The sequence below is a fragment of the Delphinus delphis genome, chromosome 20, assembly GCF_949987515.2.
Source record: "Delphinus delphis chromosome 20, mDelDel1.2, whole genome shotgun sequence".
NCBI lineage: Eukaryota > Metazoa > Chordata > Mammalia > Artiodactyla > Delphinidae > Delphinus > Delphinus delphis.
Genome location: NC_082702.1, coordinates 15044301 through 15164863, shown reverse-complemented (window position 1 = coordinate 15164863; position 120563 = coordinate 15044301). Strand labels below are relative to the sequence as shown.

Genomic DNA, 120563 nt, shown 5'->3' with positions numbered 1-120563 from the left:
AATTATCACCCACAAAAAATTTTTCTATAGCCATTTTTGTTTTATTTCTAATTTTAATGAAAACACATTAGTTACAGTCAATATGTTTTACATTTTATTAATTTGAGTGGATAAAGAATTCATTCAAATGGTTTTGAGTTGCTCATGGAAAATCTTAATGTGCTGAAGAACAAAGATACAGAACCAGAAACAATGCTCCAAATGAGGACATAGAGCTTGTGTGGTGAGATCACCACTGCTGCTGCTGTACACAGAATCCCCAACTTACACTACTGACACCATGGGTGCTGGGCTCTGGATGTTCCTGCTACTGCCACCTGTGTACCTGGGGTTACCCATCACCGAGATGGAATTTCCACAGTCCTTGTTCCTTTGTACTATCAGCTTGCTGTTTGGAGAGGAGTGTGTTTGAGTGCTGAAGCCTAGGTTCCATCCCTGTGCATTAGCTGCCGGGGAGACAGATACATTTTCAGATTAGTGAGGATCAGCTTCTGCTGCTTTTACATATATATATATATATATATATATATATATATATATATATAAAATTTTTTTTTTTTTGGCTGCGTTGGGTCTTTGTTGCTGTGCGTGGGCTTTCTCTAGTTGTGGCAAGTGGCGTCTACTCTTTGTTGCGGTGCGTGGGCTTCTCATTGCAGTGGCTTCTCTTGTGAGTCCTAGAGCACGGACTCTAGGTATGCGGGCTTCAGTAGCTGTGGCAGGTGGGCTCCAGTACGTGTGGTTCGCGGGCTCTAGAGCACAGGCTCAGTAGTTGTGGTGCACGGGCTTAGTTGCTCCTCAGCATGTGGGATCTTCCCGGACCAGGGCTCGAACCCCTGTCCCCTGCATTGGCAGGTGGATTCTTAACCACTGCGCCACCAGGAAAGCCCCCAGCCTCTGCTTCTTAAAGACGGATGTTTCCCATCATAGCAAGTGTACACATGAACTGGGCAGCCAAATGAATGGCCAGCGTTTATAAGATGGCATCCCGTTAATCATACATAATTCTTCCCACAGCTGAAAATGAAAACCTCACTTAAAATAATATGGCCATTCCCCCACTCAACTGAAAATGTGCTGGGTAATGTCTATACCTCTTCTCTGTCAGGATCCTTTGTAGACATTCCGTAAACTTTGTCTTAAGTGGTAACAACCTACATAGAAGAAAACGAGTAAAAAGAAATGTAATCATAATATATAGGTATATATAAATTAGATAGATGCTCCAGTCTTCTTCTCTGTAAATGACAGTTGTGACACACTCCCTTTTAATTTAGTAGATTGGGGAGTTTTTATAGGTAAAGTGACCTAAGCCTTTATGAAAAAAGGATCTGAATCCTTGTTGGTTATTATAGTTTTCTATTAACTTTTACTACTGGAAATGATTTAGAAGTAGGAGTTGACCCAGGGGAATCTTTGTGTTCTATCCATGTTCCATTTGGAAATTTCAAATCTATCTTTCCCTTGAGAGCCAGGATCAATCAGCCTGGCAAACACCAGCTTACACCCTTCTTCTTCTTCCACCCCAGCCTTTGGTCTGTTGTCCAGGGTCACAAGGAACTCTAAATAGCCAAGTTATAGGCTCACTTTACATTGTATTGGAATCACTGTTGAGTCCACTGGTGAAAGTATTTCTTCATATATTCTCTACATTATCCTTAGACAATGTTTTTGATACTTAGGTTTGACTTTCAGAATATGCTGAGATTTGATTATAATTTATGGTCTCGATATAAGGGGAGGGGAGCATGAGAAAAGTAACACTATTGCAAGATAACTACATCAGACAAGATCTTCAAACAGGTATCTCTATTAATGCATCTTGGCTTAAAGTTTAGGTTGTCTGCTAGTAGTATAGTTACATGAATTGCTTATTGTTTGTATGATATAATTTAATTTCAATTAATTAAATTTCAATTTTTTTAATTTCAACTTTTTGTATCCTTAAATTATAGATGTGTTTTCTAAACACAATATAGTTGCATTTTTTAAATTCAATATGACATTCTTTGTCTTTTAAATAGAGTATTAGATCTAATTTATTCAATGTAATTACTGATATATTTAGCTTTAAATCTACCACCTTTAATCTTTTGTTTATTTTGCCAATTCTATATTCTTTTTTTCCTCTTTGTTTTCTTCATGATTTTAAAAATTGTCATTTTGTTTTTACCTCTATTATTGGAAATTCTACATACTATTTCTATGCTTTAAGGGTTACTTCAGAAAATATCATGAATACTAAAACCTATCAAGGTCTAAAACAGTTCATATCTTTATTCACTCCCATGACAATAGAACATACTTAGAGTACTTTAGCTACATTTATCCACCCATATACCAATGTAGATTATTGTTTTCTTGCATATTTATTATCTTTTTTTAACCTCATAGACATAATTTTTTATAGTCAATGTTCATTTACATTTGCCCCCATAATTCCTATATTGCTTTTCATTTATTCTTGTTTCTCAACACTTCCATTGGGGATCATTTTCCCTATGTCTCATTATTATTTTATTTCAGTGGATAGTATTTTATTTCAGCTAACATTCCACTCTACTAACTTTCATTGCTACTGTGAAAAGTCAGCTGTCAGTCTAATGGTTAATTTGAAGGTAATTTATCCTTTCTTGTTTGCCGTTTTAAGATTTTCTCATTGTCTTTGATTTTATGCAGTTTCTCCATAATGGGTCTAGGTTGAAGGATTTGAGTCAATGGTTTAGAGACTGTCATCATCTTTGGAAATTGTTCATTTATTGTTTCTTCTAATATTGAAGTTTAGTTGCAACTCCAACTCTATCTGGCATATCTTTAAACTCTCTTTTATATATAGCCTCATTTTGTCTCTCTGTGATAGATTCTGTGTATTTTTATCTTTCTTCCAGTTAAGTAATTCTCTTTTCTGTTTTGTCCAATTTTGTGCCCAACCTGTACAATAAGTATCTAATTTCGGTTATTGTACTTTTCCCATATGAAAGTTTTACTTTGTTCTTTTTCAAATCTGTAATTTTTATAGATCCCTACACATATTTTAAGAAATAAAATCGAGGTTTAAACATAAGCAGAGTTCTTTGGTAACTTGTATCTATGATTCAAATGAAGGCCTATTGTCACTATCTTGTGTTTCTGCTGGTTCTCTTTCATAATACCTTGTTTCACTGAGGGCTTAGTTTCTTTTACCACATGCTTCTCATTGACCTTGAAAATAATTATTTGTGAAGATTCCCTGAGATCAAGAAACAATTAATATTACTTCCGCCAGGAAGATAGGGGTACCTGTTGGAGATTACCTTAAACCATGTTCAGGGCTTGAATTCCTGTCCCATACAGGTTTTGTCTACTCAGACTCTAAATATGCTTGAGGGCTAGTAGGCATGATATCTTATGCTTTTAGAATTCCAGTGTTTGTTCATTCTCTGTGTAACTGGAACAGTTTTCCAGCAAATACAAATGTTTTCAGGCTTGAGTGGCTTTCAACAGCACTGACTTTTCCCCTCCATGTTTACATGCTGTGAAGGAGGAGAAAAGTTATAATTCCTGAGACTCTGTTGTTCATCATTGTTGTTTTTTTAAATCTTTTTTTATTGCAAAAATAAAACACACACAGAAAAACCACAAAAATATACCCAAATGAATTGTTATAAGACAAATACCCCTGTAACCATCACTCAGGTCAAAATATAGAAATTTACCAGATAAGTCAGAAATTCCTCCACATGTTCTGTCCCAATCATTACCTTGCCCTGTCTCCAAAAGTAACCACTACCACTCTCCTAACTTTTCTTCCTTGTGTTATTTCTTCCTTGTGTTTCTTTATAATTTATCCATTTGTACATCTCTAAACACTATGTTTTACCTTACTGCTTTTTTTAATTTGACACGTCTTTTAAGTTTCTTTTAACCTACAATATTTCTCCATACTCATCTGTTAATAACTGTTTTTTAGTTTTGCTGGGTATAAAATATTTGGCTCATATTTTCTTTCATTGAGTATTTAAAATATGCTAATTCATTTTATATTTCTAAATATACTGTATTTACTGTCAAAATGTCTGATGATAACCTGACATTTTTTTTTCCCTTTAAAAGTCACTTATGGACTTCCCTGATGGTGCAGTGGTTAAGACTCCATGCTTCCAATGCAGGGGGCATGGGTTTGATCCCTGGTTGGGGAAGTTCCACATGCCAAGCAGTGCAGCCAAAAAAAAAGTCACTTATATTTATTTCTCCCTAGGTGCCCAAATAATTTTTTTCTTTTCTTTAAATTAATTTTACTAATATGACTTGTAGTTTGTTGTTCTTAATTGATATTCTCAGGTACACCATCTACTTTTTCAATATGCAGTTGCAAATCTTTTTTATATCAGTATTATTATTATTATTCTAAGTTTTTAGTATTCTGTTCCTTTGCTTTTGTTTTCTTCTTCAGGAACTTCTGTTAATATATTTGATCTTCTTTGCCTGTCTCCAATATTTTTCTCTGTCTCTCAAGTCGTTTTAAATTTCTTTCTTCATTTCTTTCCAATTTTAGAAATTTTCCTAATTTTTACCTTCTATTTTTCTCTTAGGCATTTCTTGGTTTAGTCATTGTTGTATTCCTTCTAGTTGAGTCTTTCTTTCCTTTTTAAAAAAAAATTTTTATTAGAGTATAGTTGATTTACAATGTTGTGTTAGTTTCAGATGTAGAGCAAAGTGAATTAGTTATACATATACATAAATCCACTCTTTTTTAGATTCTTTTTCCATATAGGCCATTACAGAGTATTGAGCTCCCTGTGCTATACACTAGGTCCATATTAGTTATCTATTTTATATATAGTAGTGTGATATATCAATCCCAATTTCCCAGTTTATCCCTCGCCCCCCATCCCCTGGTAACCATAAGTTTTGCTTTATACATCTGTGACTCTACTTCTGTTTTGTAAATAAGTTCATTTGTACCCTTTTTTTTAGATTCTACATATGTGATATTATATGATATTTGTCTTTCTCTGTCTGACTTACTTCACTCAGTATGGCAATCTCTAGGTCCATCCACATGTTGCTGCAAATGGCACTATTTTGTTCTTTTTATAGCTGAGTAATATTCCATTGTATATATGTACCACATCTTCTTTACTCATTCTTCTATTGATGGACATTTAGTTTGCTTCCATGTCCTGGCTATTGTAAATAGTAAATAGTGCTGCAATGAACATTGGGGTGCATGTATCTTTTCAAATTATGGTTTTCTCTGGGTATATGCCTGGGGTGGGATTGCTGGGTCATATGGTAGTTCTATTTTTAGCTTTTTAAGGAGAGTCTTTATTTCTGAAATGACTTTTATTTCTAATTCTTTTCTGAGTTAGTACCCCATTTCTGAATTTTTTTCATTCTAATTTATATTGTTCTTTCATATTTTGTATCATTTTCTAAATGCAGTATTAGCTCATTTTGAAATAGTCGGTTCCAATTTTGATCTTTCTGATATGCTTTCATTGTCTGTAAGGATGTTATTGTATTCCTTATTCTCTCTCTCTCTTTTAAAATGGTAACTTTTATGGAGTTGGTCTGATACCTTTCTGTTACTTATTTTTATATAGTAGTTTCCCTGAACCACTTTAGAAGGAGGCTTGATTCAGGATAATTATTTATACCTACAGAGCTGTTTCTGTAGGCTTCACACAGTGTTGAAAAAGAAATACACACACACACACACACACACACACATATATGGCCTTTCTGACACTTAATTGCTCTCTTCTTCCCTCCCACTTTTATCTGGACCTTGACTTCGATTCTGTTTTCCCTGTCCAGCTCAATTATGATTCCCCATTCTTTGCATTTTCTCCTCAGGGAGGAACTTTCTCCTGGAAAGAAATTTGGGCTGTCTACTTTGAAAGTTCTCACAGACAAAGCTTCACAAGCCCCTTCAGATCTTCCGTCGTGGACAACTTGCACTCCTCTCCCATTGGTGTGTGCAAAGCTGCATCCCATTTCAGCTGTTGTTCTCAACTTGGCCCACTCTGCTTTCCAGTGAGTATGTTTTGGTGTTCTCTTGCTTTCAGGTTACTTCAGATGTCCAATTACTTTGCTTGGCTTCCTTCTTCATAGATGCACAGATTTACCATGCAGGTATTGCATTATGATTTTTCCCTATCTGCTTTTATTTGGGGATTAATGGGTATGTTATCTGTATTAGTTTGCTGGGGCTGTCATAACAAATTACCACAAGCTGGGTGGCTTAAGCAACAGAAAATTATTTTCTCACAGTTCTTGTTACTATTAGTCCAAGATCAAGATGTCAGGAAGTCTTTTCCTGCCTCTCTCCTTGGCTTGCAGATGGCCACCTCTTCTCACTGTGTCCCCACATAGCCTTTCCACTGGGCCAGTACTTCCCTAGTGTTTCTCAGAGTATCCAAATTTCCTCTTCTTATAAGAAGAGACTGGATTAGGCCCCACACTAATCATCTTAATTTAATCATCTCTTTAAAGCCCCTGTCTTCAAATATGGTCACATTCTGAGGTACTGGGAGTTAGGGTTTCAACATATGAATTCGAGGGGAGGTGCAATTGAGCCTATAAAATTGTTTCATCCAGTTTTACTTAAATGTTGCCAATAGGTTTTTGGTTTTACTGGCTGCTTGCTCTATATTTATGTGGGGATTTGGGACGATTTAAAAACTTTGCTAATGTAACTCCTATTTTTCTAGAATCTTTTAAAATTTTTATTGGCGTTGTTTAATCAGCTTTATTGAGGTACAATTTACATGCAGTAAAATTCACCAATTTTAAGTGTACAATTTGATGACTTTTGAAAATGTATACAATCATGTGATTGTTACCACAAGCTGATTTAGAATGTTTCCTTCACTTCAAAAAGTTCCTTCAGGGACTTCCCTGGTGGTCTAGTTGTTAAGACTCCATGCTTCCAATGTAGGGGATGCAGGTTCGATCACTGGTTGGGGAACTAAGATCCCACATGCCGTGTGGCACAGCCAAAAAAAAAAAAGTTCCTTCATGCCTTTTTGTCATCAACCCCTTCCCCAATCCCTGGCCCTGGCCTCTGGTAGCCACTAATCTACTTTCTGTCCACAAAAATTTCAACTTTTCTAGAATTTAATATAAATGGAATCATACAGTACATAATGTATTATGTAAGACTTCTTGTATTTAACATAATTCTTTAGAGATTCATTCATGATGTTCTGTGTAGCAGTAGATTATCTAATTCTTTTTTTCTTTCTGAGTAATACAGCATTGTATGGAAATACTCTGATTTGTTTATCCCTTCACCAATTGATGCACATTGGGTGGTTTCCATTTTTTGGCAGTATGAATAAAGCTACTATGAACATTCAAGTGCAGCTCTTTGTATAAGCAGGTATTCATTTCTCTCGGGTAAATAAAGTCATATCTGGGTCATATGCTGAGTATATCTTTAACTTTATAAGAACATTGATATGTACCATCAATGTTTGAGAGTTCCAGTTGTTCCATAAACTTGCCAACACTTAATATTTTCAGTTAAAAATTTTAACCATTTTAATAAGTGTGTAGTATCATCTTGTTTTAATTTACATTTTATTTATATTTTAATTTACATCTCACTGTTTTAATCTACTAGTGATGTTGAGCATCTCTTCATGTGGGTTTTTGTTCTATTTTGTTTTGTTATGCCATTCACATATAATTTTTGGTGTAGTATCTGTTAAATCTTTTACCAGTCCTTATTGGGTTATTTGCCTTCTTATTGTGTCATGAATTATTTGTATATTCAAGATACAAGTCCTTTATTAGACATATGGTCAGCAACTATTTTCTGTCAATCTGTAGCTTGCTTTTTCATTTACTTAACAGTGGATTTTGAAGAGAAAAAGTTTTTAGTTTTGATGAAATCAATTTATCATTTTTTTTTCTTTCATGGTTCATGCTTTTTACATCCTATCTAAGAAATATTTCCTAAACCAGGGTAACTAAGATTTATCACTTTTATTTTTAAATGGATTGAAAGAATTCAGGTTTGGGCAGTGAATAAAAAAGAAGCTCAAGTCATAAGTTTAATTAATATATCAATTATAATAAAAATATGGGAGTCAGGGAAGACTACTCTATAATAATAGTCTATGGTATGAGCATATCAAAATTCATTTGCCCACATTTTTTGAGACTTCAAAGACAATTCTTTAATTACTTGGGGTTTCTTCCCCCATACCTTCCAACACTAGGCAACCACTAATCTATTTTCTGTCTTTATAGATTTGCCTATTCAATATGTTTAATGTAAATGCAATCATATAATATGCTGTCTTTTTTGTCTGCATTCTTTCACAGAGCATGTTTTCAAGGTTCATCCATGTTGTAGCTGTGTCAGTACTTCATTCTTTTTATGGCTGAATAGTATCCTGTTGTATGTATACTACATTTCATTCCTTCATTCATTAGTTGCTGGACATCTAGGTTGTTTTCACTTTTTGGTTATGATTAATAATGCTATGAACATTCATGAAATTTTTCTGTGGACATATAGTTTCATTTCTCTTGGGTATATATATCTAAGAGTGGAATTGCTGGGTTGTATGGTTATACGGCTTTAACAGTTCGAGGAACTTCCAGACTGTTTTCCAAAGAGGCTGCACCATTTTATATTTCCACCAGGAGTGTATGAGTGTACTGATTTCTTCACAGCCTTGTCAGCAATTGTTATTATCTGTCTTTTTTATTACAACTATCCTAATACATGAAATGGTATCTCATAGTTTTGACTTGCATTTCCCTGGTGACTAGTGATGTTGAGCATATTTTCATGTGCTTATTGGCCTGTATATATCTTCTTTGCAGAAACGTCTATTCAGATATATTGTCCATTTTTAAGTTGGGTTGTCTTTTTACTGTTAAGTTGTAAGAGGTCTTTATATAATTCTAGATGAAAGTTCCTTATCAGATATATGACTTGCAAAATTTTTTCCCATTCCATGAGATGTCTTTTCACTTTCTATTTTTTGTTTATTTATTTTTATTTTTTTAATTAAAAAAAATTTTTGGCTGCATTGGGTCTTTGTTGCTGCACATGGGCTTTCTCTAGTTGTGGTGAGTGGGGGCTACTCTTCGTTGTGGTGCGTGGGCTTCTCATTGTGGTGGCTTCTCTCATTGCAGAGCATGGGCTCTAGGTATGTGGGCTCAGTAGTTGTGGCACGTGGGCTCTAGGGCACGTGGGCTTCAGTAGTTGTGGTGCACAGGCTTAGTAGTTATGGCTTGCAGGCTCTAGAGCACAGGCTCAGTAGTTGTGGCACATGGGCTTAGTTACTCTGCGGCATGTGGGATCTTCCCAAACCAGGGATCGAACCCGTGTCCCCTGCATTGACAGGCAGATTCTTAACCACTGCGCCACCAGGGAAGTCCTCTTTTCACTTTCTTTCACCAGTGTCTTTTGAAGCACAAAATTGTTTTTTAAATTTGATAAAGAACAATTCATATATTTTTTCTTTTATTACTTGTGCTTTTAGTTTCATATCTAAATCATTGCCTAATCCAAAGTTTCACAGATTTACAGCCATGTTTTCTTTTAGATGTTCTATACTTTTTAGCTCTTATATTTACGTATTTGATCAATTTTGAGTTTATGTTTATGGTGTGATGTAGGGGTCCAACTTCATTCGTTTCCATGTGAAAATGTGGTCTCAAGATGATTTGTTGAAAGATTATTACTTCCCCGATGGAATCGTTTTGACACCCTTCTCAAAAATCAGTTGACTGTAGGGCTTCCCTGGTGGAGCAGTGGTTAAGAATCCACCTGCCACTGCAGGGCACATGGGTTTGAGCCCTGGTCCGGGAAGATCCCACATGTCGTGGAACAACTAAGCCCATGCGCCACAACTGAGCCTGCGTTCTAGAACCTGTGAGCCACAACTACTGAGCCTGCATCCACAACTACTGAACCCCGCATGCCTAGAGCACATGCTCTGCAACAAGAGAAGCCACCACAATGAGAACACCGCACACTGCAACGAAGAGCAGCCCCCGCTTGCCGTAGCTAGAGAAAGAACGTGCAGCTACAAAGACCCGGTGCAGCCAAAAATAAATAAATGTATTTTTAAAAAATCAATTGATTGTAATCTGAGGGTTTATTTCTGAATTCTCAGTTCTATTCCATTGATCCATTGATCCTTATACCACTATCATACTATCTTGACTACTGTAGTGTACTGTTTTGTATTTAGGAAATGTGAGTCCTCCATCTTTGTTCTTTTTCAAGATTGTTTTGACTATTCTAGGTCCCTTGTATTCAAATATGAATGTTCAGATCAGCTTGTCAACTTATCAAGGAAGCCAGGTGGGATTTTTATAAGGATTGCACTGAACCTATAGATCAATTTAGGAAATATTGCCACTTTAACAATATTAAGTGTTCTGACCATGAACATGAAATGCCTTTCCATTTATTTAGATTTTCTTTAATTTCTTTCATCAATGCTTTATAGTTTAAACAGTATAAGTTTTACACTTATTTTGTTGAAGTTATTCCTAAATATTTAATTTTTGATGCTATTACAAATGGAATTTTTTCTTATTTTCAATTCTGATACTCATTGCAAGTCTATGGAAATACAATTAATCTTTGTATATTGATCATGTACCCTGCAACTTCTTTATACTCATTTATTAGTTCTAACAGTTTTTTAGTGGATTCCTTAGGATTTTCTACACACAAGACCATGCCATCTTCAAACAGATAGTTTTACTTCTTCCCTTTTATTCTTGAAGCTTTTTATTTTATTTTCTCTTGCCTAATTGCTGTACCTATAACCTCCAGTACAATGTCAAACAGAAGTGGTGAGAATAGACATCCTTATCTTGTTCTTAATTTTAGGAGGAAAGCATCCAGTCTTTTGGCATTAAATATGATGTTATCTGTGAATTTTTTGTAGAAGAACATTATCAGGTTGAAAAAAAAATCCCTTCTATTCCTGGTTTGTTTAGTAGTTTTGTCATGAAGGGAACTGGATTTTGTCAAATGCTTTTTGTGCATCTATTGAGATGATTGGGACTTTTTTGTCCTTTATTTCATTGATATGGTGTACTACATTAATGGGTTTTTGAATGTTAAACCAATCTTGCATTCCCAGGATAAATCCCACTTGGTCATGGTGTATATGTATAGCTGGATTTGGTTTGGTAATACTTTGTTGAGGAGTTTTGCATCATATTCATAACAGATATTGATTTGTAGAATTTGTTCATTGTGATGTCTTTTTCTGGTTTGAAATTAGGCTAATATTGGACTTAAAGCAAAGTTGGGAAGTATAACCTCCCCTTCTACTTTTTGGAAGAGTTTGTGAAGAATTGGTTGTAATTTTCTACAAGTTTGGTAGAATTCACCAGTGAAGGCATCTCAGCCCAGTCTTTTCTCTTTGGGTAGTGGTTAAATTACTAATTCAATCTCTTTATTTTTTATGAATCTATTCAGACTTTCTGTTTCTTCTTCAGTCAGTACTTTATGTCTTTCTAAGTATGTTCCCATTTCACCTCAGTTATTTAATATATTGGTATATAATTGTTCATAGTATTCCTTTATAATTTAAAAAAATTTTTGTATGGTCAATAATGATGTCCTCTTTTTCATTCCTGATTTTGGTAATTTGAGTCTTTCCTTTTTCTTAGTCAATGTAGGTAAAAGTTCATTAATTTGGTTGATCTTTTCAAAGAAACAACATTTTATTTTTTATTATTTATTTATTTTTGTGGTACACAGGCCTCTCACTGTTGTGGCCTCTCCCGTTGCGGAGCACAGGCTCCGGACACGCAGACTCAGCGGCCATGGCTCACGGGCCTAACTGCTCCGCGGCATGTGGGATCTTCTCGGACCGGGGCACGAACCCGCGTCCCCTGCATAGGCAGGCGGACTCTCAACCACTGTGCCACCAGGGAAGCCCACCAACATTTTATTTTTGTTGATTTTCACTTTTGTTTTTCTATTCTCTATTTCATTAATTTCCACTCTAATCTTTGTTTCCTTTCTTTTGTTTCTTGTACATTTAGTTTGCTCTTCTTTTTCCAGTGTCATAAGGTAGAACTTTAGGTTTTTTTTTTTTTTTTTAATTTAGGCTGTGTTGGGTCTTCGTTTCTGCGCACGGGCTTTCTCTAGTTGCGGCGAGCGGGGGCTTCTCTTCGTTGTGGTGCTCAGGCTTCTCATTGCAATGGCTTCTCTTGTTGTGGAGCAGGGGCTCTAGGTGCGTGGGCTTCAGTAGTTGTGGCACACGGGCTAAGGAGTTGTGGCTCACAGGTTCTAGAGAGCAGGCTCTAGTAGTTGCGGTGCATGGGCTTAGTTGCTCCATGGCATGTGGGATCTTCATGGACCAGGACTCGAACCCGTCTCCCCTGCATTGGCAGGTGGATTCTTAACCACCAGGGAAGTCCAGAACTTTAGATTGCTGATTTCAGATCTTTTTTTTTAATATATGCATTTTAATGCTATTGGCTTTAGCTGCTTCCTGTAAGTTTGGTAGGCTGTGTCTTCATTTTCATTTATTTCAAAGTACTTGCTTATTTCCCTTGTGAGTTTTTTTCTTTGGTCCATTGATCCTTTAGGAGTGTGTTCTTTAATTTCCACATATTTGTGAATTTCCCAAATTTTCTTCTGTTATTCGTTTTTAATTTCATTCCATTGTAATCAGAGAACATGATGCAAATAATTTCAATCCTTCTAAATTTATTGAGGTTTATTTTATAACCCAGCATGTGGTCTACCCTGTAGAAAATTCCATGTGTACTTGGGGAGAATATGTATTCCAGAATTGTTGGATGGTGTATTCTATAGATGTCTGTTAGGTCTAGTCAGTGTACAGTGTTGTGCAAGTTCTCCATTTCCTTGCTGATCTTCTACTTAGTTTTTCTATCCATTATTGAAAATGGGGTATTGCATTCTCCAACTGTTATTGTTGAATTGTGTATTTCTCTTTTCATTTTTTCTAATTTTTAAGTCATGTATTTAGGGACTCTATTATTAGGTGCTTATGCGTTTCAAATTGTTATATCTTCCTGATGGATTGACCCTTTTAACATAGATAAAAAAATTTTAAATATTTATTTTATTTATTTTTGGCTGCGTTGGGTCTTTGTTGCTGCACGCGGACTTTCTCTAGTTGCGGTGAGTGGGGGCTACTGTTCGTTGCGGTGCGTGGGCTTCTCATTGTGGTGGCTTCTCTTGTTGCAGAGCACCACAGGCTTCAGTAGTTGTGGCTTGCAGGCTCAGTAGTTGTGGCTCGCAGGCTCTAGAGCGCAGGCTCAGTAGTTGTGGTGCACGGGCTTAGTTGCTCTGCGGCACGTGGGATTTTCCCAGACCAGGGCTCAAACCTGTGTCCCCTGCATTGGCAGGCAGATTCTTAACCACTGTGCCATCAGGGAAGCCCCCTTTCATCATAATAAATGGTCCCTCTTTATCTCTAGTAACATTTTTGTTTTACTTTTTTTTTTTTTTCCATGCGTGGGGCCTGTGGGATCTTAGTTCTCCGACCAGGGATCAAACCCTGGGCCCATGGCAGTGAAAGCGCAGAGTCTTAACCACTGGACCAACAGGGAATTCCCATGTTTTACTCTATCTTTGACTGGTATTAGTATAGCCAATCTAGCTTTGTTATGGTTGGTTTACAACTAACTTTTTTGTATCTTTAAATAAAAAGTGTAGCTCAGGTAGACAACATATAGTTGGATCTTTAAAAAATAAATACCATCTGACAATCTCAGCTTTTTGATTGGATTGTTTAATTCATTCACATCTAATGTTATTGATATTGTTGCATTTACTGCTGCCTTGTTTTCTATGTCTTATGCCCTTTTTGTTCCTCTATTATTATTCTTTCTTTTGCATTAAGTGAATATTTTCTAACATAACATTTAAATTCTTTTAATGACTTTTTTTTTTTTTTTTGCGGTATGTGGGCCTCTCACTGTTGTGGCCTCTCCCTTTGCAGAGCACAGGCTCTGGACGCGCAGGCTCAGCGGCCGTGGCTCACAGGCCCAGCCGCTCCGTGGCATGTGGGATCTTCCTGTACCGGGGCACAAGCCCGTGTTCCCTGCATCGGCAGGCGGACTCTCAACCACTGCGCCACCAGGGAAGCCCTCTTTTAATGATCTTTTTTTTTTTTTTACAGTATTTTAAAAGTTATTTTCTTGGTGGTCGCTCTAGGGCTTACCATACATATCTTACATTATCAGAATCTATTTCATATTTAGAGATATAGTTATGTTACTCCTATATAGCTCTATTCCCTCTCCCTCTTTTTTTGTGTAAATTTATTTACTTTATTTTATTTATTTTTGGCTGCATTGGATCTTTGTTGCTGCGAGTGGGCTTTCTCTAGTTGCGGCGAGTGGGGACTTCTCTTCGTTTGGTGTATGGACTTTTCATTGTGGTGGCCTCTCTTGTTGTAGAGCATGGGCTCTAGGGTGTGCAGGCTTCAGAAGTTGTGGCTCACGGGCTCTAGAGCACAGGCTCAGCAGTTGTGGCACACAGGCTTAGTTGCTCCACAGCATGTGGGATCTTCCCAGACAAGGGATCGAACCCGTGTCCCCTGCACTGGCAGGTGGATTCTTAACCCCTGCGCCATCAGGGAAGTCCCTCCCTCTCCCGCTTTTTTTTGCTATATTGTTATACATATTATACTTATATATGCTACATAACCCACAATACATTATTTTAACTATTGCTTTACATGATTTTATGGTTATTAAAGAACCTGAGGTAAGAAAGGAGAAGTATATATTTATATAGTTTGCTATAGTAACCTTGTTGACCATTTATGGGTCTCATTTGTTCCTGTGGATTTGAGTTTCCACCCTTTATTGGGTGTTGTTTCCTTAGCCTTGTACATCTTTGCTCCCATTCACCTTCTTTGTGCTGTTACTGGCAAATATATTTCTATATGTTATAGGTCCTAAATACTATTATATACATATTGTTTTATTCAATTATTTTTTAAATGAGTAAAGAGAAGAATAGAAAAGAAATATGCATTTATATACTTTTATAATTATGTAATTATCTTTACTGGTACTCTTTGTTTTTTTCATGTGGATTTGAATTACTGTATGAGGTCACTTGCTTTTAACCTGAAAAGCTTCCTGTAGTATTTCTTATCTTTTAAAAAATATTTATTTATTTATGTGGCTGTGCCGAGTCTTAGTTGGTGCATGTGGGATATTCGTTGCAGCATGTGGGATCTTTTTAGTTGTGGCACGCGGACAGGATCTTTTAGTTGCGGCATGTGGGCTCTTAGTTGCAGCATGCGAGATCTAGTTCCCTGACAAGGGATCGAACCCGGGCCCCTTGCATTGGGAGCACGGAGTCCTAACCACTGGATCACAAGGGAAGTCCCCCTGTAGTATTTCTTATAAGGTGTATCTGCTAGTAAATAAATCTCTCAGTTTTTAGCTCTTCTCCATTTGTTCTATTGAAAAGTCAGCTATTCATCTTATTGGTGTTCTCTTATACATTACAAATTGGTTTGCTCTGTTGCTTTCAATAGATTTCTTTGTGTTTAGCTTTCAGTGTTTCTATTATGATGTTTCTATGTGTCGATATCTTTGTGATTGACCATCTTGCAGTTCATTAAGTTTCTTGGCTGTGTAAATTCATGTTTTTCATCAAATTTAGGAATTTTTCTTCTGTGATTTCTTTGAATATTTTTCTGCTCTTTTCCTTCTCTCCTTTCCTTCTGTTACTCACATTATGCATATTTTGGTGCTCTTACTGGTGTCCCATATTTCTCTGAGGTGCTGTCTACTTTTCTTCATTTCTCTCTCTGTTCTTTGGATTGTTAGATCTCTCTCAATCTACAAGTTTGCTAATTCCTTCTTCACCAATTCAAATCTATTACTGAGCCACTCTAGTAAATTTTTAATTTTGATTATTGTTATTTTCAACTCCAGAATTTCCATTTGGCTTTCTTATTTCTTTCTCTTTATTTATATTATCTATTTTTTAACAACTTTATTGGAGTATAATTGCTTTACAATGGTGTGGTAGTTTCTGCTTTATAACAAAGTGAATCAGCTATACATATACATATATCCCCATATCTCCTCCCTCTTGCATCTCCCTCCCACCCTCCCTATCCCACCCCTCTAGGTGGTCACAGCGCACCGAGCTGATCTCCCTGTACTATGCGGCTGCTTCCCAGTAGCTATCTATTTCACATTTGGCAGTATATATAAGTCCATGCCACTCTCTCACTTTGTCCCAGCTTACCCTTCACCCTCCCTGTGTCCTCAAGTCCATTCTCTACATCTGCATCTTTATTCCTGTTCTACCCCTAGGTTCTTCAGAACCTGTTTTTTTTTAGATTCCATATATGTGTGTTAGCATATGGTGTTTATTTTTCTCTTTCTGACTTACTTCACTCTGTATGACAGACTCTAGGTCCATCCACCTCACTACAAATAACTCAACTTCGTTCCTTTTTATGGCTGAGTAATATTCCATTGTATATATGTGCCACATCTTTTTTTTTTACATCTTTATTGGAGTATAATTGCTTTACAATGGTGTGTTAGTTTCTGCTTTATAACAAGGTCAGTCAGTTATACATATACATATGTTCCCATATCTCTTCCCTCTTGCATCTCCCTCCCTCCCACCCTCCCTATCCCACCCCTCTAGGTGGTCACAAAGCACCGAGCTGATCTCCCTGTGCTATGCAGCTGCTTCCCACTAGCTATCTATTTTACATTAGGTAGTGTATATATGTCCATTCCACTCTCTCACTTTGTCACAGCTTACCCTTCCCCCTCCCCATATCCTCAAGTCCATTCTCTAGTAGGTCTCTGTCTTTATTCCTGTCTTACCCCTAGGTTCTTCATGACATTTTTTTTCCTTCTTAAATTCCATATATATGTGTTAGCATATGGTATTTGTCTTTCTCTTTCTGACTTACTTCACTCTGTATGACAGGCTCTAGGTCCATCCACCTCATTACAAATAGCTCAATTTCATTTCTTTTTATGGCTGAGTAATATTCCATTGTGTATATGTGCCACATCTTCTTTATCCATTCATCTGTCAATGGACACTTAGGTTGCTTCCATCTCCGGGCTATTGTAAATAGAGCTGCAGTGAACATTCTGGTATATGACTCTTTTTGAATTATTGTTTTCTCAGGGTATATGCCCAGCAGTGGGATTGCTGGGTCGTATTGTAGTTCTATTTTTGGTATTTTAAGGAACCTCCATACTGTTCTCCATAATGGCTGTATCAATTTACATTCCCACCAACAGTGCAAGAGGGTTCCCTTTTCTCCACACTCTCTCTAGCATTTATTGTTTGTAGATTTTTTGATGATGACCATTCTGACTGGTGTGAGGTGATACCTCATTGTAGTTTTGATTTGCATTTCTCTAATGATTAGTGATGTTGAGCATTCTTTTCATGTGTTTGTTGGCAATCTGTATATCTTCTTTGGGAAAATGTCTATTTAGGTCTTTTGCTCATTTTTGGATTGGGTTGTTTGTTTTTTTGATATTGAGCTGCATGTGCTGCTTGTAAATTTTGGAGATGAATCCTTTGTCAGTTGCTTCATTTGCAAATATTTTCTGCGTTCTGAGGGTTGTCTATTTTTGTAAGACATTTTCGTCATAACTTCCTTTACTTCTTTAAGTATGGTTTAACTTAGTTCTTTTGAGATATTTCTAATGGCTACTTTGATGTTTTTGTCTGAATCTTATTAGTGAAATTTTCTGTTTTTTGCTTTTTTCCTGTGTATGGGTCACACTTTCTTGTTTCTCTGCATGTGTCACAATTTTTTCTTGGAAACTGAACATTTTAGAGACTGGGCACATAAGATGGCATCATCGATCATTCCCAACTTCAATCCCCCTCACAAGAAGACCAACGAGAAACTATCCATAGACAAGACACTATTTTGAAAATCCCAGAACCCAGGGTTGAGCTGAAGCACCCCTGCTTGATCACAAAGAATGAGAAGAACCACAATAGAAGGGTAAGAAGAGTGGCTTCCTTTTGACCACATTGCCCCTCCCCCAGGCCAGCACAACACTGTACCAAGAAGGGCCCCCCAGGCCTACAGTTATTCCATTGGGAAAAAGAGGACCCAAGGTGGACATGTAGCTTCCCCAGCATGTGGGACACTTTCCAGGAAACCCACTCAGGTCTTACCTCATGGGATTCACTGGGGAAGCCTATAGAGTTCTACCATAAGTGATCAGATAGAGATGAAGAAGGGAGGTGGACAAAGAAGCAACCAGCATGTAGATCTTCACAGACTGTATTCCTGCTTACAGCAGTGCCTGAGCAAAGATCCTAGCTAGTAGCTTTGCCCACCTGTAAAACTGAGCTAGTGGTCCCATGGCCAGGGAGCTCAGTCGGCAGTTCTACCTGATTTGGATCCCCAGCCAATAAGCTGTACTGGCCATGGAGCCCATTCTGTGGCTCCACTCAGGCAGGAGAGGAACTGCTAAGCATAGTTACCAGTCTCACCCCACCAGGAAGCCTGACTGCAGACACCTAGGACCCACAGAGCATATTCTTTGGCCTACCTAGGCAGGGTTGCAAACTAACAGTACCACCAAACAGCTGAGCATAGCATCTAGTTCCATTCCTCTGGGGAGTATAGCCACAGATGCTCAGCAGCTGCAGAACACATCCTATGGCCCAACCACAGAGCCCAGCCTACATCTCCACCCAGTAGCAGATCCCGGACCACAACCCTGCCCAATTACTGAAAACAGCCTGGGTCCTTGCCTAGGCAGGGAGCTCAGCCAGTGATGCCACCCAATTGCACAGCATAGGCTGTGGCCCCACCCAGTCACAGAGCCTGAACAATGACCCAGCCTAACCATGGAGCACAGTTTCCAGACCCACCCAACTGTGGGGTACAACAGGAGTCCCTGCCTGACAAGAGAGCCTGTCCAGTGACCATGCCCAATAGTGGAGCACAGCCAATGGTGTACCTAGTCACAAAGCCCATCCTGAAGCCCCACCCAACTTTGGGGCACAACCTGCAGCTCCTGCTGATTGCAGAGTACAGCCTGAGGCCCCAACCTACCATGAAGCCCAGCCTATGGCCCTACCTGAACTTAGACTCCAGCCAGTGGCAGCATCTAGTCAGGAAGCACAGCCTGAGGCCCAGCCAACCAAGATCAGTACAGAGCACAGCCTGCCACCCTGCCCAATCACAGAAGCCAACCAGTGGCACTGCCCTGTCAGGGAACACAGCCTGATACCCCCATGTGACCAGAAGTGATTGCAGAGCCCAGCTAGTGACTCCACCCAACAGCAGAGCCTAGGCAGTGGCAACTCCTGACCTCAGAGCATGGGCAGTGGCCTCACCCATCTAGAGACCCTGATTGCAAGCCCCAGCTGCTCATGGGTGCTACCAGCTCACCAATCCAGTACCCCAAGCTGAGTAAACTAGTGAAGTTCTTTCCTTGCTGAAGCAAAGATGTAAAGTCTGGAAGAGAAGACCATTTAATCAAATGTGCAGTTACCAACTCAAGGATACAAGGATCACAAAAAATCAGGTAAACATAACACTACTAAAGGAAACTAATAAAGCTCCAATAACTGACCCTAAAGAAATGGAGATCTATGAACTCTGACAATGAATTCAAAATAATCGTCTTAAAGAAGTTCAGCAAACTACAAGAACAGACAGACAACTAAACTAAATTAGGAAAACAATGTATGAACAAAATGAGAAGTTCAACAAAGAAACAGAAATCATAAAAAAAAAAAATCCTAGAGCTAAAGCATACAGTGTCTGAACTTAAGAATTTAATAGAGATCTGCAATAGCAGAGTAGACCAATAAAAAGAAAGAATCAGTGAACTATTGTAGAAGACACCTCATTTGAAATTATCCAGTCTGGAACTTAATGGAACACCATCAAAAGAAATCCATAGACACAGAATATACATTAGTGGTTGCCAGTGGTTGGAGGGAAGTAGTGAATGGGAAGTGACTATGTAATGGGTATATGGGATTTTTTTGTTTGGGAGTGGGGTGGGGGTGATGATGAAATGTCCTGGAGCTAGATGTTGGTGATGGAAGCACAACATTGTGAATGCCACTTAATGGTACACTTTAAAAATAGTTAAAACGGGGATTTCCCTGGCGGTCCAGTGGTTAGGATGTGGCTCTTTCACTGTTGAGGCCCGGGGTTCAGTTCATGGTCAGGGAGCTAAGATCCCACAAGCTGTGCAGTGCAGCCAAAATAAAATATAATAATAAAATAAAAAAGGGACTTTCCTGGTGACACAGTGGTTAAGAATCCACCTGCCAATGGAGGGGACACGGGTATGATCTCTGGTCTGGGAAGATCCCACATGCCGCGGAGCAACTAAGCCCATGTGCTGCAACTACTGAGCCTGCATGCTGCAACTACTGAAGCCCAAGTGCCTAGAGCCAGTGCTCCGCAATGCATAGGAGGGACACTGGAATTTTGGTCATACATTTGTCTACAAGATAAAAGATGCAGTTTGCTTTTCTAAGTACTAAAATCTAAAGGAAGCAGAGTGGTAACAATTATTTGTACTTGAACACAATGAATGGCCACTTGTCATCCCTCTCCAGCAAATCTCCAAGGATTCTCAAATAGCTATAGATGAACAATATGCTATGTTAGCTCAGAAACCAATTGCTGAAATCTCCCACCAGGACCACCAACCTGAAATCCACAGTCTCAAACCAAAGAGCTTTCTCTCTCTCTCTCTCTGTTGTATCTCACTGCCTTGGCCTAAACAGCGTATGTACAACTTTACTCTGCACTCATATTCCTACGTAGTTTGAGATTATGTTTTTGTTTATGAATCACTTGGCCTGAAATGGTATTTAGGCTGAGAAAACTGTTGTATCAGAGGAAAAATAATGTCCAAATTGCAGCAGAGGCATCAAGTCAAATCACTTTAATTTTTCTTTATATTGGTATATCTCCATTAGAGGAGAAATACAGACAAGAAAGCAGGTGGTTTCCTGAACAGAGAAATGGGAAAAATCTCTAATAAGGTAAGTTGGACTCATCTTCTAGCTCACAAGAGAACACAAGTGTATTTTCTACTTGCAAGAAGCCAAAAATTCTGCCTGTAGCCCAGGTTTATTCTAAAATGCTAGGAAGCTCATCTTCCCGATACCTTAATTATGCTTTGGTAACCTCCTCCTTGGTCCCTTTTCCAGCACATAGGCTAGAGAAAGAATGCACTGAAGGCATCATCTATTTGGAAAATGAACCTTTGCAGTCATTTTCTGTATGAAATGAATTTCAGGCCAGAATATAATTCAAAACCTAAAAAAACCAAGCAGAAGATGGAGTCACATTTTCTTTTCCAGGGACTATGAACAATGTCAAATATCTAACTTTTCCTTACATTAGAAAGAATGACACCACTTCCCTATCAAGGGAAAATGTATCAATATGTAGGTATAAAATAAAGAGCCACATCCAGTACAAAAAAATTATTTATCCATTAAATTGTGTATTTATTAAGGGTATCCAATAAATTAAATGTTCATTATGTTATTTTAAGTGTGTTATTCATAATATATAAGAAAATTTCAAGTGACATTTAAACACTGATTACATGAATAGATTTTATAACATACCAAATAGATTCATTACTCTTTTCTTTTATTGTGGATATCTAGGAAGTAAATTTTTCCCTGAGAACAAAATAAAGGTCATTCTCGTCTAGGTGATTTGCACAATCTAATTTAATCTGGAAATAATATATACTTATACATCATTCATCTCCAGACAAATCTATATATAGTATCTTTTGTCTAGATTAATAGTTTATATTGGGACCCCCAAAGTTAACTACTTCCCTGATCAGGTATTACTTCCAGTATTATAAACAATGCTGTGGTGAACAAGCATTCACACATATTTTTGTTCATTTGTCCCAATTTTCCTTAGGATAACTTCTTAAAAGTTGAATCACTGGCCTTTGAGACATGTTACTAAACAGTGCTCATGAGTATGGCTGTTTTCCACTTCTATGCCTACCTTGGTATTCTACATCTTTTAAAATTTTCTCTTCCTAATTAAAAAAAATTCATTTTAACTATTTCTTTTGAGATATTTCTTCTCACTAACTTGATTAAATTTGTGTGTTTATTAGCAGCATTTTTTCTTTTATTAGTTGCCTATTCATATCCGTTTTCCATTGCTATGTTCAACTGTTTGTTATTGCTTTCTTTCATTGCATTAAATAATATGTGAAAATTTGCAGTAAAGATACGAATACATTTGCAATTTCTCTCTCTTTTTTTTTTTTTGGCTGCGCATTGTGGCTTGAGGGATCTTAGTTCCCCAACCAGGGATCCACCTGCGCCCTCGGCATGAAAGTGCAGAGTCCTAACCACTGGACCGCAATGGGAATTCCCTGCAATTTCTCATAGGCTTTGAAGTCACTAAGAGAATGCCTTGTCCTGCCAGTTCTGAGTAGCACTTCACACTCAGAAACATACCTGCTCATGGCAACAATGATGTTGGAGAGTAAGTGTGATATTGTGATTTATAATAAGAAACAAATATTTGGTCTTTTTCCTGTTTCTGGCACCAGAGCTCCTAAAACCCTTGGAATATCCTGTGCTGAAAGTGATCAAGATGTCTCTTGGTATGTTAATGAGGTAACTTATGGACCACACCTAAGGCTGCAGGCTGGTTGCCAGAAGAACCAACCATGTGATTAGTGGGTCAGAACTTTCAGTCCCACACCCCTGACCTCCAGGGAGGGGAGGAGGGCTGGAGGTTGGATCAATCACCAATGGCCAATGATTTAACCAATCATGCCTATGTAATGAAACTTCCATAAAAACCCAAAAGGATGGGGTTCAGAGAGCTTCTGATTTGGTGAAAACGTGGAGATTCAGGGATAGTGGTGCAAGAACACATGGAGATTTAGAGAGGGCATGGAAGCTATGTGCCCTTTCCCTATGCATCTCCTTCATCTGGCTGTTCCTAAGTTATATCGTTTTATAATAAACCAGTAATCCAGTAAGTAAAATGTTCCTGCGAGTTTTGTTAGCTGATCTAGCAAATTAATCAAACCCAAGGAGGGGGTTGTTCGAACCTCCAATCTATAACCCGTTGGTCAGAGGCACAGGTGATAACCTGGATGTCAGATGCCTGCAACTGGGATCTGAATTTGGGGGTGGGGAGGTGTAGGACTTGGTCCTTAACCTCTGGGATCTGACACTATCTCCAGGTACACAGAATCAGAATTGAGTCCAACTGCAGGATACCCAGCTGGTGTCCGAGAATTGCTTGGCAGTGTGGGGAACACACACACACACGCGCGTGCGCACACACACAGAGACACACATACACACACTGAAATTGGATACAGAACTCTTTAGTAAGCAAATATGTGGTTTAGTCTAGGCAATCTACACCTAAGGAGTGAGCAGTGCAACAGTGCCCTCCCTCCCTGGAGAGTGACCAGTAGAAATACATTTGAGGTTGCACACAAACTACCAGCACATCTTCTGTAATTAGAACTCATTCACCCAGCTATTGCCCAGCTTTGGAAAAGCTATTCTCTGGGCACCTTGTTTCTACCAATGCAAGTGGCACTATGAGTGTCAAGACTCTGTAAAGAAGCAGAAGTGCTGGTCAGCAGCAGGCAAGGCAAACACTAAGCATTGGGAAAAATCAGATAGAGACTGACTTCAAAGAAAACTCAGTATTGCCTGATAAATTGTGCTATAATATTATCCTACCAATGGCTAGCCTTCATGCCATGAAGATGTATCCATTTTAACAATGTCACTATCTTACCTAACTGCAGATGGTAGGTGACATGAGAGAAGACAATAGAAATGAATGTGAACTTAAAGGAAAACATCATTCTATACAAAAATCTTCATCAAATCCAAATATTGTAAATGTACTTGAAGCAGAGTTCACAGCCATGTAAAACAAACTTATTAGCTGGCATTCTTCTTTTTCTCTTGTTTATGGATTTTAATTTATTTAATGGGTTATAATTAATTACGGAATTTATTGATGGCACAGGAAAAGAATTATTTTAAGTAGTTTTTAAACACTCTATAATTAAGAAGGATATACTCTAAAACAGGAGACAGCAAGCTTTTTCTGTAAAAGGCCAGATAGTAAATGCAGTCTATCCTTATTATTTGCAGATTCCATATTTGCAACTAACCTACTTGCTAAAATTCATTTGTAACCCCAGAGTCAATACTCCCAGAACCTTTTTGGTCATTCATTGGCATGTGAAAATTGATGACCAATGAGTCTCCCGACACACATGTTCTCAGCTGAAGTCAAATAGGGGACCCTCTGCCTTCTTGTTTCGGTTCTTTTTTCTAATTTATTTATTTATTTTATTTTTGGCTGCGTTGGGGCTTCGTTGCTGAGCACGGGCTTTTCTCTGGTTGCGGCAAATGGGGGCTACTCCTCATTGCGGTGTGCGGGCTTTTCATTGCGGTGGCTTCTCTTTTTGTGGAGTATGGGCTCTAGGTGCACGGGCTTCAGTAGTTGTAGCACACGGGCTCAGTAGTTGTGGCTTGCAGGGTCTAGAGCGCAGACTCAGTAGTTGCGGCGCATGGGCTTAGTTGCTCCACAGCATGTGGGATCTTCCCAGACCAGGGCTGGAACCTGTGTCCCCTGCATTGGCGGGTGGATTCTTAACCACTGTGCCACCAGGGAAGCCCTTGTTTCTGTTCTTATACCATAAACAAGTATCCTTTTCTCAGTGTGGTTAGTATTAATTTATTCCTCTCATTTTTGTGCTTTTAAAAAATTCTATTTATTTATTATTATTATTATTGGCTGTGCTGGGTCTTAGTTGTGGTATGTGGGATCTTTAGTTGTGGCATGCATGCAGGATCTAGTTCCCCGACCAGGGATTGAACCCTGGCCCCCTGCATTGGGAGCACGGAGTCTTACCCCCTGGACTACCAGGGAAGTCCCTCATCTTTGTGCTTTTTGTTGGTGATTTTGCTGTTTAAAATGGTCCCCAAGTTTATGCTGAAGTGCTATCTAGTGTTCCTGAGGGCAAGAAGGATTACAGAGATGTGCCTTACAGAGACAATACATGTGTTAGATAAACTTCATTCAGGAATGAGTTATGCTGTTGTTGGCCTTGAGTTCAGTGTCAATAAATCAATAACATATAAAAAGTGTCTTTAAATAGAAACACATAAAACAATGTTATGTATTGACTGGTTGAGGAAAATGTTGTGACCAGATGTTTATAGGAAACTAACTTTGTTTCTCTGCTAGGAGCAACAGTTCACTAATTCAGTGTTTGCAACAATTTTATAGAATATAACTACCATGAATAATGAGAATCCACAGGCCATTCAGTCTACACTAACTTCTCAATTCTGCCCTTGTAGTTCAAATGTAGCCATAGACAATACATAAAGGAGGATGGCTATGTCCCAATAAAACTGTGTAGGACACAAATTGAAATATATAATTTTCACACCTCATGAAATATTCTTGATTATTATCGTTGATTTTTTAAACCATTAAAAAAACACAGACACCATAGACACTCACTAGCTATACAACAGGTGGCAGGCCAGATTTGGCCTGCAGGCTATAGCTTGCCAACCCCTGCTTTAAAAGAACTACAGTCTAAAATTATATTTACTGGCTTGATTGTTAGTAATAATATTGGTATTACAATTTTAAACTATTTTATAGCAATTCTAGGCTAAGGGAAATAAATAAATATGTTAATATTACTAGGAACTAGGATTTCTGTTAGAGAAAAGAAGCAGAAATATAAAATAAAAAGTAAGAATAAAACTCTGTAATGTTAAATTTGAATTAGTAATGTCAGTATGGACTCATGCTTTGAGTCTTTCTTGCCCTCCTTGAACATAGGGAAAATAGTGTCTAATCCAGGACTCAAGATATCTGACTTCCTAATCCTGGACTGTCTGCTCTAGCCATACTGCTTCTCTTTTGTGTAAAGATGTTTTTGCATAGACTAGGGCTTCTTAAATCTTCCTAACAAAACCCCCTTTCCCATGAGAGGGAAAGCCCACTCATGGGAATTTGGGGCAGAAGCAAATCAACTACTCTATGCAGAAATTTCCTTTGAAATCTTATTTTTAAAGTAATGCTTATTTGCATTTTTCTCCATAAGAAACCTGTAATTAAATGTGAAATAATTTCCCAGAAAAATCCATTTTTTCACTAAATCCTTCAGTAAAGTTGATGCTCCTTGAAGATGCAATATTCCTTTCCCTCTTCAGAGCTGAGGAGAATGAGGCTCCTGGTCACATCCAATCATCCAGATAGCCACCTCCTCAGTCCTGCAGGAACATACCAGAAGCACACACACTCGCCACACAATCAGGCAGATCGTTTCTAAGACACACACTGAGTGACTCACATCCAGGGTCTGCAGACAAGGCCCAAGGAAAACAAATCTATCAAAACCGAGCCACATAAATGCTCAATTACAGACACGTTCACAGAAACGCAACCTCATGCACTCACAGTCAGCTCCACTATCTCACAGGCCCTCACAACATTCTCAGTCCGACACAGCCCGACACAATTCCAGTCATAAAATCTTCATAAACCGCATTCCAATCCCAGCAGTCGCACCATCTCAAACACAACCAGACACATTCAATGAAAAAAATCGCATCCGGAACCACTCCAAAGACAGATACACAAGCGCTGTCCTTGGTCATGGACCTCTCCGGTTGGCCCCGCGGAGAGTCCTGTTTTCGCATACACATCCCTCTTTATTGCGCCTGTAGTCCGTCCCCGCCCCGCTCCGGCCCAGCCGCGACTTCCTCAGGACAAAGAGCCGAGAACCCCGCCCCACTGCGGAGCGACTGGATCTCGGGCTCACTCGACACATCCCACGCAAAGCACCTCACTCACTGTCGCTCCGCCCCCTGGGGCTCGGCCGCACCTGCGCACTCAGTGCGTGCAGCCTGTTCTCCCAACAAGCCCCGCGCGCGGCCCGTTAGGCTCCGGGGGCTGTGGACTTACTTGAGGTGTCGCGCGCTCTCTTCCACTGGGCATCACCGTGAGAAGGGTTCGGTGCCCCAGGTGAGCAGTCCTGGCTCGGAGCATTTGTTCTGGCCATCGGTAGGAAAGGCGTTGCGGCCCGGGGTTGAGGGAGAGGGAAGGGAAGCGCTGCAGCACCTCAGAGTGTTGGGAGCCCAGCATCTCAGCCCCGAGTGGGCGTGAGAACCGCGGAGGTGTAACGGTGTGGTGTGTCTGTGGGCGTGACTGCACCGGGGTATGGCATCGGGACTATGTGCGGTTGTGAGGCCGGAACTAGTGGGTGATGGCGTTTGTGTGACTGAATGGGGTGCAGAGCCTCTTGTGTGACCGTCGGTTGCCGTGCACTGGGTGACTCCGACCCTAGCGTCACGGCTGAATCTTCTGCCAGCCGCAGAGAAAGGGCCCCCAGTCAGGTAACTGAGAGCCAGAGAAAAGACTCCCAGCAAAAAGACTCAGACCCGTCTTGGGATAAGAATGTTAGAACTGAAGGTGCCCCCCAGGCTGGCTCCTGGGAGTATTCCCAGCGCACTACATTCTCCGGCGGGCGCGCGCGGACACACGCACGGTTGCTCACACAGCTCCGCACTTTCCACCTGCAGGTTTCGGAGCCACGGAATTCCCTCTCCGCACAACCGTGACCCTGGCTTTTCTCTATTACTGGGAAGAGTCAGTACCCTTCCTCTTCCTTACTCTGGGCGTGCGTGGGTGGTGGGTGGTGGGGACAGATGCGGTCGTGGCGTGCCCTAATTTAGCCGGCGTGGGCAGGGCTCCAAGAAAGGCCTATATTGTCTTAAGATTCCCTTCTTCCTCAGTCTTGTCAAACTAAGAAAAGGGCTCTGATGAGGAGGAGGAATGAATTGCTATTGCCCACTTAAAAGTCAAAGTCAAGACGAGTGAATATTTCCACTTGTTCTGTGAAATGCATTTTTATTTTTTAGAACCTGTAAACATTTGCTTCCTTCTGCTTAGTATGACCTGTCCATTAATTTGATATGTAGCTCCCCTCCCTAGTGCCTATATGCATATATCCATGTGGCAGATACTTCCCCTTACTTCTGAGAGCTTTCTTTTTTTTAACTATGTGTAAAGGTCTTATAACAGTGCCTGATACTTCATAAGTACTTAATAAACATTAGCTATTTGTTGTTAAGTTGTGATTTGGAGCAATTCCCCATCGGCCTCCAATAGATCAGGAAAAATGGAAATACCATGCTAATTGTGTTGAACATTTCCTAGTTTAAAAAATTGAGGTGCTCCAGGGAACTCTACTCAATGCTCTGCAGTGACCTAAATGTGGAGGAAATCCAAAAAAGAGGGGCTATATGTATAGGTATAGCTGCTGATTCACTTTGCTGTACAGTAGAAACTAACACAACATTGTAAAGCAACTATACTCCAATAAAAATTTAAAAAAAAATGATGTACTCAAATGGTTTGAATAGGAATTCTTAACTAGTGGTAATTTAAATCCATTTGGGGCTTTCACTTTACCAGAAACCCCTTGAGATTGTATATGAAATTATAATAGTTGATAATATGCCATTTTTCTGGGAAGGAAGTCCATAATTTAATGAGATTATCAAACATGACCCAAAAAGATTCAGATCCATTGGCCTAGAATCAAAGGCTAATGTCTGAGAATGTTCTTTGAAATAAGAACTATATAAAATTAGTATCTATGGGAATTCCCTGGGGGTCCAGTGGTTAAGACTCCACGCTTTCACTGCCGTGGGCCACTGGGTTCAATCCCAGGTCAGGGAACTAAGATTCTGTAAGCTGCGTGGTGCAGTCAAAAATAAATAAAATAAGGTAAGATAAGATCAATTAAAGTGTGTCTAATTATAGGAAATTATTAAATAAATCACATTCCATCCATGTGATGCAATTTTATGCCATTGGTATTGACTCATGAGAAGGAAAAGAAGTAAAATGATTAATTTTAAGCAATAGTTACAGTTTTGAACAAGATGACTCAAGACATTTTTAGTTATGTATGAATTCCTTTTAATAAACTAGGGATTTGTGTGACATTTTGCAATGATATATCTAATATGAAAATTTAATAGTTATTCAGTGGAGAAAGGAGGAGGTAAAGCATCCGTTGTATACCAAATACTGTTCTGTCTGCTTTGGTATACTCTTTCTAAATTTGGGAATGCTATTTACCTTTATTGTGTTCAGTTACAGGAGAAGGATTGTGAAGATAGCTTATCGTTTTGATGAACAGTAAAAGAACAGTTATTTATTTCTGCCATGCTAATTTGTGTGTGTGCGTGTGTGTGTGTGTGTGTGTGTGTGTGTGTGTGTAGAACCCTCTCATGTCACAGGCCTATGACTCACATTTCTCTTAACAACTGGAAGGTACTCCCTCTCCCAACTCTATTTTATTTTTATGGAAATAGTAATTTAATTTTTGTTTCTGATGATAGAATTCATGCAGGTTTATTGTAAAAAGAAAAAAAATGCAGGAACCTAAGGAAGTTTTAAGAAGAAAATTTTAAATGCCCTTAGTCCTATCATCCAGAGTTAATGAATATTACAATTCTGATGTTTGTTTTTCCAAATTTTTTTTGTGCACTTGTGTATATATGTTTGGTTTGCAAAATAGAATCATAAAAATTGGTTATTTAAAAAGATAAAGACTCTCCAACACTATGAAAAAGCAATCCAGTGCAGTCATAAGATTTATTATATTATTATGCCTATGCAGGGTAAAGGGGAGTGCAATGGTTCCCCTCTAATTTGAAAAACTTTTCAAGAATTTACACTTTTTAGTTATGGAGGCATTGATTTTTGTTAATTACTTTCTTAAGCCTAGTTCTAAAATTTATTGATGCTGTTAAGAAAGGCCAGTTGTGAAAATCTCAAGAAATTTACTGTTAAGAAAAAAGAGAAAGGGCATGCTAGTATTAAAATTATTAGAGGGCTTCCCTGGTGGCTCAGTGGTTGAGAATCCACCTGCCAGTGCAAGGGACACGGGTTTGAACCCTGCTCCTGGAGGATCCCACATGCCGTGGAGCAACTAGGCCCGTGCGCCACAGCTGCTGAGCCTGCGCTCTAGAGCCCGCGAGCCACAACTACCAAGCCCATGAGCCACAGCTACTGAGGCTGTGTGCCACAACTACTGAAGCCCGCGCGCCTGGAGCCCATGCTCCGCAACATGAGAAGCCACCGCAATGAGAAGCCCACGCACCACAACGAAGAGTAGTCCCCGCTCACCGCAACTAGAGAAAACCTGCACGTAGCAATGAAGACCCAATGCGGCCAAAAAATAAATGTTCCTTAAAAAAAAATTATTTGAGATGATTTATCAAAAATTAAAAATTTTTAATTAAAAATTGTTAAAGATAATTTTCTTTAATAAATAGAATGGACATGTCATGTTTTTCATTTTATTCAGTGCTTATAATAAGCTGCTTTAAGTTCTTTATATGTATTATGTTAACGGTTCACAACAACCCTATAAGATAGATACTGTATTTTTTTGATGTGGTCCATTTTTAAAGTCTTTATTGAATTTGTTACAGTATTGCTTCTGTTTTTATGTTTTCATGTTTTGGCTTCCAGGCATGTGGGATCTTAGCTCCCCGACCAGGGATCGAACCTGTACCCCCTGCATTGGGAGGCGAAGTCTTAACCACTGGACCACCAGGGAAGTCCCCTAGATACTGTTATTATTCTCCAGTTTTTCTATGAGGGAACAGAGGCACTGAAAATTAGTAACGTGTCCAAAGCCTCCTAGTTGATAACTGTCAGAGCTTAGATTCACATACTGGATCCTGACAACAAAGCCTGTGTTTTTCATATGTGAGAGTCAATCACCTCCCAACATTGTGCATATTCTTTTTAGTCTGCCTAGTGTACTTGGCAGTTTATCATGGATATCTTTCTTCATTAATTAATATGAACCAGTATCATCATTATTAATAATTGTATAATATGCCATCATACAGTGGAACATAATTTATTTAGCTTGTTGACTATTGTTAGGTATTCTTTTGGTTATAAATTATTCTTTGAAGAACTTCCTTGCATATACTTCTTTGTGTATACTTTTACAAATATTCCCTAAGGATAAATTCCTAGAATTGGAATTTCTAGGTTAAATTATCAGTCATTTAAAAAGAACTCATATCATGCCAGATCCTGTGCTAGTGCTTGGGGAAAATACAGTAACTAAAATCCTTAAGTTGCTTTTTATCTATCAAGGTAGATAAACCTCTACGGGAATAAGACTAAAATAAAGTCAATGAAGAAGTCTGATGGCATGGCTTGGGAGTTCCTGGAAAGGAGACATCATCTGATTATAGCAAGCACTATCAAGTTGTGACCAAATAGTACCAAACCCATCAGATTTCTGTGGAGGTCATTGGATTTTATGTAATAAGCTTTGTCTCACAGTTTATTTTTTCCTCATGATGTTGATGCAGGGCGAGACCAACAGAAGAAAGACAATTCATTAGCTCTTTGGAGGGCATCGTGACTAAAATGACTAATTCAGAACCAAGATAAATTCATCAGTCAAAAAGTTATGAGAGGCAGCAGAAACTTAGAAATCATAGAGTTGGTTCGGATATTGGGAGCTGAAATAAATTAAAAAATAGCAGCTTTTTTCCTCCAGGTTCAAGGGATGACTGCTTTAAAAAATCTCTTTCACCTACTTGAAGAAGAAGTTCCTGTTTATAAAATTTTAAAATATATATATATTTCAAGGGTATATGTGAAGTACATGTAAGCAAAAAGAAGAAAATTATGAAGTACATGTAAGCAAAAAAGAAAATTATGAAGTACATGTAAGCAAAAAGAAGAAAATTAGTACATGTAAGCAAAAAGAAGAAAAAATGTAGAAATAGCTATCTTTGCAGATTTTTTTCTGTCTGTTGATGCCTGTTAGTACCTCTTTATGCCAATATATATGTATACTTTACAAATATAATTATAATAACCATTTCATTTTATTTTTCTAAAGACTGCATATCTTGAATATTTTGTATGTCTGTGTACTTTCTAAAGCTTAAACTTATATAATATTTTCCATCAACTATGCCTCAATCGAAAAATATTTTTAATAATGAAGGTTAGCATTTAGTGATTACTTTGCACATACATGAACATATAGATACATATAGGTGTTTTTACCTGCCATGACAGGATCACAGTACTCACAACTGTTGTTACCTGCATTCTTCACTCAGCAACATGTAGTAAACATATTTCCATCTTTCCTATTAAAGATCTACATCATAATTTTAATTTTTTTATTTTTATTTATTAAAATTTTTTTAAAAATTTATTTTATATTGCCTGCATTGGGTCTTCGTTGCTGCGTGTGGGCTTTTCTCTGGTTGTGGCGAGTGGGGGCTACTCTTCATTGTGGTGTGCAGGCTTCTCATTGCGGGGGCTTTTCTTGTTGTGTGGCTCGTGGGCTCTAGGCATGCAGGCTCAGTAGTTGTGGCACACGGGCTTAGTTGCTCTGGAGCATGTGAGATCTTCCCGGACCAGGGCTTGAACCCGTGTCTCCTGCATTGGCAGGTGGATTCTTAACCACTGCGCCACCAGGGAAGCCCTACATCATAATTTTTAAATGGAAAGTTTTTTCACTCTATGGATGCTTTATAATTTATTAAATCTATTTCTACTGAAGGATGCTTCAGTTCTGGAAAGCTTTTTCCCCTAGGAATAATGTCTGTCAGCACACTTTTACATTTTTGTCCATATATACAATTATTTAATATTTTCTTTAATCCCATAAGTTAGAATTTCTGCATCAAAGGGTTTTCATGGTTTAAATGCTGCTTGTACCTACTTTAAATTTTGTGCAGTCTAGAACAGGTTAGAATGTTCATATCCTTACAAGCTTGCTAATATGCGCATCAGTACTCTTAAAATGAGGTTTAATATCTTTAGGTAATTTGATGTGTTATTTCTATGTTTTAGTGAGTCATACCTCCTCATGTTTCTCTCACTGGAACAAGAGATTCTGGGTTTCAGGGGCAAGAGCTAGAGGTGAAAGAGAGCTGACTTTGTGGTTAGAAAAATAAGGATTCCAAATGCAGCTTTGCTACTTATTAACTGAATTTCTGCAAGTGATTTCACTTCTTTTAGTGTGAATTTTCTGATCCATTGCATAGATAGGATAATTACGATACTACATAGCAATCCTGCAGATACAATTAACATATAAAATACCTATCATATAGAAGTCCTTTTTTTCTCTTCTTTTTTTTAATTGATGTATAATTGACATAGAACACTGTTTTAGTTTCAAGTGTACAACATAATGATTTGATATTTGCATATATTGCAAAATGATCACAGTAAGTCTAGTTAACATCTGTAGACATACATAGTTACAATTTTCTTGTGATAAGAACTACTCTCTTAGAAACTTTCAAATATGCAATACTATATTATATATATATATATAAACTATATCACCATGCTATACATTACAACCCATGACATTAATTTTAAAACTAGAAGGTTGTCCCTTTGCCCCCCACTTCAACCGTATCACCCTCTCCACCCCTCCCATCCCCCCACCTCTGGAAGCTACTAATCTGTTCTTTGTATCTGTGAGCTTGGTTAGAGTTTGTGTTTTTTTAATTTTACATATAAGCAAGATTATACAGTATTTGTTTTTCTGTGTCTGACTTATTCCGCTTAGCATGATGCACTCAAGGTCCGTCTGTGTTGCTGAAAATGGCAAAATTTTATACTTTTTTTTTTTCTTACCATAAATTTTACTGAAAAAGAAGAAAAAACTTAACGGGCCAAAGTAGAAGGGACTTTCCCCTTCTTGAAAAAGTTGCAATCTTGAAACCGCTTACTATTCTTCCGCCTTGAAAAATAAGCCCGTCCGTCTCGCCCCAAGGTCGCTCAGTGACCTCTGCAGAGACGGGTCAAGGAGCACGGCCGGTGACCCAAACTGCTGACCAGGGGACGGGCGGAGCTGGGACATGGGGGTGAGGCCTGAGGCTGGTGTTGATCCAGCGCGAGGGATAATCCCCCGGAGTCGAGGTGGGCTCCAGCCAGTGCCACTTGTGCCGCCCGGGTAGATGCTGGGGACAGAAGTATCCCTGGTGGATGCCTTCAACTCTGAAAACAGCCAGGGTATTTTGTCAAATTTCCCTTTATTCCCTTATTTCTTGAATAAATAAAATCAAGGTGGGGGGCAGAAGCGGCAATGTGCACGCCTCGCCCCCGCCCCTTCCGCCCGGCGGGAGACACGTCCCCGGCGACCTTCCTTCGCAGGGGGTCCAAATCCATCCGGCCGGTGGGCCAGGGCGTGCGCCCGCGAAGTCAGCCACCAACCCCAACCACGCCAAAATTTTATTCTTTTTATGGCTGAATAATATTCCTGTGTGTGTGTGTTTCACATTTTCTTTATCCATTAATCCATCGATGGACATTTAGGTTGTTTCCATAATTTGGCTGTTGTAAATAATGTTGCAGTGAACATGGGGATGCATAAATCTTTTCAAATTAGTGTTTTCATTTTCTTCAGAAAATACCTAGTAGTGCAATTGCTGGATCATATGGTAGGTCTATTTTTAATTTTTTGAGAAACCTCCATACTGTTTTCCATAATGGCTGTACCAATTTACATTCCTGCCAACAGTGCACAAAGGTTCCCTTTTCTCCACATTCTTGCCAACATTTGTTATTTCTTGTCTTTTTGATAATAGCCATTCTAACAGGTGTATGATGATATCTCATTGTGGTTTTGGTTTGCATTTCCCTGACAATTGTGATGTTGAGCATCTTTTCATGTACCTGTTGGCCATCTGTTATGACTTCTTTGGAAAAATGTCTATTTAGATCAGCCCATTTTTTAATCAAGATTTTTTTTTTGCTATTGTATGGGTTCTTTATATATTTTGGAATTGATCCCTTATCAGATATATGATTTGCAAATATTTTCTCCTATTCAGTGGGTTGCCTTTTCATTTTGTTGATGATTCCTTTGCTGTGCAGAAGATTTTTAGTTTGATGTAGTCCCACTTGTTTATTTTTGCTTTTATTGCCTTTACTTTTAGTGTCAAAAAATCATCACCAAGATCTATGTCTAGACACTTACCTCCTGTGTTTTCTTCTAGGAGTTTTATGGTTTCAGGTCTTAAACATTCAAGTCTTTAATCCATTTTGAGTTCATTTTTGTGCATGGTATGAAATAGTGGTCCAGTTTCATTCTTTTGCATGTGGCTGTCTGGTTTTCCCAACACCATTTATTGAAGAGACTGTCCTTTTCCCACTGTATATTCTTGGCTCCTTTTTGTAAATTAATTGATCATGTACACATGGGTTTTATTTCTGGGCTCTCTATTCTGTTCCATTGACCTATATAGCTGTTTTTTTTGTGTGTGTGGGGGCAATATCATATTGTTTTGATTACTGTAGTTTTGTAATATAGTTTGAAATCAGGAAGCATGATGCCTCCAGATTTTTTCTTCTTTCTCAAGATTGCTTTGGCTATTTGGGGCCTTTTGTGGTTCCATACAATTTTTAGGGTTGTTTGTTCTAGTTCTGTGGAATATTCCAGTGGAATTTTGATAGAGATTGCATTTAATCTGTAGATTGCTCTGGGCAGTATGGACATTTTAACAATATTAATTCTTCTAATTTATGAACATTGAATATCTTTCTATTTATTTGCGCCATCTTCAGTTTCTTTCATCAGTGTCTTATAGTTTTCAGTGTACAGGTCTATTTAACCTCCTTGGTTAAATATATTCCTAGTTATTTTATTCTTTTGATGCAATTATAAATGGGATTGTTTTCTTAATTTCTCTTTCTTATAGTTCATTATTAGTAGATATAAATGCACCTGATTTTTGTAAATTGATTTTGTATCCTGCAACTTTACTGAATTCTTTTATTCTAACAGTTTTCCTGTGGGGTCCTTAGGATTTTCTATATATAATATAGAGATAGTTTTACTTCTTCCTTTCCAGTTTGGATGCCTTTTATTTCATTTTCTTGTGAAAAGTCTTGATAAATAGATATATGTTATTGTCTAACTGCTGACAACATGAATTCACACCTCTTCAGCCTAGGTTGTAAGAAACAGAATGACAGATGAAGTCATCCAGGAAAGCAATGTGGATGATTCTGATTGAAAATAGTGATGAGCCCAGAGGATTCTGGAAGTTATTGTTCTGACTGCAGGCAGGCAGGGCTGCCAGTGAGTAATTTCTCAGTGGTAACGGCTGCTAGCATTGGTCCTATGGATTTCTCTCTTTGTATCTGTTTAATTTAAGCAGGCTTGTGAGGTTTTGAAAGAGATTCTGGTTTAGATGATGTGGTCCCTTATCAGCCCTGAAATTTATAAGTAGGGATTAGATTTGTCCATACATCCTCAAATTTCCGTGTGTGTGTGTGTGTGTGTGTGTGTGTGTGTGTGTGTGTGTGGTGGGGAGGTCCAGGGAGGGGAAAGAATATATTAAACTGAGTTGTTTTGAGAGTTCTGAGGCCTATCTCATGGCCCCTTTTTCTCCCCCTAGCTCTGGCCTCTGGGAACTGTGCTTCTCCAGGCAAGTAAACCCCAAGGAGGACTGACCAGTTCTTGAATTTCTAAACCATGGCCCATGTAAGTTGCTGTTTCTTTCACCTTCTGGAAGTTAAGTTCCTATAAACTTTTCTTTATCCTGAAACTTCTTACTTATCAGAGCCCCATCTAAGGACCCATTTCCTCCAAATCCAGTGAGAGATGAGGCCAAATAAATAGTACAATGCCCTCCCTGTGAGTCCTCTTTTTTCCAGTCATTGTTCATGTATTCATTGAACAAATCATTCAGCATCTGTTATATGTGCTCAGTCTTCTGCTAAAAGCTGCAGTGGAGCAGAAATGAAATCCCTTTAGGGAGATGTTTCACCATCTCTTTTGAGTAGTTGAGTAGTATGGGCCCATTTGACTGCTCATGGGAAATCGCTAAATTTTTCCAAACTTGAGTTTTCCAAGTAGGTAAGATTTGCTGTTGGTTGACCTCAGCCTCAGTACATGGTGAGATCTCATGCTTTATGAGGCTTTTAGGACTAGGTAGGATTATGGTTGGGTCTTGCATGCAGGGAGCTCAAGTATCTCCTCTGGAAATCCCTAAGAGTTGTATACCATTTATATTGGAACTGGATGAGCTAGTCAAGAATGACATCTTTGTGATTCTGGATCACCAGTATCCAGAATCTACATCAGTATCCTCTAACTCAGGAATAATGAATGCATACAGTGAGGGATGGAAAATGATAGATAAGATCATGCAGATATCTATTGCATAGACTATTATACAACCAATTTTTTTAATTTCATAAAAGAATTTATCATAAATGGGGAAATGTTTATGATCTGATTCAATGGTGAACTTGGAAGAAAGTTTTAATTGTATTCAGATCCTTTTCCAACATAGAGATATCATAGGAAAACTTTTTTTAAAAAATCTTGTTCTTTAAGGGGAAAGGGTGGAAGAACACATTTTTTGAGAATTTGTGAGGGAGACATACAACAGACAGAAGGCTTATACACAGTATTTCATTTAATTAGAAAACTGAGGGACTTCCCTGGTGGTCCAATGGGTAAGATTCCACGCTCCCAGTGCAAGGGGCCCGGGTTTGCGCCCTGGTCAGGGAACTAGGTCCCACATGCATGCCACAACTAAGAGTCCGCATGCTGCAACTAAGAAGTCTGCATACTGCAACTAAAGATCCTGCATGCCACAACTAAGACCTGGCACAGCATAAATAAATAAATACATACATACATACATAAATACATGCATACATACTGATTATTTTTTTCCCAGATGTGTTTGGATAGTTAAGATATGCTAGAGTATACAAGAGGCTGTATCTGTAGCAACAGGATCCTTCAGGAACATATAGGCATCCTGCTTCAAGCACACTCATTTCCTAACTACTGTGTTACGGGCTTCCAGCCCAAGCCTGTTTGCTTGCTCTATGATCCATTTCCTGCAGTATCTCTTCCATTTTATTCTCCCATCTTAAAACAAATATTCTTTAATTTCAGTTGTATGGTTTGTCATTTCAGGGATCAGTGATGTTCAGTGATGTGTCCATAGATTTCTCTCAGGAGGAGTGGGACTACCTGGACTTGGAACAGAGAGATTTGTATAGAGATGTAATGTTGGAGAACTACAGCAACTTGGTCTCATTGGGTAAGGTTATCTGCCTCTAGAAATTTAGACTCTGTTCTCTGCAAAATTAGCTTTCTTCTCTAGAAATTTCAGGAATATCTTTCAAGAAACGATCCAAATTTTTGCTCCCTGTTCTCAAGGGAATGGTTTGAGCTCTTTTTGTTTGGAAGTGAGCACCTTCACTAAGCATATTCATCTTGGCCATCCTTATGTGGCCTTCAGGTCTTCCTTAATGATGAAAGGACTGGGTTTGAAATCTGGGTGATTTACAACCTTACCAGTGTCAAAGAAAGCAGGCTTCACTTTGTATCTGAACTCAGAATTGCTATAGGTGTTTTGTTATTTGTTGGTATGCCTATAAGGAAAATAGCTAGACCTTATATCTTGGTTTTTCTCTGACTCTCAAATGAACACATAATTTTTTTAGTGGTAAGTGGTATCAACTGGATTTATTTACAGTTCAAGAGAACTCATGTCTTATATTAATAAACAAACATATTCACTCCAACCTACTTTTATGATTAAAAGTTAAAAATCCAAGAACTTTGCATGTAACATTGTATGAATATCCTAAGAAAAAACAGTAAATGCCTCAGGAAACTTCTTATTTTCCTCTCATTAAAATAGCAATTATATGATACATCCACTATGGAGAACAGTATGGAGGTTCCTTAAAAAACTAAAAACAGAACTACCATATGACCCAGCAATCCCACTACTGGGCATATACCCTGAGAAAACCATAATTCAAAAAGAGTCATGCACCACAATGTTCATTGCAGCACTATTTGCAATAGCCAGGACATGGAAGCAACCTAAGTGTCCATCGCCAGATGAATGGATAAAGAAGATGTGGCACATATATACAATGGAATATTACTCAGCCATAAAATGAAATGAAATTGAGTTATTTGTAGTGAAGTGGATGGACTTAGAGTCTGTCATACAGAGTAAGTCAGAAAGAGAAAAACAAATACCGTATGCTAACACATATATATGGCATCTAAAAAAAAAAAAAAGGTTCTCATGAACCCAGGGGCAGGACAGGGATAAGGATGCAGACATAGAGAATGGACTTGAGGACACAGGGAGGGGGAAGGGTAATCTGGGACGAAGTGAGAGAGTGGCATGGACATATATACACTACCAAATGTAAATTAGATAGCTAGTGGGAAGCAGCTGCATAGCATAGGGAGATCAGCTCGGTGCTTTGTGACCACCTAGAGGGGTGGGATAGGGAGGGTGGGAGGGAGACACAAGAGGGAGGGGATATGGGGATATAAGTATACGTATAGCTGATTCACTTTGTTATACAGCAGAAACTAACACAACAATGTAAAACAATTATACTCCAATAAAGATGTTTAAAAAAGCAATTATAGGGGCTTCCCTGGTGGCGCAGTGGTTGAGAGTCCACCTGCCAATGCAGGGGACGCGGGTTCGTGTCCCGGTCCGGGAGGATCCCACATGTGGAGCGGCTGGGCCGCTGAGCCTGCGCGTCCGGAGCCTGCGCGTCCGGAGCCTGCGCGTCCGGAGCCTGTGCTCCGCAATGGGAGAGGCCACAACAGTGAGAGACCCGCATAATGCAAAAAAAAAAAAAAAAATGCAATTATAATAAATAATAGCTAATAAAATATATGTAGCGCTTAGTGTATATTCTAGGCAATGTTTAGATATGGATATATATTAATATAACCTGCACAACAATCATGTATGATAGGTACTATAATTATCCCTATTTTATAGGTGAGGAAAATAAAGCAGAGTGGTAACTTGTCCAAGGTCACACTACTGGGTTATGGCAAAGGCAAAATTTGAACCCAGACGTCTGTCAACCACTATTGCTCTCAAGAAAAGGAGTACTTGTGTAAATATAAATGAAAATCAGACCTTTTCCCTCCCTCTGCAATCTCCATTTCTTATGTAATATTAACATGATGTTTTTTAATCACCTCACTTTTCTTTGTTCTAAAGTCTTTATCAATTACCATTTGACCTATAGTTTATTAAAAATTTAACCAAAACTGAATCAAAGTAATTGTGAATTTATTTTTTATTTCCACGTTACCTTACATTTCTTTTCTTCTGTCCAGGATGCTTTGTTTCTAAACCGGATGTGATTTTCTTATTGGAGCAAGGAAAAGAGCCCTGGAAAGTAGTGAGGAAAGGAAGAAGACGATATCCAGGTAAGTGAGGGCCAATAGGGTAGGGGAAACCATCACCAGAGAAAACTTCCCTGCTAGTTAAGGAAGAGACACACCCTTCTGATGTTGTTTCGAAAACCCACTTTGAAAGACCATGGCCTAAGGAGAAAAGGTCTGAGACCCTGGGAGCAAATTAAGGACTTAGCTGGGGTTACTCATAGTACTACTGTATCCTATTTACCACTCTCCTTTTTTCATTGTTGTTGTTCTCTCTAATTTTCCTCCCCTTTGAAGGGGGCATAAGGTATGGAAAGGTGCTCTCTGTTCCCAATATTATTCTATCTATATTTTGATTTCTTCTTTTGCATGTATAGATAGATAGGCAGACAGACAGATAGATCGATCGACCAACTGGGCTCTGAGCCGGGCACTATGCTGGACACCATCAATACAATGGTAAATATAACCACTAGAATCCCTGTCCCTATGAGGATTTACCCTGATTTACAGAAACATAGTAAGTAAATAGAAAATATAATGTTAGGTAATAAGGGAGTACTATGAATAAAGGTAAGCACAGTAAGGGAATAGAGAATGGTATGGGATGGGAAAACTGTTTTAGTTATGGTCAGGAAAGCCTTTCTTCCCTAACTTTTCTCATAAAATTAAAAATGGGAAATAGAAGACTATGGAGATGAGTGTTCTTGACGTGGTAATAATATCATACGTTTTATCAGCAACTGAAGTTTCGTGTGAATTACTCTAGAAGATAGATCCTTAGTTTACAGAATATCATTTTTATTTACCTTTTTCCATGTATGTTTATATCTACCTTCACATCAGGAAGAAACATGAATGTAATAGACTATATGGAAAATGATCCCTTGGTTTAGCTTCTACCTCTGTGCTATTTTCATCTCTCTTTGGACCTTTTGTTAAAGAAAGATCCTTAAAACTCTTGATATAGAGATATATGTTGTCACTTTATATTTTGCTTTGTGTTATATTCAGGTCTGACAGAGGAGACTCATTTTAGGCTAAAAGTTCTTTTGTAACACCAGAGCCATTTCAGTGCCCATAATGTTTATAAGGTTATGTCTTCTGATTCACCTTCTACCAAAGGAAAGAAAAATATGCTGTTTTTCCCAATCCTAACTTATTTTCTATCATCTGATTAAATGATATTTACAACTGTTAATACTACAAAAATAATGAAATACAGTGGCTCAAAGTGAATAAGATAAAATATCAGTTTAGTCAGGAAATATTTAGCCAAAATAACAACTGTTGATTCAAAGTTAGACATCTTAAACAAGGTCATTATTTTTTTCCTTTCCTTTTCTTTCTTTGTTTCTTTCTTCTTTTTAGTTAAGTTTTATTGAAGTATAAATGCATATAGAAAAGTGGACAAATGAAGGAAGGTTTTTTTGAGGAGACGGTATTTGAGGAGAGATGTGAAGTAAGGGCTCAAGCCATTTGACTCTAGAGGAAGAGCATTCTGCGCAGATAGAAAAGGCCTAAGGAAGAAGTTAGCTTTGCATGTTTGAAAGCCATTATGGCTAGAACATGGGGGAGAGGAAGGTAAAGTAATAAGAGGTGAGATCAGAGTTAGTCAAGGGCCATATAATATAATCTTTAAGAGAAATTGGAAGCTATAGTCTGCTTTCTGTTTTAAAATGATCCATCTGGTCAAGTGCAAAAGTAGGAAGGACCAGTGTGGAAGCAGTTTCAGTTCAGACTGGAAGTAATGGTGGTTTGGATAAAGCTGGCAGCCGTAGGAGGTAGTAAGAAGCTGTTAGACTCAGGTTATGTATGAAGGGAGTCCCAAAAGAACATGCTGATGGACTTATAAATGCAGTAAGTAAGAAAGACATATCAAAGGAGGAGATAAGGGTGTTAGCTTGAAAAGCTAGGTGAATGGAAGCACAATTTACTGAGGTAGGGAAGATAGGAAGAGCAGGTTGGCAGGTAGACATTGAGAGTTTCTGTTTTGGGTATTTTAAGTTTGAATTGTCTTTTATTTTTCCAGTTTTAGATGCTGAGTAGGCAGCTGAATATGTATATACACATGGAGCTCAGGGAGAGGTTACAGCCTGATGTCCATCTGGGTGTCTTCACTTTATGGTTAAAATTGAAATCCATGGGTCTGAATGTGTTCATCTAAGGAACACATGCAGGTAGAAGAAAGCAGATAAAGAGAAGAGGCCTAAAGACTGATTCATGGGATACTCCCCTATTCAGACGTTAGAAAGAGGGGGCCGCAAAGGACATGCAGAAGGAGCAGGCACTGATAAAAACAAAAGAAAATGTTTCAAAATGGAAGGAGTAGAGAATGAGGGTGAGAATTGACCCCAGATTCTGGCAAGATGGAGAATGCTGGTGACCTTGTCAAGAGTGATTTTAGTGGAGTCAGGTTGAAAACCTGATTGGAGTGACTTAATAAGAGTAGGTAGGGCTTCCCTGGTGGCGCAGTGGTTGAGAGTCCGCCTGCCGATGCAGGGGACACGGGTTCGTGCCCCAGTCTGGGAAGATCCCACATGCCGCAGAGCGGCTGGGCCCGTGAGCCATGGCTGCTGAGCCTGCGCATCCGGAGCCTGTGCTCCGCAATGGGAGAGGCCACAACAGTGAGAGGCCCGCGTACCGCAAAAAAAAAAAAGAGTAGGTAAGGCAGTGATGAGATGGGTGTAAGACAACTCTGGAAGAAGTATGTATGAAGGGAAGCTGGGAAATAGAGTTGGTAGTTACACTGGGGATTTGGGTTATAAGCAGTGTAGTTTATGGTGTGCAATTATAGACCATGTTTGTGTGCCCATGGGAATGATTCTGTAAGTGGGGGAAATTGATGCAGTAGAGAGAGCATAAATTTGGAAGCAGTGTCCTTGAGGTGAGAGTGGAGGAAGGGGATAGGATCCAGGGAACAAGAGAGAATTAAAGGGAAAACAATGTAGTTATGAATGCAAGTAAGTTGGTCTGGGTAGTGGAGAGAGGACAGCATATTCTTCTATTGTTATTTCCTCAGTGAAATCAGAAAGATGATCATGAATAGAATGAGGATTATTCAATGGTAGCATTCACTATGGCCTTATTCAGGATGTGACTAAAATTGATACTTCAGAAGTACAGTTCCTCGGATGTTAGGTTTTATTATTTTCAGATCTTTGTACTCTGTCCACAGTGTTGAAATGCAAATAGGATTACCTTGGAACCAAATCTTCTATATCCTAGTCTTGTATCAACAAAGCAAGGTGGTTAATAATAAAATGCCTAAACAGACTAAATACTAAGTTCAGGTAATTTATGTGACATTTTCCATTTAATTAAAGCTGGTTCTCTGAAACGGGGGAATCACATTTGTGATTTTTTATATTTATATATTTTTAACTGATCAAAGAAAGGGCTTATATTTTTCTATATTCTCATCAGCATTGTGTAATAGAATAGAAATCCTTTGGTCCAACAGAATTGGGACTGGTATTTGGTTTGTTTATTCATAAAAAAGGGTTAGATATTTTATGTACATACCATAAAAGTAATATTTTTACTCTCAACATTAAAATATAGCTCTTTGTCAATACTTTCAACATGTCTAAGGCTTTCTTTCCATTGTGTCTCTTATTTAATTTTTCATCTAAACCACACATACAATTTATAGTCTATTACTATTTCTAGTTAAAAAATTTTTAAGTAGAACAAGAACAAAATTTGCAACAAGTACAGAACACTTCTTGATTATTATGTTTTCTCCATCTTTTACTGTTGTCCCTCCCACACTTAGTTTTTGTTAGCCACGTTTTGTTTTTTGTTTTTCTGGCTGTGCTATGTGGCATGCAGGATCTTATTTCCCCGGCCAGGAATTAAATCTGTACTCCCTGCATTGTGAGCACGGAGTCTTAACCAGTGGACCACCAGGGATATCCCTGTTAGCCATGATTTTTAACAATGTATTTACAACCAGTTTTTCCAAAGTATTCAATTTCACTTTCATAGAACCAATCTCTTCTCATAGTTACTTATAAGTTTACATATTGTTTAATTAAATTGGGTACTTTCAGGAAAATGTGAGACTGGCCTAAACTTGTTTGGAACAAACACAGTTAACTCTTGTGAGATAGGAGTGCTTTGTCAACTGGGCCTGTGGAGGGGGCCATATCCCCTGGACGTGACAGGCCACTGGCCTGTCTCTCATGCCCTAGCCCGCATATCTGTTGCCTACTCTGCAGGCAGACAGCAGAAGTTGCTATCTGGCCCAGGGGTGATAATCTGCAGGATTCGATATACCTGGCTACTTTGAATACAGAATTTGCCCTGTTGTTTGCCATTGTCTCCGTACCTGCTCAGCTTATCAGCATGAACACCCTTGATAGACCGCTGTCCCCTTGTGCAGAGTAATCTCCCTCTTGTGATTTCGTGTGTGATATCTTTAGAAAATCTAATGCCAGATGCTTCATGAGTGTTTCAGTGTTTTCTTCATAAAGGTTATATATATATTTTAAGTTTACTCTTGAAACTGTTGTGACTGGAATCTTTTTTTCTCCATATTTTATTATTAAATGTATGTATAAAGGCTATTAGTTTTTGTTTTTTATATCCTCCTACCTTATTAAATTCTGTTATTTATATTATTTAAACCTCTTAAGTTTTCCAATTATGAATTATCATCTGAAAATACAGTTTTATCTCTTCTTTTAAATTCTTAAGACTACCGCTCACTTTTTTCTGATATTTAAGTGTCTTGACTAATAACTCCAAAGCTGTCTTTTTGTTAAGGTATTATATATTTTATCATTTTAGGGAGGTAATTATTCCTCCTTTATTGAGCTTTTTTGAAAACTCAGGTATGTTTCCCTTTTTTAGTTGCCTTTTCAGCGTCTATGGAGTTGATCACGTGAATTAAAAAAAATATATTGGGACTTCCCTGGCGGTGCAATGGTTAAGACTCCAAGCTCCCAATGCAGGGGTCCCAGGTTCGATTCCTGGTTTGGGAACTAGATCCCGCATGCATGCCACAACTAAGAGTTCACATGCCTCAAGTAAGGAGCCAGTGAGCCACAACTAAGACCCAGAACAGCCAAATAAATATTTTTAAAAATGTATTTATTTGGCTGTGCCAGGTCCTAGTTGTGGCATGCAGGATCTTCATTGACACGTGTAGGATCTTTAGTTGCGGCATGTGGGATCTAGTTCCTTGACCAGGGATAGAACCTGGGCCCCCTGCATAAGAAGCACAGAGTCTTAGCCACTGGACCACCAGGGAAGTCCCCGATCATGTGATTTTTATTTTTCCCTTTCCTCAGCTGTATTAAATGAGTTGAATTATCTTAATAGATTTCCCCATACTGAACCTCTTTAACATTCTTTGAATAAACAACACTGGGTCTTTTGACACACTGTTTTATTAGATGCTTAGAATTTTTACATCAGTTTTCAGAAAACTGGTGTGTAGTTTTCTTTTTATGAGCAGGATTTAGTATGATATTATTACATCATGAAAATAGTTTGGAAGTCCTCCTTTTTCCTAGTTCTCAGTCTAAACAGAATTTGTATGGCCTGTTCTTTAAAGCTTTAATAACCTTTTTAAACTTTTTCCTTGAAGAAGGAGATGGTAAGTCTGACTACAATCTCTGTTTGCCTTATGGAAATTAATCTGTTGAAACATTGTATCTCTTTTGTGGTCAGTTTTGGTAAATTATATTTTCTTAGAAAATTATTCATTTTAGCTGTGTTTTAAAATTTATTGGCAAAGTAATCTTTCTTCCAACTATGTTCTGTATTTAATCATGCTTATTTTCACTTTGCCATTTTTAAATTTCTACGTCTGTGCGTTCTTGCTATTTTTATTTATTTATTTATTGCTATTTTTATTATATTAACTAATGGTTATCTGTTTTGCTGATTCATTTATAAAAAAAGAATCTGGTTTTACTTTGTGTGTTAGTTCTTTTTTTCTGTTTTCTAACTATTCTAATTCTGCTTTTATATAGTTAATTTCTTTTTTCTGCTTTGCTTCAGCTTGCTTTTTTAATATTTTTGAGTGGGATTTTTAGTTAATTTTTTCTTTCTTTTTTTTGCTGTATGTATTAAGATTTTTTAAAAAATAAATTTATTTATTTATTTATTTTTGGCTGCATTGGGTCTTCATTGCTGTGCACAGGCTTTCTCTAGTTGCGGTGAGAGGGGGCTACTCTTCATTGCGGTGCACAGGCTTCTCATTGCAGTGGCTTCTCTTGTTGCAGAGCACGGGTTCTAGGCACGCAGGCTTCAGTAGTTGTGGCTCTCAGGCTCCAGAGTGCAGGCTCAGTAGTTGTGGCGCATGGGCATAGTTGCTCTGCGGCATGTGGGATCTTCCCGGACCAGGGATCGATCCCGTGTCCCCTGCATTGGCACGTGGATTCTTAACAACTGCGCCACCAGGGAAGTCCCATGTATTTAAGTTTTTGAATTTTCTTCTACGCACTGTGGTTATAGTTTTACAGGTAATTTAATGTAGTTTTTTTTTATTGTTACTATTGTTTTTTTTAAACAAATACCATTTGGGATCTTATTTCTCTATTGATCTAAGAGTTATTTAAGATAGACTTCTAAAATTCCAAGTGGATTTACTTTTTTGTTGTTATTATTAATTCCCAGTTTTAGTAGAACCTATATGATTTCAGTTTTCTTATACAGGCTATATTATAATACTTGAAAACATCATCATTTTTCTCTCTCATACACAGCTCATTCAGCACTTAAATTCCCCTCTGGCTATTTCTCCTCCTGGCTTACCATCCTCTGGTTTACATCTATCATGACCTTTGTTAGCAAGTTCTTCACACTCAAGTTATTGCAAAACCCTTTGACCCTATTAGTGAGTTACTTACAAATTACGTCTTTTTTTTTTTTTTTGCTAAGGATTTCATAAACTTCAATAAGGTATAAACATATTTTCCTTCTGAAAGTCACATTTCTACGAAATAAGGAATAATCTTGCCTCTGAGGGGACGGAAGGGAGGAGACCAGAATAAGGGGATGAAGGAACAAAACTCACTGAGCATTTGCAAAATGGATGAGTAGTAGAATAAGCTTAAAGGGAGCTGAAGTACGTAAGAGTTTCTCAGTGTCTTTGTTGTGATGTGGAGACAAACAAAGAGCAACCCATAGCTATGTGAAGAAGGGAATGGCAATGTAGAGAATACTGCATAAATAAGGGTATAAACAATGGAAGGATGTACAGGAAAATACAACCACCATTTTTCATTTATATAGTCAGCTGGGCTAGCTTGAATGAATAAAGGAGATATTTAATCATTGTAGTAAGATGTGAGAGGTTAGAGGCCGAGAAATATATTCAGAATAAATATATAAGTATAGGAATTAAATGAGTGAAATCTATTTTGTGCTCTGGATTTATTATTGAATGGAGAATAAAGCAGGGATTGTTTCTGCCCTTAATGAGGTTTAGGGGTAAGAAAATAAGCAGAATAACAATTGGAAAAATTAATAAATAGATAATTTCAACATAGCTCTATGTTGTATGTAATATATGTATAATAACTATGCAGATATACAGTTAACCCTTGAACAACACAGGGTTTAAGGTGTTGCCCCCCCAGCGTACGCAAAAATCCACATATAACTTTAAAAAAATATATTTATTTATTTATTTTATTTCTATTTTTTTGGCTTCGTTGGGTCGTCTTTGTGGCATGCGGGCTTCTCTCTAGCTGTGGCATGGGGGTTTTCTCTCTCTAGTTGTGGCACGTGGGCTCTGTAGTTTGTGGCATGCAGGCTCTCTTTTTGAGGTGCATGAGCTCAGTAGTTGTGGCACATGGGCTTAGTTGCCACGTGGCATGTGGGATCTTAGTTCCCTGACCAGGGATTGAACCTGTGTCCCCTGCGTTGGAAGGCAGATTCTTTACTACTGGACCACCAGGGAAGTCCCCACATATAACTTTTGACTCCCCCAACACTTAGCTACTTATTAGCCTATTGTTGACCTGGAAGCCTTACCAATAACATAAATAGTCGATTAACACATATGTTATATATATTATATACTGTATTCTTATAATAAAGTTAGCTAGAGAAAAGAAAATGTTATTAAGAAAATCACAGGGAAGAGAAAATACATTTACAGTACTGTACTGTATTTATTGATACCATAAGTTTATGTTGTCTGTTTATAAGATAAATTTTCTGTCAGTACCCACATCAGTATTGTCCTATATGATAAACACATTACATATTATATGTATTACTAACACTGGACATCAGAAATGAAAAGATAATGTGAAAAAATTTTATATTTATTTACAGATATAATGACTTATGCATTGGTAATGAAGAAGCAGCAATATGATTGCTTTACGGTAACCTAGTGTAATTGATATGAATGCTTCACAGTAGCCTAGCCTATACAGTAATGAGTGAATCAGCATAAAACTTTTATGGCATACAATATTACAGTCACATTTATAAAACAGTATTGGAAACATTGTTACATATTTTAAAAAACCACTTACCTGTGATGATAGGCTGATATGCAGTTTATCCAGTCACAGGAGACAGAAGCACACTATATAGTAATGTAATTCTTTGAAAGCAAAGTTGTAAAACAGTAAGAAAGCTAACACATTATTAATTTTATACTAAATATCACTCACCTTATGCCTATGTAAGGATAGGTTATCCACTTCAATACAAGTCTTGCACACGATGTTCTACACATATATGTTTGTATATTTATTGAAAAAAGTCCATATATAGTGGATCTGCACAGTTCAAACCCATGTTGTTCAAGGGTCAACTGTATAATAAGCACATAGCTTTAAGTACTGTCAGTAGATTCAGCTGTAGAGTAAGTAACTTAATCTAAGACCTCAGAGTGAGAAGGAGCCAGCCATGCAAAGAGCCCAAACAGATTTGTGGGGAAATAGAGCAGACTGAAAAGTCCAATGGAAGTAAGTGGGAACATGTTCTAATATCTGAAAAGAGGCCTCTCCAAGTAGCAGTAAAGAGAACAGTGGTTTGAGATGATGCGTTATAGGTAAGCAGAGACCTTTTAACAAGTTTGATTTTATTCTAAGAATAAAGAGAAATAGTTGAAAGAATTTAAGCATGAATTCCCAACCTTTCATTTCCATCAAAATCATTGTATGGAGGATATTAAATATAGGACTGCCCAGGACTGTAGAATCTGATCCAAGTGGTTTAGGTGGTATCTAAATCATAGTATTTGTAACAAGCTCCCTTGTGATTCTGATTCACGTTTCAGTTTGAGAACCACTGACTTAAAATATTTACTTAGTCACTAATCTCATTTTCCTTCATGAACTCTCATTTTCCTGGTGTTGCCTTTTGCTTTTTTTAATTATGTAACTATTTTTAGAATTTCATTGGGTAGTACTTTAGTTGTCTTTTACTTCTACTGTAGAAATTTTACTTCTTTTAGAAAAAGAGAACTACATGTTTGCTCTCTTGTTTTCTTTCAGATTTGGAGACCAACTATGAGACCAAGAAGTTATCTTCAGAAAATGACATTCATGAAATAAACTTATCCCAGTGGAAGGTAATGGAGAGAATTAAAAACCATGGCCTTAACAGACTCATTTTAAAAAATGATTGGGAGTCCAAAAGAAAATTTGAAGGACAAGAGGAATATTTCAATCAAGTGAAAATTACATCTCAAAAAGTGTCCTCTTACCAAAAATACTCATCTTTTTCTTCACATCAGAGACTTCATTTTGTCGAGAAACCCTATGAATGTAAGGAATGTGGGAAGGCCTTTAGAGTACGCCAACAACTTACCTTTCATCACAGAATTCATACTGGTGAGAAACCTTATGAATGTAAGGAGTGTGGGATGGCCTTTAGACAGACGGCACATCTTACTCGACATCAGAGACTTCATTCTGGTGAAAAACTCTATGAATGTAAGGAATGTGGAGAATCTTTCATATGTGGCCCAGACCTTAGAGTACATCAAAAAATTCATATTGGTGAGAAACCCTATGAATGTAAAGAATGTGGGAAAGCCTTCAGAGTTCGTGGACAACTTACTCTACATCAGAGGATTCATACTGGTGAGAAACCCTATGTATGTACAGAATGTGGGAAGGCCTTTAGACAGTATGCACACCTTACTCGACATCAGAAGCTTAATATTGCTGACAAACTCTATGAATGTAAAGAATGTGGGAAGGCCTTTTTGTGTGGCTCTGGCCTTAGGGTACATCACAAACTTCATACGGGTGAGAAACCCTATGAATGTAAAGAATGTGGGAAGGCCTTTAGAGTACGACAGCAACTGACACTCCACCAGAGAATTCATACTGGTGAGAAACCCTATGAATGTAAGGAATGTGGAAAGACTTTTAGTCGTGGTTATCATCTTATTCTACATCACAGAATTCATACTGGTGAGAAACCTTATGAATGTAAGGAATGCTGGAAGGCCTTTAGTCGTTACTCACAACTTATTTCACACCAGAGTATTCATATTGGTGTTAAACCCTACGACTGTAAGGAATGTGGTAAGGCCTTTAGACTACTCTCACAACTTACACAACATCAGAGTATTCATATTGGTGAGAAACCGTATAAATGTAAGGAATGCGGGAAGGCCTTTAGATTGCGCCAAAAACTTACTCTACATCAGAGCATTCATACTGGTGAAAAACCCTTTGAATGTAAGGAATGTAGGAAGGCCTTTAGGCTTAATTCATCTCTTATTCAGCATCTGAGAATTCATTCTGGTGAGAAACCCTATGAATGTAAGGAATGTAAGAAGGCCTTTAGACAACATTCACACCTTACCCATCATCTGAAAATTCATAATGTAAAAATATAAGAAAGACTTTTTAGTCTATGAATGTAATAATTAGTTCCTTTTGCTTCCTCCATGCACCTGACTTGGCATAATGGGGTTTATATCATAAAGAATGTGTTAATTTAATATATTCCACCATCACTCAGACCTGAGAATCTTCACATTCATTCTAGAAACTAATCCTATTAATATAACAAATGTGGGAAAGACACTTATCATCATTTCTAGCCCATCACTTTCCTACCTGTGTTATATTGAACAGGATGTTTAACTGCTTGATGCTATAAGTTCTTGATTTATAAAATTATAATACTGTGGCAGAATAAAGATTACTGCAGATTCTTTGGTACTCCACCCATCAAGATGTGGAATCCACATCCTTTCCCTTTGAATCTGGGCAGACTGTGACTACTTTGGTCAGTAGAATAGCAGAAGTACTGCTGTGCTAGTTTCTGGACCCAGACTTTACTGGTAGATTTTGCCTCATCTCTTGGAATACTCTCTCAAGTTCAGACCTGAACTGTTATGTTAAAAAGTCTGGCTACTCTGCTGAAGAGACCACATGGAAAGGCCCTGAGACTACATAGAGAAGGAGAGGCACTCTGCTGTGCCCAGTCTTCCAGATTGCCCATGCAAACACCAGACATCTGAGTGAAATAGTTTTGGATCCTCCAAACCAGCCATCAACTCAATGCCAGTGAATAACCTCAGTTGATGCCATGTAGAACAGAAAAATCCACCAACTGAGCCCCTGCCCAAATTCTTGACCCACAAAATCATGAGATACAATTAAATGGTTGTTGTTTTAAGCTCCTAACTATTGTTTTACTATTATCATCATTAATATTGCTCTCTTGAAAATCCATATGAATGACTATGGGCACAGTGAATATAGAAATGCCTTCCACCAACACTCGTCCATTATTGAATGTCAGATAACTTACTCTTATTAAAATAGTGAAAGTGAGAAATCCTTTTTCAATTTTTTCATAAAAAAAGTATTCTACAATCTATACTCTCTGGCCTCTATATAAATTTGATTTAAAATTAACAGAGGATGGATGGACCTAGAGATTGTCATATTAAGTGAAGTAAGTCAGACAGAGTAAGACAAATATTGTATCACTTGTATGTGGAAACTAAAAATAGTACCAATGAACTTATATACAAAACAGAAACAGACTCACAGACATAGAAAACAAACATGGTTATGAAAGGGGAAGTGGGGGGGATAATTTAAATTAGGAGTATGGTATTAACAGATAACATACTACCATATATAACATAGATAAACAATAAGGATTTACTGTATAGCATTGGGCACTATATTCAATATCTTGTAATAACCTATAATGGAAAATAAGTTTTTTAAAGAATATATGTATATATATTCACTGTATGTATGAATGTATATATATATATATATATATATATATACACTGTATGTTTGTATATACATATACATGTGTATATGTAACCAAATCACTGTGCTGTACACCTAAAACTAACACAATATTGTAAATCAACTATACTTCAGTTAAGTAAATAAAATTAACAAAGAATAAGATAAAAAGAAACTATTTGGAAATTAAAAATTACCTATATTATAAGTCCAGAATCAATTTTTAAAAATCCATTGTAGCCTTTTTAAAAAATGCTCGAATTGTCCTATATTTGGCCAGTGGGAATCCCCTCAATTTGGATCCTGTGTCCTTTTATCATGATTACTGTAGCCTGTGATAGCTTCTTTTTTTCCTAACAAGATGCATTGGTCAGCTACAGAGCACATTAGGGCATCTATTAATAAATAAAGGGGGAAAATGGAGCATTTATCCTGCCTTTCCTCTATGAACTATATTTCAAGACAGCCAAAAGTTGGTGAAAGAAAGTTCTTTATTATTAGAGAATTCTAGCTAATAAAGGTCAAAGGAATGATAGAATCCAAAAAGTGACACTTTTTTAATGAAATAATGGATCTTGATGGTATCAGTGGATGTGAAAACCATTAGGTGAGAGATTATTCGAAGGTTTTAAAGGACAGAGCAGAATGACAACCCGCTAACCTATAGTAACATCTCTAAATTAAATCAGCAAGGCTGTGTGCTTCTTGATGTAATGCAATGGATGTATACTACCTGTGGAGTATTTTTGTCCAAAATATTGATTCAGAAGTGTAATTTAGGGCTTCCCTGGTGGCGCAGTGGTTGAGAGTCCGCCTGCCAATGCAGGGGGCATGGGTTCGTGCCCCGGTCCGGGAGGATCCCACATGCCGTGGAGCCGCTGGGCCCGTGAGCCATGGCTGCTGAGCCTGCGCGTCCGGAGCCTGTGCTCCACAACGGGAGAGGCCACAACAGTGAGAGGCCCGCGTACCACAAAAAAAAAAAGAAGAAGTGTAATTTAGTCTCTAAACATACCAGTTTACAGGAAACTTGGGAAATAAATGAACAAATTCATAACACAAAGAAGCAAACAGCCAAATCCAGAATGTGGGAAATTCCACAAAATAAAAGGCTTAGTTTCTTTTTTTTTTTTTAAGGCCTAGTTTCTTAACCAATATATGTTAAGTTAATAAAAACAGAATTTTACAAATTAAAAGAGACTTGAGACATATTAATTAAATACAGTGTATGGAATGTATTGAGATGCTTGTGTTAAAATGTACCCAGGATTTGCTTTAATCAGGTTTGATAAGTCACGAAGACATGGAAATGATTATCATGAAGGAAGACGCTTATACGCGGAGATTTCTGCAAACAGGAGGAACCGAGTATACGTAGGAGAACATGGAAGGAGCACCTAGTCCTGTTAGGAGGCAGAAGGCGGAAGAGGGCAGAGCATGACTCAGAACCTTTACTGGAGTTTTCCCAGGAAGGAATGGGTGACGTGATGCCAGGTAGGTACACTGAGCAAGTTTAAGACTGGGTAGATTGAATAATTTTGTGGGCTCTGAGCTCCAGTGGTGGTCCTCAGTTGTCCAGTACCTGGCCCTGGGGTGATTTAGGGCAGGAGAAATAATGGCTTGGTGTATGAGAGTTTGATAAAGGAGATGTTTGATAAAGTGGTGTGGACTTTGGATTGGTTGGTTTGTATATCAACGGCATGCTTGCCAGGAGGGTCGTTTGTCAAGGAATTTGCTAGCCCTAGAAGTGGTAGTCTCTCCAAGATCAAGTCCCCAAATGCCAGATTATCAAGAATACAGAAAATAAGAAAATACAGGCAATACAATCCTGATTTGGACAAATAAAAAAAAGACAACTTTTTACATTATTATGAAAAAGTAAAGCTGGAGTGGGTATTAAATTATATTAAATAATTATTATTCATTTGTTAGGCATGATGATGGCATGGGAGTGTGTGTGTGTATGTGTGTATAAATCCTTATGCATTAGAGAGTCATACTGAAGTATTCAAGGATGAAATTATATGTATGATTTGCTTTATAATACTAAAGAAAAAATGGGAAGGATAGATGAAACAAGATCAGAAAAATGCTGTATATCGTTGAAGCCGGGTAATGGGTACATAGGGTTCACTGTGCTATTCTTACTACTTTGCATATATTTGAAAACTTCCATAATAAAGTTTTTGTTTAAGTGGAAAATCTGAAATTTTAGACTACTTAGTGATAAATGATAATTTGATCCCTACAGATAAAAATTTGTGGGAAGGGCTTCCCTGGTGGCGCAGTGGTTAAGAATCCACCTGCCAATGCAGGGAACTCGGGTTCAAGCCCTGGTCCAGGAAGATCCCACATGCCGCGGAGCAACTCAGCCCATGCGCCACAACTACTGATCCTGCGCTCCAGAGCCCATGAGCCACAACTCCTGAAGCCTGGGCGCCTAGACCCTGTGCTCTGCAACGAGAAGCCACCGCAATGAGAAGCCCCCGCTCACCGCAACTAGAGAAAGCCCATGCATAGCAACAAAGACCCAATGCAGCCCAAAATAATTAAATAAATAAATTAAAAAAAAAATTTGTGGGAAGCCACCAAAGCTCTACGTTGTAGGAAATTAACAACCTTAATGCATTTAGAAAACCTGGATTGAGCAGTTAGTTCACGACTCTGTTACCACACATACCGTGCCTGTCACATAGCAGGCAGTTGGCAAAAGTGTTGGGGAAAAAAAGCATTAACATAAGCCAGAAAACATGTTTTTTACAAGGGCTCTCAGCAGTGAAAGCATGAAGTCCTAACTACTGGACTGCCAGGGAATTCCCAGAAAACATTTATTTATTTATTTAATTTATTTTTGGCTGCGTTGGGTCTTGTTGCTGCGCGCGGGCTTTTTCTAGCGGCGAGTGGGGCCCACTCTTTGTTGTGGTGTGCGGGTCTCTCATTGTGGTGGCTTCTCTTGTTGTGGAGCATGGGCTCTGGGCGTGTGGGCTTCAGTAGTTGTGGCTCAATGGCTCTAGAGTGCAGGCTCAGTAGTTGTGGCGCATGGGCTTCGTTGCTCCCTGACATGTGGGATCTTCCCGGACCAGGGCTCAAACCCCTGTTCCCTGCATTGCCAGGCGGATTCTTAACCTCTGCGCCACCAGCGAAGCCCCATTTTTTTTTTAATTAAGGTAAATAGCAGGAAGTAATTCATACAATAAAAGTAAAAGTACAATTTTAAAAAAGTAGAAGAGGGACTTCCCTGGTGGTGCAGTGGTTAAGAATCCACCTGCCAGTGCAGGGGACATGGCTTCGAGCCCTGGTCTGGGAAGATCCCACATGCTGCGGAGCAACTAAGCCCAACTACTTAGCCACAACTACTGAGCCTGCACTCTAGAGCCTGCAAGCCACAACTACTGAGCCCGTGTGCCGCAACTACTGAAGCCTACATACATAGAGCCTGTGCTCCGCAACAAGAGAAGCCACTACAATGAGAAGCCCACACACTGCAACGAAGAGTGGCCCCTGCTCACTGCAACTAGAGAAAGCCCACATGCAGCAACAAAGACCCAATGCAGCCAAAAATAAATTTAAAAATAAATTTTTTTTAAAAAGTAAAAGAATAGTTAATAAAGTAGTAGATTTTATCCAAGAATATTCTCTTTGAAAAGACCATTAATATAGAATCAGCAGTTATTATTGAAGGACAAAAGTTGATTCAATTACAGCTTTATGTATGGGAATGGTGAAATAGGTACATATATCAAAGAGATTTAAAAGTTTTAAAATTTATGTGTTACTATATACATATATTTCAGTATGTATAAAAATATAGAGAATGAGCTATCTAGAGAAACCAAAATGATCAAAGTTGACTCAAGAGACTATAGAAAGCCTGAACAATCTATAGATTTTATATTTTATTTTATATTTGAAACAATTTATAATTTATAGATTTTATAATTTATAGTTTTATAATGTATGAGATCTGTAAACAAAGGAAATTTAAATGGAGTTATGTTCTTGTTTTTTTAAAAACTAGAATCGATAGTTTTTCAGGCAATAAAATTTTAAAGAATAGATAACTTCTAACAAAATTTTGCAGGATCATTCTATAAGGCAGATATCCCAATAATAAAATTTTAGATGAGGGTAATCCCTAAACAGCAAAATCTAGACCAGTATCATTTAAGATACATGCAGACATTCCAAGTAAAGTTCAGTAAGTTGAACTCAGTAGTCTAATAAAACAGTTATAAAACATATAATGATTTACCAGGAATACCCAGGGCCTTACCTTTTGTGATTTAGTTAGACATTTAGGTTTTCTAACTTGAGCGGTGTAACAGTGTTGGGAAAAATGATGTGATCCTGCCCCAATAATTTCTTTCATTTATTTCTCTTCTTTTTCTCGTTTATTTTAGCTTCATCAATTTTATAAAAGGAATGAAAGATTATTTGAAAAATAGGCATTCAATACTTAAAAGTTATTACCTTCTACAAAAGAAAAACAAGTATTGCCACAGCACTTTATTTTCAACCAAATGAATGTCACTGTCATACACTGACTTGTACCTCTAAGTCCATTTTGCTCAGAGTGGGCAGATTGGGCAGATGTCATTGAATAATCAGTCACCATCTAGAATAATAAATCTCTTCCACTCATGATTTCAAATTGCTTTTAATTTGTGGACATTACACAGTGTTTACACAAAAATGTAACATACACAATGAGCATTTTAAGTGCTATTATGTGTTTCTTCACCCTGGTAACACTTTCTTGTTAACTGAAGTCTTTTGGGGACAGTACATTAACTCAAAATTTCTTAAAGTATGTTCCACAAAACACCAGTACTTAATGGTTCTTGAAGAAAATGATTTTGTGGTCAAACAAGCATGCAAGCTCTATATTCTATATTTCTTGGAAGAAAAAAATCACATTAAGTGCCTATCAAAAGACTATCAAAAATGTTTCATTTTATCTAACTCAATGTATCTCATACTTTGCTATAGAGCTCCCATTCCCAATACCTATTGTAGGTGTAATTCCACTTTGGCAGATGTTGCCCTAACCAAAAGGAGAGGCTTCAAGGATGGAAATGTCAGCATTGTGGCAGGTGTATGGTTATCTAGCAAGGCAAGCAACTCAGCATGCTGTCCAACCAGCTGCTTGCTTATTTTTGGATTTAACATGGTTCTTTTCAGTAGAATAGACAACCCCTAGTCCTTTTCTTTATATAAATACACCATATGTATTGAGGCCTTTTATTGGTCAATATTTAGGTTATATATAATTTCTCACTGAAAAATATCTTGTTGAATATCTGAGTTTCTTGCTATACATAACAAGGGTTTCTCTGAGGTATTTATCAAAAGGTGAGATTGGTAAGTCAGAGGTTATGTTCATGTTCAACCTCGTTAGATATTGCTGTAGAAGAGGAGAACATCCTTATGGTACCAATTTACAACCCCTTCAACCAGTGAAATACTACTTCCTTATATCCCCACTTCTGGTATGTGCTTTAATATTTTCCTGGTAAATAATGACTTGAGCATCTTTTCACATGTTTATTGCTAAATACTATAGCTTGCCAATTCATATGTATTGCCCATGTTCCTTTTTTAAAAAGCATTCATATAAAAATAGTGGGATTCTGGGCCGCCCCTCGGCCCTGACCCCTCCTGCGGCCCTCCCCCACCCCTAACCTAGGTATGGGTTAAATAAAAAGATTCCTTTTTCCGACTTAAGAAAAATAAATAAATAAAATAAAATAAATAAATAAAAATAGTGGGATTTTTAAAAATAACATTCTAGATAGTAATCCTTTACCTAGTATTATGATGGACTCACCTTCTCCCAGACTGTGGCTTATTTGTTTTTATTGTGATATTGTCATATTAAAATTTTAAATATGGATACAATCATTGCTTTCATTATTACCCAATAACCTTTAAAATTCATTTTTTACTAAACTCTTGATTTTTTAGGCAATCAGTTATGTCAACTACAAATAGATATGATTTTTTCCTGAATATAGTGATTATTTTATTATTCTTACTCTAACAGAAATAATTTCCAGAACAAGACTTAGGATTAGTGGTGATATAGGGCATCTAGTTGTTTTTCCCAACATAATGGAAATCACTTAGTGTAATGTTTGCTCTGTGTTTGAGGTAAACAGACCTTGTGTGGTTCACTTGTTTCCTTCAGTCTCTATTTAACTTTTTTTTTTTTAAATTAAAAATGCCTGCTGGGGCTTGCCTGGTGGCACAGTGGTTGAGAGTCCACCTGCCAAGGCAGGGGACGCGGGTTCGTGCCCCGGTCCAGGAAGATCCCACATGCCGCAGAGCGGCTGGGCCCGTGAGCCATGGACGCTGAGCCTGCGTGTCCGGAGCCTGCGCTCTGCAACGGGAGAGGCCACAACAGTGAGAGGCCCGCATACCGAAAAAAAAAAAAAAAAGCCTGCTGAATATTGTCAGATGCCTTTTTGGCACACTGATATATTTTCCTTCTTGAATTTGTTAATGTGATAAGGTGTACTTTGGTCATTAAGGCAACATGATACTGATGCAAAACGAACAAGTAGACCAACAGAATAAAATAAAGAGCCCTGAAACAGACCTACATACATGTGGTCATCTGATTTATGACAAAGGTTCCTCTGCAGTATGGTTGCAGAGGAAGTGATGTTCTTTTCAATAAGTATCACTGGATCAACTGCATATCCATATCGATAAAAAATTAACCTTGGCTCTTATCTTACACTTCACACAAACCAATTCCAGATGTGTTAATGATGTAATTGTAGAAGATAAGGACTTTAGAAGAAAACATAGAATATCTTTCTAGCCTTGGGATAGCAAAGATTTCTTAAACAGAACACAAAAAGCACTAACCATATAGAGAAAAAAAGGTAAATTTTACTATATTAAATTAAAAAATCTATTTTCATCAAAAGACACCATTAAAGTGAAAAGGCAAGCCACAGACTGGGAGACTATATTCACAATACATAAATTTGACCAAGAATATATAAAGAACCACTACAAATCAATAAGTGACAGACAACCAAATAAGAAATGGGGGTACTTCCCTGGCGGTCCAGTGGTTAAGACTCCGTGCTTCCATTGCAGGCCGTGCAGCATGGCCAAAAATAAAATAAACACTTCCAAAAAATGGATATCCAAATGGCCAATAAAGATATCAGACCGTGCTCATGTTCGTTAATTATCAAGAAAATGGAAAAATTAAAACCACAATGTGATATGACTGTACACCCACCAGAATAGCTAATAAAAAAAATGCATGCAAATGCTTGTGCATAATGCATACCTGGAGGGTGCCATGGTGTGCTCTGGCTATTTCAATATGCTAGTGGATATTAAAGACAAGATCCCCAATCTCCAGGAAAATCTGGAAAGCAGACAACCAGTGAGTACGTAACTAAGAAAACTTCACATATTGATAAGGGTCATGAAGAGAAAGATACTGGGAAGGAGAATTACTGGAGGGGGACAATTCAGTTAATCTTTTCACCTGAAGTGTATACAGTATCTATAGTGGTAGCAATACAGGTTTTATGTAAGTATAGCCAGGCTAACACTGAAAAAGAAAAGCTGCAAAGTGGTACTAGTCCAACCAGATAATTAAAAATACTAAAAAGTCCCTATAATCGAAACGATGTGGTACTCATGCATGAACAGACCAGTGGAATAGAACAGAATTCCATAAGTAGACCCAAATACATAGGGGATTTTAGTACATAAAGGGACAGGGACGTGACACATTCTATTTTTTTGTTTTTTGTGTTTTTTTACTTTAGGGACCATATTAATGTTTTACAAAATTTTAAAGTCAGTAACAGGGACTTCCCTGGTGGTCCAGTGGTTAAGAATCCGTCTCGCAATGCAGAGAACACTGGTTCGATCCCTGGTTGGGGAACTAAGATCCCACATGCTGCGGGGCAGCTGAACCCGCATGCCACAACTAGAGAGAAGACCGCGCACCGCAACAAACAGCCCACGCACTGAAGCAAAAGATCCAGCGTGCTGCAACTAAGACCTGACACAGCCAATAAATAAATAAATATTTTTAAAAGTCAATAACAACCAAAGGGGAAAGTGGGGAGGGATAAATTAAGAGTATGAATTAACATACAGCTATATATAAAACACATAAACAACAAGGATTTACTGTATAGCACAGGGAACTATACTCAATATCTTTTTTAAAAATAAATTTATTTTATTTATTTATTTTTGACTGCGTTGGGTCTTCATTGCTGCGCGCAGGCTTCCTCTAGTTGCAGCGAGCGGGGTCTACTCTTAGTTGTGGTGTGCGGGCTTCTCATTGTGGTGGCTTCTCTTGCTGCGGATTACAGGCTCTAGGCACGTGGGCTTCAGTAGTTGTGGCATGCAGGCTCAGTAGTTGTGGCTTGCGGGCTTAGTTACTTCACGGCATGTGGGATCTTCCCAGACCAGGGATCAAACCAGTGTCCCCTGCATTGGCAGGCGGATTCTTAACCACTGCACCACCAGGGAAGGCCCTATACTCAATATCTTATAATAACCTCTAACGAAAAATAATCTGAAAAAGAATATATATGTATAACTGAATCCCTTTGCTGTACACTTGAAACTAACACAATATTGTAAATTAACTATAGTTCAATTTTTTTTTAAAGTGAATAACAGAGAAGAGAACCTAAGTTGAAATATAAGCAAAAAAAAAAAATAAAGTTTCCTTCACACTAAAGGGGGAAAAAAGACTTAGGCAAGCAACTTTTTTTTTTTTTTTTCGGTACGTGGGCCTCTGTTGTGGCCTCTCCTGTCGTGGAGCACAGCCACCGGACGTGCAGGCTCAGCGGCCATGGCTCACGGGCCTAGCTGCTCCGCGGCATGTGGGATCTTCCCGGACCGGGGCACGAACCTGTGTCCCCTGCATCGGCAGGCGGACTGTCAACCACTGCGCCACCAGGGAAGCCCGGCAAGCAACTTTTGAAGACAATTTGACTATATTCCCTCAGGATAAAAACAGAAGAAGAAAAAAAAAACCCGTAAACAAGTAATTAACTCTTGTTAGTAGGATTGATTTACACAGTGATATAGATTAGTAATTCTGGAACTATTTCATGTATTCTAGAATCAAGCAAAAAAGTAACTGTACTTGGGAGTAAGTAAATATAATGGGAGCCAAGTTTGTTTTTGCTGGAGAAGGGTGTTGCAATAGGGAGAGCAGGAGGCTAGGATGAACCCTGTGGTGTTGGATTGCAATTGGAGGTATCACTACAAAGTAATGCTTTAAAAAAAAAAAATTAGAAATTCATATAAAGGTGTGTGTATGTATGTCCCCCTAGCAGAGAGGACATAGAAGCAATTACACCGCCATAGCAATGAGAATATCCAGCACCCAGATCCCAGGAACAAGGGCTCCTTGGAGAAATAGCATAAGACACTGAGCAGAGAAAACACAAGGTGAGATTGGAACATTCTGAGGTGGTAGAAAGTAGGGAAGCGCTCAAAAAATGGTTGAAATATGTCAAAAAGTCACAGTATCTCAAGGAGTTCTCACTGGCCAAATCTGGACAATCTGAGCATCAAAACATGTCATAATAGTAGCAGATTGAGTAAAACCATTGACTAACACAGTGACTAAAAGAAGAATCCATGAAACATGCTTTATATTAGAATGCCAACTTACAAATGTAGGAGTGGCGAAATTAGAAAATCACCATCAATCAACCATCACAGTAATCATTGATTCTGGTAAGAATCATCAATGTATGCCAAAACCAATGGGTGAAAATTTGATGAGAAACAGAATTTGATGCCATTGTAAAGTCTCTCTCCACAAATATTAATTACAAAGGGAAAAGTAGTAACATTACAGTGAAGAAACCTGGCAGACAGAATCTTGACCAGTTATCAAAGTTAACATAACCAGTGTGGCACAAAATGACATCCTGTACATCCAGAACAGAGCGACTTCTGTGATATTCCTGCCAAAATGCATAACCAGAATTTAATCATAAGGAAATCACAGAAAATGCAAATTGAGCAATGCTCTACAAAATAACTGGCCTTTGCTCTTCAAAAATGTCAAAGTCAAGAAGGACAAAGCTTGAGGAATTGTTTCAGGTTAAAGGAGACTAAAGAGACAAGACAAGTGTAATATATGACCCTGGAACAGAAATTTTTTTTTTTCTGTAAAGGCTTTATTGGAACAATTGTGAATTTGAATAAGGTAAATATTAAAATAAAAGTATTATATCCATGCAAATTTCATAATTTTGATCATTGTAATTATGGAGATTATGGGAGAGAATGTCTTTGCTTTTAGGATGTATACACTGAAGCATTTAGGGATAAAGGAGCCTTACGTGGGTAACTGACTTTTCTGAATGAAATTCCAAGTGTTCAGAAAAAAATAGGATCGTAAAGTAAATGCAGTAAATGTCAGCATTTACAGAATCTGTGTGAAGGGTATACAGGAATTCTTTGTGCTATTCTTGCAACTTTTCTGTACATTTGATATTATGTCAAAATAAAAAGTTTCATTAACAAAGAAAGCAGGTTTGCATTCTACCTTCTCCATTAATTGCTCTGTGATGTTGAACAGGTCGCTTCACCTCTCTGTGTTTCTGTGTCTGTTACATGAGGATCGAAATAGTACCCACGTGATGGGATTGTTATGAAAAATAATTAATGCATGTAACATTCTTAAAACTAGGCCTGGTAAAAGAAAGAGCACTTTAGGGCTTCCCTGGTGGTGCAGTGGTTGAGAATCCGCCTGCCGAGGCAAGGGACACGGGTTCGTGCCCTGGTCCGGGAAGATCCCACATGCCATGCAGCGGCTAGGCCCGTGAGCCATGGCCATTGGGCCTGCGTGTCCGGAGGCTGTGCTCCGCAACGGGAGAGGCCACAGCAATGAGAGGCCCGCGTACTGCAAAAAAAGAAAAGAAAAGAAAAGAAAGAGCACTTAAATTTTAGCTTTTATGATTTTTACTTGAAAATTTGTCTTTTTTCACCTCCAAAATGTTTTCTCTGTCTTCCTTTCTTTCTTAAAATTCCCTTTTCTTCCTTATTATTGGTTTCTCCTTGTAGAATTCCTATTAGACATTAGAATTTCTGGCACTGCCTTTCACATGTCATTTTCTCTCATGTTTTACACTTTTATCCTTTTGTACAGAATTTTGGGAGAAACTCTGAGCATGATTTTTCTATTCTTATAGTTACTCTTCCACATATCTCCAATTCTACTATTCAGCCAAGCTGTTGAGTTATTTACTTCATGTGTTTAATCTCCAAGAAAGTAGATTGGTTTTAGAAAAGCCTAATCTGGGTTTATGCATACTCTTTCTTTTCTGGTGTTTCAGAAGGTAAGGAGTGAGGTGGAGGGCAGTGGTGGGGGGCAAGGCAGAGGCCTAATTGAGTTTTTAAAGTTCTGTTCCAAATTCTTGAGGTCCAGCCACTTTTTTGCCATTGGGATCCTTAAAACACTCTAGTATAGTTATATAAATCTCACTTTTCACTGTTACTCCTTAATTTAAAAGGTCTAATGCAAGTTTCCTGCACCCATTGTCTTGTTCTATAGTCTCATACTTTATTTTATTTTTTAAAATATTTATTTATTTATGGGCTGTGTCAGGTCTTAGTTGTGGCACTCAGGAATCTTTCATTGCTGTGCGCAGGCTCCAGAGCACGTGGGCTCAGTACCTGTGGTGCGTGGGCTCTCTAGTTGTGGCTCGCATGCTCACTAGTTGCGGCGTACGAGCTTAGTTGCCCTGCAGCATGTGGGATCTTAATTCCCCAAGCAGGGATCGAACCGGCATCCCCTGCATTTGCAAGACAGATTCTTAACCACTGGACCACCAGGGAAGTCCCTACTTTATTTTAAATGAGGTTTTCTTTTAGAATGGTTTTAGATTTACAGAAAAGTTGCAAAAATAGTTCAGAGTTCCCGAATAATGAGCACCCAGTTTCCCCTTTTGTTAACAGCTTATACTACTATGGTACATTTGTATATCCTTATTAACTGAAGCCCATACTCCAGTCAAATTTCCTTAGTTTTTACCTAATGTCCTTCTGTTCCAGAATCCTATCCAGGATACCATATTACATTTATTCCTCTGTGTCCTTATGCTCCTCAAGACTGTGACAGTTTCTCAGAGTTTCCTTGCTTTTGATGTCCTTGACAGTTTTGAGGAGTACTGGTCAGTTGTTTTATAAAATGTCCCTGAAGTTGTGACTGTCTAATGTTTTTTTCCTAGTTAGACTGGGAGTTTGAATTTGGGGGAGGTAGACCACACTAACTGCCACTGTTACAACATCATATTAGAGGTATATGCTATCAACATAACTTATCACTGATGATATTAGCCTTGAATTCCTAGCCAAGGTAGTGTTTGCCAGATTTCTCCACTGTACAGTTATTTTATCCCTCTTCCCAGACTATGCTCTTTGGAAAGAAGTCACTATGCACAGCCCACACTTAAGGGGTGGGGAGTAATGCTTCAACTACTCGAGGAGGGGTAATCCACACAAATTATTTAGAATTCTTCTATGTGGGAGATTTGGTCAATCTCCCCCATTTATTTATTCAACTATTTATTTATGTCAGGATGGACTCACTGATATTTATTTTATACTTTGGGTTATAATTCAATATTATGTATTTTTGTTTTTGTTTGTTTTTCTCAAATTGTTCCAGCTTTGGCTATTGTGAGCTCTTTCAGTTAGCTCCTGTGTCCCTTTGACATACCCCATCGTTTTGTTTTTTGAAGCACTTCCTTTATTTTCCGGTGCTACAAGACATTGCAGGCTCATCTTGTATATTTCCTGCCCAGCCTTAGAATCAGCCATTTCTCCAAGGAGTTCTGGTTCCTGTCAACCTAAATAAACCTAAGAGGCAATAATCAAGCAAAAAAACATTTATTTGGGATCGAAGAATTGCAATTTGAGGCACGTAGATTCTGGTAACAACCCAGTGTCCCGCTAGGCAGTAAAAGTCAGGAAATTTCAAAGGCGAAGAAAGGAAGTTTGCATTACAGACTCTTAACTGGAGTTGGAGGCAGAAGCTAGTTTTGGCTAAACATGATTGGGTACTAAGGCTACCACTGCAGTGAGGTAAAAGTCCGTTACTGTGACAAGTTGCAGGTGTTCTTGCAGAGTCCTTGGAATATCTGTGGTTTGGCCTCACCTGGCTCCACCTGGTGAGGACGTGCATAAGGTCCACCTTCTAATGGCCTTCTGGCTCCATTTTAAAACCCCTTGACATTAGTGACTCCATTTTATTTCATATTTCACACTTCTTTCATTGTTGAATGATATTAGAAACCAAATGCTGGGCATAGGAATTGCTCATTTTTCCTGGGATTGCTTCTAGGCCCTCTCAGCAGACAGAGCTGGAGAACATATTTGTGTATACTAACGCAGGTATATATACAAATCTATATTATTTATATATGTGTATGTATTAAGCTAAATATGAATTCATATTGATTTCTCTGACTCTAATCCAGTAACAAATAGTTCATTCTGCCTTCTGTGATATTGTGTTATAATAAGAAATATATATTTGGTCTTATACCTCGTTCCTGGCACAGAGCTCCTAAAACCCTTGAAATTTCCTACGTGATGAGAGTGATAAAGGTGTCTTTTGTTGTGTTAAGGAAGTGACTTTTGGAAAGCACCTAAGGATGAGATCTGGTAGCCAGTGGAGCTAACCATGTGATTAGAGGTTGAAACTTTCAGTCCCCCTTTTCCTCTCCTTCACTACCGTCCCACCTCTGGGGAGGGGAGAGGAGCTGGAGATTGAGTTCAATCATGCCTATATAATGAAGCCTCCATAAAAACCCAAAAGGAGGGAGTTCAGAGAGCTTCTAAGTTAGGGAACCAGAATGCTTCCATGTGCCACTGTTCCCGGCCCCAAACTCCATGAGAATAGATGCTCCTTTGGGATGTTCCCCTCCATATCTCTTCACTTGGCTGTTCATTCATATCCTTTAATATCCTTCATAATAAATCGGTAATCTAGTAAGTAAACGGGTTTCCTTAGGTCTATGAGCCATTCTAGCAAATTAATCAAACCTGAAGAAGGGGTTGTGAGACCATAACCAATTGGTCAGGAACAGGTAACAACCTAGCTTCCAATTGGTCAGAAGCACAGGTAACAATCTGGGCTTACAATTGGCATCTGAAGTGGTGAGGAGTGCGCAGTCTCATAAGACTGAGCCCTCAGCCTGTGGAATCTGATGCTATCTCTGGGAAAATGGTGTCAGAATTGGGTTGAATTGCAGGACATCCAGCTGGTGTCCGAAAATTGCTTGGTGGCACACATTGTAATTGGTGACTAGAACCCTCTTATCTCCCCGCCTTGGGTGGTCTGGAACTTCCCACTCCAAGACTGAGGAACCGGGCTTTCATTGTCTTTCATCCATTTATTTATTTGTTTACATGTAGTGGTTTCAGAATTGTTTACCCATACACCGTTTACGTACACTTGTCTTTAGACTTACAGTTTCTACTCATTCCCAAAGTTACTTAAGTCAGCTTTCCCCGCCCCCCATATTCTTCAATGAGGTTTATCATACTTTTTTTTTTTGCGGTACACGAGCGTCTCACTGTTGTGGCCTCTCCCTTTGCGGAGCACAGGCTCCGGACGCGCAGGCTCAGCGGCCATGGCTCACGGGCCCAGCCGCTCCACGGCATGTGGGATCTTCCCGGACCGGGGCACGAATCCGTGTCCCCTGCATCGGCAGGCGGACTCTCAACCACTGCGCCACCAGGGAAGCCCTATCATACATTTTTAATACAACTGGATTCAATTGGATTGAATTGGATTTTTTGTCATTGTCTGAATTTCATCCTGGGATCCCTCAGGATCAACTTCCTAATTTATTTTTTTTATGAGTAAACATTAAGTTTCACTATTTGTGCTGTTATGTTCTATGGATTTGGACAAATGCATAGTGTTATATATCCACTACCACAGTAACATACAGAATAGTTTCACCATTCTAAAAAATTCCCTGTGCTTCACATGTTCAACTCTTCCAAATCCCTAAACCTCTGGCAATCAGTGAACTGTTTAATGTCTTAATAGTTTGCCTTTTTCAGAATGTCATATAAAATGTATGTATGTATGTATGTATGTAGCCTTTTCAGACTAGTACCCTTATAAGAAGACAGGAGAGCTTGCTTAAGCTCTTTCTTCTTTCTGCCATGTGAAGATGAAACAAGAAGATAACCATCTGCAAACCAGGAAGCAAGCCCTCACTAGACACTAAATCTGCCTATGCCTTGATCTTGATCTGCTGGCTAGCCTCCAGAACTGTGAGAAGTAAGTGTTTGTTGCTTTGGCCACCCAGTCCATCCTAATTTGGTTTTTGTTTATTATTTTATATGGAGCAGCTGTTTTATTTATTTATTTTAAGAATTTTTTTAAAAATTAATTAATTTATTTATTTTTGGCTGCATTGGGTCTTCATTGCTGTGCATGGGCTTTCTCCAGTTGCAGCGAGCAGGGGCTACTTTTCGTTGTGGTGCGTGGGCTTCTCATTGCGGTGGCTTCTCTTGTTGCAGAGCACGGGCTCTAGGCGCGTGGGCTTCAGTAGTTGTGGCACACGGGCTCAGTAGTTGTGGCTCATGGGTTCTAGAGTGCAGGCTCAGTAGTTGTGGCGCACGGGCTTAGTTGCTCCACGTCATGTGGGATCTTCCCGGACCAGGGCTCGAACCCGTGTCCTCTGCATTGGCAGGCGGATTCTTAACCACTATGCCACCAGGGAAGCCCCTTATTTAAAAAAAAATATATTTAATTAATTAATTTATTTGGCTGCGCCAGGTCTTAGTTGCGGCCTGCGATATCTTCGTTGCCGCGTGCGGGATCTTCATTGTGTCATGTGGGATGTTTAGTTGTGGCATGAGAACTCTTAGTTGTGGCATGTGGGATCTAGTTCCCTGACCAGGGATTGAACCTGGGCCCCCTGCATTGTAAGCGTGGAGTCTTAGCCACTGGACCACCAGGGAAGTCCCTATCCTAATTTGTTATAGCAGCCCAAACTAAGATAGTGGTGATATCTCGTTGTTTTAATTTGCAATTCCCTAATGACAAATGATGTTGAGAATATTTTCATATGCTTATTTGCCACCTGTATATCTTCTTTGGTGAGGTATATGCTCAAAGCTTTTGCCCATTTTTCAAATGGGTTATTTTCTTATTGTTGAGTTTTAAGATTTTAAAAATATATTCTGGATACAAATCTTTTATTAGATATGTATTTGCAAATATTTTCTTTCAGTCTATGGCTTGTCTTTTCATTCTCTTAGTGTCTTTCACACAACAAATGTTTTTGATTTTTTTTTTTTTTTTTTTTTTTTGCGGTATGCGGGCCTTTCACTGTTGTGGCCTCTCCAGTTGCAGAGCACAGTCATCCAGACGCGCAGGCTCAGCGGCCATGCCTTACGGGCCCAGCCGCTCCGCGGCATGTGGGATCTTCCCGGACTGGGGCACGAACCCGCGTCCCCTGCATCGGCAGGCGGACTCCCAACCACTGCGCCACCAGGGAAGCCCTGATTTTTAATAAGGTCTAACCTATTGATCTTTTCTTTCATGGCTCATGCTTTTGTTGTTGTACCTAAAAATTCATCAACCATCCCAAGGTCACACAGATTTTCTCTTATTTTTTTTCTAAAAGTTTTATAGTTTTGTGTTATATATTTAGGGCTATGATCCATTTTGAGTACCAAGGTTTTGTATTATTTTGCTTTTTGTTCTTTTTGCATATGGGCATCCAGTTGTTTTGCACCATTTGTTGAAAAGATTATCCTTTCTCCATTGAATTTCCTTTGCTCCTTTGTCAAAGGTTAGTTGACTATATTTGTGTGGATCTATTGCTGAGCTCTCTCTTTGGTACCACTGATATTTTATCTATTCTTTTACTGATACTATGCTGTTTTAACTGCTGTTACATTATAGAAAATCTTGAAATCAGTAATATGAGTTCTCCAAACATTATCTTTTTATATAACTCCATGCTTTTGGTTGGAACATATATATTTCTTGAAAAAATCATACTTGTGCTTTAAGATTCAGTTCAAACATAAGGTCTAGAAACCATTTACCCATCATTTGAATTCTCATTGCATCCTGTGAATTCAAATGATGGGTAACTGGTTTCTAGACCTTATGTTTATAATCTCCTTCTATAATTTTTATGCCCAGAATCTACCAGTGTTACCAAACTCGATAGTCAAGAAATATCTACTGTTCTCAATGGAACAAACTGATATCTGAATTGTGTATGTAAACATTCTCACCCAATAATTGGCTATATTATATACTCAAATCTTAAAAGGAGACTTTTATACCCTAGTGTCTCCATGTGTTCATTTTTCATATGTTTAAGCACTTGATATTTGCCAGGAACTAGGTGAGATGCTGCTGATGAAATGGTGAATAAGAGTCCTGATCAAGCCAGTCTTGTCAGATTAATTTTGTACTTAACATATTGTGTTAAAATGGTCATTTTTCAGGGACTTCCCTGGTGGTCCAGTGGTTAAGAATCTGCCTTCCAATGCAGGGTATGTAGGTTCGATCCCTGATCAGGGAACTGAGATCCCACATACTGCAGGGCAAATAAGCCCACGCACCGCAACTACAGAGCCCATGCACTCTAGAGCCTGTGTGCCACAAATAGAGAGCCCACACACCGCAACTACTGAGCCTGTGCACCACAACTAGAAAGAAGCACACACACCACAATGAAGAGCCCTCATGCCACAATGGAAGATCCTGCATGCCACAACTAAAACCTGATGCAGGCAAAAATAAAAATAAATAAATATAAAATGGTAATTTTTTAGTTCTTGGTTGTGAGCTCATTGAGGGTAGAAACTGGGCCTTTGTGTGTGATTTTACTTATTAATTAATTAATGTATCTGATGCATAATAATGCCTGGTTGGGATCTCCCTGGCAGTCCAGTGGTTAAGATTCTGTGCTTCCAATGCAAGGGGCACGGGTTCGATCCCTGGTTTAGGAACTAAGATCCCACATGCTGTGCCACACAGCATGGCCAAAAAAAAAAACGCCTGGTCTATGTGTATGATAAGTATTTGGTGAATAAATTATGAAGGACTTTCTTTCAGTTAAATGTGAGTAAGAGAAAGTATTAACATTTTAAAAATCACACCTAAACACAGGGTGGTATCAAAAGCCTAATTGTCTCATTAGAGTAAAAGAAAAATGCAGTTATCTTAGATTTAAAAAAATAAAATACAATCACTGCAGGACACGGTTTCATTTTTCCACTGAGATGCCTGAAACTGCAGATTCTTTTTCTTGAATCCAATCAAGTACATCATGAACACTGTAATAAAAGCAATGTATTCCTAAGTGCTAGATAGGTCAAATGTACTAAAAGATTAATTAATTAACTTACTTAAGGTTGTGAACTAGCAAAGAATGTTGGTTCAGTCTCCAACCAACAATCCTAGTGAACTAGAAATACAAGAGAGGTATGGATTCCAGGAATTTAAAAAATTTTAAAGCCTCCTGACCATGATGGAGTAACTGATATCAAACTAGGTTTCTTGCCAAAAACAATCATAAAACTAGGCAAAATATATGAGGCAGTGGTTTTCAAACTTTGGACAATAGGCAGTGCAGGACTGTGATCACTGATAGAAGAGAAAAACATGAAGTAAGCCCATGATTGTCTCTGCTTTCTGCCTGGGGCTACTTTCTGGAGTATGGTATGGAGAGGTATAGCTCAAGTAAACTCAGAGCCTCACTGAGCGGAGTAGGCTAAGAATTTGGCCTAAGACTAAGAGTTTGGGGATGCTAAGTGGCTGGAATTAGTGGAGTAGAGTCAAGAGAATAGTTTTCTGCAAAGAAGGAGTCCCAGAACTGTGCATAGGGATCTTCTTACATTTTTAATTAATACTAATCTGTGCATGTACAGGGAGAGACTCCACAAAGCCTAGCAGAGAACAGCTTCTGGGGAGTTATGAGCTTCACAGAGATTCTAGAAGTGCTGGGAAAAAGGAAATTCCAAACATTCGGAGTGGACAGACACTTCTGGACACCGTAGTAGTCAGCTCACACCCTAAAAAGGCCACACCTTTAGAGTACGGTTATGCTAGCCCTAAGCAAAGGCTACTCTAGATCTAAGGGAAGAAAGTTTTAAAATAGGTCTTGAAGAGATCAGACTGTTCTGCCAGTAAATTAACTGGCTGCTATAAAAAAAATCAATAATCTTTAAAGAAAGGTAACAAAATCTGAACTCTCAACAACATAGCATCCACAATGTACAACATACAATCAAAAATGACTACTCATTCAAAAAAGCAGGAAAATGTGATCCCTAAGCAGGAAAAAAGCAACCAATGGAAATAGAACATGAGATTACCCAGATATTGGAATTAATTAGGAGACAGTATAAATATGTTTATTGACTTAATGGAAAATACAGTCATAATGAATAAATGGACAGGATCTTCAGCAGAAAAATGGAAAGGATAAAATAGAATTGGGAATGAGAGTTTTATAGCTGAAAAAACAAACAAAAATTTCACTGAATGAGCATAAGAACAGATGGGGGGCATCAGAAGAAATGGTCAGTAATCTCCATGATAGATCAGTAATAATTATTCAATCCTAAGTACGAAAAGGAAAAAGATTGAAAAAAGAAAGATATTTATGGAACAGTATTAAGTGACCTACTGTACTTGTAAATAGAGTCCTAGAATGAGAGGATTGATAGAATGTGGTAGAACAAAAACTATGACCAAAATCCCCCAAATCTAATAAATAGAAAATCCTGTAAGCAGATAGAAAAAAACAATACATAACATATTGGGAAACAAAAATATGAATAATGCTGACTTAATCAGAAACAATAAAAGCCAAAAGACAATGGAATAACATCTTTAAAGTATTAAAGAAAAAAATGTGAATTCAGAATTCTATCCCCAGAGAAAAATATCCTTTTAAAATGAAGATGAAATGAAGATATTTTCAGATAAATGAAGATTTATATCATAACCAGTAGAACTGTAATATAGAAAACACTAGAGGGAGTTCTTCAGGTTGAAGGGAATTGACATTGGATGATACAGAAAGGAAAGACCAACAGGTAGGAAAGAAGAGTATCAGAAATGGAAAATATGTGGGTAACTATAAAATTTGTTTTCTTTCCTAAATGTTATTAAAATATATGACTGTTTAAAGCAAAATAATGTAACATGGTACGGTGAATTTTATAAGGTATGTAGTTGAAATGACAACAGTAGGACAAAGAATAAAAAGTTCAGGGGCTTCCCTGGTGATCCAGTGGTTGAGACTCCATGCTTCCCCTATGGGGTGTGGGTTCAATCCCTGGTTGGGGAACTAAGATCGTCATGCCCCATAGTGTGGCCAAAAAAAAAAAAAAGAATGAGGAGTGCAAATGAAATGATATTGTTACAGGTTCTTATATTTTACATGAAGTGGTATGATATTAATTCTAGTGTAAACTATATTAAAGATGCATATTTAATCCCTGGAGCAACCTCTAACAAGATGCATAGAGGTATAGCTGAAGAGCCAACAGAATTCAAATATACCAGAAAAAATTAATCAACCCCCTCAAAAAAAAGCAGGAAAGGAGAAATAGTTAATTTTTTTAAATGTGGCAAATAGAAATCAACAAAACAGTAAACATAAATCCAAACAAATTAATAATTACATCAATATAAATTGATTACATATTTCAGTGAAAAGCCCCAAGACTGCCACACTGGTTAAAAAATGTGAAACCCAAACTACATGCTATCTGCCAGAAATGTATATTAAATGTAATCACAGGGGCTTACCTGGTGGCGCAGTGGTTGAGAGTCCGCCTGCCGATGCAGGGGACACGGGTTCGTGCCCCAGTCCGGGAGGATCCCACGTGCCGCGGAGCGGCTAGGCCCGTGAGCCATGGCCGCTGAGCCTGCGCGTCCGGAGCCTGTGCTCCGCAACGGAAGAGGCCACAACAGTGAGAGGCCCGCGTCCCGCAAAAAAAAAAAAAAAAAAAAAAAAAAATGTAATCACAGATAGGTTCAAGGGAAAAAGGTAGAACAAGATATACTTGTGCACACAGTAAGCACAAGCAAACTAGAGTGACTCTACTAATATTAGATAAAACAGATGTCAAGACAAGAGACAGAGGCACAGGGATATCGGCTCGGTGCTTTGTGACCGCCTGGAGGGGTGGGATAGGTAGGGTGGGAGGGAGGGAGACGCAAGAGGGAAGAGATATGGGAACATATGTATAACTGATTCACTTTGTTATAAAGCAGAAACTAACACCATTGTAAAGAAATTATACCCCAATAAAGATGTTAAAAAAAAAAAGACAAGAGACAGAGAAATGTTTCATAATAGAAGGGTCAATTCATTGGGGAGAAACAATCATAAATGTGCGTATGCTATAATAACAGCTTCAAAATACATGATGCAAAAACTGAATGAACTAAAGGTAGAAATAGACAAATCCACAATCGCAGTTTTCATGTATCTCCTACTTCATACATATTTTGCTGTTCGAAAAATGAGATTTAAGATTAGCCTAGATATTTTCAGATAACTTCTAAACTTTTTTGAGAGGAGAAAAATCCTTCCATCTATGAACTAATACATAAAATCCAAGTCCGGAGGTCCACCGCCCGCTCCCGCCCCAATCGCTCGCACCTGCGCTTGCGCATTCCTCTCAGCCCGTTGGGGCGAGGACCAGGCCCTCCCTACCGGGACTACATTTCCCACAAGCCTCTGCACCTAGTTTCCTTCCGGCTTCCTTGCTGGTGTCGGCTCGGAGAGGTGAGTTGGTCTTGTGCATTGAGGAAATGGGCGCGGGGGCGGCGCGGGGGCGGCGCGGCCCTCTGTGTGCACTGGGCTGAAGTGACTGTGTAGTTTGTGACGCTGACTGGACACTGGGCACCCTGGTGCGTCCTCTGTCCTCCTGCTTCAGGGCCGCACAGATGCAGCGGCCCAGAATGGCTCCGAGTTAGATTTATGAACCTCACAGTGAAGGCCCCTAACAAAAAGACGCAGAACAACAGCTCTCAGAACCACAGCTTAGCCAGAGCTCCCTCCCAAGGCAGCTTTTGAGAACTCGGAGACGTATTCCAGCCCTGGTCTTTGTACTCTGGCCATTCTCACCCAGAAGGGTCAGCTTCTCCCCAGGCTCCCTCTTACTTCCATCGGGTTATGTGTGTGGTGGATGGCGGGAGCAAATGTGGTAGCGGGGGTGTGTCCTTAATCTGGACAGGCTGAGCTCCGAAAAAGGCGCAATGTGTCCAGATTCCCGTCTCCGTCCCCCAACCTGCTGATCTTTAGGAATGGAGTCAGAAAGGAGAAAATAATTATGTATATACAATTATATATGTGTGTGTGTGTATATATATGTATATAATTATATATATGTTTATGTTTCCTCTTTGTTCCATGAAATGTAATTTTTATTTTTTTCTAGACGTGGGGACGTTTGCTTCTCCTGTGAAAGAGTGAAAAATCAGGTCGGACTGAAAAAAGATAAAGCGGCCCTGCCATTAATCTGGATGGGAGAGGATAGACAGATAAAGCAAGCTGCAGAGTTAATAGAAAACATTATTTCTGCCCAGGTCATGCAGCAGTTGTAAAATGCCATAAAGACTCCCTTTTTGAGAGCTTATAGCTTTCTTACCAGTGTTGCCCCAGACCTGCCTTGCTGATTTTATTTTATCACTGGGGATACCCAGTTACTAAATTACCCTCACTTCACTTTCTAGCACTTAATCTCCAATTAATCCCTGCCGCTCCTATCCTCACCTCAGAAGCAGCAGTCACTGAAGTATGGTTCCCCACTTCTTCAGAATCCTTCAGCTGGAATTCAGCTCTTTACAAAAGAGCTTTTCTTATCCCTCTCCTCCATCACATTCCAGCCATTCCTGTAGAATTTCCTCCCTCTCTTGAGTCAATAAATCTTATTTTGTTGGACTGTACAGAATTGTTACAGGTAGTCTTCAGTTGGTTAGGCTTTAATACCGGAATATCCTATCCATTGGCGTGGTACTTTGTTCTTCCTTCCCAGTGAATGGTGGAGAGGATGAGGGTAGAGTCCCCCCCACCTCCACCAAGGGTATCCTCTCCTCTCCAGTGGCTATTCAGATGAACATTTGGCAGTCATTTAATTCCACCTGTGAGCTGCTGCTTTCTAATAGTTTGAATGGTCTGCAGGTAAACCTCATGCAGGGAGGCTAACTGTAGAGCTTTATTTATTTTTTGTGTGTGTATGGTACGCGGGCCTCTCACTGCTGTGGCCTCTCCCGCTGCGGAGCACAGGCTCCGGACGTGAAGGCTCAGCGGCCACGGCTCACGGTCACAGCCGCTCCACGGCACGCGGGATCCTCCCGGACTGGGGCACGAACCCGTGTCCCCAGCATCGGCAGGCGGACCCCCAACCACCGCGCCACCAGGGAAGCCCAGAGCTTTATTTTAGGCTGTGATTTATTATGATTTATTTATTACAGTTTAGTTGGAATCATACACTAGGTGTTTTGATCTTTTCCACTGCCCTGAGGTCAAAAGCAGGGAAAGATAGGAGATGGTTTAATTGGTGACAGGGTCTTATGCTTTTGAAGCTTTTAGGAGTGGTAAGGTGATAGATTTTTAACAGAGAGCTCTGTGTTAACAAGACAAGGGATTACTAGTGGGAGGGAAGGGAAACATCAGTAGAAATTTGAAAATTGGTTTGAGGTTTTTGACGGCATGAGTTTGTTTCAGGCCACATATTTATGTGGTCTTATGACAGGCAGTTTAGTATAGTTGCAATATGGGTTATGGAGCCAAATTATCAGGGTGCTAATCCTAATCCTTCACCCTTAGAGCTGGGTGAAGTTGGGGCAATTTATTTCATCTCTTTGTGCCACAGTTCCTTCATCTGTAAAAAGAGGATAATAATAGAACCTACTGTGTAGGGTTGCTAAGAATAGGTGAATTAATATATGTAAGGTCCTCAGATAATGCTTGATACATAAGTACTCAGTAGATTTCGTTGATATTATTAAAGTGTGATCCATGTTTTTCCTCATCACCCAGATCCAAAAATTATGAGGATTTTGCCATGTATGCTTCATCCACATACCCTCCCTTTGTAAATTGTTGTTAATCAAGAGGAATTGCCTATCAGTCTGAAGCTCTGAAATTTATTAGCATTCTCAGGAAGAGCGGGGCTGAGAAGCTCAAACTTTTTGTGGAAGAAAAAAGAAAGCTCAGAAGAGAATTTTCTTTAATAACTGTGGGAAGAAGTATGTAGTATTCTTCATCTTCAGTGATATAGCTGACGTTTATTAAATGTTTATTTGCTACTTTAGTGTGTTATTATATGTAGTGTCTTATTTAATACTCATAACAATGCTTTGGGATAGAATCTATAGTTATCACCATTTTATATGGGAGGAATCTAAGGCTGAAAAGTTAAGTAACATATCCAAGGTAACACACTTAATAACTGTCAGAGCTGAGATTTATATCTTGGAAGTTTGACAGAAAAGCCTATGTTAGTAATTACAACAGTATACCAAATCTCATCATCACATCTACTTGAACAAATCCTTCCCACCTTACTCAGTAATCCATCATGAGGGGGGTGATATTAAGATGATGACAGCAAGCACTGTCAAGTTATGTCCAGATTATAGCTGTGAGGTCTCTGTAAAAGGAGGATTTCATACAGTAAGATTTATGCCTTACAATTTTTATTTTAATGATGTTACATGCAAGGTTAGAAAAATAGGACAAGAAGATCTAATAGCAGTTGGAGGGCTTCATAGGCATCTTAGCCCAAAGGATTGGTTCAGAAGCAAAAGAAACCCATTTGTCAGGACGCTGTGAAAGGAAGCAGCCATGAGACTGCCATCAGTGCCTAAAAGATATGAGAGACTTCGTCATCCTTTTCTAGGTAGTACTCTAACATATGGGTAAATTAAATCATGGAGTTGGTTCATGATTAAATCATGAATTAGACGCTGAAGTAAAGAAGAAGAGCCACTCAGGAAAAACAACAGCTGTTTTTAGAGTATCCTGAACTTTTTTCTTCAACAGAAGACTGGAAGAAAACTTGAATTGGGAAAGTCTTTCCCTTCTTTGGAGTATTTGCATACTTTAGGGTCACACTGTGTTTAATATGGTGGTGAGTGTTGTGAGCTACCACTGTAAACATTTTAACTGGTCCTTCTAGGCATACATGTGATTTTTTTTTTCTGTCAAAATAGTTTAAGGCCACACATGCTGGGATTTTTTTGTATTTAACATATTGGCTTTACCCATTTCATCAAAGTTAGGGCAACATCATCACTTTTTACTCTTTGCATGGTTTTCAGTGGTATAGATGCACTACAGTTTTTTTGTGTTTTTTTTTTAATTTATTTTTTTATTTTTGCTGTGTTGGGTCTTCGTTTCTGTGCGAGGGCTTTCTCTAGTTGCGACAAGCGGGGGCCCCTCTTCATCGCGGTGCGCGGCCCTCTCACTATCGCGGCCTTAAGCACAGGCTCCAGACGCGCAGGCTCAGTAGTTGTAGCTCACGGGCCTAGTTGCTCCGCGGCATGTGGGATCCTCCCAGACCAGGGCTCGAACCCGTGTTCCCTGCATTAGCAGGCAGATTCTCAACCACTGCACCACCAGGTTAGCCCCCTGGCAGGAGTTCTTTAGACCCAACCAAGTTGTCAGTTACTTGCCACGCAGTCTTAATTTGGATGTTTGGTGGTCGTCTGGGTGGATCTTTTCAAGTCCAAAGAGATAGAGCAATAGGAGAATGAGAAAGACTGAGGGGGAAAAGCCTTGGCCTCAGTGCGCTTCTTCACGGCCAGAGAACTGGTCTCTGCCAGATCCTGCAGTCGACGTCAGCTGCCACTTAACGGGCTACTTGAATCTACATGGCTCAGGATGAGTCCCAGCCACCCTTCAGAGGGGAGCCATAGCCCAGTAGGCGGATCAAGATTATGGCCTTTGAGGCCCTGCATTGGGTGCCAGAAAAGATGTTGCAGGAAAGAGAGTGGGGTGCGAGAGGATGGTCACATCCCAAGTCATGTCTGAGTCCCTGGGATGGCCGCCAAGTGTGTGTTCTTGGCTTTGTGCAGGCAAGAATTCAAGAGCAAGACATAGTAAAGTGAAAGAAGGTTTATTCAGGGAGATACACACTTCATAGACAGAGTGTGGGCCATCTTGGAAGGCAAGAGGCCACACTACAGTTTATTTAATCATTCCCCAGTTTAATTATTTTCAGCTTTTATTCATTATAAACCAAATCTGTTCACACATCTCTGCAAACATCTCTATGTACATGTGCAAATAGTTCCTTTAGTCCCAGAAGTGGAGTTTCTGGTTTACAGCGTTATGGGGTTTAAATGCTGTTTCACACAGTTCTAAATTTGGACCAACCTAGTGTGCTGTGACCTTGCTAATATCATCAGTCTTTAGATCTTTTAGATCTCCCAATCCAGTCGCTGTAAAGAGGTATTTTTTGGTTGCTTTAAACACATTTCGTTAATTAGAGTGAGGTCTACTATCTTTTGAAAGGTTATTTCTATTTTTTAGTGAATTGCCCTTGCTCAGGTTTCTCTCAGTGAAGTAGAAATTCTACCCTTCAGAGGCAAAAACCAAAGTTGAAAGATGGCTTTTTAGTTAGAGAAATGTGGACTCAAAACAAAGCTCTGCCACTTAATAACTGAATCTGGGCAAATGATCTGACCCCTGAGCATCAGTTTTCTGAACTATGGAAAGGAGAGAGGAACTACTTTGCAGAACAATGCTGAGTGATGTACCTAAAGCAGCCATCACAAGAAATTTCTCAATGAATGTTTGTTGTTGACTAACTGCAACAATCATGAATCCTCTACTGAAAGAGGGGGTGGAAAAGGACGTCATGGTGTGAGAGGTTCTGACTGGGAAACAGAGTAGTGAGTTGTCCGGGCTGGGGAAAGACCAGTGCAGCTTTACAGTGTCAGGAGCTGCCAGGCCCGATCTGTGTGGTTTTCAGTCTTTGTGTTTAGGAGGTTCAGGCAGGATCCTGGGGCTCATAGGAGGCTCTGTGTGGATGGTGTGGCCCTTTCTCAGCCCTGAAAAAATTGTACTGGAAAGGGGAGATGCTGCTCAGGACAAGTCTGAGGAATCCAGTGTCAGGACCAGATCCACACTGCCAGATGGGGAACTGGATAGAAATCCTCCCGCTAAAGTATCTGGGCTCTGTACAAAGATCATTATTGTTTAGCTGAGTTTTGTCAGGGCTTGGATTTCTTCAGACTCCCTATACTCTCCTCCAGTTGGGTATGAGAGCAATGTGGGTATAATGGTGAAGAGTAGTTTGGAAGCAGGAATGGAAGAGAAAAAAAGCTCATACTAACATAAGTCATTTTGGGAGCTCTGAGGCACATCTGGTTTCATGGCTGCTTTTTCTTCTTCCAGATCTGGCTTATCTGGACTCTAGTTCTCCAACAGAGAAATCTTGAAAAGGACTGACCGGTTCTTGCAGTTGGAAACAATGGCCCATGTAAGTTGGTGTTTCTTCTTCATTTTTGAAATATTGCCAATTTCTAGGCCATGTTTCAGGATAAGGAATATTATCCTGAAACTTCCTATTTAACAGAATTCCATCCAAGAACCCACTCTAGTTCCTCTCATTCCTGTCAGAGTTAGGGACAAATAGCCCAGTGTCCCCTATGTGCCCCCTTCCCTTTTTTCCACTAATGTGGACCATCTCCTATCTACAGAATCTTCTGTCAAGAGTCATCAAGGAGCAAAAGTGAAATGCCTTGAGAAGAATGTGGGTATTCTCTGCAGAATGTCCCCCCGTTAACATTTTTGATTTTAGCTTTTGATTTTAATACCTAAACTTCAGAGAAAGCATATTTCTCTGAATTACAGTGATTTGGGGCCTAGTTTTATATGGGAAAAATTGACATCCCCGATACACAATTTGACATCTTTTAAAAGTTTTTTTAACTTTGTATTGCTGTATAACGTACATAGAGAATAGTGCACAAATCAGAAGTGTGCAGCTGAATGAATTTTCATAAATTGAGTATATCTATGCTATCAGCACTCAGGTCAAGAAAGAGAATATTACTAGCATTCACGTGTCCCCCTTTCAGTCACTTTCTACCTACGCAGTCCAAATGTAACCAAATGTAATCCTGACTTTGAACACCATACAATAATGTTGCCTATTTTTAGAACTTTATGTAAGTGAAATTTTATAGTTCAATGTAACTTTTTTTAAAACAGAAAACAATGTGTAGGAAGTCTTGCTATATTCCAAATACAATTGCTGGATCATCAGAACCATCTGCAGATGTTTTGAAATGCATGCAGATATCATTAAAGGGGATGTGTATAAGTGGTACTGCTGGTGATAAGGCAGGCCTCAGAGCATCATACAGAGTGTGAGCCAGGCCTGCCATTATGTTCTCCTTGGAAGCGCATTTGCAAAGTGCACTTCACATGTAACCCCTGTTTTTGTCATTTTGTAAAATGAGTTCCTAAGAAGTTGGAAAAGTATTGAAGAAACTTGTAGAGAAAGAAGCAAAGCAAGTGAGAAAAAAAAATTTGGTAAGAGACAGTGAAAGTACTAAAGCCAGAGATATCATGTGTGCACTGACCCACGTGTACTCTAATTCTGTCCTGGGGGAAATGTGAAGCTAGTTGGAGGGTTGGAATTGATATATAATGCAGTATAATTCTTTGCTTTAAAATGATGGGAAAATAGGCACCCACACAAAATGGTGGGAAAATAGTGTTAGAATGTCTTGATTTTCAAGAATGGATTATTAATATTAAATGGGAGATCCCTGTTTTGAACACTCCTTGATGATCTTGTGGTTTGATGAAAGAGAGAATTTGGTCTTATTTGACTGCTTATAGGGAAAACTCCAAACTTCTCCACAGACCTGAATTTTTTAAGTACATAAGATGAGATTTAGTATTGGCTGGTCTTAGTCCTTGTATGCGTTGAGATCTTATGGTATGTAAGGCTTTTAGGATTGGGTGGATAAGGTAGGGAGATGATTGCGACCTTGTATTGTGAGGCCTAAAAGTTCATATGCTGCCTTGATATATTATCAGACCTAACCAAGAGTTCGCTGCTCTCCCCAGATGTGGCCCCCATGCGATGGAAAAGACTCTTTACCTGGCTAGTTTCCCTATCAGCTAGACCAGCTAAACCCCTCTTAGTCTTCAACCTAATAGGTTTCATCTCCTTGCCAGCCCACAGAATTATTCAAACAAGCTCATCACATCCTCCTGCATTGGCCAGGGACCCCTCATCCTCTTTTTACTATAAAGCCTGCCTCCCACAGATCCTGCTTGTTCACCTTATTCCTGAGTGCAACCCCTGTGTGGCCCTGCATGATGTGTGGTGTCTTCCTCTCCCGGGCTGTGAGTATATGTGACTAATAACCTGCTGTCAGTCTCATCTGTCAGGTGTCGGATATTCAGTCATCTCATACCATTTAGGGTGAGGGATCCCTCCTTCAGCAATGGGGTGAGTAGGAGGTGATTGGAACAGAACTGCAAACAGAGAGGAAGAATCATCTCCAGGAACCCCTGAGAGAAGGATAATAGGAGCAGAGTCCATCGTGTAGTTTTACAGGATGTGCTGGTTTAGAGCAGGGTTTCTCAACCTTGGAACTACACTTGACCTTTGAACAACGCAGGGATTAGGGACGCTGATCCTTTGTGCAGTTGAAAATCTGGTCCTCTGTATATGCCGTTCCTCCATATCTGGAATTCCTCATCATATGCAGTTCTGCATCCACAGATTCAACCAACCAAGAATTGCATAATACTGTAGTATTTACTATTGAAAAAAATATACATATAACTGGTACCACGCAGTTCAAATCTGTGTTGTTCAAGTTTCAACTGTATTAATATTTTGAGCCAGAGAATATTTTATTGTGGGGGATTGTCCTCTGCATTGTAGGATGTTTAACAGTATCCCTGGCCTCTACCAGTTAGACACTTCTAACACTCACACCCTTTCACCCTAGTTGTGCCTATCAAAATTGTCTCCAGACATGGCCAGATGTCTTCTGGGAAGTAAAATCACTCCTCATTGAAAACCACTGGTCCAGGGTGATACGTTTACCATTCGGTATCCTCTAACTCAGGAATGAGGAAAGATGTTCAGTGAGGGATGATGGATGATAAATAGTAAGAAGATCATCCAGATGCATAAGTAATAGATAAAGTAGAATGTGAGAGTTGAGGAAGATTTTTGAGACTGTATTGAATCCAGACATCTAAAGAGAGAGGAAAAAAAGATTGGATTTAATACATTTGAAATGTGGACTGCCATGTAGCAAATTTTTAAAAATTTACTAAAGAATTGGTCGTAACAGGGAAGATGCTTATAATAAAATGTGACTTTATGGTGAACTTGAGTCTATTTTCTTAGAGATTTCATAGTACATTTCATTTTTATCAGTGTTTTTTCATGATCAGTAAAGGGGAAAGAAGGTAGAAGACCTCATATTTCATAAGAATTTGTGGTGGAGATACAGCTTGCAGAGGGTTTGTGTGCACTGTTTCATTTAATTGGAACTTCTTTTGGTTATTTTATTCCTTTCCAGATATTTTTGGGTAAAAATTTAATCTTATTTGCACTCACAGGACTGTTCAAGGCATGTAGCACTATGCTTCAGTGATACTAATTTTCTTACTGTCCTTACACATGTCATAAATTTGCTTGCTGTGTGCTCCCTCCCTCTCTGCAATGCAATCATTGATCCCTCTTTCCATTTAAAAAATATTTCATTTATTTTCACAAGTTATCCATGAGTTTTATTTTTTCAGGGTTCAGTGACATTCAGAGATGTGGCCATAGACTTCTCACAGGAAGAATGGGAATTCCTGGACTCAGCTCAGAGGGACTTATATAGGGATGTCATGTGGGAGAATTATAGCAACTTCATCTCACTAGGTAAGGCTATTTATCCCCAATTATACTGGCTTTCTCTTCTGTCAATATCAGGACTATGTTTTGAGAAACTAGATAAAATTTTTCTCTCTGTTCCAAAGGAATGGTTCAAGCTTTTTTAGGTTGGAAGTAGGCCCCTCCTTTTAACACTTCATCACTCTCAGGTTCAGCAGGCTAGGTCCTTCAGACTTTCCAGGCTCTGTTGTTTCCATGTTTCCTTAGTATTCAAGGGGCTGGGTTTGAATTCTGGGTTTTTTACAACAGACGCATTCTCCAAGAAACCAGGCTCGGAATTGATGTAGATGCTTAACCCTCCTTTATAATCCACCTGCAAAGAGAATACCTAGACTCAGGGATTCTGAGTCTCTTTAAAAATCAGAGGAGCCTGTAGAACTTACATAGTATGAGGTGGATCCACAAAGTTCATCTAAAACTCAAGTAAGTGCATTCTGTTTCCTATAACAGACATATTCAGTTCTACTTGCTTTGTCGTAGAAAGTTAAAGTCTAAGAACTTTGCATTCAACATTAAATGAATATCTTAATAAGAATCTGAGGATGTCTGAGGAAGCTTCTTATTCTCTCAGCAAATTGATAACAATAAAAGTTAATAGCTAGTATACACACATATTATGTGTATATATACATATAACTGCATATACTTACATACTATTCTGAGCATTGTATGTTATTAATTAATCCTCACAACAACTCTATGAGAAATATGCTATTATTATCCTTATTTCAGATGAGAAAATTTAGGCACAAAATGTTAATAATTTGCAGAGGTAACATAGCAACAAAGGCAGGATATGAACCCATGCAGTCTGGATCCATATTCTGTGTTTTCAACTATTACAAAAGACTGCCTCTCAACAGAGCTTGTATGAGGTATGAGTTTAAATTGTTTTAAGGCCTGTTCTTACGCATCTGGTGTCTACTCCTTGTGGTCCTGAGGTTACCCTAGTATGAGTGTTCTTCAACTACCTGGCATTTCTTTGCTCTTAGGCTTTATAAAGTACCATTTTGATCTATCGTTTATTATAAATTTAACCAAATCTGAACCTAAGGACTTTGGGGCTTATAATTTCATGTCACATTATCTTTTAAGCAGGACCTTCCATTTCTAAACCAGATGTGACTACCTTATTGGATGAAGGGAAGGAGCCCTGGATGGTTGTAAGGGAAAGGACAAGAAGACATCACCCTGGTGAGTGAGGGCTTAGCAGGCATGGGGAAGTCATTACTGTATGTAATAGCCAAGTATGTTAGAGTAGAGACATACCCTCGAGATGTTACACATCTCTCTTCAAAAGCACATAGCCTGTGGAGAAAAGGCCTGAGACCTAGGAAGCAAATTAAAATCTTTAACCTTTGGGCTAGCAAATTAATCTTTAATCTTTGGGCTAGCAAAGGAACTTCCTACTGGCCTCGATTACAACTCTCTGTTTCTTATCTCATGTTTCTCTCCCACTTCAAAGAGAGAAACTGTTCTCAGTAGAAGGAAAAAAATGATAATAAATATGAGTTAAAATCAACAAAATAGAAAAAGAAAAAAAGTGAAAATTAATAAAGCTTAGAGTTGATTTCTTGAAAAGATCAACAAAATTGATAAACACCAGCTTGACTAATCAAGAAAGAAAGAGAGGCAATATAAATTACTAATACCAGGAATGAAAGAGAGGTTTTCACTTCACATTTTTACAGCCATTAAAAAAATAAGAGAGGCTTCCCTGATAGCACAGTGGTTGAGAGTCCGCCTGCCGATGCAGGGGACACGGGTTCGTGCCCCGGTCCTGGAGATGCCACGGAGCTGCTGGGCCTGTGAGCCATGGCCACTGAGCCTGCGCATCCGGACCCTGTGCTCTGCAACGGGAGAGGCCACAACAGTGAGAGGCCCGTGTACTGCAAAAAAAAAAAAAAAAAAAAAAGAGGATACCATGAATAACTTTATGTCAGTAAATTTGACAAATTTAATGAAATGGAAAAAATCCGTGAAAAATATAGCTTACCAGACCTGACACAAGAGAAAAAAGAAAATATGAATAACTTCATATCTGCTGAAATAATTGAATCCATTATCAGAAGTCTTTCCAGAAAGAAAATGCTAGGCCCAAATGGTTTCACTGGTGAATTCTATTAAATATTTAAGGAAGAAATATTACAGTATTACACAAATTCCTTCAGAAAAAGAAAGAACTCCTTCCAATTCATTTTATGAGACTACTATAACTCTTTTACTAAGTTCATGAAGGATATAAGTCTATAATTTTTTTCCCTTTGGTAATTTCTATCCTTTGTGAATGTAGATGTAAAATGTTTAAAAAATATCAGGAAATTAAATCCAGCAATATATAAAAATGATGACCAAGTAGGGTTTATCCCAGGAAAACCCTATCTTGGTTTAACATTAAAAAATTAATCAGTGTAATTTAACATATTAACAGAAATGTGAGAAACCATGTGATCATCTCCATAGATGTAAAAATAGCATATGACAAAATTCAACATCCATTCATAATAAAAATTCTCAGGAAACTAGAAACTGAGGGGAGCTTCCTCAATCTGATAAGGGACATCTGCTGAAAAAATACTACATCATAAACTTCATCATACTTGATTGAAGAGTTTCCCCCAAGATTGTGAGCAAGGCAAGGATGCCCAGTCTCCCCAATTCTACTTAACATTGTATTGAAGGTTCTAGCATTGCAATAAGGCAAGAAAAAGAGATAAGAGATATTGTAAAGATCAGAAATGAAGAAGTAAAACTATTTGGAGATGGCATAATTATATACTTAGAAAATTGTAAGGAATCAAAATAACAGATACTCAAAGCAATACTTGAAGATCACAGTAAGATCACAGGATACAAGGTTGAGCTACAAAAATCAATTGTGTTATTATAAACTAAGAGTGAAAAAAATTAGAAAATTAAAGTCAATTAAGAAAACCTAAAGTCAATTAAGTCAATTTACAGTAGTGTCAAAAAAACAAAATACTAAGGAATAAATTTGACAAAATGTGTAAAACCTCTATAATAAAAATGATGGAACATTGCTAAGAGAAATAAAAGAAGACCTAATGAATAGAAAGATACCATTTTTGGGATGGGGACTCGGTATTGTAAAAATGTCTATTGTATAGATTCAACACAATTCCAGTCATAATCCTAGGAACCTTTTTTTTTTTTTTGTAGACATTAACAAGCTGATTCTAAAATTTATATGGAAAAACAGTGGACTTAGCATGTCTAAAACAATCTTGAAAAAGGAAGAGCATATTATAGAACTTAGACTACATGACTTCAAGATACTTCAAGATATATTATAAAACTCTAATAATCAAGACATTATGGTGTTGGCTAAGGATCAACAAACAGAACAGAGACCCTAGATGTAGACCTCACATGCGCTTAAAGGGTCATTTACTTATTGACAAAGGCATCAAAGCATTCTAGTGGAGAAAGGAAAGACTTCAACAACTGATGCTGGAATAGCTGGAAAAAAATCTTGAACTCTGTCTCATTCCAAAATTAATTTGAGATGTATTTTAAACATAAATATAAAAACTAAACATTAAAAAATCTTAAAAGCCAAATATAAAAGCTAAGTATAAAAAATAAAATGAAAATTTAAGAACTAAGTATACATTTTATATATAAGAAATATAAAGCTTTTAGAGCAAAACATAGGGGAATGACTTGGTAGTAGGCAAAGGTTTCTTAGGAGAAAGCAATAACCATAAAAATTAAAAATTGATGTCACAATTTATCTAAATTAAAAACTTTGTCTCATCAAAATATACTAATAAAAAAATGAATAGGTGAGTCACAGACTGAGAGAAAATAGTAGTAAAACAAAGGACCAGTATCCAGCCTCTACACTACAACTCAACAGTATAATGATGAACAACCCAATTAAAAAATGGGTAAAAGGTACATCCATACCATGGAATAATACTCACCAACAAAAAGGAATACATTATTAATACACACAACGACTTGGATGAACCTCAAGGAAATTATGCTGAGTGAGAAAATCCAATCACAGAAGGTTATATACTGTATGACTCTAATTGTCTAATATTTATGAAATAATAAAATTATAGAGATGGGAAATGGATTAGTGGTTGCCAGGGGTTAGGAACATAGGGAGGGGAGGAGATGGTTGGGCTATAAAGGAATAACACAAGGGAGTCTTGTGGTTATGATATAGTTGAGTATGTTCATTGTGGTAGTGGTTATGTAAGGCTATACATGTGATAAAATTGCATGGAACTATATACATACACACACGCGATGGCATGTATAACTGGTGAAATCTAAGTAAGCCCTATGGATTATACCAAGGGTAATTTCTTGGTTTGAATATTGTACTATAGTTTGTAAGATGTTAACATTGAAAGGGGCTGGGTGAAGCCTGCAGGAGACTTTCCTGTACATTTCTTTGCAACCTCCTGTGAATCTACAGTTATTTCAAAATAAAAAGTAAATAAAAATGTCCTGTTGGGAGTGATAGGTAAAAGATTTGACAAAGAGAGGAGCTACTCTTTTTTCTTGATCAATGACTACAATTCATCTATATCTAAATCTGTATTAGGCAGCTCAGGCTGCCATAAAAAAATACCATGGACTGAGTGACTTAGACAACAGAAATGTATTTCCTCCTAATTCTGGTCGCTAGAAGTCTGAGATTAACATTTTGTGCCTGATGAGGGCTCTCTTCCTGGCTTGCAGATGGCCCTGTTCTCACACTGTCCTCACATGGTGAAGAGAGAGAGCACAATCTCTCTCTTCCTCCTGTAAGACCACCAGTCCTATCCTATTCTACCCACCAGTCCTGTGAATTAGGACTCCATCCTTATTACTTCATTTAACCTTAATTGCCTCCTAAAAGCACTTTCTCCAAATACAGTCACATTGGGTGTCATGGCTTAAATGTATAATTTTGGAGGGACACAATTTGGTCCATAGCAATATCTATATGGGATCAAGTTTCTTTCCAGTCTGACTAATATATATGTATTTGCTTGCCTAAAAATATGTTGGTTCATTTATTCGGCAAATACTTGTGTGCCCAGTCTGAACCAAGCACTGTCCTAGACACCAGTAGGACAATTGTGAGCAAGAGTGGTAGTTCCCAGCAGTCTTGCTGTTTACATTTTAATAGGAGAAAGGACATTAAGTAAACAAGTAAATGAATAAACAATATTATATACTGACAAGTGTTATTAAGAAAAGTGAGAAGAAGAGGGATAGAAATTGGCAGGTGTAAACAGGTTTGTTTTAGGGTGGTTGGGGCTTTTTGAGAAGGTGATATTCGAGTGGAAACATGAAAAAAGAGCTCAAACCATATGAATATCTAAAGCAAGAAGCAAGAGCAGTCCTAATGGAACAGTAAATGCAGAGGTCTTGGGTCGGAGGAAAAAAGGCTTTGATGTTTGAGGAACAGCAAGAAGACCAGGATGATTACTCAAAAGGTAAGTGAAAAGTAGAGTGACAAGATGAAGTCAGTAAGTTAGGCAAGGGCTAAATCTTGTAAACGTTTGTATGTCATAGGGGAAGGCATGTGACTTTATTTTTATTTTTTGCCCTGTTGCACCGCTTGCCAGATCTCAGTTCCCCAACCAGGGATTGAACCCGGGCCACAGCAGTGAAAGCCTGAAATCCTAACCCCTAGGCCACCAGGGAACTCCTGGCATGTGATTTTGAAGTGTGATAGAAAGGCATTGGAGGTTTCTGAGCAGGGGAATGACATGAGCTGGTTTATTTTATAATTATCACTCTATGGAGAACAGATCGAATGGGGGCAAAATGGATAGTAGGAAGACCAATTAGGAGGCTATTTCATTTGTCCCAGTGGAATATGGTAGTGGTTTTTAATTAATTAATTAATTTATATTTATGGCTGCATTGGGTCTTTGTTGTTGCATGTGGGCTTTCTCTAGTTGCAGCGAGTGGGGGCTACTCCTTGTTGCGGTGCACAGGCTTCTCATTGCAGTGGCCTCTCCTGTTGTGAAGCATGGGCTCCAGGCACGGGGGCTTCAGTAGTTGTGGCATGAGGGCTCAGTAGAAGTGGCTCTTAGGCTTTAGAGCGCAGGCTCAGTAGTTGTGACCCATGGGCTTAGTTGCTCCGTGGCATGTGGGATCTTCCCAGACCAGGGCTCGAACCCGTGTCCCCTGCATTGGCAGGTGGATTCTTAACCACTGTGCCACCAGGGAAGTCCCTGATAATGTTTTTGATTTGAATGGTACTGGTGGAATGACAGATATTAGGCTCATGGTGGGTTTGTCCAGAAGATACTGGGCTGCTCCTCTGTCTGGATCCTCTCCTCTTCTCACTGGAACTCCCGAACAACCTATACAAGGCTGCCCCCACAAGTGGATGTCCTCTTTACCCAGATTGGACTCCTCACACAGCCTCCTCCCCCCTATGTAGATAAGGAGCATCTTTGTCTTTTAATTGGTATATTTTATCCATCTACATTTAAGTAATTTTCTTATATATTTGGGCTTAAATCTACTGTCTTCCTAGTTTTTTCTGTTTATTCAACATGTCCTTTCTTCCTTTTTTCCATCTCCTGCCTATTTTTGGATTAATCAAGTATTTTTCTTTTTTTTTTTTTTTTGCGGTATGCGGGCCTCTCACTGTTGTGGCCTCTCCCATTGCAGAGCACAGGCTCCGGACGCGCAGGCTCAGCGGCCATGGCTCACGGGCCCAGCCGCTCCGCAGCATGTGGGATCTTCCCAGACCGGGGCACAAACCCGTGTCCCCTGCATCAGCAGGCGGGCTCTCAACCACTGCGCCACCAGGGAAGCCCTGTTAAAGCTATCTGTTAAAATTTTTTTTTTTAATCTTTAGGCTCTGTTGTCAGGCAAAGGGATTTTTAAAAAAAATTTTTTTTTTTTTGGCTGCTCTGTGCAGCTTGCAGGATCTTAGTTCCCTAACCAGGGATTGAACCTGCACCCTTGGCAGTGAAAGCATGGAGTCCTAACCACTGGACTGCCAGGGAATTCCCATAAAGCTATCTGTTAAATTTTTAATTTTACTTATTGTAATTTTAAGTTATAAAAATTCTGTTTGGATATTTTTAATGAATTCTACCTCTGGTTAAATTCTCCATCTTCTATCTGTTTTCTTGGAATTTTTGAAAAATATTATTTATTTGGTTGTGTGGGGCCTTGGTTGTGGCAGGTGGGCTCCTTAGTTGTGGCTCGTGGGCTCCTTAGTTGCAGCATGTGGGCTCCTTAGTTGCGGCAGGCGGGCTCCTTAGTTGTGGCTCTAGGGCTCCTTACTTGCGGCTCCCCAGCTTCTTAGTTGTGGCATGTGGGCTCCTTAGTTGTGGCTCACCAGCTCATTAGTTGTGGCACACAGGCTCCTCAGTTTGGCATGTGAACTCTTAGTTGTGGCATGCATGTGGGATCTAGTTCCCTGGCTGGGGATTGAACCCAGGCCCCCTGCATTGGGAGTGCGGAGTCTTAGCCACTGTGCCACCAGGGAAGCCCCTGTTTTTTTGGAATATTAATCACAGTTTTGTAATAGCTTGGGTCTGTTTCTGTTGTCTGCTTAACCTCTTGGTTTTTTAGTCATTTTTCTCCAGTCTTTTATACCTGATTATTTATGGTCAAATTCTGGACATTGTGTTTGAAAATTTTTAGAGGCTCTGAAAGTTTCTGAACAATATGTTGTCTTTCTTCAGAGATGATTTAATTTGCCTCTGGTAGGCATACAGAGCATGGGCTGATCAACTTCATCCATTTAAGAATAGTCTGTTTACTGCCTGTTTGTAGCTCTTCTGGGGTCTCAGCTGAAAGTCTTGGATGATTATTAGGAAACTTCCTCTTTAGAGGGATCTGGACTCCAATTTCTGTCTCCCTAGCACTTTGAGACTGCCAAAATCTCTACTTGGACTTTTAGCCTTTTAGAAGTTACTTTCTGCTTAACTTCATGGCCTTGATTGATGCTCAGTTTGAGGGTCAGCAAATACCTCAGGGGAAATTCCATGCAGAGTGTTGGCTGAATTCAACATGTTTGCTTTCTCTCCAGGACGTTGGCTGTCCAGTCCTGGCTGCTTTGGTTGTTCATTAGTATCATCAAACAATTATTTTAATTAACCATTTCAGTTGTCTTGGGTGGGTTAGTCTAAAACTAGCTTCTCTGTCATAGAAACAGAAGTCTCCTTTCCCACCTCTTCTTATAGTATTTCTATATTTTAGAGTAAATAACATGTAAATTATGTTCTGTAACCCTAATCCTCACATTATTAACACACTTTGTTAAAATTAGTCATAGAGTTAAAAAGTTTCAATACTCATACCAATTGTTATGACATAGTTTTGATTTTCCTTCTTTCCAGATCTCTCTTTCTTTTCTTAATTTATTCTTTACTGAATTCCTCAAGAAAGGCTGATGGGTCCTAATGAAATTTACATATCTTCTACTTTACTTTATTCAAGTACATAATATTGTTATCAACAATGTTTCTTTATCATTTTATTTTGAATTATTGAATTTTATTTTATTTTTTTTATACAGTAGGTTCTTATTAGTCATCCATTTTATACACATCAGTGTATACATGTCAATCCCAATCTCCCAATTCATCACACCACCACCACCACACCCTGCCACTTCCCCCCTTGGTGTCCATACATTTGTTCTCTACATTTGTGTCTCAATTTCTGCCCTTCAAACCAGTTCATCTGTACCATTTTTCTAGGTTCCACATACATGCGTTAATATATTATATTTGGTTTTCTCTTTCTGACTTACTTCACTCTATGACAGTCTCTAGATCCATCCACGTCTCAACAGATGACCCAATTTCGTTCCTTTTTATGGCTAATATTCCATTGTATATATGTACCACATCTTTTTTATCCATTTGTCTGTTGATGAGCATTTAGGTTGCTTCCATGACCTGGCTATTGTAAATAGTGCTGCAATGAACATTGGGGTGCACATGTCTTTTTGAATTATGGTTTTCTCTGGGTATATGCTCAGTAGTGGGATTGCTGGATCATATGGTAATTCTATTTTTAGTTTTTAAAAGAACCTCCATACTGTTCTCCATAGTGGCTGTATCAATTTACATTCCCACCAACAGTGCAAGAGGGTTCCCTTTTCTCCACACCCTCTCCAGCATTTCTTGTTTGTAGGTTTTCTGACGATGTCCATTCCAACTGGTGTGAGGTGATACCTCATTGTAGTTTTGATTTGCATTTCTCTAATAATAGTGATGTTGAGCAGCTTTTCATGTGTCTCTTGGCCATCTGTATATCTTCTTTGGAGAAATGTCTATTTAGGTCTTCTGCCGAGTTTTGGATTGGGTTGTTTGTTTTTTTATTGTTGAGCTGCATGAGCTGTTTATGTATTTTGGAGATTAATCCTTTGTCCATTGATTCATTTGCAAATATCTTCTCCAATTTTGAGGGTTGTCTTTTCATCTTGTTTATTGTTTCCTTTGCTGTGCAAAAGCTTTGAAGTTTCATTAGGTCCCATTTGTTTATTTTTGTATTTATTTCCATTACTCTAGGAGGTGGGTCAAAAAAAATCTTGTTGTGATTTATGTCAAAGAGTGTTCTTCCTGTGTTTTCCTCTAAGAGTTTTATACTGTCCGATCTTAGATTTAGGTCTGTAATCCATTTTGAGTTTATTTTTGTGTATGGTGTTAGGGAGTGTTCTAATTTCATTCTTTTAAATGTACCTGTCCAGTTTTACCAGCACCACTTATTGAAGAGACTGTCTTTTCTCCATTGTATATCCTTGTCTCCTTTGTATATCCTTGCCGACTTTGTCATAGATTAGTTGACCATAGGTGAGTGGGTTTATCTCTGTGCTTTCTATCGTGTTCCATTGATCTGTATTTCTGTTTTTGTGCTAGTACCATATTGTTTTGATTACTCTAGCTTTGTAGTATAGTCTGAAGTCAGGGAGTCTGATTCCTCCAGCTCCGTTTTTTTCCCTCAAGACTGCTTTGGCTCTTCGGGGTCTTTTGTGTCTCCATGCAAATTTAAAGATTTTTTGTTCTAGTTCCGCAAAAATGCCATTGGTAATTTGTTAAGGATTGCTTTGAATCTGTAGATTGCTTTGGGTAGTACAGTCATTTTCACAATGTTGATTCTTCCAATCCAAGAACATGGTATATCTCTCCATCTGTTGGTATCATCTTTAATTTCTTTCATCAGTGTCTTATAGTTTTCTGCATGCAGGTCTTTTGTCTCCCTCAGTAGGTTTATTCCTAGGCAGTTTATTCTTTTTGTTGCGGTGGTAAATGGGACTGTTTCCTTCATTTCTCTTTCAGATTTTTCATCATTAGTGTATAGGAATGCAAGAGATTACTGTGCATTAATTTTGTATCCTGCAACTTTACCAGATTCATTGATTAGCTCTAGTAGTTTTCTGGTAGCATCTTTAGGATTCTCTATGTATAGTATCATGTCATCTGCAAAGAGTGAGAGTTTTACTACTTCTTTTCCAATTTGTATTCCTTTTATTTCTTTTTCTTCTCTGATTGCCATGGGTAGGACTTCCAAAACTATGTTGAATAGTAATGGTGAGAGTGGACATCTTTGTCTTGTTCCTGCTCTTAGAGGAAATGCTTTCAGTTTTTCCCCATGGAGAATGATGTTTGCTGTGGGTTTGTCATATATGGCCTTTACTATGTTGAGGTAGGTTCCCGCTATACTCACTTTCTGGAGAGTTTTTATCATAAATGGGTGTTGAATTTTGTCAAAAGCATTTTCTGCATCTGTTGAGATGATCATATGGTTTTCGTTCTTCAATTTGTTAATATGGTGTATCACATTGATTGATTTGCATATACTGAAGAATTCTTGCATCCCTGGGATAAATCCCACTTGATCATGGTGTATGATCCTTTTAACGTGTTGTTGGATTCTGTTTGCTAGTATTTTGTTGAAGATTTTTATATCTATATCCATCAGTGATATTGGTCTGTAACTTTCTTTTCTTGTAGTATCTTTGTCTGGTTTTGGTATCAGGGTGGTGGTGGCCTCATAGAATGAGTTTGGGAGTGTTCCTTCCACTGCAATTTTTGGAAGAGTTTGAGAAGGATGGGTGTTAGCTCTTTTCTAAATGTTTGATAGAATTCATCTGTGAAGCCATCTGGTCCTGGACTTTTGTTTGTTAGAAGATTTTTAATCACAGTTTCAATTTCATTACTTGTGATTGGTCTGTTCATATTTTTTCTATTTATTCCTGGTTCAGTCTTGGAAGGTTATACCTTTCTAAGAATTTGTCCATTTCTTCCAGGTTGTCCATTTTATTGGCATAGAGTTGCTTGTAGTAGTCTCTTAGGATGCTTTGTATTTCTGTGGTGACTGTTTAACTTCTCCTTTTTCATTTCTAATTTTACTGATTTGAGTCCTCTTCCTCTTTTTCTTGATGAGTCTGGCTAATGGTTTATCAATTTTGTTTATCTTCTCAAAGAACCAGCTGTTAGTTTTATTGATCCTTGCTACTGTTTTCTTTGTTTCTATTTCATTTATTTCTGCTCTGATCTTTATGATTTCTTTCCTTCTGCTAACTTTGGGTTGTTTTGTTCTTCTTTCTCTAGTTCCTTTAGGTGTAAGGTTAGATTGTTTATTTGAGATTTTTCTTGTTTCTTGAGGTAGGCTTGTATAGCTATAATCTTCCCTCTTAGAACTGCTTTTGCCGCATCCCATAGGTTTTGGATCGTCGTGTTTTCATTGTCATTTGTCTCTAGGTATTTTTTGATTTCCTCTGTGATTTCTTCAGTGATCTCCTGGTTATTTAGTAACGTATTGTTTAGGCTCCATGTGTTTGTGTTTTTTACGTTTTTTTCCCTGTAATAGATTTCTAATCGCATAGCGTTGTGGTTAGAAAAGATGCTTGATATGATTTCAATTTTCTTAAATTTACTGAGGCTTGATTTGTGACCCATGACGTGATCTATCCTGGAGAATGTTCCGTGCACACTTTAGAAGAAAGTGTAATCTGCTGTTTTTACACGATGGAATGTCTTATAAATATCAATTAAATCTATCTGGTCTATTGTGTCATTTAAAGCTTCTGTTTCCTTATTTATTTTCATTTTGGATGATCTGCCCATTGGTGTAAGTGAGGTGTTAAAGTCCCCCACTCTTACTGTGTTACTGTCGATTTCCTCTTTTATAGCTGTTAGCAGTTGCCTTATGTATTGAGGTGCTCCTATGTTGGATGCATATATATTAATAATTGTTATATCTTCTTATTGGATTGATCCCTTGATCATTACGTAGTGTCCTTCCTTGTCTCTTGTAACATTCTTTATTTTAAAGTCTATTTTCTCTGTTACGAGTATTGCTAGCTTTCTTTTGATTTCCATTTGCATGGAATATCTTTTTCCATCCCCTCACTTTCAGTCTCTATGTGTCCGTAGGTCTGAAGTGGGTCTCTTGTATACAGCATATATATGAGTCTTGTTTTTGTATCCATTCAGCAAGCCTGTGTCTTTTGGTTGTAGCATTTAATCCATTCACGTTTAAGGTAATTATCGATATGTACCTATGACCATTTTCTTAATTGTTTTGGGTTTGTTTTTGTAGGTCCTTTTCTTCTCTTGTGTTTCCCACTTAGAGAAGTTCCTTTAGCATTTGTTGTAGAGCTGGTTTGGTGGTGCTGAATTCTCTTAGCTTTTGCTTGTCTGTAAAACTTTTGTTTTCTCCACCGAATCTGAATGAGATCATTGCTGGGTAGAGTAATCTTGGTTGTAGGTTTCATCACTTTAAGTGTATCATGCCACTCCCTTCTGGCTTGTAGAGTTTCTGCTGAGAAATCAGCTGTTAACCTTATGGGAGTTCCCTTGTATGTTATTTGTCATTTTTCCCTTGCTGCTTTCAGTAAGTTTTCTTTGTCTTTAATTTTTGCCAATTTGATTACTATGTGTCTCAGCGTATTTCTCCTTGGGTTTATCCTGTATGGGACTCTCTGCACTTCCCGGAATTGGGTGGCCATTTCCTTTCCCATGTTAGGGAAGTTTTTGACTATAATCTCTTCAAATATTTTCTTGGGTCCTTTCTCTCTCTCTTCTCCTTCTGGGACCCCTATAATGCGAATGTTGTTGCATTTAATGGTGTCCTCGAGGTCTCTTAGGCTGTCTTCATTTCTTTTCATTCTTTTCTCTTTATTCTGTTCCACAGCAGTGAATTCTTCCATTCTGTCTTCCAGGTCACTTATCCGTTCTTCTGCTTCAGTTGTTCTGCTATTGATTCCTTCTAGTGTATCTTTCATTTCAATTATTGTATTGTTCATCTCTGTTTGTTTGTTCTTTAATTCTTCTAAATCTTTGTTAAACATTTCTTGTATCTTCTCGATCTTTGCCTCCATTCTTTTTCCAAGGTCCTGCATCATCTTCACTATCATTATTCTGAATTCTTTTGCTGGAAGGTTGCCTATCTCCACTTCATTTAGTTGTTTTTCTGGTGTTTTATCTTGTTCCTTCATCTGGTACATAGCCCTCTGCCTTCTCATTTTGTCTATATTTCTGTGAATGTGGTTTTTGTTCCACAGGCTGCAGGATTATAGTTCTTCTTGCTTCTCAACAATATGTTTAACCTGAAAATTTTTAAATATTTTAATGCAGTTTTTTGTCATCAATGTCAATATTATTTTTGTTATTTTTTATTTTTTTTAAAGTATGTATTGTAATTTATTTTGATTGCTTCAGGTGTTAGTTGCAGGTACACAGGATCTTCGTTAAGGCATGTGGGATCTTTTCGTTGTGGCTCGCAGGCTCTTTGTTGCGTCACTTGGGCTTCTCTCTAGTTGTGGTGTGCAGGCTCCAGGGCACGTGGGCTCTGTAGTTAGTGACACACAGCCTCTCTATTTGAGGCGCACGAGCTCAGTAGTTGTCGTGCACAGGCTTAGTTGTCCCGTGGCATGTGAGATCTTAGTTCTCTGACCAGGGATCAAAACTGCGTCCCCTGCATTGGAAGGTGGATTGTTTACCACTGGACCACCAGGGAAGTCCCTGTATGATTACTGGAGCTTTTTAGTGTGCCTCTACTAACCTTTGGAGTATTCCCTTCTTATTAGTCTTCTTTTCCAGTTTTTAAAAAATTATTGGTTATTTCTCCATATAGATTCTTGAATTAACATGTCTAATTCTAGGAAAAAATAAATTCATTGGTATTTTTAATTTGGATTGTGTTAATTTTATTCTACCTCTCTACATAAAATGCATCTGTTGGATCTTACAGCAAGATTGCTTTTCTAAGGAGCATTATAAGAAAGAAAGAAATCATTTGACTGTCATATTATTTCTGTTAAAAGACTAACTTTCTAGTTCTAGAAGAGAAATTATTTTCTTCTTCCTCTTGTTGAGTAGAATTTTCCACTGGGATTCAGAATCACAGAGTATCAGTTAAAACTGCAAGCCACCTTATGGCCACCCCTCTTATGCTTTTGGGATCTCTCAGGAAGGAACCACATGGTGCTGATTTCTCTGAAAGCTGCTTTCTCCAAAGCAGGAGCAGCACTTCATCCAGGAGGTCTCAGAATTTTGCAGCTCAGGTGGAGTCATATCCTGATCTCTTTGGTTGCCCTGCTGAGACATCCTCCAGACTTCCCATGTTTTGGGGTCTGCTTGTGTCACCCTAAGAAATAGGGACTGTGTAGTGTAATCTTGTGGAGGTTTACCTGGATTTAGGGTGTCAGTTACCCCAGTTTTTCAGTAGTAGCTATATATTTGTGTAGAAAACCCCAAACAAAAATATTTCGCTAATCCTTTTAAAACATATACTTAAGGGCTTCCCTGATGGCTCAGTGGTTTAGAATTCATCTGCCAATGCAGGGGACACGGGTTCAAGCCCTGGTCCGGGAAGATCCCACATGCCACGGAGCAACTAAGACCGTGTGCCACAACTACTGAGCCCACATGCCACAACTTCTGAAGCCAACATGCCTAGAGCCCATGGTCCACAACAAGAGAAGCCACCATAATGAGGAGTGTGCGCAGCACAACAAAGAGTACCCCCCACTTACTGCAACTAGAGAAAGCCCGCTCACAGCAATGAAGACCCAATGCAGGCAAAAATAAATTAATTAATTAAAAAATTTTTTAAAATAATAGAACATATACTTAAAAGCCATTTACACAAATGGATTTAAAGTGTAGTGTTGATCCTTAATTCGAATCAGTGTAGCATTATTGCATTGCATTAGGCCACTTATATCTCTGACCTACAGGCTTTTTCCATTCTAGGTGATAATCTGGTGACTAAAGTAAGCCATTACAAATTAATTTTTGGAACAGAGTTTGGGCAAAAAGAAAAATGACTTTTAGAGTTCATAATTAAATATTTCAGAACAAATAAAAAGAAGTAGAATATAGGTGAGTTAGAGGGACAAGACACTTTACATTCATTTTTTTTTAAAATAGACTTCATTCATAGTCTCCATTCACAGCAAAATTCAATGGAAGGTACAGAAATTTTCCACATACTCCCTGAGGATTGCATTATTTTTATAAGTTAGTGGGAATCTACATGTTTTTTGTGTTTACATTTTTATACTTTAAAAAATTCAGTTTATTGATGAATATATAATTGACATACATTAAAATTCACTCTTTTTAGTATCCAGTTTTAGGCATTTGAATAAACATATATAGTTATGTAACTACCACTACAATCAATTTTTAGAACAGTTCCTAAGTCTCCTCATGCTCCCAGTGTTTCTTCACTAAGTTAAATCTAGCTTTTGGGCTAAGAAATACACTTTTTATCATGTTAAGGAAGTAACTGTATATTCCTATTATTTTGAGTGCTTTTTTTTATAAATAATGAGTGCTGAGTTAATGTCAGATGGCTTTCCAGTGTCTTTAGAAATAAGTGTATAATTTTAATCCTTAGAATAATTAATATTATAGGGATTTCCTTGGCAGTCCAGTGGTTAAGACTCCATGCTTCCAATGCAGGGGGCATGGGTTCAGTCCCTGGTCAGGTAACTAAGATTCCACATGCTGTGTGGCCAAAAAAATAAAATAAAATAAAAATAAATTTTAAAAAAGAATAATTAATATTATAAATTTTTTAGAAGATTTACTAATGTTGAACTGTCCTTCCATTCTCAGGGTAAGCCTCGGTTAGTTATGATATATTTTCTTTTAGTGTGCTATGAGTTTTGGCATGAAATTTTATAAGTGATATTGGCATATAGCTTTCCTTTACTAGGTTTAGATTTCATTTTTAAACTCACTTAAAAATAATTTGGGGGGCTTCCCTGGTGGCGCAGTGGTTAAGAATCCGCTTGCCTGTGCAGGGGACATGGGTTCGATCCCTGGTCCAGGAAGATCCCTCATGCCATGGAGCAACTAAGCCCATGCGCCACAACTACTAAGCCTGTGCACCACAACTACTGAAGCCTAAGTGCCTAGAGCCCATGCTCTGCAACAAGAGCAATGAGAAGCCTGCACACTGCAACCAAGAGTAGCCCCTGCTCGCTGCAGCTAGAGAAAGCCCACGTGCAACAACGAAGACCAAACGCAGCCAAAAATAAAATAAACTTTAAAAAATAACTTGGAAAAAAAATAACTTGGAATTATTTTCTTATTTTTAACTTGCTGGGCTACTTTAAATATTGTGCTACATGCTTTCTAAAGTTTTGATAATCTTCAAGATAGTTTTTGGAGAAGGTCTTTGACTACTTTCTCTATATTTTCTTAGAAAATTACCTTTTATTGCCACAGTAGTTCCTTACGATTTTCAAAATATTCTGTTTTATTAATAATTTGTTAGTGTCAAGAAGTGTAAAGGGTCTGAAATTTTACCCTACTTGCAAGCTAACAAGTAGCCTACAGCAGTGTCATGGATGCTGGCAGAAGACACAAGACTCCTAATCCAAAGGCAGAGCATTTTATTGCTCAAAGCACAACAAGCAGCATGAACATCAACATATTTGCCTTGTTCCTCTTTGCCCACAAGTTCCATGGGGGTGATGCGGATGGTCCAGGTAGATACGTGAACATTCAGTGAGCTGCATTATGGGAGAGGACCCGGAGTTTAGAGAACCCAAATCTTTCATAATGGGTAATACACATGCATGACCTTTGCTTTGAGGGAGATACTACCTTTATTATATTGAACAGTTAGCAAACCTGTAGGTTGATTTAGAGAGAGAGAGTATCTCTGCCTTCCAAGGGTATTTGTTATACAAACATTCTCAAAATGATAGTCCAGAAAAAAGGTAGTCAGTGTTTCTGCTTGCAAGATATGCTCTGATACCTAGTTGCTGTTTTTTATTTTGTTTGAATGCTTTCCTTTTTTTCCTTAAAAAAAATATATTTTTTTAATTTATTATTTTTGGCTGTGTTGGGTCTTTGTAGCTGTGCACGGGCTTTCTCTAGTTGTGGCGAGCGGGGGCTGCTCTTCGTTGCGGTGCATGTGCTTCTCATTGCGGTGGCTTCTCTTGTTGCAGAGCACGAACTCTAGGAACGCAGTCTCAGTAGTTGTGACTTATGGGCTCCAGAGCGCAGGCTCAGTAGTTTTGGTGCACGGGCTTAGTCGCTCCATGGCATGAGGGATCTTCCTGGATCAGGGATTGAACCTGTGTCCCCTGCATTGGCAGGCAGATTCTTAACTGCTGTGCCACCAGGGAAGTTCCTCCTGTTTTTTCTTATTATCTTAGCAGTTGGTTAATATATTTCATTTAATTTTTTCAAACAACCTGGGTTTTTCACTTGCATATTAATTTCATTATTTTACTGTTATCTAATTAATGGAATTCTGCATTTATTTTAATTTATTTTCTCCTGGGTTCCTCAGTATATTTTGTTGTTCTTAAGTTTTGAGTGGGATACTCATATATTTTTTTCTTTCATTTCTATTGCTCTATTTAAATGTATTGATGAATTTTCTTCTAAGATCTGTAGCTGTATTTCATAGATTCTTGATAATGTGGTGTTTTCAGTATTCTAGAAATTCTTCAATTTTTTTAAATTTAGTAAATAGTTTTAAATTTTTGAAGTGAAGATGTCTCTTGGTTTTAAGATTTTATTTCTCATTTTGTTTCACAGTGATCAAGCAATGATTTGAGTCATTTCAACAGTTTTATACATTTATACGGTAGTCACAGAAAAATACTTTCCTATCTCTCCTATCCCATCTTCTCCCATCTCTTTTCTTACTTCATTTGCATTTAGATATTCTTCACTCAAGTCCCCCATCTGGGTCACTGTCTTCAAGCCCACATCTAACATAGCCTTTATTTGTACTCTCTTGTACTCAGGTGATACCAAATCCCATTCCATAGTTGACAGCCATTCTTCTGTACTCAATATCTACACATGCCTTTTTGCTCAGGATTTCATAAGCCTGTCAATATTAGCATGATTGAAAAATATTTGAGATCATTCTCTGGGAAGTACGAAAGTTTCTGCGGCTATGTAGGATTGGAGAGGAGCACCTAGGGAAGATATGGAGGAGCAAGTGTTTGAGTAAATGTAGCACTGATGTAGTAATCGTATGAACTCTGGTGGAGATAAGCAAGTCATTGTAGTACAGTATAAAAGATTAGAGGCAGGGCCTCCCTGGTGGTGCAGTGGTCACAAATCCACCTGCTAGTGCAGGGGACACCAGTTTGAGCCCTGGTCTGGGAAGATCTCACATGCTGCGGAGCAGCTAGACCCGTGCACCACAACTACTGAGCCTGCACTCTAGAGCCCACAAGCCACAACTACTGAGCCCACGTGCCACAACTACTGATGCCTGCATGCCACAACTCCTGAAGCCTGCATGACACAACTACTGAAGCCTGAGCACCTAGAGCCCGTGCTCCACAACAAGAGAAGCCACCTCAATGAGAAGCCCACGCACTGCAATGAAGAGTAGCCCCTGCTCACTGCAACTAGATAAAGCCTGCGCACAGCAACAAAGACCCAACACAGCCAGAAATAAAATAAATTAAAAAAAAGGTTAGAGACGGATGTATATATTTGTTAGTGATTACATAATTGTGGGAATTAAATGAGTAACATCTATTGTGAATTTGGGGTTGCTTATTCAATAGTAAGTGAACTTAGAATCGTTTCTGCCACTGGGAAAACTTAGGGGTAAGAGACTAATGGAATAACAAGTGAGAAAATTAATAAATATGTTATTGCAATGTTATAGAGACGAGCAACATGTTTCTGGGATAGAGCATAAAGTGCTTAGACTTAAATAGGATCAGCAGGAATATCTTTTCTGAAGAAGTGATTTTTGATTTGAGATCTGAGGATGAAGAGAAGTCAAGCACACAAAATCAGAGGATTTCTCAAAGAAGGAGCAACCTGTCAAGAGCCCTATTTAATGGCAACAGTTGCATTAAACATTAAACAGTGCATTTTGTGAGCTGAAAAGAGGCCTTTATGGCATGAACAGAGAAAGTAAATGGGAGAGGAGTTGATAAGCAGAAGCCTTATTATTCATGCTCAGGTATTTCTGTTTTATTCTAATTGTAAAGAGAAATCATTGAAAATGTTTAAGTAGAGAGACTCAAACATTGATCAGCAACAGGGTCATTTATTGTCAGATATAAAAAAGAACAAAACAAAAACATGTGCAGGAACTAGTCCTGTAGATCTTGTTTCAGTCAAACATCTCTGTATAGTTTTAACAGACCTTTAGGTGATTCTTACACACACTTAAATCAGGCCTCCACTGATTTACCTTGTTTGCCTAATCACCAACCTCACCTCCATTCCTGAACTTTCTTTATTCTCTGTTTCCTTTGCCTTGTTTTGAAATGTATGAGAATATAGTCTGTTCCATAATACAGTTAATAATCCGTAATACAAATTAGCTTAGTAATGATATGAAGTAGGGAATGATATCAGTATAATGTGGAACTTAGTTGTTTCACAGGTAATTTTCCTGGTTGAATAGTGCCAGAATGGTAGAAATAGATTTATAACATTCAGCAGGAAAGGCAAAAGCCTTTAATTTGATACTTTATTGTTAAGAGCCCTTACACCTCCATATTAAGAAAATTAATAATAAATGCCTACATTCAGGCTCCCTCCCCAGACATGGATACCATCAACCTTGCATGTCTCCTAGCTGATGACAGGTTTCACTTCATCCTATTTCCATCTTAATGATAGCCTCACTGGCTCAGGGCTTTATTTTCATGTACAATGTCTCAGCACCTGAAATCCAGTGTTTTCAATTTTTTGTGTGCATTTTAATATCCATGATGCAGCCTTCAGCTGTGTTGAGCTGCCTTTCAGGTTATCTCTTGAGATATCAATTATTATATTTGTTAGTGCTCTGCCAATAAAGTTGCATAGATTTGAGTGTTCTTCTCCAGCCCTGTTTTCCCCATAAACTCTAATTTTTGGTGTGTAATTTTACAGAAGATAGGTTTTTTTAGGTACACATATGTGTTATTGTAGCAAGAATGCCTATCTTCTAGAGATGTCTAATCCATTCACTGGTAATGATGCTGAAAATTCAGCCTTTGTGCACCAGTGCCATATCAAATCTTGGAGACAGAGGTTTGGGTGAAGTAGAAAAGAATAGCTTTATTGCTTTGCCAGGCAAACGGGGACACAGCAGGCTAGTGCTTCAAGAACTGTGTGTCCCAACCCAGGAGGATTTGGTGAGTTTTATAGCAGTGGTTCAAGGACGGGGTTGCTGATAAGGATCAGGTTGTGTGCAGGGCCTGTATTCCTTTAATCTGGCCTCAGGTGGTCTCCTGATGAGCGTCTCGAGGTTATCAAACTGTGACTTTCTCTCTGGAACATCTTCTGTTTGGTGCCGGTTTTAGTTCTGCAGAAGAACTCAAAGATACTGTTATGTGTATCCCTTGAGGTAGAACCAGGACACCCCAAGGCTGTACTGTTGTTTCTTGACTACTCCTTCCTTGTTTCTGCATCCCCTCCCTTCCCTGATGAGCAACTGTTCGAATTTGCCCTTTGGGACTCAGGGAAGGTCATGGAGGCTGGAGTCTGTTCCCTGCAAACAAAGAAATGGGGAACACAGAAAGGCTTCCGTGCCCAGGAGCCCCACAGAGTCCTGCTCAGTTTCAGTAATAGGCATTATTTTAGGTGCTTTTTATTTCTGTATAGTTTTCTTTCTTCTGGAACCGGAAAACAGCATGTGTTTGCTTTCTTGTTTTCTTTCAGATTTGGAGTCCAGATACAGGACCAATACTTTATCTCCAGAAAAGGACATTTATGAAATATATTCATTCCAGTGGGAGATAATGGAAAGAATTAAAAGCTATGGCCTTCAAGACTCCTTTTTTAGAAATGATTGGGAATGCAAAAGCAAGATTGAGGGGCAAAAGGAACCACAAGAGGGATATTTTGGGCAAGTGAAAATTGCTTCTGAAAAAATGTCCACTTACAAAAGGCATAATCTTCTTGCTGAGTATCAGAGAATTCATAATGGAGAAAAGTTATATGAATGTAAGGAATGTAGGAAGACCTTTATTCGTCGCTCAACACTTAGTCAACACCTGAGAATTCATACTGGTGAAAAACCTTACAAATGTAAAGAATGTGGGCAGGCCTTTAGACAGCGTGCACACCTTATTAGACATCACAAACTTCATACTGGTGAGAAACCCTATGAATGTAAGGAATGTGGGAAGGCCTTTACAGTCCTCCAAGAACTTACTCAACATCAGAGACTTCATACTGGTGAAAAGCCCTATGAATGTAAGGAATGTGGGAAGGCCTTTAGAGTACATCAGCAGCTTGCTCGACATCAGAGAATTCACACTGGTGAGAAGCCCTATGAATGTAAGGCATGTGGGAAGACTTTTAGGCAGTGTACACACCTTACTCGACATCAGAGACTTCATACTTCTGAGAAGCTCTATGAATGTAAGGAATGTGGGAAGGCCTTCGTATGTGGTCCAGACCTTAGAATACATCAGAAAATTCATTTTGGGGAGAAGCCCTATGAATGTAAGGAATGTGGAAAGGCTTTTAGAATATGCCAACAGCTTACTGTCCATCAGAGTATTCATACTGGTGAGAAACCCTATGAATGTAAAGAGTGTGGGAAGACTTTTAGATTAAGGCAACAACTTGTTCGCCATCAGAGAATTCATACTCGTGAGAAACCCTATGAATGTATGGAATGTTGGAAGACCTTTAGTAGTTACTCACAACTTATTTCCCATCAGAGCATTCATATTGGTGAGAGACCTTATGAATGTGAAGAATGTGGGAAGGCCTTTAGACTACTCTCACAACTTACTCAACATCAGAGTATTCATACTGGTGAGAAACCTTATGAATGTAAGGAATGTAGAAAGCCTTTTAGATTGCTCTCACAACTTACTCAACATCAGAGTATTCATACTGGAGAGAAACCTTATGAATGTAAGGAATGTGGTAAAGCTTTTAGACTTTATTCTTTTCTTACTCAACACCAGAGAATTCATACTGGTGAGAAACCCTACAAATGTAAGGAATGTAAGAAGGCCTTTAGACAACATTCACACCTTACTCAGCATCAGAAAATTCATAATGGAATTTAATACAAGAAGGCTTTCAAATGTACATGTTACAGAACATCAGAAAATTCATTTTTGAGAAAATTTGTTTCATGCTCATAACTAAGCATTAAGAAGTTTATATTTCAGAAAAAATTGTTGCTTTAAAACCTTCCACCACCATTCAGACATTGTATATCTTCAGCAAATTTATATGAGGAAATAATATAATGAATACAGGAAAATCTTTAGCCTTATCTATCATTATCACCATTTCACCCCTTTATTACCAGTGTGTTATTAGATAAGGTACTTAAATTTCTGTGCCTCATTTTGCTCACTTGTAAAATGGTGATAGTAGTACCTATGTATATTAGTTATTTATTGCTGTGTAATAAATTACCACAAACTTAGTAGCTTAAAATAATACACATTATCTCAGTTTCTGTGGGTCAGGAGTCTAGGCATAACTTAGTTGGGTTCTCTGCTTCAGGGCCTCTCACAAGGCTAAAATCAAGATTTCAACCATGGCTGAGTCTCATTGGAAGGCTCAACTGGGGAAGGGATGCACTTCCAACCTCATGTGGTTGTTGACTGAATTAATTCACTGAGGGCTGTTGCGCTGAGGTCCTCAGTTTCTAGCTGGCTGTTGGCTAAATGCTGACTTCAATTCCTTGTTACATGGGCCTCTTCAAGGTGGCTGCTTACTTCATCAGAGTGTGCAAGCCAAGGAAGCAAGAGGCTGCTAGCATCAAAGAAGCTATCGTCTTGTGTAATCTAATCATTGAAATGACATTATTTCATCACCTTTTCTATCTTCTTTTGGTTAGAAACAAGGAACTAGGCCACCCTACACTCAAGGGAACAGGCTTACACAAGAGTATGAATGCCAGGAGGAAGGGACCACTGGGGCCAATTCAGAGTCAGCCTGCTACATCATGTAATAGAATTGTTGTGAGGAGTGAGTAGTTAATACTTGGAAAAATAGCAGCCACATAGCATGTTTTCTGTAAATATTACCTATAGTTGTTATTAACATCATTAGTATTAGTGAATTCATATGAGAGGAATATCCTATAGAAGTAATAAATGTAGAAATGCCTCCTGTCACTGCTCAGCACTTACTAAACTTAAGATAATTTATTCTGGATAAAATCTAGGAGGTTATACTGAATGTGAGAAGTTCTTCATCACTTGAGCTGCATCCGAAATTTCATGCTGAAAAGAAACCTTATGAATTTTATGAATATGAGGTTGTTAAGAGTATAACTATTGGAAGAATCAAAGAGAAATACGAAATTATTTTCCCATAATAAATTCCAAAGAGTAAATGTTTTATAATCTCTCATCTCTGACCACCATTCAATTAATTAGAAATTACCAAAAAGGTGGCATAAAGGAACTAACCACTTGGAAATTTAATTGTGTGTTTGTGTGTGTGTGTGTGTGTGTATGATACTCTTGTATAAAAGAAAGAAAACATTCCATTACAGTCAATATACTTTTTGATGCTCAAATTGCCCCATCTTCAGCCAGTGGGAGTTGGGTCTTTTCACATGATCCCAATAGCAGTTTGATAATTTGCTCAGTTATGGCTGCTATGGGAAATGCTTGGGTACCAACTAATTATTCTGAAAACCAATAAATAAATGGAAAAATAAGTATTTATTTTGCTTTTCCCATGTGAATCAAGTTTCAGAGTCACCCAAAACTCATCAAATTAATTTTTTTTTAATTTAAGAAATCTCACCAGTAAATACAGAAAAATTGATAGGATTAGAAAAATTTTCTAGTTCCTAATGGAATAATGGGTCCAGAAAATGATCTTCAGTGGATATTAAAACTATTTGGGAAAAAGTTTATAGTGAGAACGTTACATTGGATTTATCAAGCTGACCACCTCTGAGCCCTTTATTCAATTTTAACGTCTATAAAGGTGGGACTATCAGACAATAGGCACCTCCTGATACAATGCAATTAGGAAGTACATACCACTACCTATGAAGTCTTATTGCCAGAATAATAAACTGAAGGAATCAAACCTTTAAATCAAAAATTTTAAAGCCAAGAATTTGGGGAATAGATGAAAAGGTAAATGGCACCGCAAGGAAGCAGCCAAGCAGATCCAGAATGTGTAAAATTCTACAAAACAAATGACCTGATTTCTTCAACTAATGAGTGGCATGAAAAAGAAAAGAAGGGCACTGTTAACAGATTAAAAAAGACGAGGCATATCAACTAAATTCAATATGTGGGTATTATTTGGACCCAGATTGAACAAAATGTAAAACAACATTTTGGAGACTGGGGGAAATGTGGACATGCACTGAGTATTAAATGATTTTTAGAAATATTAGATTTGTTTGTTAGGGATGATAATGTCAACGTGGTTATTAAAAGATAGAACATCCTATGTGTTAGAGATACATATATATGAAATAAGATACCCAGATTTGCATTAAAATAACTCCAGCAAAAGAAAAAGAAAGCAAATTGGCAAAGAGCTAGAAAGTAGATTAGCAAAATGTTGATAATTACTGAAGTAGAGTAGCTGTTTATGGAGGGTTCATTGTTTTAACATTTTTACCTTTTTATGTATTTGAAGTAATATTTAAAATCAAAGCTGAAATTATACACTACTTAAGAAATGATTGTTAATGAGATGCCTGCATATCTAAATTTGTCAGATGTAACCAAAGTTCTATTCAGTGAGAAATGTGTGCCCCCGAATGCATTAAGGAAACTTCGTTTGTGGGCCCAGTCTTCATCTTCTTCACTTACCTGCAGCAATCAGTGCTGGGCCTGTCATGTAGATAAATGTATTAAAGGAATGAATAAGCATTTATGTCAAGAAACAAGAAACAGAACAAAGTCAAACCAACACAAGAGAAGCAAAGTACAATTGAAAGTAGAAATTAAGAGATTAGACACTAGTAGACTTCCAATGTTAATGACTGTATCTTGGCAGGTCTAATCAAGGAAAAGAAAATGAAATATAAACATTCAGCATTATGATAAAAGTGATTACAGATTATCAATAAATTTTCCTTTTAATTATAAGGTAACACTGTATGTACTATATGTATTCCAATATATGTAAAAATACAGATGGATTACATTTTCTTCTCTATAAGTATGTTATCACAATTGACTGTGCTCTAGAACCCACAGACCAACAAATAAATGTGTGTGTGTACGAAGTTCCTGTTTAAGGAAAAAATCTGATAGTTGTGTAGGTAAAAACCTTAAGAATAGATAATCCTTAACAAGATTTTACTAATTAATTTTACACAGGTGAAATAATCTGATACAAAACTAGATGAAGATGAAGAGCAAAATCTAGACCAACTTCACTTATGAAAATTCTATTCTTCATAATTCTAAATAGTTATATTTAGAATTTCTTACAAAATCAGTCTTCACTAATAGGCCAGTGTTTTGCCTTTCCCAAGTACAAAGTAGCTCCAGAAGACCAGTGTTTAACCAACATTCTCCACAAGTTTGCTTCAGAGAATACTAGTCCTTGATGATATTTTAAAAAATATATCTGGGGAAAAACTGTAAATGAAACAAAGGATAAAGTATCTACTTCTGGGGGAAATCCGAGTACACATTATCAGCTTGTCGAAAGATGTATTAAAGAAATTTTCATTTAACATAGTGTATCTCAAATTTACTTCATTGTGCACTTCTCACTCCAAATACCTTTTAACACCTTTAGAATGTGAACCACTTTGGTAGATGCTACCATAACCACAATGAATGTCTTCAAGGATGTCATTTCAGACATGGTGAGTGATTGTGTTGGGAAGGGGTGAGGAAGGGCACTTTTCTTTTGCAGCTCACATTATACTCTGAAAGCAGCTTCCTGCTTGAATGGAAGGCTAGTGATTTTCTATAGAATGGAAAAGATTCCAGCCTGGTGCTTGATAATGTATGTATTAAACATGCTTAAATATTCTATTAAACAGTGATTAGGACAAAATGATTTTTCATTGTAATAAAAATGCTATATTGAATACCATTTTGTGCGGGTTTTTTTTTTCTTATTTTTAGTTTTTGGAATCAAGCCAGTTTATTGAGGGGCTTTGGGGGAGAGTCGAAAGGCTGGGAGGACAATGAGATCCGATGTCCTTCTCCCAGCCGGGACCTCCCCAGCTTCACAGTCGCTGAAAGCCGTTTTCTTATTTCTTTGAAGAGTTGAGACTCTAAGGTGCATATCTAGAAGTGCTGTGTATACTGTGTTTCACATATTGCTAGATTATTGCTCCATCATTGCACCACTACTGAATCCCTTCAGTTATTGAATATGAGTGTCTGTACTTCCCTGATTGCAAGTGAATTGAGCACATTTTTTCATATGTGTTTATTGGCCAATTATGTTTCCCTTAGTGCTTTTTTTTTTTTTTTTTTTTTTTGCGGTACGCGGACCTCTCACTGTTGTGGCCTCTCCCTTTGAGGAGCACAGGCTCCAAACGCGCAGGCTCAGTGGCCATGGCCCACGGGCCCAGCCGCTCCGCGGCATGTGGGATCTTCCCGGACCGGGCACGAACCCGTGTCCCCTGCATTGGCAGGCAGACTCTCAACCACTGCGCCACCAGGGAAACCCCCTTAGTGCTTTTTTTATTCATGCATTTTCTCTCTTTCTTTCTGGGTTATCTCACTGATTTTTTTAGGATTTTTAAAATAATCCAGGTATTGATAATTCCAGGTATTACACATTTATAAATGTTGGACTTATTTTCTCTCAAGGTGGCTTGTGTTTTCACTGTGTTATGGTGTTTATTGTTTTGCATACAGTTTTCATTTTAAGCCATACCAAATAATTGTATTCTTTTTTCTTTTTTATATTTTATGTTTTCTGCCATGTATCTGCAAATAGAAATAAGTTCCCTCAATATTTTTTATTATTTATTTTATTTCTATTTCTTATTGCAGTAGCTGGAGTTTTCAGAATAAAGTTGAATACTAGTGGGAATAACTTCCCTCATTTTTCCAATTTAATGGAAATCACATATCTATTTAAACATTTAGTATAATGCTTATTGACTTAGAGTAAATAGTCTGTTATATGTAAGTAGTTTCATTCAGTCCCTGTTCTACTTAATGCCTGTTAGATTTTGTTGGGAGCTATTTTATCATCTGTTGGTGTGAACCTGTTTTTTCTCCTTTAATTTTCTGATGTGATGAATTATGCAGATTTCTTGACAAATTCAGGGGTTCCTACAACCATTCTTAGGTTGAGTAGTTTACTACAACAACTGACCCAACTCAGGAATGTAGTGCAGTTATGATTAGTTTTATTACAATGAAAAGATACAAATTAGAATCAGCTAGAGGGAGAGATGGATGCCTAGGACAAAGTGTGGGAGGGATCCAAATGTGGAGCTTCTGGTCATCTTCTCCTTGAACACAAGGATGTTATTATCTCCTCTTGGCCATGAGTTGTGACAATATGCACAAGAAAGCTTGCCCAAGCCTGTGGTCTCCAGATTTTTTGTTGGTGCTCACATTCTGTCCATGAGGTTAGGCTGATCTTTAGCCTTCAACTCCTTCAGAAGGTTCAAGCTCACACCTTTCAAGTATGAGCATCGAAGTTTCAAGTCTCCAGTTCTTCCAGTGGTCAGAACTGTTATGGTGTGTCCCAAAACCTCTATCATAAATCATATTGTTAGACTGGTGGCTTGGGCCCCCAAGCAAACAAAGACGCTCCTATCAGGCAGGACATTCTACGGGCCTAGAGATTACTTACAAGTCTAAGGACATGCTGCCTGTAAGTAAAATTCTATACGTATATCCCACGAATGCTCAAATGCTTTGTATTTAACTTGATGTCATCACATTAGGCTGACGACGAGAATCTTTGTAATGTGGGCTTAGTAAGAGCAGAGCTGCATGTCAAAGTGAATTTCATGTTTACCTATATTCTATTTTACCAATATACAAGAATAACACGATGTCTTAAAGGGTGCAGGTAGTTCAGAAGTATTATTGGAAAAGGAAAGAAGAGTAAAAATACTCTACTATACCAAGGAATGGAGAGAAACATGTTATTGTTTATTTTATATAGGTAACATCTGTTTAATTGGTCCTATTACATTTCCATTCTCTTTTTTAAAAAGCCTTTTTTTTTTTTTTTGCGGACGCGGGCCTCTCACTGTTGTGGCCTCTCCCACTGCGGAGCACAGGCTCCGGACGCGCAGGCTCAGCGGCCATGGCTCACGGGCCCAGCCGCTCCGCGGCATGTGGGATCTTCCTGGACCGGGGCACGAACCCGTGTCCCCTGCATCGGCAGGCGGACTCTCAACCACTGCACCACCAGGGAAGCCCTGATATTTCTATATATTTCAAAATTATTACCACAATAAGTCTAGTTATGATATGTCACCATACAAAGATATTACATAGTTATTGACTGTATTTCCTACAAGGTACATTTCATATCCATGACTCACTTACTGTGCAACTGGAAGTTTGTGCCTCTTAATCTCCCTCACCTATTTCTCTACTTCCCCCAACCCCTCCCCTCTGGCTTGTTTCATCTCTGTATCTATCAATCTGTTTCTGTTTTGTTATGCTTGTTCATCTGTTTTGTTTTTTAGGCTCCACATATAAGTGAAGTCATAGAGTATTTGTCTTTCTCTGTCAGACTTATTTCACTTAACATAATACCCTCTAGGTCCATCCATGTTGCCGCAAATGGCATCATTTCATTCTTTTTAATGGCGGAGTAATATTCCATTATAATAAATACCACATCTTCTTTATCCATTCATCTGTTGAGGGGTATTTAGGTTGCTTCTATGTCTTGGCTATTGTAAATAATGCTGCAATGAACATTGGGGTGCATGTATCTTTTCAAATCAGTGTTTTCATTTTCTTCAGATACATAACAAGGAGTGGAATTGATGGATCATATGGTAGTTCTATTTTTAACTTTTTCAGGAATCTCCATATGGTTTTCCAGAATGGTTGCACCAATTTACATTCCCACCCACAGGGTTCCCTTTTCTCAACATTCTTGCCAACACTTATTGTTTGTCAGCTTTTTGATAATAGCCATTCTGACAGCTGTCAGAATGATCAGGTCATTCAAGATGGCTGTTCTCTTGCTCTTTGTGAATCCCCTACTCGACCAGTTCCTCCTTCACCTGTAACCTACTCACGTGAATGTCTTTGCCTCCTGCCCCAGCTAGTGATGGTTCTAATCCTCCGGCCAGAATGGCCCCACCTGCTACTTTATTAAAGGGAAATATCTGCCCTCATGATGCACGTTAATCTGAGGGGCTGTGAGGGACGTGCCCCAGCTGCTGGTTTCCCTGGTAACTGATGAGCCAAGCTGACGTCATTTCCCCTATAAATTGTAGGCTCCTTCTCCCTTGAGTAGTGAAGACTGTTGCCGTGTCCTATTTGCTGTCTGATGCACACTGTGGGGTGTCACTCCAGGACCTTGCTTCAGGTATGTAAGATCCTCTCACCCGATAAACCACTGATATCTCTGTTGCCATCTCTGGGCTCTTTCTTCGGTCTTGAGGCTGGGCAACTACAAGGCTTGCAGTTCTGTGGGGTACAGCGCAATAGTTGGCCAGCCAGGAGGCCGAGGAAACTCCCACAAGTGCCATGAGGTCAGGATATAAAGATGGGGGACAGAAAGTTATGGGGGTGATCCTGAGGTGGCTGTCCACTAGCATGTGGGGCCCTGTGGCAGCTGACTACCATGAGGCATGTCTTTCTCTTCCATTATATCAATGATATCCTGTTAACCTCAGAGTCTCTTTCCAGTTTAAAAGTAGCAGCCCAGGGGCTTCCCTGGTGGCGCAGTGGCTGAGAGTCCGCCTGCCGATGCAGGGGACACGGGTTCGTGCCCCGGTCCGGGAAGATCCCACATGCCGCGGAGCGGCTGGGCCCGTGAGCCATGGCCGCTGAGCCTGCGCGTCCGGAGCCTGTGCTCCGCAGCGGGAGAGGCCACAACAGTGAGAGGCCCGCATACCGCAAAATAAATAAATAAGTAACTTTTAAAAAGTAGCAGCCAAATGCTTATGGCTTATCTGAATGTACATGGATGGCTGATGAATAAAACACACAAGGACCTGGATTATCTACAAAAGACAAGCCTCACCCTCCGACCCCTCACCCCTAAACAATTACATACACAAGCTTTAGGGATATTACCTCAGGGATAGGCTTGTGAATTGGACGTGGCCAGTTACCCGGAAGGGTTTGGTTGGGGCCTGTGGCAATGGCAAAATAATAGTAACCTTCTGGTCCCAGCTATGGCAGAGGGCAGAGCAACAATCTAGTGTGATGGAATGACAGCGATATGCATCTACGGTGCATTGCAAAGGCGGAAGACGTTACCAAAGACCTACCTGAGTCATCTAACGATGCAAGAAAACCCTACTATTTGGGGTCTAGAACGCCTGTGTGCAACATATAGGACCCCCATGGACATCAACAGTGAACAAGGAAACTACTTTACCAGCCATGATGTTCAGGAATGGGCTGATTAAAAATGACATACGCTGGCATTTCCACCTGCCCTCCAACCTCACTGCTCCCGGGCTAATGGAAAGAATAAATGGACTCCTTAACAACTGATGTTGAAAACCCATGCTCTCGATATGCGGACCAGAGGCTAACTCAAGCCCTAAGGACTATAACTGAACATCTCAGGAGCAGTTTTCCCAATGACCAAGCCATATTAACCCAGAGACAACTAGTCAACACAATGCGAGTTCAACGGTTGCCCACCGAAGGACGGTTGCCAACTACTGGTCAGGACAGTAACTCACTCTGGCCCTTGCCACAGGGTCTACCTCCAGGGGAACACGTTATAAAATGGCCCTGGGACTGGCAGGTAAGTCCCAGGTGTTTGGAGTTTGCCGCCCCATGGGGGACAGGATTAGAAAGGGACTGACAGACTTCACCTGCCTCCTACTCGGCCCACCTGAGACTACTAAGGTAATTACTCCGGGCCCCTTACTAGAGAAAGGCGCCATTACATTAACCCTGTGGTGGGTTGTTACACCACCTCTCCAGTATTCGGCACAAGCTGTGGGGCTAAGGGTGGACTGGCAGAATGGTACTGCAGGCCAGGACCACAGGCAGAGGTGGTATTATCTCAGAATGTGATTACTGCTTGTATTTTGCTTAATGGTCACGACCTTCCCTGTGTTGTGCCTGTTAAACATCTTACATTTTGTCCCTAGTGTGAGGGGAGGGAATTTGTTCATGGACTGGGCCACAGTGGAGGCCTCACTGTGAAATGAGTCTGATTGCTGGGTCTACAGCGAGAGGCTCTTGGTGTCCTCCTCTGGATTTCCATGAAAACTTGACCTGATAAGCATCTGGCTACGAAGTTTTTCCACCTCTTGGACTCTCGATATCCTTTAGATGCTGTTGTCTGTATTGCATTTGTGGTATTTGATTGCGGTGCACCTCTACATACCTGACCCCAGGGATATCTTGGAAGAGGGGTGGTCCAAAATTGTAAGGGTCGTGCAGGGTATGTAGGGGTGGAGTGTTTGGTCAGGTCACCCAAGGTGGCTGTTCTCTTGCTCTGTGCATCCCCTGCTCGATCAGTCCTTTTTTTTTTTTTAAATAAATTTATTTATTTTTGGCTGCGTTGGGTCTTCGTTGCTGCACGCAGGCTTTCTCTAGTTGTGACGAGCGGGGGCTACTTTTCGTTGTGGTGCGCGGACTTCTCAGTGCGGTGGATTCTCTTGTTGTGGTGCACGGGCTCTAGGCACGCAGGCTCAGTAGTTGTGGTGCACGGGCTTAGTTGCTCCATGGCATGTGGGATCTACCCGGACCAGGGCTCAAACCTGTGTCCCCTGCATTGGCAGGCGGATTCTTAACCACTGTGCCACCAGGGAAGCCCTCGATCAGTCCTTTCTTTACCTGCACCCTACTCACGTGAACGTCTTTGTCCCTTGCCCTAGCTATGAATGGTTCTAATCCTCAGGCTGGAATGGCTCCACCTCCTAGTTTACTAAAGGGAAACATCTGCCCTAGTGATGCTTGTTAATCTGAGGGGCTGTGAGGGACGTGCCCCAGCTGCTGGTTTCTCTGGTAACTGATGAGCCAAGCTGACATCAATCCCCCTATAAATGGTAGCCTCCTTCTCCCCTGAGTAGTGAAGACTGCTGCAGTGTCCTGCCCACTGTCTGTAAGATCCCCTGTCCAAAAAACTATTGACGTCTCTTGCTGTCTCCAGGCTTTCTTTGGTCTCTAGGCTGGGCAACTACAAGGCTTGCAGCCCAACAGTGTGCTACTCTGGCCCATTTACCAGGTGACCTGAAAATCTGGTGATTTTAAGTGGGGCCCAGAACAAGAGAAAGCTCTGCAACAGGTCCAGGCTGCCATGCAAGCTGCTCTGTCACGTGGACCATATGATCCAGCAGACCCAGAATGTTTGACAAAATATCTCGGCTCCATGGTCCAGCCATATTGACACACAAAATTAACTATCACAAAGATATTAAAAACTATAAACAAGTAAGCTTCATTCAGTAGGTTATTTTAAAAGTCAACAGGGACTTCCCTGGTGGTGCAGTGGTTAAGAATCTGCCTGCCAGTGCAGGGGGACACCAGTTCAATCCCTGGTCTGGGAAGATCCTACATGCCGCGGAGCAACTAAACTCATGTGCCACAGCTACTGATCCTGCATTCTAGAGCCCACGAGCCACAACTACTGAGCCTACGTGCCACAAGTACTGAAGCCTGTTTACCTAGAGCTGATGCTCCACAAGAGAAGCCACCACAATAAGAAGCCTGCGCACCACATCGAAGAGTAGCCCCTGCTCGACACTAGAGAAAGCCCGCATGCAGCAACGAAGACCCAATGCAGCCAAAAATAAATAAATAAAATAAATTTAAAATATCCAAAATAAGGCTTTCCTGGTGGTGCAGTGGTTGAGAGTCCGCCTGCCAATGCAGGGGACGCGGGTTCGTGCCCCCGTCCAGGAAGATCCCACATGCCGTGGAGCAGCTGGGCCCGTGGGCCGTGGCCGCTGGGCCTGCGCGTCCGGATCCTGTGCTCCACAACGGGAGAGGCCACAACAGTGAGAGGCCCGTGTACGGCAAAAAAAAAAAAAAAAAAAAGTCAACAAACTTGGGAGGCTTTTTTCTTTAAAGTGTGATTTTAATGCTTCAGATAAATTAAGGATTCTCTCAACTGCATTTGTTACAATATGCAATATGTTTCTTACAATACTGTGTTAGTTTCATGTGTACAGCAAAGTGATTCAGTTATGTATATTCACATTTTCCATTATAGGTTATTACACGATACTGAGTATAGTTCCCTGTGCTATACAGTAAATCCTTGTTGCTTATCTATTTTATATGTATTGATATATGTATCTGTTAATCCCATACTCCTAATTTATGCCTTTCCCCCCTTCCATTTTCCTCTTTGGTAACCATAAGTTTGTTTTCTATGTCTGTGAATGTTTTTCTGTTTTGTAGATAAATTCATTTGTATCTTGTAGATTCCACATAAAAGTGATATCATATAATAATCTTTCTCTGACTTATGTGTGATATTCTATACATCCATCCATGTTGCTACAAATGGCAATATTTCTTTTTTTATTTTTATGGATAAGTAGTGATCTATCGTGTATATACACCACATCTTTATATCCATTCATCTGTTGAATGGATATAAAGGTTGCTTCCATGTCTTGGCTATTGTAAATAGTGCTGATATGAATGTGGGGTTCCTGTAAATTTTCGAGTTAGTTTTCATCTTTTCCAGATATATGCCCAGGAGTGGGATGGCTGGAGCATATGGCAGTATGCTCCAGCCATACTGGAATACTGGAGCAGTATTCTTTTAAGGAACTCCCATACTGTTCTCCATAGTGGTTGTACCAATTTACATTCCCACAGACAGTGTAGGAGCATTCCCTTTTCTCCACACCCTCTCCAGCATTTATTATTTGTAGACTTTTCATAGCCATTCTGACTGGTGCAATGTGGTACTCATGGTTTTGATTTGTATTCCTCTAATAATTAGCGATGTTGAGCATCTTTTCATGTGCCTGTTTGCCAGCTGTATGTCTTCTTTAGAGAAATGTCTCCTTAGGTCTTCTGCCCAGTTTGTTGGTTAGGTTGTTTTGATATGAGCTGTTTGTATATATTGGAAATTAACCCCTTGTCAGTCGCATCGTTTGCAAATATTTTCTCCCGTTCTGTAGGTTGTCTTTTCATTTGCTTTACAGTTTCCTTCGTTGTGCAAAAGCTTTTAAGTTTGAGGTCTGATTGTTTGTTTCTGGTTTTATTTCATTTGTCAAGAGAGCCAATATGTTTTTGAATGTGAGAACTGTAGAACACTAAATGTCAACAAAACCACAAATTCCTTAATCAGTTCAAACAACATAAATGCTGAAATACTATACTATAATGTTTGTTATAATGGACTTGCTAAAATTAATCACAATACTATACAACACATTTAGATTTTATCACATTATGCATTCCATCTTGGGATCAACTGACTCCTTAAATATTTAAGAATTTTAAAAATTCATTAATTAATTTATTTTTGGCTGCATTGGGTCTTCATTGCTGTGTGTGAGCTTTCTCTAGCTGCAGTGAATGGGGGCTACTCTTCCTTGCAATGAACGGTCTTCTCACTGTGGTGGCTTCTCTTGTTGCAGAGCATGGGCTCTAGGCGTGCGGACTTCAGTAGTTGTGGCACGCGGGCTCAGTAGTTGTGGCTCACTGGCTCTAGAGAACAGGCTCAGTAGTTGTAGCACATGGACTTAGTTGCTGCACGGCATGTGGGATCTTGCCGGACCAGGGATCGACCCTGTGTCCCCTGCATTGGCAGGCGGAGTCTTAACCACCGCACCACCAGGGAAACCCCTAGAATAAGTCTTAAATATGTAATGTGAGTCATACAAATTTGTTCTTCCTCTTTAGCATTGTGTTGGTTATTCTGAGGATTTTACTTTTCCTCATAAACTTTAGAATAATTTTGATATCTATAAAATTTCTGGCATTTTGATTGAGAATTGGAGTGAATCTACAGATCAAGTCTGGAACAGTTGACTTCTTCACAATATTGAGTATAAAATTTTTTTTTTGAATTTTATTTATTTTTTTATACAGCAGGTTCTTATTAGTTATCCCTTTTATAAATATTACTGTATATATGTCAATCCCAATCTCCTAATTCATCACACCACCACCACCCCCCGCCACTTTCCCCCCTTGAGTATTCAAATTTATGAACTTGATTCTCTCCATTTATTTAGATCTTTGATTTATTTCATCAGAGTTTTATAGTCTTTCACATATAGATCCTATATATAAATAAATACATATATATATGTACACACACTTACATTTTGCTATGAGTCTGTCAAATTAATACTTGTTAAGTGGAGCACAGGGCCAGATAGCTATGATTCAACAATAGACCACAAGAGAAATTGAAATAGGGAAGTTTACTCACAGGTCCTGGAGAAAGTACCCAGCATGCATCAAGGGGACATTGGGGGAGGTCAAGGCAGAGTGCAGACAGAGAGTAGGACCTGGGGCACATACTTTTATTAGGGTCATGAAGGAAGGCTTCGGGGTTCCTGGGTTAAGGCTGGATTGGCCAATTCAAATCAAAAGAGAGCTTTGACAAGCCCCACAGGGGCTGCAGAAGACTAAGGGGTGCACAAGAAAGTGCTGGGAGGCAGGGGAGATTGTTGATCACAAAGGTATTGAGGAGGTCATATCAGGAACTTACATTTGCTAGTGACTCTGCAGACTGTTATCTAGGGCATGAGCTAGCATGAGGGGGCTAGTGTCAGTTGAAAGTCCCTGCAGGCTGCTTGGCCAAACAAAATGGATGCGAAGACAGCAGTACTATGGGTAGCTTACCTAAACTCTCAACAGATTTATACCTAATTATTTATTTTCATGCTAATATAAATGGTGCTGCATCTTTGAATTTCACATTCCTATTGTTCATTACTGGTATATAAGAAAGCAGTTGACTTGGTATCCTGTGACCTTGGTATACTTGCATGTTAGTTCCAGGAAGGTTTTCTTGATCCTTTGGGATTACATAGACTATTGTGTCATCTATGACCAAAGAAAGTTTTATTTCCTCCTTCCAATCTGTATACATTTTATTTCATTTTCTTACTGAACTAGTTAGGACTTCCAGTCTAATATTGAATAGGAATAGTGAAAGAGGATATACTTGCTTTGTTCCTGATCTTAGGAGGAAAGCATCCAGTTTTTCACCATTAAGTATGATGTTAGCTGTAGGTTTTTTGTAGATGCTCTTCATCATGATGAGGAAGTTCTCCTCTTCTCCTAATTATCTGGGAATTATTTTATCATGAATGGATTTTGGATTTTGTCAAAAGCTTTTTGTGTCACTGATACAATCACATCCTCTCTCTTTTGTCTGATATGGTGGATTACATTAATTTTTTTCTTTTTTTTTAATGTTGATAGCCTTGAATAGCTGGAATAAATCCCACTTGATCGTGGTGTATAATTCTTTTAATATATTGTTGAATTTGATTTGCTAATATTTTTGTGAGAATTTTTGCATCTGTATTGATGAGAGAGATTGGTCTGTAGTTTTCTTACAAATTTTATCTGGTTTTGGTATTAAGATAATGCTGGCCTCATAGAATGAATTATTAGTATTCTCTCTTGCTTCCATT

At 38.8% G+C, this 120563-nt stretch overlaps 1 protein-coding gene and 1 non-coding gene across 2 annotated transcripts; one reads left to right on the top strand and one right to left on the bottom strand.

Annotated features, from left to right (window-relative positions):
- The first annotated feature begins 26968 nt into the window (after positions 1–26968).
- LOC132416148 (zinc finger protein 420) lies at positions 26969–110232 on the top strand. The gene is made up of 12 exons (XM_069540267.1): positions 26969–27035; positions 36497–36582; positions 38035–38161; positions 40234–40326; positions 49755–51100; positions 53849–53984; positions 71427–71597; positions 74091–74383; positions 79947–80009; positions 83312–83438; positions 84549–84644; positions 104561–110232. The coding sequence occupies exons 2-12, from the start codon at positions 36574–36576 to the stop codon at positions 105925–105927; spliced, it is 3828 nt and encodes a 1275-aa protein (XP_069396368.1). The 5' UTR covers positions 26969–27035; positions 36497–36573; the 3' UTR covers positions 105928–110232.
- On the bottom strand, positions 68420–68492 carry TRNAC-ACA (transfer RNA cysteine (anticodon ACA)). Its single transcript has one exon. It is a non-coding gene; the product is annotated as a tRNA-Cys (tRNA).
- Positions 110233–120563: the final 10331 nt, after the last annotated feature.

Coding starts and splice junctions, on each gene's coding strand:
- LOC132416148 (XM_069540267.1), top strand. Junction 40,327..49,754: donor AGGAAGAAGACGATATCCAG/GTAAGTGAGGGC, acceptor GTTTTCTTTCAG/ATTTGGAGACCAACTATGAG. Junction 74,384..79,946: donor TCTGTGTGCACTGGGCTGAA/GTGACTGTGTAG, acceptor TCTGGACTCTAG/TTCTCCAACAGAGAAATCTT.